Source organism: Physella acuta, unplaced genomic scaffold, assembly GCF_028476545.2.
Source record: "Physella acuta isolate Inbredline_101_S28 unplaced genomic scaffold, ASM2847654v3 ptg000476l, whole genome shotgun sequence".
NCBI classification, from domain to species: Eukaryota; Metazoa; Mollusca; class Gastropoda; family Physidae; genus Physella; species Physella acuta.
Genome location: NW_026731995.1, coordinates 1,297,270 through 1,425,645, shown reverse-complemented (window position 1 = coordinate 1,425,645; position 128,376 = coordinate 1,297,270). Strand labels below are relative to the sequence as shown.

The 128,376-nt window shown below is 45.4% G+C and overlaps 5 protein-coding genes across 5 annotated transcripts; 2 read left to right on the top strand and 3 right to left on the bottom strand.

Moving 5' to 3' along the window:
• Positions 1-19,882: 19,882 nt before the first annotated feature.
• Positions 19,883-27,605, bottom strand: LOC131944022 (receptor-type guanylate cyclase gcy-6-like). Its single transcript, XM_059304463.1, has 9 exons — positions 27,521-27,605; positions 26,694-26,828; positions 26,300-26,446; positions 26,124-26,189; positions 25,802-25,920; positions 21,521-21,645; positions 21,046-21,144; positions 20,360-20,451; positions 19,883-20,083 (listed from the first exon to the last, which is right to left on the bottom strand). Exons 2-9 carry the CDS (start codon positions 26,784-26,786, stop codon positions 19,883-19,885), a joined length of 942 nt encoding a protein of 313 aa, XP_059160446.1. The 5' UTR covers positions 26,787-26,828; positions 27,521-27,605.
• Positions 27,606-35,842: 8,237 nt separating this feature from the next.
• LOC131944021 (uncharacterized) lies at positions 35,843-43,772 on the bottom strand. The gene is made up of 3 exons (XM_059304462.1): positions 43,720-43,772; positions 41,392-41,647; positions 35,843-35,998 (listed from the first exon to the last, which is right to left on the bottom strand). Exons 1-3 carry the CDS (start codon positions 43,770-43,772, stop codon positions 35,843-35,845), a joined length of 465 nt encoding a protein of 154 aa, XP_059160445.1.
• A 31,906-nt stretch (positions 43,773-75,678) lies between these two features.
• Positions 75,679-78,658, top strand: LOC131944020 (tetra-peptide repeat homeobox protein 1-like). Its single transcript, XM_059304461.1, has 2 exons — positions 75,679-75,795; positions 78,059-78,658. The coding sequence occupies exons 1-2, from the start codon at positions 75,679-75,681 to the stop codon at positions 78,656-78,658; spliced, it is 717 nt and encodes a 238-aa protein (XP_059160444.1).
• A 628-nt stretch (positions 78,659-79,286) lies between these two features.
• LOC131944019 (uncharacterized) lies at positions 79,287-79,700 on the top strand. Its single transcript, XM_059304460.1, has one exon. The coding sequence runs from the start codon at positions 79,287-79,289 to the stop codon at positions 79,698-79,700; it is 414 nt and encodes a 137-aa protein (XP_059160443.1).
• A 292-nt stretch (positions 79,701-79,992) lies between these two features.
• LOC131944018 (uncharacterized) lies at positions 79,993-121,223 on the bottom strand. Its single transcript, XM_059304459.1, has 16 exons — positions 120,962-121,223; positions 115,286-115,479; positions 114,599-114,737; positions 114,319-114,410; positions 113,907-114,058; positions 109,018-109,348; positions 108,685-108,792; positions 108,132-108,266; positions 92,185-92,331; positions 90,787-90,852; positions 90,235-90,353; positions 84,648-84,772; positions 83,843-83,941; positions 83,488-83,607; positions 82,883-82,974; positions 79,993-80,198 (listed from the first exon to the last, which is right to left on the bottom strand). The coding sequence occupies exons 2-16, from the start codon at positions 115,472-115,474 to the stop codon at positions 80,019-80,021; spliced, it is 2,094 nt and encodes a 697-aa protein (XP_059160442.1). The 5' UTR covers positions 115,475-115,479; positions 120,962-121,223; the 3' UTR covers positions 79,993-80,018.
• Positions 121,224-128,376: the final 7,153 nt, after the last annotated feature.

Here is a 128,376-nt window from a genome sequence, read left to right as displayed (position 1 = left end):
CCCGGCATAAAACCTATTGATTTTTTTAGATCCTAGATTTCACGCTTAATTTATTTGTTCTTTTAAGTCCATTTTTTACCTTTAAAAAATTACGCCATAAAACTTAATTTCAATGTTGTTTTTTTTTCAATACTGTCGGCACAATGTTTTTAGTCTAGTTTTTAAACTGTTTGAAATTCCAAATTTTTATAATTTTTATTTCGCACGATTTACTTAGTTTTGTCTTAACGTTAAAAACTTTCAAAGGAAATCAAATGCTTCAATTCATGCAGTAAATTATGCTGTTCAAATCTCAAATATAATAACTAGAACTTATTTATAAGAGCAGATGAAGTAGAGTTTGTCTAAATTGTGTATGTTGAGGTTGAGTATTGATATCGCCACAAGAGGTCGCCCCTATAACTGAGTTAAAAATAAACTACCTACCAGTTTAAAATTCATCCACAACAGGTTAATAAACTCTAGTTGGGGGGGGGGGGGGGGGGGGGGGGGACAAATAGACTCTAGTGGGTGGGGGGGGGGGACAAAATAACTCTAGAACCTGCAGTTTATTTCTCCCAGGGACGCCCGTGGGGGGGGGGAGGACAATTAAAGCTAAACTTTGGGGCTCCTGCTGACCATTTAATGACCGTCGCTGGTCTAAAATGTGTAATCAATGCAGACGTTATTACCGCCCCTGATAAATGTGTGATCAATGCAGACGTTATTACCGCCCCTGATAAATGTGTGATCAATGCAGACGTTATTACCGCCCCTGATAAATGTGTGATCAACTCAAACGTTATTACCGCCCCTGATTGCGAGTTCAGTCCAGTGAAAAACAACGGTTACTGTTTCAATAGAACCGATTGATTTTAGAGATCGCTTAAATCAATCGATCTATTGATCAGCAGGACCTGATTTTCAACCGTCAAAGTTGCACATTTTATAGGTATCAACATCAAGTTATCAACATCAAGTTTTCCACATCAAGTTATCAACATCAAGTTATCAACATCAAGTTATCAACATCAAGTTATCAACATCAAGTTATCAACATCAAGTTATCAACATTAAGTTATCGACATTAAGTTATCGACATCAAGTTATCAACATCAAGTTATCAACATCAAGTTATCAACATTAAGTTATCGACATTAAGTTATCAACATCAAGTTATCAACATCAAGTTATCAACATCAAGTTATCAACATTAAGTTATCGACATTAAGTTATCAACATCAAGTTATCGACATCAAGTTATCGACATCAAGTTATCGACATCAAGTTATCAACATTAAGTTATCAACATCAAGTTATCAACATCAAGTTATCAACATCAAGTTATCAACATCAAGATATCAAACTATCAAAACATCAGTGGGTATCTATATACAATAAAAAATATTTAAGAATTCTTCTGGAGGTGGATATAAGTATGGATGCAGGGGGGGGGGGGTGATTTAGGGGTGGATGTAAGTGTTGGTGGTAGGGGTAGGATGACGGGGTGGATGTACGAGTGGCATAAATCCATGCCTGTGTAATGACGCCGCTGTTTCAGCATGTGTGTGTATGTGTGTATATATATGTGTGTATGTGTGTATATGTGTGTGTTCCACGATTCGGAGTGTACAAACTTTCAACACACATGTGACTACACGCTCTATTGAACAGTTATCGATACGAAGAGCCAATTGATTTACAAGTGAACGCTTATGGTGTACGTGTTTTTAAAAGTGAATATCGATCTCAATAAGGCATTACCCCAGCACAAAGGACGGTCCCAGATATATCTACAGGACAGTTTTTTCCGGCTTTCTATGACTGGTGCGACCCCAGGTATTGTAGGTGGAGGGGGGGGGTGGTGAGACACGGGGTACTGGAGGTGGGGGGGAGTACTGGAGGGGGGGGCGGGGGCGACACGGGGTACTGGAGAGGGGGGGCGACACGTGGTAGTGAAGGGGGAAGGGGGGGCGACACGGGTTACTCTGCCACACTAACTAAAATTGCTGCCTTTCATCATCTTTTCCGGTTCGTGGGGCAGATGAAGTAGAGTTCATAGGTAGGGCACAGACCGACTGTATTTTTCCAAATAGGTTGGCTTTTTTGTTTGGCTGTTTTACAACATAATCGCAGACATGGGACGGTCTTACAATGTAAAACTAATAGGAAATATTTGATAGAAATCGATTGATCGATATTTGTTCAGAATCGGCTAATAACATCAAGACTGGTCGATAGTTTTTTTGTTGAATCAATTCAGATTTATGCCGCTAGAGTCTGGCAAATGTAGCTTTACAATCGGCAGTGTCTAGCTTTACACAGCTATACTCTGGTGTGTGTATGTTATATTCTGGTGTCTAGCTTTACACAGCTATATTCTGGTGTGTCTCGCTTTACACAGCTATATTCTGGTGTCTAGCTTTACATAGGTATATTTGCGTGTGTCTAGCTTTACACAGCTATATTCTGGTGTCTAGCTTTAGACAGCTATATTTTAGTTAGTGTAGCTTTGCACAGCTATATTCTGGTGTGTCTAGCTTTGCACAGCTATATTCTGGTCTGTCTAGCTGTACACAGCTTGACAGTTGACTTGACACAGACATTGGACCGGGCTTAAATCAATGTGAATTAATTTTATTAAAATAACAAGATCTTAATTGAATGCTTATGAAACTTTAATGAAACAAACAAAAATAACCTACGTATTTCATTGATCAAAGCTTTTAAAAAATCGCCCAATCATCGTGGAGACACAGATTTCAAATGACGCCCACCAAAGACAGAGTTGATTGTTTTACTCAACGCTTACATCGGCGCGAAAGGTAAAGCGGAAGTGGGCGTTGCCGGAACTCTCTCAACCGGAAATGTCAGGGATTGCCGGGACATTAGCAGACCTGAGACAGAAGCTATTGTATCCAGTCAGCTATGGCTGACGGCAAAAACTTTCCTGAATCAACCAGCAGAGATTGAGTACACTAACTACTCCCCAGGACAATTGATGTGTACGTAACATGTACACACACTGATGTACACAATTGATGTACGCACTGGTGGCAATTTGAATGTGTCGCGTCAAGGACAAAACTGGCGGAAAGTTGAGCACTTCCGGTACAAGCTTTCACGACTCAGCCGAAATACGTACCTAGCGATTGGTACGGGAAAATGTTTAATCCAAAAGAAAACCAATGAGTAGAGTAATAAGAGTAATTTCACATGTAAGAGCTTGGTACAAGTTTACAGAACATGGTATACGTTTAAAGACTATGGTACAAGTTTAAAGAACATGATACAAGTTTACAGAACATGATACACGTTTACAGAACATGGTACTAGTTTACAGAACATGATACAAGTTTACAGAACATGGTACTAGTTTACAGAACATGATACAAGTTTACAGAACATGGTACTAGTTTACAGAACATGATACACGTTTACAGAACATGGTACAAGTTTACAGAACATGGTACAAGTTTACAGAACATGATACACGTTTACAGAACATGGTACACGTTTAGAGAACATGAAACAAGTTTACAGAACATGGTACAAGTTTACAGAACATGATACACGTTTACAGAACATGATACAAGTTTCCAGAACATGGTACAAGTTTACAGAACATGGTACACGTTTACAGAACATGATACAAGTTTCCAGAACGTGGTACAAGTTTACAGAACATGGTACACGTTTACAGAACATAGTACAAGTATTCAAAAAATGGTACAAGTTTACAGAACATGTTACAAGTTTACAGAACATGATACACGTTTACAGAACATGGTACAAGTTTACAGAACATGATACAAGTTTACAGAACATGATACACGTTTACAGAACATGATACAAATTTATAGAACATGACACAAGTTGTTTAGACAGTCTATAGATTTAAGGTTATCGCTCAAACTAGCGTATATATTCTATACAATAAAACTTCTGAACATATCAGTTGAAAGAGAATTTTAAAGGTGCCGATTTTTTTAAAAATTATGTACCATTTGAGGAGATGTGAAAACTGAAAAACGTTTTTAAAAAATTGTGAAAATACCAGCTCTGCCTTCCCTTCTGCCCTTCTACTTACAACCTCTGCCCCCTGTAGTGCCCAAGCTCTTACAACTTCTGCCCCCAATAATGCCCATGTACTCACCAGCTCTGCCCGCCCATCCGATGTTTTCTCTGTCTCCATCATGATCTTAATGAAACTCTGGACCATCAGTTCCTCCAGTTGTTTGTCGTCCATCTTTATGCTCCACCATTAGCTCCACCATTAGCTCCACCGTCAACTCCACCGTCAGCTCCACCAAATACCCCACCATCGAGCTGAGGTGATCCACCAACAGTAGACGAAACAAAACTTGTGTGGTTGTATTTTCTCATCCAACCATTCTCCAACACCCAACTTTTGTTGGTGGTGCCTACAGTCTGGAGTTACTAATGACTAATCCAACTTAATCCGATAAATTAATCCAGGAATCTATTGGTCACACACGACGTTCTACTTTCTCTGGACTGTCCAGGACTTCAACAACGAACATGGAGCACAGATGATGACGTCACTTCCGCCAAACTACACCAACGGAATAGAAATAAAATGTGTCTCATCAGTCGATTTGTCAGCTCGCCTAGAACTGCTGGGAGTTTGTGTTGGGTGAACGTAAAAAATAAAACGTAAAGTTTAAACAGAACAAAAAAAACATGCGGAAAATTGTATTTTTTTCTAAATCAACAACAATTTGTTGAGAATCGATTCCCCATTTTGAAAAATCTATTAAAATACACCGGCTTCTAGGTGATTGATCGTGACATCCCATACGTTGATGTTTGTTGTCAAATGTCACACACTATGCAGTTAGGCTGTTTGTTGTCAAATGTCACACACTATGTAGTTAGGTTGTTTGTTGTCAAATGTCACACACTATGTAGTTAGGCTGTTTGTTGTCAAATGTCACACACTATGTAGTTAGGTTGTTTGTTGTCAAATGTCACACACTATGTAGTTAGGCTGTTTGTTGTCAAATGTCACACACTATGTAGTTAGGCTGTTTGTTGTCAAATGTCACACACTATGTAGTTAGGCTGTTTGTTGTCAAATGTCACACACTATGTAGTTAGGCTGTTTGTTGTCAAATGTCACACACTATGTAGTTAGGCTGTTTGTTGTCAAATGTCACACACTATGTAGTTAGGCTGTTTGTTGTCAAATGTCACACACTATGTAGTTAGGCTGTTTGTTGTCAAATGTCACACACTATGTAGTTAGGCTGTTTGTTGTCAAATGTCACACACTATGTAGTTAGGCTGTTTGTTGTCATATGTCACACACTATGTAGTTAGGCTGTTTGTTGTCAAATGTCACACACTATGTAGTTAGGCTGTTTGTTGTCAAATGTCACACACTATGTAGTTAGGTTGTTTGTTGTCAAATGTCACACACTATGTTGTTCAGACGCCTAGACATCATGCAACCGTTCAACATACTAAACTACTAGCAGTAAATTACGTCATCCAATTAAAATATAATCTTGTGAAGTCATAACCGCTGTCTTCACAAATCGATGCCACTTATTGTTTTAACTATCAAATTAAAGAAATCGATTATTCAATTATTTAGCGCCGACTTACTTCAAGAACTAACACGTTGCTTTGGTAAACAAACGCTGTCCACACCCCCCACCCCCACCCCACCCCCATGTATATGTGGCATTCATACACACGTCTGGTAGGGACAGTGCGACGCCAATCTTCACGATGGGGATCGTATCGTAGATCGAACTACCAATTAATCGATACGGTTTAAAAGTAATATTTTACTCGATACTTTTCCAGTTATTGTTAGGATCGCCGATGACACAACAATGGTCAGAGGTAAACAATAATTTCCGCTGGTCAAAAGTAAATACAACGACGAGTGTTCCATAATGCATGGGGCCCTGGTCATAAGGGCATGGGATAAAAGCGCCCGTCGATGTTGCTGTTGCTAGTAGCAACACCGAAACATCGCTGGGCGCCATCTTGGTATTTTTTACTAAAACAAATACAGACAGGCTCGGGGCTAGGGATGTCATTTTTGTCGGGACAGCAGCGTGACACAGTGACACGAGCTGTCCCATGAGCGTGACACAGTGACACGAGCTGTCCCATGACACGTGACACAGTGACACGAGCTGTCCCATGACACGTGACACAGTGACACGAGCTGTCCCATGACACGTGACACAGTGACACGAGCTGTCCCATTACACGTGACACAGTGACACGAGCTGTCCCATTACACGTGACACAGTGACACGAGCTGTCCCATTACAGCGTGACTCTAAGACAATATTTTGGTCCCATGTCTTCAATAGATGCCCAAGGTTGTGGACACAAGGTAAACTGATGGACAAGTTTGAATTGCTCATCTTCTCCCCCCACCCAATGGACAGTTGTGCGACATTTTACAAGATACCATTCCTGCGACATTGGGATACTAACAAAAGAAAGTAATGTCACGAACGTCTGAAGCAAACAACAAAGAAACATCCTACAACAAAACCACTAGCCCAGCCCTCACCTGTTTAACAGCTAAATGTGACACCCCTACTCCAAGACACACACACACACACACTTGGGTCTGCAATTAGAAAAAAATTAGAAGTTAAAATTTTAAAACTAAGTCCTGGTGTCCTAAGTAATGGATCGTTAAGGTTGATTTTCACATTTATCGATCACAAACTACCGAAAACCTACCAAAAACCTACCACACAAATCTACTACAAACATACTGCAAAACCTACCACAAAACCTACCGCAAAACCTACCGCAAAACCTACCGCAAAACCTACCGCAAAACCTACCGCAAAACCTACCGCAAAACCTACCGCAAAACCTACCGCAAAACCTACCGCAAAACCTACCGCAAAACCTACCGCAAAACCTACCGCAAAACCTACCGCAAAACCTACCGCAAAACCTACCGCAAAACCTACCGCAAAACCTACCGCAAAACCTACCGCAAAACCTACCGCAAAACCTACCGCAAAACCTACCGCAAAACCTACCGCAAAACCTACCGCAAAACCTACCGCAAAACCTACCACAAAACCTACCGCAAAACCTACCACAAAACCTACCACAAACCTACCACAAACCTACACAACATACCAGCCCGAGTGTAGATGTTATCACCGTCAAAGATGTAAATATTCTATGGTCACACGATCTTAACAAGGCTCAAACAAAGGGCAGGTAACTAGAACAAACTCACCGTGGCTGAAATATTTAGTGAGTTATTTTCTCCTAACCTAACGGGCACTGAACATCCAGTTCAGGTTTAAGATTAGCGGTGGGCGGAGGGGGGGGGGGGGGGGGTAGGGTTGAGATGGTTGGTCTGTGTTCCGGTTGACCGCTCAATAAAAAACGTCTGAAACGAAAACGATCAAATCTCGTACAATGGACGAGTGGTGGGGGTGGGGCGGGGTGAAACTACTTGAGATTGTAGACGAGCACTTGAAACATACCGGCAGGTCAATGGCTGGAGGAGCAGAAGTAATTTACTTGAGTACTAATGATCTTAATTACTGACGACGTTTGCACAACTGAGAGCTGGTGCCAACTACTGACTGGCAAATGTCAGTAAACTATGACTGACAATAATCAGGGCTTTGTGAGGTATTGTGTTATTTCACCATCAGTAGAACATATTGCAATACACATTAACGTGAGTGCCTTTAAGACATGACGTCATAATGTAAATAAGTCGCAACAACACAATTAATGACACTAGCTTAATAAGTGGTAGTAATATATTTAGTGGCACCAAATTAATTGTCACATCTGCAAATTCATATTATCACATTACACCAAAAACATGACATCTACCCCACCAATTGTCACATCTCCCCCACCAATTGTCACATCTCCCCCACCAGTTGTCACATCTCTCCACATCTCCCCCCACCAATTGTCACATCTCCCCCACATCTCACCCCCCACCAATTGTCACATCTACCCCACCAATTGTCACATCTACCCCACCAATTGTCACATCTCCCCCACCAATTGTCACATCTCCCCCACCAGTTGTCACATCTCTCCACATCTCCCCCCACCAATTGTCACATCTCCCCCACATCTCACCCCCCACCAATTGTCACACCTCCCCACATCTCCCCCCACCAATTGTCACATCTCCCCCACCAATTGTCACACCTCCCCACATCTCCCCCCACCAATTGTCACATCTCCCCCACCAATTGTCACACCTCCCCACATCTCCCCCCACCAATTGTCACATCTACCCCACCAATTGTCACACCTCCCCACATCTCCCCCACCAATTGTCACATCTCCCCCACCAATTGTCACACCTCCCCACATCTCCCCCACCAATTGTCACACCTCCCCACATCTCCCCCACCAGTTGTCACATCTCCCCACATCTCCCCCCACCAATTGTCACACCTCCCCACATCTCCCCCACCAAATGCTCTCGCCTACCCGTGCAACATTATGAGGTGAGCAGTTAACGGAAATCAAAGACCTGCTCACGTGACGTGCTCGTGGCGTCCATTAGCCAGACGGACCGTGTCCACATGGAGTGCAGGGTCCGGCTCAAGTGGGATCGATCCTGCACTCTCCAAGTGGCGACCTGTCGCGGTGACACAGACAGGAAGTCGCTTAGATTTTATGTTGCCAACATTTGAAGTGTGAGTTTAAGTTGATGAATTGATGTGCTTTGGTGTCTGATCAAGCAAATGATGTGGCGTCGTTAGCAACCAATTGTCCAATGGGGCTAGCAGCACGCATGTTTGTTAGCGAAAGCCTTTTTTATAGTTTGTTTCAAATCGTTAAACTAAATAAACAGGAAATAAAGATTTTTGACAATTCTTTTCGACGCGTTTTGAGTGTGTATTTTATCTAGGACATTTAGTAACAGACACAGAAACACAATTCATGGACAAATAAAGATATTTTAATACATTAAAACATTTTAAAACATAACCACAATGAATAGAGAAACTCAATTTAAACAAAATAGACCCACAAACACAACTTAACAAATAACATTGTAAATAGTGCAACATATTTTAACACAAAAACATTTAAAACGGTGAACTAGAGAAACAGATCGTATGCTGGTACCACATATCTCGACCAGAGAATCGTCTTCTCAAAATATTTCTGGGATTCTTAAGTTGAAATGTAATTATGTCACTAATTAAATGGGGGGGGGGGGGGGGGGGTTGTCTAGATGACGTCATTGAGTCAGTGACTCCTTGAGTGCCGGTTGACTAACTCTCTCCACAACTACATATTAATGAGATTTTAATTAAGCCCAATTAAAATGAAACTATTTGCAATTGCACTAGATGAGTTGGTGTATCGATACTAATGTTTTCTCCGAAACTTTAACGTTTGTTTCGATACTCTAACGTTTGTTTCAATACTTTAACGTTGTTTCAATACTTTAGCCCTAACGTTTGTTTCAATACTTTAACTCTAACGTTTGTTTCAATACTTTAACGTTTGTTTCGATACTTTAACGTTTGTTTCAATACTTTAACGTTTGTTTAAATACTTTAACGTTTGTTTCAATACTTTAACGTTTGTTTCAATACTTTAACTCTAACGTTTGTTTCAATACTTTAACGTTTGTTTCAATACTTTAACGTTTGTTTCGATACTTTAACGTTTGTTTAAATACTTTAACGTTTGTTTCAATACTTTAACGTTTGTTTAAATACTTTAACGTTTGTTTCAATACTTTAACGTTTGTTTCGATACTTTAACGTTTGTTTCAATACTTTAACGTTTGTTTCAATACTTTAACGTTTGTTTCAATACTTTAACGTTTGTTTCAATACTTTAACGTTTGTTTCAATACTTTAGCCCTAACGTTTGTTTCAATACTTTAACTCTAACGTTTGTTTCGAAACTTTAACGTTGTTTCAATACTTTAGCCCTAACGTTTGTTTCAATACTTTAACTCTAACGTTTGTTTCGATACTTTAACGTTGTTTTAATACTTTAGCCCTAACGTTTGTTTCAATACTTTAACTCTAACGTTTGTTTCAATATTTTAACGTTTGTTTCGATACTTTAGCCGTAACGCTTGTTTCAATACTCTAACGTTTGTTTCAATATTTTAACGTTGGTTTCAATACTTTAACGTTTGTTTCAATACTTTAGCCGTAACGCTTGTTTCAATACTCTAACGTTTGTTTCAATATTTTAACGTTGGTTTCAATACTTTAACGTTTGTTTCAATACTTTAACGTTTGTTTCAATACATGAACCTATGTGAATATGATGACCGCTGGTTTCAATACATGAACCTATGTGAATATGATGACCGCTGGTGCAGACAATGTGAATGAGGAGATTGGAAATGTGAAAAATCTGGCAAAGAAAAAATTCTACACACTGCATGGCCTGTGTGGCCCTTTGGTTGAAATCAGCTAGCAGATCGAATCAAGAGATAAGAATCAAACAGATAAAAATCAAACAGATAAAAATCAAACAGATAAAAATCAAACAGACAAAAATCGATTAAAAACGAAAGTGAAACACTTAGGGGTATTGACGATATGAACTTGGTCTATTTATAAACACAGCCAAAAACTTGAATTGATAGACACTTGAAGATAAGGGGGTCTGGTTGTAAGGGTCACACTCTCATGGTGGGGAGTGTGGGGGTTGGGTGGGGTGGGGGTAGGGTGGGGGTTGTGTGGGGATGGGGGTAGGGTGGGGGTTGCAGGGGGCACACACACATACATTGTAACACTGATTTAAATGTTAGTCTTATGAATAAAATATATTACACTTTCAGAATTATGAGGGCGGGGTTATAAGAGGATAATGATTTGCGGATTATTTCATTAATCCGGTGTAATCTTAGGTAAGAAACATCTGGCACGTTCTGAGGTGGGGCAGGTGTCGCCTGCTGTCGATGACGTCATCAACACACACTAGAATTCCTTTTTACGGGCTAGCGGATAAGTTACGAGAGCCATAAGTCATGAGAGTCATAAGTCATGATTAAAAAAAATGTGAATGGGCAATAGAAGCCATGAAGACGTCATTAGCTCTTGTAATTATTGGTGCCACATGTTTTATTGTCACAAGGTTAGAGAAACTGAATAGAAGAACAAGAAAAATTGGCATCAAATGCCGTTGTATAGAGATATTACCTGCCGTTATAGTGTAATGTATTACATGCCTTATAGTGTAATGTATTACATGCCGTTATAGTATAATGTATTACATGCCTTATAGTGTAATGTATTACATGCCTTATAGTGTAATGTATTACATGCCTTATAGTATAATGTATTACATGCCGTTATAGTATTATGTATTACATGCCTTATAGTGTAATGTATTACATGCCTTATAGTGTAATGTGTTACATGCCGTTATAGTGTAATGTATTACCTGCCGTTATAGTGTAATGTATTAGATGCCGTTATAGTGTAATGTATTACATACCTTTATAGTATTATGTATTACATGCCGTTATAGTGTAATGTATTACCTGCCGATATAGTGTAATGTATTAGATGCCGTTATAGTGTAATGTATTACCTGCCGTTATAGTGTAATGTATTACATACCTTTATAGTATTATGTATTACATGCCGTTATAGTGTAATGTATTACCTGCCGATATAGTGTAATGTATTACCTGCCGTTATAGTGTAATGTATTACATGCCTTATAGCGAAAGATATGATATATATTGTAGTGCTTTCCCTCTCTAACCAAACAATACGTTCAGATTTAATTAAGATATAATTAAGATTTAATTAGCGGTTAAGTAACGCCAATGTTAACTCAATAATTGACGTCTGTATTTATTAAGCTAAACACTGACGTCATTCCTACAGCTAAAACTTGACGTCATTCAACTAGGCATATACGTCATTCTATAGAACAGACGTGGACTTTCTTCAGTTATTCCCAGATCCCATGACCAATATAAGAACGTCCATGAAGATCTCTAGAGATGACGTGGATGTAGCTGTAGAAATGACGTTCAGAAGTCATGACGTCATGTAAATCAGCTCAAATATCAATGTTTACTTCCTTTACGACTGGCAGTTGTAAACATGGACGGACGGACGGACGGACGGACGGATGGACGGACGGACAGAGAGACAGACGGACGGACGGATGGACGGACGGACAGAGAGACAGACGGACGGACGGACGGACGGACGGACGGACAGAGAGACAGACGGACGGACGGACGGACAGAGAGACAGACGGACGGACGGACGGACGGAGAGACAGAGAGACAGACAGACAGACAGACAGGCAGGCAGGCAGACAGACAGACAGACAGGCAGGCAGGCAGACAGACAGACAGACAGACAGACAGACAGACAGACAGACAGACAGACAGACAGACAGACAGACAGACAGGCAGGCAGGCAGGCAGGCAGGCAGGCAGGCAGGCAGGCAGGCAGGCAGGCAGGCAGGCAGGCAGGCAGGCAGGCAGGCAGGCAGGCAGGCAGGCAGGCAGGCAGGCAGGCAGGCAGGCAGGCAGGCAGGCAGGCAGGCAGGCAGGCAGGCAGGCAGGCAGACAGACAGACAGACAGACAGACAGACAGACAGACAGACAGACAGACAGACAGACAGACAGACAGACAGACAGACAGACAGACAGACAGACAGACAGACAGACAGACAGACAGACAGACAGACAGACAGACAGACAGACAGACAGACAGACAGACAGACAGACAGACAGACAGACAGACAGACAGACAGACAGACAGACAGACAGACAGACAGACCGAGAAAGAAAGTGTAGCGAGCCATACTTCTCCAAGTGAGAGAGAAAGTGTACAGGGCATAACTTCACCGGGTGAAATCACTGCACCCATTGACCCAGTTTAACACGTCACTGGGTGGACCGTCAAGACAAACAGATCGATTTCAGTCAACGTTCGATCCGTTACCCTAACCCTAACACAAACAATCGATCCGTTACCCTAACCCTAACGCAAATATTCGATCCGTTACCCTAACCCTAACACAAACATTCGATCCGTTACCTTAACCCTAACACAAACATTCACCATACCAGTTTACAATACACTGACTCCACTTGTTAAACTGACTCCACCAACTAAACTACCAATGTACTGACTCCACCAACTAAACTATCAATGTACTGACTCCACCAACTAAACTACCAATGTACTGACTCCACCAACTAAACTACCAATGTACTGACTCCACCAACTCAACTATCAATGTACTGACTCCACCAACTAAACTATCAATGAACTGACTCCACCAACTAAACTACCAATTTACTGACTCCACTAACTAAACTATTAATGAACTGACTCCACCAACTTAACTACTAATGTACTGACTCCACTAACTAAACTATTAATGAACTGACTCCACCAACTTAACTACTAATGTACTGACTCCACTAACTAAACTACCAATGTACTGACTCCACCAACTAAACTATCAATGTACTGACTCCGTCAATTAAACTACCAATGTACTGACTCCGTCAATTAAACTACCAATGTACTGACTCCACTAACTAAACTATCAATGTACTGACTGCACTAACTAAACTACCAATGTACTGACTCCACCAACTAAACTATCAATGTACTGACTCCACTAACTAAACTATCAATGAACTGACTCCACCAACTAAACTATCAATGAACTGACTCCACTAACTAAACTCCCAATGTACTGACTCCACCAACTAAACTACCAATTAACTGACTCCACTAACTAAACTACCAATTAACTGACTCCACTAACTGACTCCTCTGTAAATAAAAGATCGATATTTCTACCCAAACAAATGACGACATAAAAAACAAAGCCATATGTAATTAATATTTCACTAATTAATTAACTCATTGTAAAAGCTTACAATGGACACACCACAATATCAAATTTACCATCGACTTCGCGATAAAATACGAACAATCTAACTCGGTCATGTGACTGTTTCAACAGAAGTTTGTTCACATTTTAAATTTAAACTTATAGAGTAAATTAACATTACCTGTAATTAATTAATCCTCTCCACTTTGAATCACTGCCTCCAGTGTAATATAGCAGATAATTATCTTTCAATCCAAGTAGACAATTATTACCAAAGTGCCAATTTGACGGCTTCCATATTGGAGCCGCTAGAACTCCAAAAACTCTCTAACGACCAGTTTTGTTTATCCGCTACAAACAGCAGACGTTAGAAATAATCTCTAGCCCAAGTTGTCGGGTCACTTTCACCAGACAAGCACCCAAGGTACGACAGTCGGGTAATCACAAGACGCTTAACCGGCAGGTCCCACTTTGTTGACGTCTGCTAGAGGAGAGATCGATTATCGACTTCAGTTAATCAGGAGGGAGGGGAGAGAATAAGACTGACATGTTGGCGCTCATATCTCGGGGAGAGAGCTGGGGGGGGGGGGGTTAGGCCGACTTTATTAACTCAAGTTTTATGGATTTGGGCTGTCAAAAATGTCTTGCTCTTTGTTTTACATGGAGCAATTTAATCGAATGTGATTGTAGCGATTATATCAGGTGTGGGGATATGACTGGTTTCTGTTATTGTGTGGGAACTGGTCATTTTGTGAGGGAAGTGGTCATTTTGAGTGGGGGGGGGGGGGAATGATCATTTTGTGAGGAAAATTGAGCTGGTCAGTGTGTGTGGTTCAGTGGTCAATGTGTAGGTTACATGTGTCAAGCTTATAAGGTGTGGTTCGGTACTCTATCAACAGTTAACGAATGGTATACTCTACCAAAAACAACAACCACACAACACACAGCACATTAAAACACAAACAACACAAAAACAACAACAGGAATGCAACACATAAATACAATACACACTCAAAGACAACACACACACACAAACACGACACACAAACACACAAATACACACAAATACAACACACACGAATTTGATACACCCGCACACGACGAAAGTTTTTTTTTCAGTCGTTGGTCACGCATGAATGGCGCTAGTTGATTTAAAGAACAGCGTGGCTTCAAGTACCACATACACAGGTAGTCGTCTGGTCTATAGTGGTGTCAGGTATTTTCACCTGGCCAGAGAAAGGTAAATCAGCACCGTGCTGTTTACAGAAGTAACGGACGACACAGTGCAGGAGCTGTTTCCTCACATGTCTTGTTATATTATGTGGGTGTGTTGGGGGTGGGGGGTTGTTAGGGTCATCTTACGATTGGTTTGGGGGTTTGGGGTGAGGGGGGAGGGGGGTCGCCTCTTGCAAACGGAAGCACATCATGTTCTTGTTTTGATCTAAAAACTAGCTAGAATCAAGGACAACAATCACCGCAAACTGTCATTTGTCTCCCCTTAACCCGAACATTTGTTAACAGCGTTAACTTGAACACAACTCACACACAACTCACACACACAACTCACACACAACACACATGAGCACACCAACACATGTGTCTCGTCTCGTTCTATCAACAACGGAGCACAGAAGCGACCCACATCACGTGAAGACCCAATCAATGAACCTGTTTTCTCAAAACACAATGGCTGAACTACAAATAAATCTTAAATACAGAAAACATAAGGAAGAAGGCTTTTATTATATTCACAAATCACAAAAAAAGAAATGACAAATAAAAAAATATACTAAAAATTAAAAAACAAATTTAGTTTAGTGTAAAATTACAAAAGCAATTTGCTGGTATGACTAAAATTAAAAACCTGGGCGCTCATTGATGAAAACTGAACATGGGTCTTATATTATAGAAGGTAAAAAGGTAAAGCTATCACTGAACCCCCAATGGAAGGGGATATAATATAAATATATTCACCAAAAGTTAGCGCCCAGTCTTTTATTTTTAGTCACACCAGCGTAAGTTTTACAGTAATACAAAAACGTAGCTTAGAAAAAATCATTTTACATCTGCTTCATTCATTAGAATACCTTATTGAAATAGTAGTAAAGAAAAGCAATCGTTTTTTTTTTGGTGAGTAAAAACAATTTTGTGGGATTATCCCCTCCTTCTCTCCCCTGGGACCGCCCTTGTATTCAACACAGCTACTAAAAATTTCTATTCACGGGGCATAACTCAATTAACCACGTGTTTGCTTTAGTAACTCTCTGCTACTCTCCCTTAATTTGATGTAACATTTAAAAAAAATATTTTTATTTCCTGTAACATTTGTTACACAATAACAACCAATTTTTTGTAACTTTGTGACGAGCGATAAAAAAAGCTGCTAACAATGAACCACAGCTTTACAACGATCAATTTTTGTCTGTCAACGATCAATTTTTGTGTCAACTGTTTTTCATTTGGTAGTTTATCACATTATAAGACAACATTGCCTCATCCAGTGTATGTCTGCTCTGTGTGTGTTGGGCAAGGAAGGGAAAAGATGAAAATATTTCAAATACAAACGTTGGTTGTGTGTTGTGATTACCATGATACAAACGTTGGTTGTGTGTTGTGATTATCATGATACAAACGTTGGTTGTGTGTTATGATTACCATGATACAAACGTTGGTTGTGTGTTATGATTACCATGATACAAACGTTGGTTGTGTGTTATGATTATCATGATACAAACGTTGGTTGTGTGTTATGATTACCATGATACAAACGTTGGTTGTGTGTTATGATTATCATGATACAAACGTTGGTTGTGTGTTGTGATTATCATGATACAAACGTTGGTTGTGTGTTGTGATTATCATGATACAAACGTTGGTTGTGTGTTATGATTATCATGATACAAACGTTGGTTGTGTGTTGTGATTATCATGATACAAACGTTGGTTGTGTGTTGTGATTACCATGATACAAACGTTGGTTGTGTGTTGTGATTATCATGATACAAACGTTGGTTGTGTGTTGTGATTATCATGATACAAACGTTGGTTGTGTGTTGTGATTATCATGATACAAACGTTGGTTGTGTGTTGTGATTATCATGATACAAACGTTGGTTGTGTGTTGTGATTATCATGATACAAACGTTGGTTGTGTGTTGTGATTATCATGATACAAACGTTGGTTGTGTGTTGTGATTATCATGATACAAACGTTGGTTGTGTGTTGTGATTATCATGATACAAACGTTGGTTGTGTGTTGTGATTATCATGATACAAACGTTGGTTGTGTGTTGTGATTATCATGATACAAACGTTGGTTGTGTGTTGTGATTATCATGATACAAACGTTGGTTGTGTGTTGTGATTATCATGATACAAACGTTGGTTGTGTGTTGTGATTATCATGATACAAACGTTGGTTGTGTGTTGTGATTATCATGATACAAACGTTGGTTGTGTGTTGTGATTATCATGATACAAACGTTGGTTGTGTGTTGTGATTATCATGATACAAACGTTAAAATATGTCGGATTAACCTCTCTCCACCCCACCCCAGCCCCCACCCAGTTGGTGTAAAAATAAATATTGAGCGTGTTGACTTGATGTGTGACTGACAAGAATTGGGGGGGGGATACAAACGGCAAGAAATGGTGTTTCTTTTTTAATGTTTAAAAATATTTTCATAAGATGGCAATAGAAAGACACGGTGTAAGCTTTAAATTACAAAATAACAACACAAACACGCACACTCACACACACTCACACACATACACACACTTATACTCGCACACTCTTTCTCTCTCTCACACACAGCCTTCAAATGAGCGACAGAAACCTGTTTTTTTAAACTATCACACACACACACACAAGTCAGTTTACTGATTTATTGTGTTCGAAAAACACTTGGTTTTTTTAAATGGAACAAAATATTTTATAAAATATTTTACAAAAAACAACTTGACAAACTAATATTAAAGCAAGCATTCGCAGAAAAGCTGCATGTCAAAACAAGTTAATTAAAAAGTCTAGTGACAATTTTAGCGCAATTTCCTTATGTTATCTAAAAATAGCTCTGTCGAAGCGTAAATCAAGAGCAGGGTTAGTAAAACCATTGGTTAAAATACATGTTTTATTTACAATAGAGTTACATGACTAAAAAACATTGCGCGCCTAGCTACTGAACGTGATGACGAAGCCATAGAACGTGATGGTGCAGCTATTGAACGTGATGACGCGTGTGGTGTGGTTGGAAAAAATGCCTACTAATTCGGTCCAAATTTTAATTAATTCAAAAAATTTTTTGTGACCGAACGAAAGGATATTTTTGAAAACTTTCTTCGGCAATATTGTTCTAAATTATGGCAGGAATCGATTGGTACATGTTTCAAGTCGCTAAGTGGTCTGGTTGCCGAGATATGGGCTAAAAACTGCTTTTTTTCGAGGTTTTTTGGCTTTTCCGGGAAATCCATGAAAGAAACCCGGAATTTTTATAGCCTATGTTCATCCTCGTAACTTGCTTAACATAATTGCTTTTGGAACTAGTCATCGATATTGCTTCGTTGAGGAGGAGATACGACTTAAAGCTGCGGACACACATCCATCCATTCATACATTCATACATTCATACATCCAGAAATGACGGGTTAATAAACGCAATTCTCCAGAATGGAAATTGCGTTAAAAATTTTACGTCACAAAATTAAAGGTCACAAATTATATCACAATTATATTTCACACAAAAAATTATACGTCGCAAAATTATATGTCACAAAATTATATATTACAAAGTTGAATGTCACAACGATCACAGCTTGTATATTGAGGCTAGCAACAACAACTGTTTACAACAGGTCAACCGACTTGTCCAAATTGCTTTAAGAAGACATAATTTAAGAAGACATTTAAGAAGACATAATTTTTTTTACAAAGGGAGCTAACAATCGATGGCAAAAAAAAACACATTATAATTTCATTGTTGCTTCCCTTGTGTGCTGTACAAAACATGGAACAAAATTAAAACACGTTACATAGAAACATCCAACAATAACTTCTCCCATCATACACGTTGATTACATTAAAATAAATGTATATGTTTATTTTACCTAAATGATATATATATATATATATATATATATATATATATATATATATATATATATATATATATATATATATATATATATATATATAACCGCTGTACATAATAAGTTATTTGGCTTCTAGCAAATTTTCTTTTTGTTGGGGGGGGGGGGGGTGGCAGTCTCAGAAAATTCAAGTTTGCTATTGTCTGGTAGGTAATCACGTGATTCAAATATTTTTATGCTGGGCACGTGGGCACGTTAAACCCACTCATCGTTATTTCACATCGTTGAGGTCAAGGTCACGGAAAGCTCCAGGGTTGTACCGTGAAATTGTATCGTTAATGGCGCCTAATTTTTGGTGGAACGTCCACCATAACGTCCACCATAACATCCACCAAAATATCCACCATAGTATCCACTTTAACACGCACTAGTGTCCGTCATAAATCCATAAAAATCGACTCTCTTTATGGTGCTGGAAGTAGTTACAGAATCTTCTGTTCCCTGTGGAGGTGGCTACATCCTGTCAGGTGGCTACACCATGTCAGTGGTCATCTAGTTCCCTCTCTAGTGGCTCAAACAGCCAATGTCCAGCACCAACTCTACCTACTCCACCAATTCCAACAACTCAACCAACAACTCCACCAACAACTCCACCAACAACTCCACCAACAACTCAACCAACAAATCCACCAACAAATCCACCAACAAATCCACCAACAACTCCACCAACAACTCCACTAGTTCCACTTCCATACTAAGAACAGGTCTGGAATGTTCGACTATACAGGGGCAAATCACACTTCGGCACTTAGAAATTTACATTTAATAGTCACGTGATCACGTCTACTCCACGTGGTCACAGCTAGATCACGTGGTCATGGCTAGATCACGTGGTCATGGCTAGATCACGTGGTCATGGCTAGATCACGTGATCACGCCGACATCACGAGGTCACGTCTACAGAGCTGAGTTGAAGTCGCCCCACGCCATTTGATGAGACGGGGAGAGTGTGGTGGGTCCTGACCTCTGGGGGTTGGTAGCCTTGACCTTGAGGATGACGCTGCTGTTAGTGACGTCAGGCAGGGCCACCCCGTTGGCCAACGTCCTGAGTGGCCGGTCAGTGGCCAGCAGCCAGTAGGTCTCCATCTCGCCCTTACCCTGCGGATGTTCAACAAACATCAGCCGTGTGGGGAAGGTGGGGGGGGGGGGGGGGATGGGGAGGGGAGGGAGGGGATCATTCAACGTGTGAAAGTTAGTTCATCCACCTATATCAAAACAAGCTCACCCTGACCCCGATGACCCCTAAAAATCTCACCTTGATCTCGATGACCCCCTAACAACCTCACCCTGACCCCTTGACCCCCAACAAGCTCGCCTGACCCCGATGATCCCTAACAAGTTCGCCCTGACCCCGATGACCCCCAACAAGCTCACCTTGATCTCGATGACCCCCCGCCTCTCTGTGGTGAAGCCTCGTATTTTGACCAGCAGCTTGTTCATGTCTACACTGATGTGGATACGGTTGGCTGAAAAATGGCCGCGATCGTTAATGATAATTACATTTTAATTACGTTTACAATGGGGGCAACAATTTTAAAATAGAAAAGTGTGGCTCGGACTTAGTCACATGACTCTGACTTAAGTAAACCATGTGACTCTGACTTACGTAATCCGTGTGACTCTGACTTACGTAGACCGTGTGACTCTGACTTACGTAGACCGTGTGACTGACTAACGTAGACTGTGTGACTCTGACTTACGTAGACCGTGTGACTCTGACTTACGTAGACCGTGTGACTCTGACTTACGTAGTCCGTGTGACTCTGACTAACGTAGACAGTGTGACTCTGACTTACGTAGACCGTGTGACTCTGACTTACGTAGACCGTGTGACTCTGACTTACGTAGTCCGTGTGACTCTGACTAACGTAGACAGTGTGACTCTGACTTACGTAGACCGTGTGACTCTGACTTACGTAGACCGTGTGACTCTGACTTACGTAGTCCGTGTGACTCTGACTAACGTAGACAGTGTGACTCTGACTTACGTAGACCGTGTGACTCTGACTTACGTTGACCGTGTGACTCTGACTTACGTAGACCGTGTGACTCTGACTTACGTAGTCCGTGTGACTCCATCCTACTGGCCGTGTTGACTGTGTCACCAAACAAACAGTACCTCGGCATTTTGTTGCCGACCACACCCGCTACAGCTGACCCTGTGGACACACGAGGGGTGGGGTGGGGGGGGTGGGGGTGAGGGGCGGATATAGATAATATAGCAAGAAATGTGACCTGTATACTTTATATAGTCACAATAAAAAGGCACGTGAGACTGACATATGACACCAACACTACGACAAGGACACCTGACACTGACATGTGCCACTGACATTGACATATGACCCTGACATCTAACACTGACATGTAGCACTGACCTGAGTGACACCTGACACTGACATGTGCCACTGACAACGGACACTGACATGTGGCAGTGACATGTGACATGATAACCGACGACGACACGTAACATGTGACATTGATGTGTGCCACTGACATTGACATATGACCCTGACACTGACATGTGTCACTGACCTGAGTGACATCCAATCCTCAACTCTACCGTCCTGCCCGGCATGTGGGGTATGGGAAAATCTCTGGTCGTCTTGAGAAGTTCTAGCGCCATTAGTGAGATCTCGGCACAGTGGGCGCTGCCGTTCCTGGGTGGGGGGGGGGGGAGAGTAACTTGTTAAACCTGGCTGTAGGTAGCCCGCTAACTTACCTGTTAGGTAGTTCGCTGACCCGCCTGTTAGGTAGCCCACTAACCCACCTGTTAGGTAGCCCACTGACCCACCTGTTAGGTAGCCCGCTGACCCGCTGACCCATCTGTTAGGTAGCCCGCTGACCCGTCTGTTAGGTAGCCCGCTATCTTACCTGTTAGGTAGCTCGCTGACCCACCTGTTAGGTAGCCCACTGACCCACTGACCCACTGACCCACCTGTTAGGTAGCCCGCTGACCCACCTGTTAGGTAGCCCACGGACCCATCTGTTAGGTAGCCCACTGACCCACTGACCCACCTGTTAGGTAGCCCACTGACCCACCTGTTAGGTAGCCCACTGACCCACCTGTTAGGTAGCCCACTGACCCACTGACCCACTGACCCACCTGTTAGGTAGCCCGCTGACCCGCTGACCCACCTGTTAGGTAGCCCACTGACCCACCTGTTAGGTAGCCCACTGACCCACCTGTTAGGTAGCCCACTGACCCACTGACTACCTGTTAGGTAGACCACTGACCCACTGACCCACCTGTTAGGTAGCCCATTGACCCACCTGTTAGGTAGCCCACTGACCCACCTGTTAGGTAGCCCACTGACCGACCTGTTAGGTAGCCCACTGACCCACCTGTTAGGTAGCCCACTGACCCACTGACCCACCTGTTAGGTAGCCCACTGACCCACCTGTTAGGTAGCCCACTGACCCACTGACCCACCTGTTAGGTAGCCCGCTGACCCACTGACCCACCTGTTAGGTAGCCCACTGACCCACTGACCCACCTGTTAGGTAGCCCACTCACCCACCTGTTAGGTAGCCCGCTGACGCACTGACTCACCTGTTAGGTAGCCCACTGACCCACCTGTTAGGTAGCCCACTGACCCACCTGTTAGGTAGCCCACTGACCCACCTGTTAGGTAGCCCACTGACCCACCTGTTAGGTAGCCCACTGACCCACCTGTTAGGTAGCCCACTGACCCACCTGTTAGGTAGCCCACTGACCCACTGACCCACCTGTTAGGTAGCCCACTGACCCACCTGTTAGGTAGCCCACTGACCCACTGACCCACCTGTTAGGTAGCCCACTGACCCACCTGTTAGGTAGCCCACTGACCCACCTGTTAGGTAGCCCACTGACCCACCTGTTAGGTAGCCCACTGACCCACCTGTTAGGTAGCCCACTGACCCACCTGTTAGGTAGCCCACTGACCCACTGACCCATTGACCCACTGACCCACTGACCCACCTGTTAGGTAGCCCACTGACCCACCTGTTAGGTAGCCCACTGACCCACCTTTTAGGTAGCCCACTGACCCACTGACCCACCTGTTAGGTAGCCCACTGACCCACCTGTTAGGTAGCCCACTGACCCACCTGTTAGGTAGCCCACTGACCCACCTGTTAGGTAGCCCACTGACCCACTGACCCACTGACCCACCTGTTAGGTAGCCCGCTGACCCGCTGACCCACCTGTTAGGTAGCCCACTGACCCACCTGTTAGGTAGCCCACTGACCCACCTGTTAGGTAGCCCACTGACCCACCTGTTAGGTAGCCCACTGATCCACTGACTACCTGTTAGGTAGACCACTGACCCACTGACCCACCTGTTAGGTAGCCCATTGACCCACCTGTTAGGTAGCCCACTGACCCACCTGTTAGGTAGCCCACTGACCGACCTGTTAGGTAGCCCACTGACCCACCTGTTAGGTAGCCCACTGACCCACTGACCCACCTGTTAGGTAGCCCACTGACCCACCTGTTAGGTAGCCCACTGACCCACTGACCCACCTGTTAGGTAGCCCGCTGACCCACTGACCCACCTGTTAGGTAGCCCACTGACCCACTGACCCACCTGTTAGGTAGCCCACTCACCCACCTGTTAGGTAGCCCGCTGACGCACTGACTCACCTGTTAGGTAGCCCACTGACCCACCTGTTAGGTAGCCCACTGACCCACCTGTTAGGTAGCCCACTGACCCACCTGTTAGGTAGCCCACTGACCCACCTGTTAGGTAGCCCACTGACCCACCTGTTAGGTAGCCCACTGACCCACCTGTTAGGTAGCCCACTGACCCACTGACCCACCTGTTAGGTAGCCCACTGACCCACCTGTTAGGTAGCCCACTGACCCACTGACCCACCTGTTAGGTAGCCCACTGACCCACCTGTTAGGTAGCCCACTGACCCACCTGTTAGGTAGCCCACTGACCCACCTGTTAGGTAGCCCACTGACCCACCTGTTAGGTAGCCCACTGACCCACCTGTTAGGTAGCCCACTGACCCACTGACCCATTGACCCACTGACCCACTGACCCACCTGTTAGGTAGCCCACTGACCCACCTGTTAGGTAGCCCACTGACCCACCTGTTAGGTAGCCCACTGACCCACTGACCCACCTGTTAGGTAGCCCACTGACCCACCTGTTAGGTAGCCCACTGACCCACCTGTTAGGTAGCCCACTGACCCTCCTGTTAGGTAGCCCACTGACCCACCTGTTAGGTAGCCCACTGACCCACCTGTTAGGTAGCCAATTGACCCACTGACCCACTGACCCACCTGTTAGGTAGCCCACTGACCCACCTGTTAGGTAGCCCACTGACCCACCTGTTAGGTAGCCCATTGACCCACTGACCCACTGACCCACCTGTTAGGTAGCCCACTGACCCACTGACCCACTGACCCACCTGTTAGGTAGCCCACTGACCCACTGACCCACTGACCCACTGACCCACCTGTTAGGTAGCCCACTGACCCACTGACCCACCTGTTAGGTAGCCCACTGACCCACCTGTTAGGTAGCCCACTGACCCACTGACCCACCTGTTAGGTAGCCCACTGACCCACCTGTTAGATAGCCAAATGACCCACCTGTTAGGTAGCCCACTGACCCACCTGTTAGGTAGCCCACTGACCCGCTGACCAACCTGTTAGGTAGCCCACTGACCCACTGACCCACCTGTTAGGTAGCCCACTGACCCACCTGTTAGATAGCCAAATGACCCACCTGTTAGGTAGCCCACTGACCCACCTGTTAGGTAGCCCACTGACCCACCTGTTAGGTAGCCCACTGACCCACCTGTTAGGTAGCCCACTGACCCACCTGTTAGGTAGCCCACTGACCCACTGACCCATTGACCCACTGACCCACTGACCCACCTGTTAGGTAGCCCACTGACCCACCTGTTAGGTAGCCCACTGACCCACCTGTTAGGTAGCCCACTGACCCACCTGTTAGGTAGCCCACTGACCCACCTGTTAGGTAGCCCACTGACCCACCTGTTAGGTAGCCCATTGACCCACTGACCCACTGACCCACCTGTTAGGTAGCCCACTGACCCACCTGTTAGGTAGCCCACTGACTAACCTGTTAGGTAGCCCATTGACCCACTGACCCACTGACCCACCTGTTAGGTAGCCCACTGACCCACTGACCCACTGACCCACTGACCCACTGACCCACCTGTTAGGTAGCCCACTGACCCACTGACCCACTGACCCACTGACCCACTGACCCACCTGTTAGGTAGCCCACTGACCCACTGACCCACTGACCCACTGACCCACTGACCCAACTGTTACGTAGCCCACTGACCCACTGACCCACTGACCCACCTGTTAGGTAGCCCACTGACCCACCTGTTAGGTAGCCCACTGACCCACCTGTTAGGTAGCCCATTGACCCACTGACCCACTGACCCACCTGTTAGGTAGCCCACTGACCCACTGACCCACTGACCCACTGACCCACTGACCCACTGACCCACTGACCCACTGACCCACTGACCCACTGACCCACTGACCCACTGACCCACCTGTTAGGTAGCCCGCTGACCCACCTGTTAGGTAGCCCACTGACCCACCTGTTAGGTAGCCCGCTGACCCACCTGTTAGGTAGCCCACTGACCCACCTGTTAGGTAGCCCACTGACCCACCTGTTAGGTAGCCCATTGACCCACTGACCCACTGACCCACCTATTAGGTAGCCCACTGACCCACTGACCCACTGACCCACTGACCCACTGACCCACCTGTTAGGTAGCCCACTGACCCACTGACCCACTGACCCACTGACCCACTGACCCACTGACCCACTGACCCACCTGTTAGGTAGCCCACTGACCACCATGTAAGCATCCCCAATAGTTTCCACCTTGTACACGTCATAGTGGTCAAGTATGTCGTCAAAGATTTGGTACAGCTTGTTCAGTAGGATCACCACCTGTAGAAGGAAAAGTCACCACATATCACCACCTGCAAAGTGGAAAGTCACCACCTGTCAACAGTCTCATGAGGTCACCATTTGGTTGTTTTAAGAATTTGCTAAAGACGGCAAGTACTACTTTATAAAAAAAGCAATTTAATTTAAAAAGGGTCACCAATTATCTGTTAATTAAGCTAATGAGATAAGATTAAAGTCACCACCTGTAAAGGTGAGCTGGCCGCAGAGATCTCGGTGAAGCCGACAATGTCACTGAAGAACAAGGTCACCTGTAGGAAGAGATGACATTTTTAGTTTTCAGCGTGCAAGGGAAATAACCAAATTCTTTCAAATTCAAATTGTTTTTGTGCGGTTGTTTCCCTTTGACCGCAAAACAAACCTGCTCATAAAATTCTGCGTTAACCGTTTTGTGCATCTTGAGCTGCTGGGCCACGGACTTGGGCAACATCTGGTACAGCAGACTGTCTGAGCGCTGTTTCTCTATGATCAGCTGCTGGGACTTGTGGGAGGCCTCGATGGCGTAGTTCTGGAACATAAGGGGAGGGGTTAGTTCTGGAACATAAGGGGGGGGGGGGTTAGTTCTGGAACATAAGGGGGGGGGTTAGTTCTGGAACATAACGGGGGGGGGGTTAGTTCCGGAACATTAGGGGGGGGGGGTTAGTTCTAAAACATAAGGGGGGGGGGGGGGTGTTCTGGAACATAAGGGGGGGGGGTTAGTTCTGGAACATAAGGGGGGGGGGGGGGTGCTAGTTCTGGGCATGAGTTTGTCTCACCTGAATGGACATGGTCAAGGTGTGCATGAGTTTGACCAGTATTGGTGTCATGATGAGGACACAGATGAACACCATACATGCCACCACCATCATGTTGATTGACGTGGCGATTTCCTCATCAACTTTTTCAATCACCTGCAACATCAGAAACTCATCAACTTTTTAGTTCAATCACCAATTCGTTGTTAAATCCTCGGCTTCATCTTTCATTCTTAACATGTAAATCAATAGTGAATTTAGTTTTAGCTTTTTAAAATTCCTAGATGAAACGTATTGTTAAAGAAAAAACACAACTTGCAAATCAAATAACACGAAACAATTGAAAGTTGCTGTTTGATGGTTAGCACTTTACACGCCGAAAATAGAACAATTTTCAACATCTTTGATTTCCTGGTAACATTGTCAGAGAATAAATAAATGACGGGAGGGGGGGGGGGGGGATACATTTTGGGGGTTTTAGCTTTCACTGAGATATGAAAGAAACCTGAGAGAGTTAAGAGAAAATGTTTACCTTTGAGTGAGTTAGAGAAAATGTTTACCTTAGAGAAAATGTTTACCTTAGAGAAAATGTTTACCTTAGAGAAAATGTTTACCTTAGAGAATATGTTTACCTTAGAGAAAATGTTTACCTTAGAGAAAATGTTTACCTTAGAGAAAATGTTTACCTTAGAGAAAATGTTTACCTTAGAGAAAATGTTTACCTTAGAGAAAATGTTTACCTTAGAGAATATGTTTACCTTAGAGAAAATGTTTACCTTAGAGAAAATGTTTACCTTAGAGAAAATGTTTACCTTAGAGAAAATGTTTACCTTAGAGAAAATGTTTACCTTATTGCTGAGCTCCTTGCTGATGTTGGCCAACAGTTTAAAATATCCTTTGACACTTTTGTGGAATCGTCTCCCCTTCTCGGGACTCGGGTCAGACACATTGTTCTGCTGTAAGGGGACGTAATCATTTCTTGTAGGCAAAATTTGTTTATGTAGGGGAGGTAATGTTTGTTTTATGTAGGGGAGGTAAGGTTTATTTTTTGTAGGGGAGGTAATGTTTGTTTTATGTAGGGGGGGTAATGTTTGTTTTATGTAGGGGAGGTAATGTTTGTTTTATGTAGGGGAGGTAATGTTTGTTTTATGTAGGGGAGGTAATGTTTGTTTTATGTAGGGGAGGTAATGTTTGTTTTATGTAGGGGAGGTAATGTTTGTTTTATGTAGGGGAGGTAATGTTTGTTTTATGTAGGGGAGGTAAGATTTCTTTTATGTAGGGGAGGTAATGTGTGTTTTAAGTAGGGGAGGTAAGATTTGTTTTATGTTGGGGAGGTAAGGTTTCTTTTATGTAGGGGAGGTAAGATTTGTTTTATGTAAGAGGAGGTAAGGTTTGTTTTGTGTAAGGGGGGGGGGTGATGTTTGTTTTATGTAGGGGAGTTAAGGTAGTTTTATTTAGAGGAGGTACGATTTCTTTTGTGTATTTGGTGTATTTAATGTATTTGATGTATTTGATGTATTGATGTATTTGCAACTAGGCAACCGATTCGATGACGTCACGAACTAGGCATTTTATGACGTAACATATGTGCCTCAAGGACTGTCACGGTTGACTAGTTACAAATACATCAATAAACTCTCAAGACCGGAAGTACCTTCCAAATGACCTTGTACTCCTCCATGTCCTGGAAGATCTCTGACCTTGACCTATTAAAGTCCTCGTACAGTCTGGCAGCGAAGGGCGAGAAGAGCATGGCGATCTCCAGATACTTCTCGGAGGCCACGTCCTCAGCCTTTAGCAAGTTGTAGTCACGCTCTGACAGGTAGCCCACCTGGGGAGGGGAGGGGGGACATTAAGTTACCTACCTGGGGAGGGGAGGGGGGGCATTAAATTACACACCTGGGGAGGGGAGGAGAGCACCAAGTTACCCACCTGGGGAGGGAGGAAAGATGATGGAAATAACCCATATAGGGAAAAAAAATTGTCCAAGCTATTACACGGACCTCCAAAACAACAACAGCCGTGTAACAAATGGTCACAATGTGAGTCATCTTATGTACATGTAAGTCAGACAGGTAAAGACAGACAGGTAAAGGTAGACAGGTAAAGGCAGACAGGTAAAGGTAGACAGGTTAAGGCAGACAGGTAAAGACAGACAAGTAAAGGCAGACAGGTAAAGGCAGACAGGTAAAGGCAGACAGGTAAAGGTAGACAGGTAAAGACAGACAGGTAAAGGCAGACAGGTAAAGACAGACAGGTAAAGACAGACAGGTAAAGGCAGACAGGTAAAGACAGACAGGTAAAGACAGACAGGTAAAGACAGACATGTAAAGACAGACAGGTAAAGACAGACAGGTAAAGGCAGACAGGTAAAGACAGACATGTAAAGGCAGACAGGTAAAGACAGACAGGTAAAGACAGACAGGTAAAGACAGACAGGTAAAGACAGACAGGTAAAGGCAGACAGGTAAAGACAGACATGTAAAGACAGACAGGTAAAGACAGACAGGTAAAGGCAGACAGGTAAAGACAGACATGTAAAGGCAGACAGGTAAAGACAGACAGGTAAAGACAGACATGTAAAGACAGACAGGTAAAGGTAGACAGGTAAAGGTAGACAGGTAAAGGCAGACAGGTAAAGACAGACGGGTAAAGACAGACATGTAAAGACAGACAGGTAAAGGTAGACAGGTAAAGGTAGACAGGTAAAGACAGACAGGTAAAGGCAGACAGGTAAAGACAGACAGGTAAAGACAGACAGGTAAAGACAGACAGGTAAAGGAAGACAGGTAAAGACAGACTGGTAAAGGCAGACATCTCAGTAGAAACAAACCTCAAAGAACGAGATGCCAACAGACAGCAGCACGCCCACGCTCTCCTGGGCCTTCAACATCATCTTGTAGCTGACGTAATCCTGCCAGACACTCCCGTGGTTCATGTCTTTGGCCAGACCCATCAGCACCTCCAGGAAACAGTTGGTGAAACGGCTGTGGGAAATAGAACTTGGTGAAACGGCTGTGGGGAATAGAACTTGGTGAAACGGCTGTGGGGAATAGAACTTGGTGAAACGGCTGTGGGATATAGAACTTGGTGAAACGGCTGTGGGGAATAGACCTTGGTGAAACGGCTGTGGGGAATAGAACTTGGTGAAACGGCTGTGGGATTTAGAACTTGGTGAAACAGCTGTGGGGAATAGAACTTGGTGAAACGGCTGTGGGGAATAGAACTTGGTGAAACAGCTGTGGGGAATAGAACTTGGTGAAACGGCTGTGGGATTTAGAACTTGGTGAAACGGCTGTGGGGAATAGAACTTGGTAAAACGGCTGTGGGGAATAGAACTTGGTGAAACGGCTGTGGGGAATAGAACTTGGTGAAACGGCTGTGGGGAATAGAACTTGGTGAAACGGCTGTGGGGAATAGAACTTGGTGAAACGGCTGTGGGGAATAGTTTTAGAACTTGGTGAAACGGCTGTGGGAAATAGTTTTAGAACTTGGTGAAACGGCTGTGGGGAATAGTTTTAGAACTTGGTGAAACGGCTGTGGGGAATAGAACTTGGTGAAACGGCTGTGGGGAATAGAACTTGGTGAAACGGCTGTGGGATATAGAACTTGGTGAAACGGCTGTGGGGAATAGAACTTGGTGAAACGGCTGTGGGGAATAGAACTTGGTGAAACGGCTGTGGGATATAGAACTTGGTGAAACGGCTGTGGGGAATAGAACTTGGTGAAACGGCTGTGGGGAATAGAATTTGGTGAAACGGCTGTGGGATATAGAACTTGGTGAAACGGCTGTGGGATATAGAACTTGGTGAAACGGCTGTGGGATATAGAACTTGGTGAATTGGCTGTGGGGAATAGAACTTGGTGAAACGGCTGTGTGGAATAGAACTTGGTGAAACGGCTGTGGGGAATAGAACTTGGTGAAACGGCTGTGGGGGAATAGAACTTGGTGAAACGGCTGTGGGGAACAGAACTTGGTGAAACGGCTGTGGGGGAATAGAACTTGGTGAAACGGCTGTGGGGAATAGAACTTGGTGAAACGGCTGTGGGGGAATAGAACTTGGTGAAACGGCTGTGTGGAATAGAACTTGGTGAAACGGCTGTGGGGAATAGTTTTAGAACTTGGTAAAACGGCTGTGGGGAATAGTTTTAGAAGTTGGTGAAACGGCTGTGGGGAATAGTTTTAGAACTTGGTAAAACGGCTGTGGGGAATAGTTTTAGAACTTGGTGAAACGGCTGGGGGGAATAGAACTTGGTGAAACGGCTGTGGGGAATAGTTTTAGAACTTGGTAAAACGGCTGTGGGGAATAGTTTTAGAACTTGGTAAAACGGCTGTTGGGAATAGTTTTAGAACTTGGTGAAACGGCTGTGGGGAATAGAACTTGGTGAAACGGCTGTGGGGAATAGTTTTAGAACTTGGTGAAACGGCTGTGGGGAATAGAACTTGGTGAAACGGCTGTGGACAGTTAGACAGCAGCGAAAGGGGGGGGGTGTAAAACGCCAATTAACAATGAATTGTATCAAGCGGAATACAGCCAGTATGCAGCATAAAACCAGCATTCAGCATACAGACAGCATACAGCCAGCATACAGCCAGCATACAGCCAGCATAAAACCAGCATTCAGCATACAGACAGCATACAGCCAGCATACAGACAGCATACAGCCAGCATACAGCCAGCATAAAACCAGCATTCAGCATACAGACAGCATACAGCCAGCATACAGCCAGCATAAAACCAGCATTCAGCATACAGACAGCATACAGCCAGCATACAGACAGCATACAGCCAGCATACAGCCAGCATAAAACCAGCATTCAGCATACAGACAGCATACAGCCAGCATACAGACAGCATACAGCCAGCATACAGCCAGCATAAAACCAGCATTCAGCATACAGACAGCATACAGCCAGCATACAGACAGCATACAGCCAGCATACAGCCAGCATAAAACCAGCCTTCAGCATACAGACAGCATACAGCCAGCATACAGACAGCATACAGCCAGCATACAGCCAGCATAAAACCAGCATTCAGCATACAGCCAGCATACAGCCAGCATACAGCCAGCATACAGCCAGCATACAGCCACCATACAGCCAGCATACAGCCAGCATACAGCCAGCATTCAGCCACCATACAGCCAGCATACAGTATACAGCCAGCATACAGCCAACATACAGCCAGCATACAGCCACCATACAGCCAGCATACAGTATACAGCCAGCATACAGCCAGCATACAGCCAGCATACAGCCAGCATACAGCCAGCATACAGCCAGCATACAGCCAGCATACAGCCAGCATACAGTCAGCATACAGCCAGCATACAGCATACAGCCAGCATACAGCATACAGCCAGCACACAGCCAGCATACAGCATACAGCCAGCATACAGCCAGCATACAGCCAGCATACAGCCATCATACAGCCATCATACAGCCAGCATACAGCCAGCATACAGCCAGCATACAGCCAGCATACAGCCAGCATACAGTCAGCATACAGCCAGCATACAGCATACAGCCAGCACACAGCCAGCATACAGCATACAGCCAGCATACAGCCAGCAGCCACCCCATATCTTGTGTCAGCCAAACTTTTTTTTGTCTTTCAGTTTCTGACGTCACAGATTCATAACCATCCCCCCTTTCCCCCATACAAATTGTAAATAGTGAAGATCTGCCTTGGCCCAGGGCGGTAGAGCCCCCCCCCCCCCCCCATGTACGCCTTTAATCAGCTGTCATGGAGGAATATGAAATGGAGGCGGGTGACCTAGACTTAATAGAAATCATAAGTCCAGGTCATTCAACGATCTCATCAACTGTTTGACAGATCCAATTTTCGTCCGTCGGACGTGAATTGTAAGTAAAGAGTTGGTAGAGATTATACGGGGTCACGCGAGGTCACGAGAGGTCATGGGTCAAGGTTAAAACATTTCGAAGACTCGCTGGGAGAGTTAAAGTAATCTATAAAGGTCATTAACCCACTGACCTGACTGTAGTAGCCCACTGACCTACTTGTAGTAGCCCACTGACCTAACTTTACTAGCCCACTGACCTACCTGTAGTAGCCCACTGACCTACCTGTAGTAGCCCACTGACCTACCTGTACTAGCCCATTGCCCTACCTGTAGTAGCCCACTGACCTACCTGTAGTAGCCCACTGACCTACCTGTACTAGCCCATTGACCTACCTGTAGTAGCCCACTGACCTACCTGTAGTAGCCAACCTCGTTGTGAGTGGACTTGATGGTTGTGTTCATGACGATCTGGTTCCTGTGCTCCCAGAGTTGCAGGATGAAAACCTCAGGGTCAGCGAAACATTTAGTGGGGTAGGAGGCTGACTCTCGGATGGCCTTGTCTGTGTTCTGGTGGCATGTACAAGTGTGTTAGAGACAGGTGTGTTACAGACAGGTGTGTTACAGACAGGTGTGTTACAGACAGGTGTGTTAGAGACAGGTGTGTCAGATACAGGTGTGTTACAGACAGGTGTGTTAGAGACAGGTGTGTTACAGACAGGTGTGTCAGATACAGGTGTGTTACAGACAGATGTGTTACAGACAGGTGTGTTACAGACAGGTGTGTTAGAGACAGGTGTGTCAGATACAGGTGTGTTACAGACAGATGTGTTACAGACAGGTGTGTTACAGACAGGTGTGTTAGAGACAGGTGTGTCAGATACAGGTGTGTTACAGACAGATGTGTTACAGACAGGTGTGTTACAGACAGGTGTGTTAGAGACAGGTGTGTCAGATACAGGTGTGTTACAGACAGGTGTGTTAGAGACAGGTGTGTTACAGACAGGTGTGTCAGATACAGGTGTGTTTGAGACAGGTGTGTTAGAGACAGGTGTGTTAGAGACAGGTGTGTTAGAGACAGGTGTGTTACAGACAGGTGTGTCAGATACAGGTGTGTTTGAGACAGGTGTGTCAGAGACAGGTGTGTTACAGACAGGTGTGTTAGAGACTGGTGTGTCAGAGACAGGTGTGTTACAGACAGGTGTGTTAGAGACTGGTGTGTAAGAGACAGGTGTGTTACAGACAGATGTGTTACAGACAGGTGTGTTACAGACAGGTGTGTTAGAGACAGGTGTGTCAGATACAGGTGTGTTACAGACAGATGTGTTACAGACAGGTGTGTCAGAGACAGGTGTGTAAGAGACAGGTGTGTGAGAATATTTAAATAGCACAACCCACCCACAACCCACCCACCACCCACCCACTGCCCTGCAACCCACCTACCCCCTCTCCCCTCCCCCCTCCACATGACCTACATTGAAGCGCCCCCCCCACATGACCTACATTGAAGCGGTCACCCCACATGACCTACATTGAAGCGGTCCCCCCACATGACCTACATTGAAGCAGTCCCCCACATGACCTACATTGAAGCGGTCCCCCCACATGACCTACATTGAAGCGGTCCCCCACTCCCACCCTCCCCCCACATGACCTACATTGAAGCGCCCCCCACATGACCTACATTGAAGCGGTCCCCCACTCCTACCCTCCCCCCCCCCCACATGACCTACATTGAAGCGGTCCCCCCCACATGACCTACGTTGAAGCGCCCCCCCCCACATGACCTACATTGAAGCAGTCCCCCACATGACCTACATTGAAGAGGTCCCCCACCAGCCCCCATGACCTTGACCTACATTGAAGCGACCCCCCCCCCTACCAGCCCACCATGACCTTGACCTACATTGAAGCGGTCCCCCACCGCCCCCATGACCTTGACCTACATTGAAGCGCCCCCCCCCCCCCCCACACACACATGACCTACATTGAAGCGGTCCCCCACCAGCCCCCCCCCCCCCACCCCCACCCACATGACCTACATTGAAGCGGCCCCCCACCAGCCCCCCCCATGACCTTGACCTACATTGAAGCGGCCCCCACCATTCCCCCATGACCTTGACCTACATTGAAGCGGTCCCCCACCACCCCCCCCCCCCACCCACACCCACATGACCTACATTGAAGCGGCCCCCCACCAGCCCCCCCATGACCTTGACCTACATTGAAGCGGCCCCCACCATCCCCATGACCTTGACCTACATTGAAGCGGTTCCCCCCCCCCCCATCCCCCACATGACCTTGACCTACATTGAAGCGGTCCCCCACCAACGAGACGTTCCTCTCCTCCAGTGCGTACATCACGCTGGCCCGTTCCAGCTGGAGGGCGTAGGCCACGCTCCCTGTGGAGACATAGGGGGCCATCACATGGTGGGCCATCAGATGGTGGGCCAACATATGGCGGGCCATCACATGTTGGGCCATCACATGTTGGGCCATCACATGGTGGGCCATCACATGTTGGGCCAGCACATGTTGGGCCATCACATGTTGGGCCATCACATGTTGGGCCATCATATGGCGGGCCATCACATGTTGGGTCATCACATGGTGGGCCATCGCATGTTGGGCCATCATATGGCGGGCCATCACATGTTGGGCCATCACATGGTGGGCCATCACATGTTGGGCCATCACATGGTGGGCCATCACATGTTGGGCCATCACATGTTGGGCCATAATATGGCGGACCATCACATGTTGGGCCATCACATGGTGGGCCATCACATGTTGGGCCATCATATGGCGGGCCATCACATGTTGGGCCATCACATGGTGGGCCATCATATGGCGGGCCATCACATGTTGGGCCGTCACATGGTGGGCCATCACATGTTGGGCCGTCACATGGTGGGCCATCACATGTTGGGCCGTCACATGGTGGGCCATCACATGGTGTGCCATTATATGGTGGGCCATCACATGTTGGGCCGTCACATGTTGGGCCATCACATGGTGTGCCATTATATGGTGGGCCATCACATGGTGGGCCGTCACATGGTGGGCCATCATATGACGGGCCATCACATGGTGGGCCATTATATGGTGGGCCATCAAATGACTAAATGTCATGAATATCAGTTAATTAAAGCACCAATAATTATGTAAAAACATTTTAAAATTCTTTGGCTTTCAAGTACTTGAGCATCTGTGTCATTTGTCTAGGTGTGTTATTTATGCAAGTGTGTTGTCCATGCAGGTGTGTTATTTATGCAGGTGTGTTGTCTATGCATGGGTGTTCGTGTTTACAATATTTACAGAAACATGAAGCACAACCACTGATGGATGTTGATGACCAAAACACGCTAGATGTTGTACTTACCTACAGTCTGACCCCTGTTGACCATGACCTTGTCGTTCTCAAGGTCACTCTTGACGATGACGTTTGTGACCATCCAGTAGCAGGCCAGACTGACCAGTGCCATTAGAGGAATTAGCATGAGAGCTATGGCACGGAACATCTGGGGATCAACATAATGGGTCTAAGGAATTTGTGTTTGCGACTGCGGGGTTTTTGTATGCGGAATTTGGGTCTGCGGAATTTGTGTTTGCGGAATTTGGGTCTGCGGAATTTGTGTTTGCGACTGCGGGGTTTTTGTATGCGGAATTTGGGTCTGCGGAATTTGTGTTTGCGGAATTTGGGTCTGCGGAATTTGTGTTTGCGACTGCAGGGTTTTTGTATGCGGAATTTGGGTCTGCGGAATTTGTGTTTGCGGAATTTGTGTTCGTTGAATATGTATCTGCGGAATTTTTGTCTGTGGAATTTTCGTCTGCGGAATTTGTGTCTGCGGAATTTGTGTTTGCGGAATTTGCGACTGCGGGATTTTTGTATGCGGAATTTTTGTATGCGGAAATTTTTATATGCGGATTTTTTGGTCTCCAGAATTTGTGGCTGCGGAATTGGTGCCTGCTAAAGTCTTCTCAAGAACCTGCACTATAAATATGCTAAATATAACTAGGATAAAATAATGTTCAATAAATGTGAAAAAGTAGAAGTCATGCGGGATTTTTGTATGCGGAATTTTTGTATGCGGAAATTTTTATATGCCGATTTTTTGGTCTCCAGAATTTGTGGCTGCGGAATTGGTGCCTGCTAAAGTCTTCTCAAGAACCTGCACTATAAATATGCTAAATATAACTAGGATAAAATAATGTTCAATAAATGTGAAAAAGTAGAAGTCATGTGACTCCATATTTTGATTTTTAATTTCTAAATATGTGACAATCTTTGGATTAACTCATATAACGAGAATGTTCTAGAACATCATGTCCGTTTTAATCACAGAAAACTGGGGGTTTTCTTATCCTTTTAGAAAAGTGAATGAATGATTTCTTTTGCCAGTTAAAGATTGCAGTTTTTCTAAGAACATTCACTCAACATTTGTAAACAAGCAGCAAAACTAAATAGAAAGGTCTGTCTAATCTTATGACAGTGACATCATTAACGGAAAATAAAAATTTAAAAAATAAATATAACAGTGGAAGAAAAAAAATAATGAATGTTCGATGGTTGCGTCGTCTTGTGGTTTATGTTAGTCCCAGAGTCAATGGGTCCTTATGACGTCATTGGGTCCAGCCTCAGTCCTTATGACGTCACTGTGTCCAAATTCAGTCCTTATGACTTCATTGGGAGCAGCCTCAGTCCTATTGACGTCACTACCTTAGAGACGTAGCTAACACCTGCCATACACCAACGTTGGTCAAAAATTGTCCACAACTTTTTTTATAACAGTAATTGCCCCTGGCTTACCCGCCGTGCCAGTGAGAAAACTTTGGGGGGGGGGGGGGGGTATGTGTGTGGGGGGGTTGATCCCTCAGGCCACCAGACGTGAAATAATGGCGGGAAAACCCAGCACAATGTCCAATTATCACAGTCACGTCCTCATGTGGCTCTCAGAATGTTTTCTTTGATCTCTGGCGGTGGCGGGGTGGGGGGGGGGGGGGAGGAGTGCTAATGATGTCATGTACTGCTGATGTTATTGTCATTTAACTAATGATGGCATGTATTATTGATATCATTGTCATTTAACTAATGATGTCATGTAGTGTTGATGCAATTGTCATTTAACTCATGATGTCATGTAGTGTTGATGCCATTGTCATTTAACTAATGATGTCATATACTGTTGATGCCATTGTCATTTAACTAGTGATGTCATGTTCTAAACCGATGTAAAGTCAACACCTGGGAACATAACCGGTTATCTCATTTAGCCAGATAAATAGCCACTGGTCAGAGCTATCAGCGTGGAGGGGGGGGGGGGGGTAAGGCTGCGATTTGCATCTTTCTCCAAAAGAAAACAATTAATTAGAAAATCTTTTTCACAAAATGGAAGGTTTTTGTTTCAATCACAGGCTAAAAGGATTTTTTGTGGTCGGAAATTTTTTGTTCCACACACTTTGTCGATTAACCACATTAAAAAACTGTTTGGCGAGGCCTATAGCCTGAGAACAGCATCCCGTCTAATCTAGATCGAATAATTAGAAGATTGCCATACGTGGCCACAAAGACAAGAAAGTGAGGGGGATAAGTGGCTTTAAAAACACAAGACAAATTATCGCGACAAATTATCGCGGCAAATTATCGCGACAAATTATCGCGACAAATTATCGCGACAAATTATCGCGACAAATTATTGCGACAAATTATCGCGACAAATTATCGCGACAAATTATCGCGACAAAGTATCGAGACAAATTATCGCGACAAATTATCGAGACAAATTATCGCGACAAATTATCGCGACAAATTATCGCGGCAAATTATCGCGACAAATTATCGCGACAAATTATCGCGACAAATTATCGCGACAAATTATTGCGACAAATTATCGCGAGATTCGTTGAAGCTTATCCTCATTATAAAAAATCAACATTTTATCTTAATTTTTAAACCCATGACTTTCCTCGTTTCTTTTCCTTTCGATCTTTTATAAATATCAAATTGTTTGGCATAATGGTATCGAGTTATTTTAAATAATCTTCAAACTATAAAAGCAAAGTAGGTCTTGTTTGTTTGTTTGTTTCTTACCCACACCTATTAAATCGGGTACTTGCAAGTAAGTTGCAGGGAAATTGTTCATGACAAAGTTTGCTGTAAACTCTCATTTTACCGGTGAAATTAGAGCCATCTCAATAATCGAGTTTTAAGTGACCGATTGGTCGATTTAGAAATCTATTTATAAGATTTTGCCTCACAAATTATACGAATCAGAGTTATGTTTGTCAAAGCGATTGTGTAAACAGTTCAATTAATGAGGTTCAAGTACCACACACACACACACACATACACACACACGCACACACACACACACATACACACACACGCACACATACACACACGCACATAGCTCATCCACTCACACTCACACACACAAACGCATACACACACGTACGTACGCACACAGCTCACTCCCACTCCCACACACACACTCATACACACACATACACTCACACTCACACACACACAGAGGGATGTTTTGAGAAACACTGGTACCACCAGGGTCACTGACTCTCTTGTCGTGTCGCGTCATGCGTCATGTCAGATGACGGATATAGATCTGTCCGTCACGCGCCGTTCCGCGTCATTACCTCCACACGTGACCAACGGTGGCTGATTGGGGTCAGCTTTGATGGAACCCTTTCGTTTTCAAGGTCATCGACCTTTGGACAGCAATGGCAGGCTAATTAGGATCCTGAAAGTACTTGTCTCTCTTAGACCCAGCTATTTTGGTTGATTGATTTGAGTTGTATACAAGCTAGGTGTCTAAGTGGGCTGGCTTCGTTAGGTTATGTTGGCTGTTGGTTAGGTTATGTTGGATGTTGGTTAGGTTATGTTGGCTGTTGGTTAGGTTATGTTGGTTAGGTTATGTTGGCTGTTGGTTAGGTTATGTTGGATGTTGGTTAGGTTATGTTGGATGTTGGTTAGGTTATGTTGGTTGTTGGTTAGGTCATGTTGGTTGTTGGTTAGGTTATGTTGGTTGTTGGTTAGGTTATGTTGGATGTTGGTTAGGTTATGTTGGTTGTTGGTTAGGTCATGTTGGTTGTTGGTTAGGTTATGTTGGATGTTGGTTAGGTTATGTTGGTTAGGTTATGTTGGCTGCTGGTTAGGTTATGTTGGTTGTTGGTTAGGTTATGTTGCTTAGGTTATGTTGGCTGCTGGTTAGGTTATGTTGGTTGTTGGTTAGGTTATGTTGGATGTTGGTTAGGTTATGTTGGTTAGGTTATGTTGGTTAGGTTATGTTGGCTGTTGGTTAGGTTATGTTGGTTAGGTTATGTTGGTTGTTGGTTAGGTTATGTTGGTTGTTGGTTAGGTTATGTTGGCTATTGGTTAGGTTATGTTGGTTGTTGGTTAGGTTATGTTGGTTGTTGGTTAGGTTATGTTGGCTATTGGTTAGGTTATGTTGGTTAGGTTATGTTGGTTGTTGGTTAGGTTATGTTGGTTGTTGGTTATGTTATGTTGGCTATTGGTTAGGTTATGTTGGTTGTTGGTTAGGTTATGTTGGTTAGGTTATGTTGGCTATTGGTTAGGTTATGTTGGTTGTTGGTTAAGTTATGTTGGCTGCTGGTTAGGTTATGTTGGTTGTTGGTTAGGTTATGTTGGTTGTTGGTTAGGTTATGTTGGTTAGGTTATGTTGGTTGTTGGTTAGATTATGTTGGCTGTTGGTTAGGTTATGTTGGTTAGGTTATGTTGGCTATTGGTTAGGTTATGTTGGTTAGGTTATGTGGGTTGTTGGTTAGGTTATGTTGGCTATTGGTTAGGTTATGTTGGTTAGGTTATGTTGGTTGTTGGTTAGGTTATGTTGGTTGTTGGTTAGGTTATGTTGGATGTTGGTTAGGTTATATTGGCATTTGGTTAGGTTATGTTGGATGTTGGTTAGGTTATATTGGCATTTGGTTAGGTTATGTTGGATGTTGGTTAGGTTATATTGGCATTTGGTTAGGTTATGTTGGATGTTGGTTAGGTTATGTTGTTTAAATTTGTTATTGCTGATATTCATTATAACCTCATACGATTGCCATGGTATAGGTTCTACAAAGGTGACGTGTTAGATTTGTTAGGTGGTGTTACATTTGTTGTGGCGTTAACTTCACGTGTTAGAGTGGCGCTAATTTCATGTGATAGAGTGGAGTGGCGCTAATTAAATGAATGTGATGACGAGGATATAAGATTTTAACCTCAGTACTTTTCACTTAGCTTTAGATTGCTGCCATGTTTCTATAGTCACGGCTTGATTACGGCAGATTAAGGTAGATTACAGTAGATTAACTCACGCAGATTATCTCAACCGGTCAGAAACTAAGATGGTTTTTTTTTTGGGGGGGGAGGGGGGTGACACAAAACACAATTGAACACATAACAGACAGTGACCTACATTCTATGAAGGTTCTTTAAGGCATTTCTCCGGAGATAGGGGGCGGGGAGGGGGCAGTGCACCACAATGTATCTCTACATCCACCCTCACACCGGAGAAAAATATATGAAAGAAACCCTTAAGCTGTTTAATATGGAATCACATTTCAAGAAATTATATGCGTATTTGCTACCAATGTCCATGTTTTTAATGGCCTGTCTAAGGTGTCGGCGTAAGGGGTCGGCCTGTTTAACGGGTCGGCCAGTCTAAGGGGTCGGCCTGTCTAAGGGGTCGGCCTAAGGGGTCGGCCTGTTTAAGGGGTCGGCCAGTCTAAGGGGTCGGCGTAAGGGGTCGGCCTGTCTAAGGGGTCGGCCTATCTAAGGGGTCGGCCTGTCTAAGGGGTCGGCGTGGTCTAGTATTCATGAAGAGATGGAAGGCAATACGCTATCAAACACGTTCATTAGTTAATGAATGAAGATACAAGAAGATTAATGACCTACCTGCAAAAAGCGACCCCTGTTTGAAACGGGGTCAGCGTAGCAGCAGTTCTGACCCTCGACCCCCACCTGACCCTCGACCCCCAAATGGGTGGAGGAGTAGATCTCTCCGTGATCACAGTCAAGGGGGTCACGCTGGAGGTCAAGGTCATGGGGGTCACGCTGGAGGTCAAGGTCATGGGGGTCACGCTGATGCACTTTATGGAAGGCTCCGTAGTGAGGGTTCTCCTTGGTCCACGGGCTCATCTTGTGGCTCACACTGGGGGTAGAGGCAGACATTTGACACTAGAGGCAGACATTTTAGGCTCACACTGGGGGTAGAGGCAGACATTTTAGGCTCACACTGGGGGTAGAGGCAGACATTTTAGGCTCACACTGGGGGTAGAGGCAGACATTTTAGGCTCACACTGGGGGTAGAGGCAGACATTTTAGGCTCACACTGGGGGTAGAGGCAGACATTTTAGGCTCACACTGGGGGTAGAGGCAGACATTTTAGTCTTACACTGGGGTTAGAGGCAGACATTTTACATCTTACACTAGAGGCAGACATTTGACACTAGAGGCAGACATTTTACATTTGACACTAGAGGCAGACATTTGACACTAGAGGCAGACATTTGACACTAGAGGCAGACATTTTACACTAGATGCAGACATTTTACACTACAGGCAGACATTTTACACAACAGGCAGACATTTTACACTAGAGGCTGACATTTTACACTAGAGGCAGACATTTTACATTACAGGCAGACATTTAGTGTTACACTAGAGACAGACATTTTACACTAGAGGCAGACATTTTACATTAGAGGCAGAAATTTTACACTAGAGGCAGACATTTTACACTACAGGCAGACATTTAGTGTTACACTAGAGGCAGACATTTTACACTAGTGGCAGACATTGACACACAACAGACATTTAAGACTAGTGTTGTTACAAACAGTCAAACCGCCCAATATCACTAAAACAAAACATGTAACAGTTGAGTCACATGACCACTGGTCTATATACCGTGACTCGAGCCAATGTCGCCATGGCAACCATATCGAAGTGAACCTTTAACCTTCAGGTCACGTTCATTTACGGTCACAAGATGCTATGGTTTTTACACCAACGTTCGTTTCATATTGATCTGTATAGCACAAGATAATCTTGCTGTCTACCTGCGCTTATGTTATATACAAATACATATATATATATATATATATATATATATATATATATATATATATATATATATATATATATATATATATATATATATATATAATTCTAAGGATAGCTATTTTTATGTTGACATATATTGGTTTGCAATAAAACAAAAACTAGCACGGCGCTAAAAATTAGCGTGATACATGCTAGCACTATACAGATCTGAGATTTGTTGACATTTCAATAAGATACAAGACACTGAGAGGCGGAAGATGTTTCGAAATTAGGGGAGGTGGGTGGGGGTCGGGTGGGGGTCTAACAAAAGGGAAGAAATTAGAACACCCTAATAACAAAGTGTACTTTGACGATTCTAAAAAGACAATCTCATGACCAAGATCACGTGCCTACAAAGATATTACAAAGTGCAGGCTAATTACAGGCTACTGTGGCCATATTTCTCAACAATCGGATCTGAGAGTCTTTGATTTACCCAAACATTGCACGGTTCGTTGTGTACTTGCAGCTGTCGCCATGGCAACCAGGAAACTTCAAGGAAGGGGAACTTTATCAACTCTGGGGAAGTTTGTTGTAGCGATGCCGCTTGATTGTGTCCCTTATGGGGGAGTTATCCCCCTGCTCGTGCAGTTATCGAACGTTATGAGGAGGTTCTCTTTACCAGCAAGATCATTGATACAACATCCTCAGTAACACCATCAGACACCAGCAGGAACAATGATACAACGTTTCCAGCAACACAACTAGGGTTAGCAGCCGAAGTCAGTGATCGGTTATCGATCGGTTTTTGATCGGTTAGAGATCAGTTAGTGATAAACTAAGGTCCGTATTAGCCGAGTTCTTTACTAAGTTTATATCTTGGTTAAGCTGTATCGTACACAACATAGATACATGGTTATATCCAACAAACAATAAACGTGTGATAAATTCACCTGAGATTAAATTTAGATCTACATAACCTGTCGCAGAGGGTCCACTTTAGAGAAGCTAGTCTACTCAGTTTAAACCAGTACCTGGCATTTACCGAGAAGACGGACGAAGTAAGGCGGACAGGTTCCGTGACAGTCACACGGGCAAAGCTTTTGGTACAGGAGTCCTCTACTTCCCCTGTATTGCGACAGATTCAAGGTCGGCCCATAAAACAAGTAATGTAAGCACCTGAAAACTTGCACCCGTGCATCCGTCGTCTGCTCGTTGTCACTTAACTCCATTTTGAATCCTGGGACTCTGCTACATACGTCACGATATCTGCTACATACGTCACGATATCTGCTGCATACGTCACGATATCTTCTGCACACGTCACGATATCTGCTGCATACGTCACGATATCTGCTACATACGTCACGATATCTTCTGCACACGTCACGATATCTGCTGCATACGTCACGATATCTGCTGCATACGTCACGATATCTGCTACATACGTCACGATATCTGCTACATACGTCACGATATCTGCTGCACACGTCACGATATCTGCTGCATACGTCACGATATCTGCTACATACGTCACGATATCTGTTGCATACGTCACGATATCTGCTGCATACGTCACGATATCCCAGAATGCACCTGTTCTGGGATCAGCGGTGTATAGAAGCAGACGAGAACTGGACGTCAGGAAATGGACGGCTTCCTCATTGGGCGACTATTCAAACAGCTCGCGCCATTAGCATATCACTAATGTGGCTGTAATGAACTGCACGGAGTGACCATTGCTAGCAACAAATCCGCCCCATTTGAAAAAATTAGAAACAAATCTTACTTTTTCAACAATTTTTACAGAAATTTTACACACTAATTTTACCTTTGAAAATGCAGCTTAAAATTTTTCCTTTGATTAAACACAGATGAGTTAATTAGACTAAAAGCTGATCAAATATTTAGTTTTCCTTTTTTAAAAGGTTGATGGGATGTTCCGACATTAAACAATTATCAAACACACACCAAACAAGCTGTAGTCCAGCTGTAGTCCAGCTGTATGTAGACCAGCTATAGACCAGCTGTATGTAGACCAGCTGTAGACCAGCTGTAGACCAGCTATAGACCAGCTGTAGACAAGCTATAGACCAGCTATAGACCAGCTATAGACCAGCTGTAGACCAGCTATAGACCAGCTGTAGACCAGCTGTAGACCAGCTGTATGTAGACCAGCTGTAGACCAGCTGTAGACCAGCTATAGACCAGCTGTAGACAAGCTATAGACCAGCTATAGACCAGCTATAGACCAGCTGTAGACCAGCTATAGACCAGCTGTAGACAAGCTATAGACCAGCTGTATGTAGACCAGCTGTAGACCAGCTGTAGACCAGCTATAGACCAGCTGTAGACAAGCTATAGACCAGCTATAGACAAGCTATAGACCAGCTATAGACCAGCTATAGACCAGCTATAGACCAGCTATAGACCAGCTGTAGACCAGCTGTAGACCAGCTATAGACCAGCTGTAGACAAGCTATAGACCAGCTATAGACCAGCTATAGACCAGCTATAGACCAGCTATAGACCAGCTGTAGACAAGCTATAGACCAGCTGTAGACCAGCTGTAGACAAGCTATAGACCAGCTATAGACCAGCTATAGACCAGCTGTAGACCAGCTGTAGACCAGCTGTAGACCAGCTGTAGACCAGCTATAGACCAGCTGTAGACCAGCTGTAGACCAGCTGTAGACCAGCTGTAGACCAGCTATAGACCAGCTGTAGACCAGCTGTAGACAAGCTGTAAACAAGCTATAGACCAGCTGTAGACCAGCTGTAGACAAGCTATAGACCAGCTATAGACCAGCTATAGACCAGCTGTAGACCAGCTATAGACCAGCTGTAGACCAGCTGTAGACCAGCTGTAGACCAGCTATAGACCAGCTGTAGACCAGCTGTAGACCAGCTGTAGACCAGCTGTAGACCAGCTGTAGACCAGCTGTAGACCAGCTGTAGACAAGCTATAGACCAGCTATAGACCAGCTATAGACCAGCTGTAGACCAGCTGTAGACAAGCTATAGACCAGCTATAGACCAGCTATAGACCAGCTGTAGACCAGCTGTAGACAAGCTATAGACCAGCTATAGACCAGCTATAGACTAGCTATAGACCAGCTGTATGTAGACCAGCTGTAGACCAGCTGTAGACCAGCTGTGGATTAGCTTGAGCAGAGAATTGGTTTATTGGAGTTTTACCCCTTTACAGCGGGTGGTTGAGGAAAACTTTTATTCGTTTAGACTTGCTAATTACCTGGCTAATTACATGTTTGTCTCCTTAATTAATTGTGATTTATGTTGAGCGCCGGCCACCCCTCCCATCCCCTCCGCCGTCTAACGATAGTATTACATTTCCCGTGTCTGATGAACGACCGGTAATTAAAGTCATTGAACCTCATCAGTGACGTCACGGAGCCTCACCAGTGACGTCACGGAGCCTCACCAGTGACGTCACGGAGCCTCACCAGTGACGTCACGGAGCCTCATCAGTGACGTCACGGAGCCTCACCAGTGACGTCACGGAGCCAAACCAGTGACGTCACCAGCAACGACCGAAGGACTTGTCTAATAGACCAGCGGAGAAATGATCACGTGGTGAGAATCGCGCGGGAAAAAATGTTTGATTTTCTGTAGCCTCTAACCCAGGGTCAAGCAAGTGCAAACTAATCTCGTTCTCTGATTGGTGCATCCAATCAGATTTGTCCTGACATCATTCAAACTTGTTCTAGAATTTTCGACAATCTACTGGACAAACATGGACGTTTGAAATAAGATTTGGTGTCGATGTTTATCTCGACAAACATGGACGTTTGAAATAAGATTTGGTGTCTGTCGATGTTTATTTATTGGTTCGAGTGTTTAGGGGAGGGGGTGGTGGGGGGTAGCTTTGTGGTTGGTTGCTGTCGTTCACGTGTGTTGTTGTTGTATGGACATTATGTCACTGGTGGCAGTAAATATGTGCTGTTGGTGTAATGTCATAATGAGAGTCACCCGACCTTGAAACTTCTTGGTGTGCTGTGTTGCTATTATTAGATTCAGTGTATACACGTGTACCCCAGGTGTGTCAATCATATGGTCGGTAGTCCCAGCTGTGTACTCATCTTTGACAAGATTTGAGATCCACTGAAATATCTGACAAGATTTGAGATCCACTGAAATATCTGACAAGATTTGAGATCCACTGAAATATGTGACAAGATTTTAGATCCACTGTAATATGTGACAAGATCTGAGATCCACTGAAATATGTGACAAGATTTGAGATCCACTGAAATATTTGACAAGATTTGAGATCCACTGAAATATTTGACAAGATTTGAGATCCACTGGAATATTTGACAAGATTTGAGATCCACTGAAATATTTGACAAGATTTGACCTCTATAGCTAGTACAGGCTTGGTGACCTTGAGGGCAAGTTGACCTTTATGATACACCCTATGTTACTCCATATGATACATTATACGATACACCATGATGCACTTTGATACACCATGACACACTCTATGATACACTATAATACATTATGATATACCATATGATACACCACGATACACTATGATACACCATGATACACCATGATACACCCTATGATACACCATATGATATACCATACGATACACCCTATGATACACCATATGATACACCATATGATACACCATAATACACCATATGACTCATGACACAATGGTATCGAACATCGTGTGCAATAACGGTATCGATTACTCACCCAGTGGCCGGTGATTGAAAAAGTATCGAGAGTCAGTTAGTCCAATTAGATAGCACCACTGCAGCTTAGTGTACTGGTAGATCATTAAATGGTTCTAATGACGTCACCAGCAGGGAAATAGCAAGCCACGCCCCCTCATGTAGCTGTTGTAGTCAAGATTACGGCCATTTTGTGGGGATGACGAATCTCAAACTTCACCATACAACCCCAGTCCCTCCGCCCTCCGCCCCACCCCCCCCCCCCCACAACCCCCAGTCCCCCCCCCCAACCCCCAGTTCCCTCCCCCCACCAACCCCAACTAGAATCCGTCACTGGACCCAGCATAAGACATACTTACAGTAAACATGAACTAGAATCATGCTGGGATAGTTTTATTTACAATTAGGATTAATTGACAATTTTAGAACCTTTTCAAACAATCGACATTAAAATCGTCCTGAAGAGGCGGATAGAAATCAGTTCAGGAAAATCAAGTTTGTAAAAATAGGGCGGAGGGTGGGTGTGGGCGGCGAAAGAGAGGAACGGTGGGGAGGGGGCGGGAAGGTGTGGAGGAATGAAACATGGAGTGTAGCGCGTTTAGTGATGTTATTGGGTTAATTAAAACAACAAACTGGGGGGGGGGGGGAGGAGTTGGTCGTGGAGACACGGATGTTGATAATCTCGTTAAGGTCAAGGTCGGCCAGGGCGTTACACTTACATAACAACGGAGAGTTCCCAGAGGTCAAAGGTCGGGTCACCTTGATGACCTTGGGAACAGAGATTGATGCTATAACCCTCGTCTGGTAAACGTCTGCAGTAGAGGGTTTTAGTACAGAGAGGTTTTAGTACAGGTAGGTTTTAGTACAGGGAGGTTTTAGTACAGGGAGGTTTTAGTACAGGGAGGTTTTAGTACAGGTAGGTTTTAGTACAGGGAGGTTTTAGTACAGGGAGGTTTTAGTACAGGGAGGTTTTAGTACAGGGAGGTTTTAGTACAGGGAGGTTTTAGTACAGGGAGGTTTTAGTACAGGGAGGTTTTAGTACAGGGAGGTTTTAGTACAGGGAGGTTTGAGTACAGGGAGGTTTGAGTACAGGGAGGTTTGAGTACAGGGAGGTTTGAGTACAGGGAGGTTTGAGTACAGGGAGGTTTTAGTACAGAGAGGTTTTAGTACAGGGAGGTTTTAGTACAGGGAGGTTTTAGTACAGGGAGGTTTTAGTACAGGGAGGTTTTAGTACAGGGAGGTTTTAGTACAGGGAGGTTTGAGTACAGGGAGGTTTGAGTACAGGGAGGTTTGAGTACAGGGAGGTTTTAGTACAGGGAGGTTTTAGTACAGGGAGGTTTTAGTACAGGGAGGTTTGAGTACAGGGAGGTTTGAGTACAGGGAGGTTTGAGTACAGGGAGGTTTTAGTACAGAGAGGTTTTAGTACAGGGAGGTTTGAGTACAGGGAGGTTTTAGTACAGGGAGGTTTTAGTACAGGGAGGTTTGAGTACAGAGAGGTTTTAGTACAGGGAGGTTTTAGTACAGGGAGGTTTTAGTACAGAGAGTTTTAGTACAGGGAGGTTTTAGTACAGAGAGTTTTAGTACAGGTAGGTTTTAGTACAGGTAGGTTTTAGTACATGTAGGTTTTAGTACAGAGAGTTTTAGTACAGGGAGGTTTTAGTACAGAGAGTTTTAGTACAGGGAGGTTTTAGTACAGAGAGTTTTAGTACAGGTAGGTTTTAGTACAGGTAGGTTTTAGTACAGGTAGGTTTTAGTACAGGTAGGTTTTAGTACAGGGAGGTTTGACGTCGGGGCTGCCTGGGTCACCTACAATAGACGCCCCTGGGTCACCTACAATAGACGCCCCTGGGTCACCTACAATAAACGCCCCTGGTCACCTACAATAGACGCCCACCCCCGTGTCACCTACAATAGACGCCCTGGGTCACCTACAATAGACGCCCTGGGTCACCTACAATAGACGTCCGCCCCTGGGTCACCTGCAATAGACGCCCCTTGGGTCACCTACAATAGACGTCCGCCCCTGGTCACCTACAATAGACGCCCTGGGTCACCTACAATAGACGTCCGCCCCTGGGTCACCTACAATAGACGCCCTGGGTCACCTACAATAGACGTCCGCCCCTGGGTCACCTGCAATAGACGCCCCTTGGGTCACCTACAATAGACGCCCCTTGGGTCACCTACAATAGACGCCCCTGGGTCACCTACAATAGACGCCCTGGGTCACCTACACCCAGAGGCGTCTAATGTCGGTGACCCAAAACTCCCAGCAGAGGCGTATCCAGGTTTTCGTCGTAGGGGGAGCGAAAAGATAAAAAAAAGGCGCCAATTTTTTTACATGTTCTATATACGTGTATTATATATATATATATATATATATATATATATATATATATATATATATATATATATATATATATATATATATATATAATTACTAGCTGTATGTCATTACTTCGCTATGATGTAAAATAAATTGAAAGTAGCACTCTGAAGAAATAAGAAAAAACACACAATGTAGGCCGACAAAATAAAAATTGTATCAATCTAAACAAAAAAAAAATATACACACACTACAATAAAAAAAAATGAACGAAACACGATCTGTTTTGTAATTCTTGTAAAAAAAAATTCTTACATAATAATTCCTGGGAAATTATTTAAGATAAGTGAAATAGGGGAAATAATCACTATCTTAATATAAAGATGTATATATCTACACATTTAATTATAAATGTCAAAACAAATACATAATTACTTTAGAATATAATAAAATTGTTTAACACTATTCGTGTTTACAACATGTTTTTGTCTATAATCAGAATTTAATATATTGTCATCACAAATGCTATAGTATTAAAGCATAATGAAAGTTTTTAAAATCTTGGTATAAAATCACGCTTTTCAATATAATAGAACTACATTTAGATTAACAGCTTTCATTTAACTAAATATCGTTCTTTTAGTTCAGATCATATATTTTAATTAACTACTGCTTCTTTGTGTTCTTTAAAGGTAATTTTTAACATAGTGATAGGTATGGGTTAGATTACTGTATTGATCACACCTTTTTACTGGTAATTGCAAAAACAATATTCACAGAGTTTTACGTTTAAAAAGCAAATTTTCTGGCGGCATGGTACTTTGGTACATCATTACGTGTTTTTCTACATGTATTTAACAGCTCAGTTCGGGGTGGGTTGGGGGGGTGGGTTTAACTTTATTTACCACTGTCCGGTCACTTTAGGTCAATTATCCAACCCAGTGTATACCTAGGTGTGACATTAATATATATAATTCTCTTCTTGGAGACGCTAGAAAACAAGCTGTAAGCGCGCTCCCTACCACCCCACCCCTACATGGTCTGGTGAGCTGTGGTTCACGCTAAATAATTACAATCGTAGAGCCGGGTTTAGTGACGGCTATTAGGGGCAGATAATTTAGTTTGAAACGATTTTAAACTTAGGGGAGGTAACTAAGGGGAGGCTGCTTTCACGGGGGGGGGGGGGGGGGGGGGGTAGAGGTTAGGGGTTGGGGGAAAGGAGGGTGCGGGTAGTATTGTTCTTAACGACCTACTGATAGTGTTTTAAAGAAAATATTTTCAGTGGCAGCATTGGTACTGTCGAATTCACAAATTATGAATTACTGAAAAGTAGAAAATAAAACAACTAAATAGCGGCGTATGATATGCCGCGGGTCGGCTCGTACATATATATTACACAAATATATATTACACAAATACATATTACAGAAATAGATTTAAATAAGTAGCAGTGGTATTATGACAATATTTGTTTTTACAGAGGGGTTGATGGAGGGGGGGGGGGGTGTAACTGTTTCATATAATTTGTAATCGTAATCACTATCGCCCAAACTGTAAGAATACTACTACTTCATCGTGATGACGTTGTTGGCCTTGTCAAAATGTCCCCACCACTACGCAGTTTGCTCATAAGTAAATTTAAATAGAGGTGCCACATCAGTTGTATTTGTTTCTACATTGTAATCACACGATTCAAACTGTATATATAAAGTAATTATATGTGAAGTTTTATGTATAACATTTTCTAATTCAATTATTCGTAAGCAAATACATTATACAGTTGCCTTAAACTTAACACCCCTCTTGCCAAGTGGTACTACCCGTAGAGGTTTTTTAAACATTGCAATGCATCGTAATGGTTATTTTTAGAATGGCAAACTGATGCAGCTGTTAATACGTGTTGTAAACGTAGACACTACTTTACTAGACTAGTACAATAATGCTTAAGTTAATTGCTGCATGAAAAGAAATCTTGTGATTTACATAGATGTGCCGACAAAAATATTTTTTAACAAATATCATTGTTTAAAACTTTGAGTTTAAAAAGTTTCCAAAAAGGCGCCATTTTGCTGAAAATGGCCACAGGGGGAGCGGCTGCTCCCCCTGCTCCCCCCCTGCGTACGCTACTGACTCCCAGGATTGACTATTAACGTCTGCACTATTTGAGCGCCAGAAAGCAAGAGATGATACAGAAGATATCCCGACTGGACTGGCCGACCGATAAATCATTCGATGACAGGGGGTGCACTTACAGATTAGAAGGGTGGGGCGGGGGAGGACGGGGAGGGGAGGGATATTTTTATACCCAGGGAGGGATTTCTTACAATCTGTAGCCAGGAAGTGAAGATGTATCATCTTGCAAGCTGGTGATGTAGAATTTTATAGTTTTGGCTTGTTCAAATTTTTTAATGCACTCTTTGTTTATTTTGTAATGCGCTATTTAATTAACTTATTTATAAAATGAATAACGCATAATATAATTAAAAGAACGATAATTGCAATTAACAACGCAGGTTTAATTAGCACCCACATGTGACTATCTTACCATAGAGTAAGAACTTAGTGTTGACAAGTTAAGAATTTTGAGCAGATGAAAATTTAACACGTTGCAAGTACTCTACAATTCCACAATGTAATAAAATGTATTTAAAATAATGGAAAATTGTTTAATTAGCGTTTTGTTTTGAGGAGGACTACTTAAAAATTACAAGATTAACAAAAATTACAAGTAAAAAAAAAGAATAGGATAGAAACGTCTAATAAATTATTGATCCCTCTGATTGTACGGCTAATTATTGTCAGACATTGTTACCCTTGAGCGTGCGCAAGTTTATGGGAATAATTAATTGTGACCATAATAACGTCATGTCTGACCTATAGTTTTAGAGTTTAAACAAATCAGTTTGTTTATAGAACGTAAGTCGATATTTTAATTACGTGGACTAATCAGAATCAAAAGTTGAATCCATTTAAAACACCCTCACTACAGTGGGATGGTGACAATTATCTTTAGACCAAAATTCAAAGTTTTAATAACTAATTAATCTTTTTTTTTTAAACTTCACTGGCCACATTTATTTTCATAAACTTTTATATAGTTCACAATCACAATAGTTGTGTGTGTGTTTGTATGTGAGAGAGAGAGAGAGAGTGCGTGTGTGTGTGGGGGGGGGGGGGGGGGTATGTGGCAAACCTTGTAACTCAGTTGTAACCCACTTCTAATGCAGCGATTTCGTTCACTTCTAAATACGTTATTCTCTGGCGACAGTGCAAGAATATCTATTTTTTCAAGATTTTATGTCGAAATGTTCATCTGTCGTCAGTCTGTCTATCTGTCTAGATCAAAACGCCCGGGCACTTCTACCTGACTTCTAACCCAGCGTGGGCCGCTATAATAATAAGTATTTAAACAAGATAGTAGTGCATTAATATATTTAAAGAAAGTATTTTTTTATATTTAAAGTAACCGCAGATTTATTATATTTTTAAAAATTATTTTGTATTTAATAAAAATTGTATTATTTTCTTCTTTTTTTTTTAAATCTTGTAATTATAAACGTTTTTATGTATTTATTATTAAATCTAATTTGACGTTTAGCTTAGTAATTAAAATTAAAATTAAAAATGACTAAATAAAATAATGAGAGGGGAGTTAACATTACACTAGCAATCTCTGGATCAGGTGACCGCCCACAATAAACTGTTCGTCACGGCTGGTTGATTTCATTTTAGCACTGGTCACTAATTATGTAAGAGATCTCATCAGCGACCAAAGCTTTTATTACAGAAACCAAGTTTATTTTATTTTCTTATTTTTAGTGCATTTAAAAGCGTTTTATTATAAAGTTTTGTATGTTTGTTTTTTCTTGTAACTAGCGAATGAAAGTTAGTTTTTGACCCCCAGAAACTTGAATGTATTAGAACTTTACAAACCTGTCTCATGCTTCAACCTGCTCACAGCTGTTGCTATGGCAACGCTTGACACTAATTCGCGCTCATTAACGTTCTAAGTCACGTGATCGGCTGATGAACTGTCCAGGTATATGTCTGCAGGTTCACGTTTTCCCGTCATTAAAGTCACGTTGACGTGATTTTATTGACATTGATGTGGTTTAAGTCAGGTTGCTGTGATTTAAGTCAATTTGATGTGGTTTCAGTCAGGTTGATGTGGTTTAAGTCAATTTGATGTGGTTTAAGTCAGGTTGATGTGGTTTAAGTCAGGTTGATGTGGTTTAAGTCAAGCTGATGTGGTCTGACTTGCGAGTTAGACATCAGTCAAGTCACGTGTTTAAGTCATCATTGATGTGATTTAAGTCATCATTGACTTCAAGTTGGCCAAGGGAGGTAATCGAATACCAGCCACATTGAGGCGTCAGTGACTCAGTGCTGACTCTTGTATGGGGGGGGGGCGTTAGGTCAGCTCTGGACATCGTCCGTACATTTGGTGGTTGGCGCTGTAGGCTAATGGTAAACATTGTGGTGTTGTGTGTGAAGTGGGCTGTGTGTGTATGTGTTTGTGTGAGGCGTAATGTGTGTACGTGTGTGAGGCATGTGTGTTAGTTTGTGAAACGAGTTGTGTGTATGTGTGAGGCGAGATGTGTATGTGTGTGTCTGTCGTGAGTGTATATGTTAGCGCTGTAATGAACGCCAAAATTGTTCGACTGGGTTGAAGATGAGTCGGCTCAATGATCTGAGATAAGGGGAAAGAACTGATATCGGACTGATTGATATTGGATTAGATTTGTCTGATTATCGTTCGTTTCGACAGCGTAAATTGTATGAATGTAAGCTTGTATCAAGTTTACTAGCTGGATACAAGTCGAACTTCATAGTTCTAGCTGTGGCTAGATTATACAACTACACCGATACTTTTTTGGATTAATTTGAATATTTTATATTTGAATTTATTCAATGGAAATGTTTGTTATAGTAATAAAAGGTAGAAAACTTGCTAAAGATAAACTTAGAGTGTTACAATCTACGAATGTTCAGTCCTGCTTCTTCCCGCCCTGTACCAGATGTGAGTTATCGGCTGACAGCGAAACAAACCAGCCAACCTTATCGTCTGCGCTAGGTCTAGCGTGACGGCTTCTGCTGATCCAACTCGTCTAATTTACGAGAGCATAAAAAGTTTCCGTGTTGCGAGAAGGAAGTTGATGCCATTAAAAAAATAATACCACAATCGGAGAAAAGAAATCGATTTTTTCTTTAAAACAAGTGTTTTGCCGGAAGTTTAAAAAAATATAGCACTTACGTAATGACATGCTAAGAGAAATGTTGGGAGAATAGAAAAGTGAAATACGCAGTTTTTATAGAATGTTCTGACGTGTGGGTGTGTGTGTCTGTCTGTGGGTATCTGTGAGTGGGCGTGGGTGTGTGTGGGTGTGGGTGTGGGTGTGTGTATGTGTCTGTGCGTGTATGTGTGTGTATGTGTGTGTCTGTGTGTCTGTGTCTGTGTATGTGTGTGCCTGCGTGTGTCTGTGTCTGCCTATGTATATGTGTGTTTGTGTGTCTGTATGTGTGTGTCGGGGGTGTCTATGTGTGTCGGTGTGTGTCTGTATGTGCCTATGTGTGTCTGTGTGTGGATGTGGGTATGTGTGGGTGTGGGTATATGTGGGTGTGGGTGTGGGTGTGGGTATGTGAGGTGGGAACTGTGGGTGGAGTGAGATGTTAATCGAGCCAGTTTTACAACCAAGAAACAGCCGAACAGGAACCCCTGCTGTCGTATTCAACTTGGCCTAAATAATGACCAGCGGAAATGACCTCACTAAAGGTCTAAAGGTTACTTTCGATCAAGGATTCAAACCGTTTAATGGCTTCTGTTTTTAAGCCCACCCCTCTCCTGTCGTCACTAATTATAACCCATCAAACATACCTCACGTCATTTAGGATCAAGTAACTGAGATGTCCGCCAAAACTGGCCAGATTTTTCCACATTTCGGCTTAAATTTCGCTTGTCTGATCGCCATATATTTTCGTGTGTACAGCTATTAGAAATGTCAGCTCCGTTAGACGGGTTGGGTACCTTGGCTGTCTGGGAAACTGGTTCAAAATATGTTTTTACATTTTTTGTTTTAAGATGGCGGGTACTAAACCTAGACATGGAAATTAATTTCTCAGGGTATGTTGTATCGGTATTTGTTGGACAGTAAATTAATTTCCCAGGGTATGTTGTATCGGTATTTGTTGGACAGAAAGTGTCCTACACCATTAGACGTGTTAGGTCGAGGGTTAGATCTAACTTGGCTAACTGTAAGTGTCCTACACCATTAGACGTGTTAGGTCGAGGGTTGGACCTAGACCATAAGACGTGTTTGGTCGAGGGTTAGATCTAACTTGGCTGTCTTCCTGTTGTCGGTAGATAAGTAATTGGGTGGACGAGTTCTTACAGCACGGATCTCTCGATACCGTCATGTGGTGAGTAGGTATCGAATCTTGTCGTGTAAGTATCGAAGTGTAGCTGTATAAAGGAGGTATCGAAATGTTGCCGTATCGAGTAAGGTATCGAAATATGGCTGTATCGAGTAAGGTATCGAAATGTGGCCGTATCGAGTAGGTATCGAAATGTGGCCGTATCGAGTAAGGTATCGAAATGTGGCTGTATCGAGTAAAGTATCGAAATGTGGCTGTATCGAGTAAGGTATCGAAATGTGGCTGTATCGAGTAAAGTATCGAAATGTGGCTGTATCGAGTAAGGTATCGAAATGTTACCGTATCGAGTAAGGTATCGAAGTGTAGCTGTATCGAGATGGATGTATTGACCAGCGAGTCTGTAGCTGACACGATGACGTAATGTCCGGTCCGTGCCGGGAAACCTGTGACTCAACTGTCGGTTGATGCTGCCGTGTCCTGTGTTGTCGGGTGGGGAGGGGGGGGTGTGCATTAGGCTGTTTTAGAATAATTGTATTTTATGTTTATCAAATGAAAGTTGATGTCTAAGTTTACTTAACACTCTCCAGCTACAGCCAGATTTAGCTTGACGACATACATGACGGAGTGCTAGCAGCAGTCAGCGATAGACAGTTAAAGGAATGGGTTTAATTCTTGAAACTGTTTGTTTTTTTTTTTACATTTTTTACGAGCAGCTAAACCTTTTCAATCCGAAACATCCAGTTAGCAATACAAGAATTGAACACATCTTTACTTAACGCTAACGACTTTTGGCATCATGTATACATACACATATATATATATATATATATATATATATATATATATATATATATATATATATATATATAAATATATATATATATATATATATATATATATGTGTGTGTGTGTGTGTGTGTGTGTGTGTGTGTGTTTGTATATATACACATTCAGCAATAGCTACACCCAACCATAGCTACACTCACTCAACCATCAGCCATAGTTACAATTAACCACCGCTACATTCAGCCATGACTACAGTATTTTTGTTGTTTTTACATAGCAGCCTGTAAGGTGAGAAACACAGAGATAGAATTTTGAAAGTATTTTTATTTTAATTACGGTGGTCTCTGGACCCCTTAAACGGCCTCCACCCCCCCCCCCCCCCCACCCATTGAGTCGCGGGGGCTAGCGGCCTGGCAGATTCATCTCTACATAAAACTGAAGCGCCTGCAGATTGTTCCAGAGTGTCTTCTGGTATTCAAATCTTCTCATCAAGGTAATTAGGCTAATTACCAGAGTCGATATTAATATTTGAACAAACTTTTTAAACGTCTGCTGTCGTGGTCACGTGATTCAGGCTGTGACACCCGGCTGTAAACTAGGTCAATGAACTGACCAATCAGTCAGCTGCTAGCCACGAGACCACGTGGCAATCAAACTTAACTCAGATGGTGCTGGGCCGTCTGCCTTAACACGGCACCAGATTTCTGGTAGTAGGTTGGATGGTTGTATGGTGATACTGGCTGTTGGTATCATGGTAGTGGTCATCAGAGTTTTTTCCAGGCATCTCTTCGAGGGGGCTCCGCCCCCCCCCCCCCCCGAAGAAAGTCTACCGCCCCCTCCCCCCGAACGAAATGGAATTTATATAGAAAATATATACTTTTACCAGTGTCCGCCCCCCACCCCCCTGGAAAATGTTGACCGCCCCCCCCGAAAATATCAAGTGCCCCCCCCCCCCCCCCCCCCGGAGAAAAAAATCTGGAAGAAACACTGGTGGTCATTTGTATCATGATAGTGGCCGTTGGTATCATGAAACGGGTCCGTAAAGCAAATGTTAAGTTATAAAAACATGCCTATTCTAATGGAACTGTTTAAAGCCACACAAACCTCCCCAATACCCACGATCTGATCACATGAAACCCTCCCCGAGTGACCATGGTTAGATAAAAAAAAATGTGCTCGCCAAACATTTAAATTATCACCTGCAGACATCACGTCAAATATTTTTTTAAAATTTAATTTAAAGTACAGTCCCTAGATGATCGTTTTCTATCATCGCTCTGACATTAGATGCAGGGGGGGGGGGGGGAGGGAGGTTTGATCAGATCATCACCGATGAGGCTAATATCCAATCTATGTCTGAATTACACAATCTCTGTAATCAGATCTCAGAAGATGATGCTAATTTGTTTATGACGTCATCCTAGTGACGTAGACTGGTGATACAGAATAAGACGCACTGCTGTCTATAAATAACTGGGTGGGATGGGGGTGGAGGGTGGGTAGTGTGAGGTGGAGAGAGGGTAGTGTGGGGTGGAGGAGGGTGGGGTGACAGGGTGGTTGCTTCCTTATAGTGTTGTCCATTGAATAAATTATGCAAAAAAAAGGAAGAGAATGATTGGTTGATGGGGCCCTCCACGTGATGTGCATGTTTTGTGTGAGGCGGTTTATGGGGAGAAATACGGTACAGAGCAAACTAGTTACAGGCAAGAAATGCTCGGTGTAATACAGGAGTGGTGAGATAGGTTGGGTGTAATACAGGAGTGGTGAGATAGGTTGGGTGTAATACAGGAGTGGTGAGATAGGTTGGGTGTAATACAGGAGAGGTTTATGGGGATAGGTTGGGTGTAATACAGGAGAGGTTTATGGGGATAGGTTGGGTGTAATACAGGAGTGGTGAGATAGGTTGGGTGTAATACAGAAGTGGTTTATGGGGATAGGTTGGGTGTAATACAGGAGTGGTGGGATAGGTTGGGTGTAATACAGGAGTGGTGGGATAGGTTGGGTGTAATACAGGAGTGGTGGGATAGGTTGGGTGTAATACAGGAGTGGTGGGATAGGTTGGGTGTAATACAGGAGTGGTGGGATAGGTTGGGTGTAATACAGGAGTGGTGGGATAGGTTGGGATAGGTTGGGATAGGTTGGGTGTAATACAGGAGTGGTGAGATAGGTTGGGTGTAACACAGGAGTGGTTTATGGGGATAGGTTGGGTGTAATACAGGAGTGGTGGGATAGGTTGGGTGTAATACAGAAGTGGTTTATGGGGATAGGTTGGGTGTAATACAGGAGTGGTGGGATAGGTTGGGTGTAATACAGGAGTGGTGGGATAGGTTGGGTGTAATACAGGAGTGGTGGGATAGGTTGGGTGTAATACAGGAGTGGTGGGATAGGTTGGGTGTAATACAGGAGTGGTGGGATAGGTTGGGTGTAATACAGGAGTGGTGGGATAGGTTGGGTGTAATACAGGAGTGGTGGGATAGGTTGGGTGTAATACAGGAGTGGTGGGATAGGTTGGGTGTAATACAGGAGTGGTGGGATAGGTTGGGATAGGTTGGGATAGGTTGGGTGTAATACAGGAGTGGTGAGATAGGTTGGGTGTAACACAGGAGTGGTTTATGGGGATAGGTTGGGTGTAATACAGGAGTGGTGGGATAGGTTGGGTGTAATACAGAAGTGGTTTATGGGGATAGGTTGGGTGTAATACAGGAGTGGTGGGATAGGTTGGGTGTAATACAGGAGTGGTGGGATAGGTTGGGTGTAATACAGGAGTGGTGGGATAGGTTGGGTGTAATACAGGAGTGGTGGGATAGGTTGGGTGTAATACAGGAGTGGTGGGATAGGTTGGGTGTAATACAGGAGTGGTGGGATAGGTTGGGATAGGTTGGGATAGGTTGGGTGTAATACAGGAGTGGTGAGATAGGTTGGGTGTAACACAGGAGTGGTTTATGGGGATAGGTTGGGTGTAATACAGGAGTGGTGGGATAGGTTGGGTGTAATACAGGAGTGGTGGGATAGGTTGGGTGTAATACAGGAGTGGTGGGATAGGTTGGGTGTAATACAGGAGTGGTGAGATAGGTTGGGTGTAATACAGGAGTGGTTTATGGGGATAGGTTGGGTGTAATACAGGAGTGGTGGGATAGGTTGGGATAGGTTGGGATAGGTTGGGATAGGTTGGGATAGGTTGGGATAGGTTGGGTGTAATCTGACCCTGAATCTCCCACAGTTCCTTAAAGTTTTCATCGTAGTTCCACGTCAACTCTACTGTACCTGGACAAACGAGCGAGTAGGCTGACATACCTGAACCTAAGTCTCCATTGAAGCAATATTATCCGGATCAAGTTTTATACATGAACGAGGTGGGGCAGTGGCTTGATTTAGTTTTGACACTAATTGAAATCTCCTCCTTCAAGTCCACTCCTATCTCAGCAGCAAATCGGATTTGAGAATTGTGATCGCTTTAAAATGCCGGCTTCAATTACATGATGATGTACGGTGCATGTAGGGTAGCTACAGCTACATGCGGGCTACATTAGGCTAGACCGGACCATGCTACATTAGGCTAGACCCGGCTACACTAGGCTAGAGCCGGCCATGCTACATTAGGCTAGACCGGGCCATGCTACACTAGGCTAGACTCGGCTATGCTACACTAGGCTAGACCCGGCTACACTAGGCTAGAGCCGGCCATGCTACATTAGGCTAGACCGGGCCATGCTACACTAGGCTAGACTCGGCTATGCTACACTAGGCTAGACCCGGCTACACTAGGCTAGAGCCGGCCATGCTACATTAGGCTAGACCGGGCCATGCTACTCTAGGCTAGACTCGGCTATGCTACACTAGGCTAGACTCGGCTATGCTACACTAGGCTAGAGCCGGCCATGCTACATTAGGCTAGACCGGGCCATGCTACACTAGGCTAGACTCGGCTATGCTACACTAGGCTAGACTCGGCTATGCTACACTAGGCTAGACTCGGCTATGCTACACTAGGCTAGACCCGGTCATGCTACATTAGGCTACCGTCTGCTGCTCCACGAACAGGTTTAAACAAGCAGAAAAATCACACGCTGTATCTGGCTACAACCTAATGTGCTTTTTCTCGGGAGTTGCTTTACGTTCGTTGTGTAATCACACATGACAGACTTGCCAGATTGGCTTATAACGATTTTAAATGTTTTGGCTTATTAATATTAGAAAATTGTGCTGGAGCACCCGTTGAAGTCTATTCACATTGGCAGGACCGAGAGCTGTTCAAAAATTGTTTCTTGCGCAACATCCGTCTCGTGACGCAACATCCGTCTTGTGAAAACAAAAATACACGTCGGGTCAATTTCTCATATCTCTCCTGTTAGATCACCATCACAGTCATAAGTCATAAGTCAGGCTATGGCGTGATGTTTTGGGTACAGTCCACCAATATAAGAACGAATCAGATTTCTTAAAATTTCCCTTTTTTTGATGGTTCGGATGAAGAGGGTAGGCTTATATTTCGCGTTTTTTCTTTTTTTTTTTTTTTTTGTTCCTGATAAATTATTACTTTTCCGTTTTTATCAAGATACCGTATTCGAAATTTAATTTTTTTTTTTACAAAAAAAAAAAAAACGGTTAAATTGATTTGATTAGCTGTTGCTTAATTAGGCTCGACGGAATAAGTCCCCTGGTAAAAATTTGACAAACTGGCTCTATGGCCGAAAACATCATCCACCTCCTGATCTGCGGTAATAATTAGTTCCGCTGCTAGTTCATCTCATCTATTAGTTCCGCTGTTAGTTCATCTCATCTATTAGTTCCGCTGTTAGTTCATCTATTAGTTCCGCTGTTAGTTCATCTCATCTATTAGTTTCGCTGGTAGTTCATCTCATCAATTAGTTCCGCTGGTAGTTCCTCCAAATTATTAGTTTCGCTGGTAGTTCATCTGTTAGTTCCGCTGGTAGTTCATCTCAAATCTCTAAACCACTTCATGTTTTTCAGCCGTTTAAAACACATGGATTTCATCTTTTTTTTAAACAGCCATTTTATCGTCTGCCTCCATTTAACCCAAATCAATCGTTCATTGTCGAGTTGCGGCCCTTAGGGAACTGATTTGTCGGCTCAACTGAGGCGTGTCCTACATTTTCAAGACATGCGCAGTAACCACATTGGTAGCACGCTCTAGCATGGGGCCCATCCGTCAGGGACGACAACCGCCACAAGTAAAAAGGGAAACAAACTATATCTTCCAGACACAATGGATCTAACACATGCTAACAATTTTATTTCATGACGTCAGGGCGGATATTTATAGAATTACAAAAGAAAAACAGCCAATCAGACGTTTTGACCAGCTACTGCTGTAGCCATTCACAGACCATCTGCTCCAAAGTGTAGGAAAATGTCCTGCAACTCTAGAGTCAATTAGCAGAACTAAAGGTCCTGATCTACGGTAGTTGGGTGTGGAATATGGGTGGTGTCATTCTGCTTAAACTTGTGTACAGAGATATTTAACGACACAATAAATGTGTACTTTACACGTCCCATAGACATTTGTAACACAATAAATTTGAATATTGCCACATTTCGATACCTTCTTAGCGACAGTTATCAACACAATAAATGTGTACTTTACATTTTCTTAGCGACAGTTATCAACACAATAAATGTGTACTTTACATTTTCATAGCGACAGTTATCAACACAATAAATGTGTACTTTACATTTTCATAGCGACAGTTAACAATACAATAAATGTGTACTTTACATTTTCATAGCGACAGTTATCAACACAATAAATGTGTACTTTACATTTTCATAGCGACAGTTATCAACACAATAAATGTGTACTTTACATTTTCTTAGCGACAGTTATCAACACAATAAATGTGTACTTTACATTTTCATAGCGACAGTTATCAACACAATAAATGTGTAATTTACATTTTCATAGCGATAGTTAACAATACAATAAATATGTACTTTACATTTTCATAGCGACAGTTATCAACACAATAAATATGTACTTTACATTTTCATAGCGATAGTTAACAATACAATAAATATGTACTTTACATTTTCATAGCGACAGTTATCAACACAATAAATATGTACTTTACATTTTCATAGCGACAGTTATCAACACAATAAATGTGTACTTTACATTTTCATAGCGACAGTTATCAACACAATAAATGTGTACTTTACATTTTCATAGCGACAGTTAACAACACAATAAATGTGTAATTTACATTTTCATAGCGACAGTTATCAACACAATAAATGTGTACTTTACATTTTCATAGCGACAGTTAACAACACAACAAATATGTACTTTACATTTTCATAGCGACAGTTAACAACACAATAAATGTGTAATTTACATTTTCATAGCGACAGTTATCAACACAATAAATGTGTACTTTACATTTTCATAGCGACAGTTATCAACACAATAAATATGTACTTTACATTTTCATAGCGATAGTTATCAACACAATAAATGTGTACTTTACATTTTCATAGCGACAGTTAACAATACAATAAATGTGTACTTTACATTTTCATAGCGACAGTTAACAATACAATAAATATGTACTTTATACTCAAAGAGACATTTATCAAGACGACAAATGTGTACTTTACGCTCACGAAGACATCTGAAAACACAATAAATGTGTACTTTACGCTCACGAAGACATCTGAAAACACAATAAATGTGTACTTTACGCTCACGAAGACATCTGAAAACACAATAAATGTGTACTTTACGCTCACGAAGACATCTGAAAACACAATAAATGTGTACTTTACGCTCACGAAGACATCTGTAAACACAACAAATGTGTACTTTACGCGACCAACAAAATATCAGGTGTTTTCCTAATATCTAGACAATCAACATTGGTTTTAAATTGTGCAGCTCATTAGTCAACTGTTGTTCATTAAATGACAATCAGCCGTGAGGATCAGTTAAAGTACGTGTTCAATGGATTAAAATAGAAGCTTTTAACATGGGTGGGGAGATTTGGCCGGTGTGGGGTGGGGGTGGGGTGGTTAGTGTCAAGGGGGGGGGGGGAGCTGGAAGGGCGTGGGTAGAAGGGTGGAGAGTGGGGGTGGGTGGTAGGCCGGAGGGTGGGGGTAGGTAGATGGGTTGTGGTGGGTAGACGGGCGGAGGGTGGGGGGGGGGGGAGTGGAAGGGCGGAGGGTGGGGGGAGTGGAAGGGCGGAGGGTGGGGGGGGGGGAGTGGAAGGGCGGAGGGTCAGTGTGAGAAGCGATAGCCTGGTCCACGTGTCAAGGTGACCCAGACGTTAATTAAATGACCTACTTGTCCTGAATAACCCACGGGCAATGACCTTTAATTCTAATTAATATAACTTTAATTAGAGTTTTTGCCGCAAAGTTTATTTAGAGGGATTAACAATCTGGAGTTTTGCAATAACAGTGTTACACAATCAATCAAACAACAGTGTTACACAATCACCCATACAACAGTTACACAATCACTCATACAACAGTTACACAATCACACATACAACAGTTACACAATCACACATACAACAGTTACACAATCACACATACAACAGTTACACAATCACCCATACAACGGTGTTACACAATCACTCATACAACAGTGTTACACAATCACCCATACAACGGTGTTACACAATCACCCATACAACAGTTACACAATCACACATACAACAGTTACACAATCACCCATACAACAGTTACACAATCACACATACAACAGTTACACAATCATCCATACAACAGTTACACAATCACCCATGCAACAGTTACACAATCACCCATACAACAGTTACACAATCACACATACAACAGTTACACAATCATCCATACAACAGTTACACAATCACACATACAACAGTTACACAATCACCCATACAACAGTTACACAATCACCCATACAACAGTTACACAATCACACATACAACAGTTACACAATCACACATACAACTGCTACACAATCACCTATACAACGGTGTTACACAATCACCCATACTCTGCCCCCTCCCCTAATCAACCACCCTGTCACTAGTAATGGAGATTTTGCTAGTGATTTAGGCTCAGATGACGTCATCATACACCAGGTCTTGAGGCCAGCATTAAAGGTTAGTTGAAAAAAATATTTAATGATTTAGTGTACGGATAAAGTTTCGTGACCTTTCAGAAGATGATGTGGACGGATAAAGTTTCGTGACCTTTCAGAAGATGGTGTGTACGGATAAAGTTTCGTGACCTTTCAGAAGATGGTGTGTACGGATAAAGTTTTGTGACCTTTCAGAAGATGGTGTGTACGGATAAAGTTTCGTAACCTTTCAGAAGATGGTGTGTACGGATAAAGTTTCGTGACCTTTCAGAAGATGGTGTGTACGGATAAAGTTTTGTGACCTTTCAGAAGATGGTGTGTACGGATAGTTTCATGACCTTTGAGAAGATGATGTGTACGGATAAGAATGTCGATATAAATGCTGGCAGCTATGATACGGATGTGCTAGATCAGGTGTAAACACATGTAAACACCTGACATCACCTGCAAACACCTGTAAACACATGTACAAACCTGCAAACACCCATCCTACACGAGACAGATAATTGCCGTTTAGAGTTGAGATGGCAAGCTACTGATTGGTTTAGATTTGTTACAGCAACTATCTCTAGTCGGATGTGGCGGTGACGTCATTAGGAACGAACGGAAAAGAAAAAATACAAATGTTCTAAAACGTCAAGAACGACTTACTATTTAAATGTTAAGAAATAGTTTACTAAAACGTGTAAAATAAAATTAATCCGAAAACTTTTAAGTAAGAGAATAGCTGAAGCACAAAACAGGCATTGTTTGGGTGAACACTTTCACAACACAGAGACAAAGTTTATTTCAAAGCTTCGGATTATACGCCTTTTAAAAAAAAATTATTAACTTATAATTTCCAGAAAGGTTGATTCTAGGTGAATGGGTGTGAAATAATTTCATTTTTAATTAATTACTTGAATTAGTTTGGTTGGACTTAATCCATCGAAGTGTGATAGGCTTAGATGAACTAAAAAATAAAAGTCGGCTGAATGAATATCTTGTGTTGGGAATTGGACAGAAGCTTATCGTCTGTTCCGCTACATACAGTCATAATGTTGGCCCACAGGGGCTTCAGTGGGGCTTGTAGAAAGTTGTATGGTGGGCTCACATGAAGCCCAACATTGGGCTATCGTGAAGCCCTAGATTGGGCTAACATAAACTACAGAGTCCACATACTTTATGTCCATAAGTCGATCGATTCGAATCGGACATAAGGGAGATCAATGCGTACAGTGAAGTTACTTCCCCTGGCCCCAGTAATGGCCCTTTGTACCAGCCAGATGTGATTACAGTTGACAATATTATCTCGACGCCAACAAAACCACGTTAACTTTGTACTTTCAATTCCCCCACAACGTAAACAAACATTTGTCATTGTCGAGTTTGATCGGGGGGGGGGGGGGAGTAGACTACGGCCCGGGGGTGTTTTTGTGGGTAAAGGCGAGGTCGAGACTAGACGGACGGGAGTCATGCTGGACGACGTCATCATAGGCCATTTTATATCAAGGCTATCATATGGCCACACGGAGTCGTTGGCCACAGTTTTACTAGGGCCATCTAATGGCCACACGGAGTCGTTGGCCACAGTTTTACCAGGGCCATCTAATGGCTACATGGAGTGGTTGGCCACACTTTGATCAGGGCCAAGTCCTCGATGTATTCTAATATCACCAGACATATCGTGTTCAGTTGAAGACGGCGGCCAACTGAAGGAAAAGGGAGGGGTGGGGGAATACTTTTAAGGATGTCAATTATTTTATTAACGCCCTACCGCTGGTTGATGTTGTGAAACGCTTGGATGTTCACATCTTAACATCTTCACATCTTCACAACTTCACATCTACACATCTACAACAACATTAACAGAATATTTTTTTTAACTCACTAGAATTTAAACTTTTAGCTACCAAACTTTTCTAGTCTCTACTTACTTACTAATCACCCACCACCCCTCGGCTCTACTTGCTTACCAATCACCCACCACCCCTCGGCTCTACTTGCTTACTAATCACCCACCACCCCTCGGCCCTGCCCCTCCCACACCTCAGCCTTGTCCCTCCCACCCTTAGCCCTTCACCCACCCCCACAACCCTGCCCACTAACCGCCCCATCGATTCATGTCTCAACTAATTATCCCGCCCCTCAATCAACGAGTTCTAATTATGGCCACATAATGTCCTTGTCCATGTCAATGAAACAGCGAACCCTCACAACGTGTAAAGCTATCATGTCAAACCGAACCCTCACAAGGTGTGAAGCTATCATGTCGAACCCAACCCTCACATGTCCATGCACAAAAGAACTCACCTTAATGCTCTTATCGTGTCTTATGTAATGTAATGTCTGTTGTTAAGGTGAAGGGCACGTCCAACAGACGTTGCACGCGAGTCAGACAGCTTGTCATTACGGGGAACACCATCACCACTAACCACAACCACATCTAACACCTCACCTCTAACCACTAACCACAACTACATCTAACCACACCCACATCTAACTACACCCATATCTAACCCCCTTCACATCTAACCACAAGCACATCTAACCATAACCACATCTATCCACAACCACATCTAACATAACCATGACCACATCTAACCACATCGACAGCTAACCACATCCACATACAACCACAACCACATCTTACCGCATCCACATCTAACCCAAGATCTATAGCAGAATACAAACATAAATTAAAGTTTGTTTTCCCTATTGTTTTTTTTTTTTTTTTTTTTTTTTTTTTTGTATAAGTGACGATATCGTGCACTCAAATGGGAGTTGATTTAAAAATAGCTCTGACCGATATTTTTGGAAATCAGGATTGGTGTTGGGGGACACCTGTCGGTCGACATCAAGAGGGTGATGATAGGCACATGATAGGTATGATAAGGAGATGATAAGGAGATGATAAGCATGATAGAATGATAGGATGACGAGGAAAGTACTCCAGCACCGTACGATAAGAGGATGGCGCTGAACGTCTGCTGTCGTCTGAGCTTGGATCACTCGGTCTGCCCCAGCAGACGACACAAGTTTGGTGGGGTCGTGCAGTTGACTAGAGCGGGAACATTTTAATTGGACGCTGAAAGGTTTCGCTCGGTCCAATCTATGAAATACAGGGGGGAGGTAGGTGGGGGTCATAAGATTTCAGAGACCAATACAGTTTTCTAATTAATCAGCTGGTTTCAAGGTCACAGCAAAGTTGGGCCACATTGCAAAAAGCTGGCCACATGAATGGCCACAAAGTTGGCCCACATGGCCACAAAGTTGGCCCACATGGCCACAAATTTGGCCCACATGGCCACAAAGTTGGCCCACATGGCCACAAACTTGGCCCACATGACCACAAAGTTGGCCCACATGGCCACAAATTTGGCCCACATGGCCACAAAGTTGGCCCACATGGCCACAAACTTGGCCCACATGGCCACAAAGTTGGCCCACATGGCCACAAACTTGGCCCACGTGGCCACAAAGTTGGCCCACATGGCCACAAAGTTGGCCCACATGGCCACAAAGTTGGCCCACACTGTCCCCCACGACTGGCACGATACACCTCTGAATATCTGTGGGCTTTTACCGTCCACCATGAGTGACTGACGGGTGTTTATAAACATTGATTACCATGCCCTCTCTCCCCCACCCCCTCCGTCTTAACTAGGAGGTTGGTGATTTTAAATGGCATGTTGATGTTTAGATTAATATCGAGGGTTAATCTTGGCACAACACTACATATCGCAGGTGTCTTAGGGATCGATACTAGTCATCGATACTAGCCATCGATACTAGCCATCGATACCCCGCCCCTGTATCCGGCACTTGAGACCTAACTACCAAAGATCAGCATAACTACAACATAGCTCCTATTTTATTTTGAACTGGGTTATTGTTATCAATTATTTTGATTACGCATTTAAAAAGACTTTGATCATCATAAATAGCGCATGTAGGCCTATACCAATGTATAAACAGTTACTTTTTTGCCGTGGTACATCTGTTTCTGCAGACCACCATACAATGCTTCATTTCCCTTCTTCTAAATGTCCGTTTTATTTTTGAAAATATAAAATATTAATGTGTGTACTAAAACACTCGCGAATTTTGTTTTGTGTATGATGTGTTGCACTCACTTGGATATAACCCCCCCCCCCCCCCCCGGGCGCTCACAGACCAGAGAACGTATTTCCCTTAATTAAGTTTCTGAAGCTGTTTCGTCTATCTGCATCTGACCTGTAGCACCACGATCAGGTTTCCTCCCCCCCCCCCCAGATGCCGGTAGTAGCAACGTGTACACCCAAAATTTCATCCACCCATCTCACCATCCACCCATCCATCCATCTATCCCCTCCATCTCACCATTAACCCCCCCCCCCTCCCCCCCCCCCAGATGCCGGTAGTAGCAACGTGTACACCCAAAATTTCATCCACCCATCTCTCCATCCACCTATCCACCCATCCATCCCCCTCATCTCACCATTAACCCCCCCCCCCCCCCCCCCAACATTCACCTACCCTTATCTTAACCTGATAATCAGAGCTAAAATAAATGTTGCTAATGTGTAAACTCTGTTGCTCCGTCAACGATTACGTCACGCAGCTAAATGGGGATCTTTGTCTAGAGGTAACTCACTCTTACTAAATGTATTTATAGTGTGAGTAAATCACAAGTGACCTTGTATGTGTCAGGTGTGACCTTGAAGACCACGCCCCCTCCTACAGATGTACAAGAACCCCCTAACAATTACTTGAGAAAATTATCTTCCTGTTTCCTCTGCTAATGCTGGGACCCGGTTTGCCAGATTTTGTCAGCACGCGTCTCAGCGGGACTGTTTTATGATTGGAGAGAAAAGGTAACAGGAAAAAAAGTCACAGGAAAATAAGTCACAGGAAAAAATATCAACTGTTTATTTGCATGAATTTATAAATATATTTATTTATTGACTATTCAGAAAGTAGAAATCAATATATGATTAAATAACTTTAATGTAAACAGTCAAGATGAATATGAGTCAGATGTAAATAAAGGCAAAAAGCCGATACAGTAAAAAGCCGACACGGTACATAAGCCGTCATTGACGCAAAACGTCAACAATGCACAATGTGGACGCCTAAGGCCGACCGCGGAAAAGCCGATAGTAAAAACATACACAAGCTTTTTTCTGTCGTGACTTTTTTGTGATTATTACTTTTTCCAGGCAAAAATTGTGACTATTGTTAACTTGCTTGTGCCCTTTTTCCCGCTCAGCCTATTTTAAACCCCCCCCCCTTCCCCCCCCCCCCCACACACACACACCTCAGCCCACCACATAATGTAACAGGACCAAATAATCTTCTGACACTGTTCGGAGGTGCCGCCCCAAATTTTGTTGCCTAAAAAAAAAGCAGCTAAATCATTAAGAGCCGCGGTAATTAAATTTTTATTCCTGACGTTTTTATGATCCTCTGATTTACTTCTTGAGCTTGTATTTTTTTATCTAATAAATTTTTTGCACATTTTATGACACAATTCAACTAAAAAATGCGTCGATGACTTGATTATGTCCCTTCACGCTAAATGTAAACAAAGATGAGAGGTTACGTCCCTTGTCGCGGGGCTAGATACGGCTTATCCCTGAAGGTCATGAACTTGGTGAGGTAAGAAGCAGACGATAGCTTGTCTGACGGTTTAACCACCTCGCCAGCTGGTGTACATAAGCTTGGTAAGGGGGGGGGGGGGGGTAAACTTAACTGAATTAGAGGATCCTAACACTGATTATTACACACAACTCTCCTAATGGGGGGGGGTGGTTGATCAACTCAACATTTTTTTAGAACGACGTAATAAGCAGACATGTCAGAACGGTGTAATTCGGAATATGAAAAACACAAAAACAGAAAAATAGACTGGTTTATAAGTTTTCAAAGTAACCTTTCGCAAAAAAAAAAAAAAAAAAAAAAAAAAAATGATTTTGCTAATTATTTTATTGGCACCTGGGGTAGTTGATTGCCCACAGGCTCAAATGACGTCATCGCCATCATCCAATCAGTCACGTGGCGCTAGGGTTTAAACCCCCCACCCCAACCCCCCTCGCCCTGCACCCTAGCCGGCATGTCATCCATTTTGTATGAAGATGGCGGGCTTAACTCTCCAGCCTAGCAGACGATAGACGAGTGGTTTGTTGAGTTCTTGCACATGGCGATTTACGACCAACATGCATTGGCAGCCATCTTGTTAGATGGGCGGGGGTCCATACTGCAAGTGAGATGGAGCTTCAAGGTCTCTCGCCTAAGCTCACAGTGAGTTTAAGCTCCCTGATAACTCACACCTGGTCTTCTACACGTGCACGTGAGGCTCTCTTGACCAGTGACAGGTAGGTCAAGATATGAGGGAGGGGGGGGGGTTTAACGACAGGCAACACAGATAGGTCAAGATATGGGTGTGTGTGTGGGGGGGGTTAACGACAGGCAACACAGGAAATATAAAACACCCAGCACACACACACCCCCTACCCCCACCCACCCCCACCCCCACCCCGTAGGTCAAGAAATCAGTAAACTCTCAACTCCTGTTCTGAAAGAATGAGATTCGTCTCGTGTGTGAGATAACTAAAGTGTATTAACAGTTATTTCACATCGTAGGTCTAAAGTGGTGACCTAAAACCCCTAACCCAAAGACCTTAAGACCTATTAATGGTCTAACTACTGGTAGAGCTGACCTAGCTAATACAATAATTTATTAAAGGGTAAATGTAATTAACCATACGATTAAAAAAACATTAATCAAGATTAATCCTAATATATAAAAGCCCATGTGAGCACTTCTCTCTCTCTCTCTCTATCTCAATAAGCAGTGACGTCACATGTCACATGTTTATATCACAGAAAGTACACAACACTAATGGTGTCATCTTCCAATTTAAGAATATGAAGAATTGAATTATTTCATTCAAATTTGATTTAGATCTATAGATCTACTTATCGAGACGTACTCTGTGAAATGTGAATTACATTTTAAGAAAACAATAGAAATATTATTGAACAGCCGGGTTTTTAACGAAATCATTTAAGTTTCTTAATCAGTGTGTTCATTTAATATGGTGTTGTGTTGACTAATAATGTATATAATTTGGTTTTTCTAAAAGGTATTGGTAGCCTATGTTCCTTAAAATTGTGCCGGATTTTTAGCTATTTGGTTATTTCTTTGCTTTGTCACTAATATCGTTCAACGTGTAGTAAAGCACATTGCGTTTTGACAAATGGCTATTTTATAAAATATTTTTCTTAAACATGTTTGACATTAAAATTATATAGGCGTATAATTCACGTGTAACGGGTACCGACGGCTAGTATTAATTAATAAGCGTTGTCGTATTTTCAACGCAATGAAATTATTGATTTAATATTCTTTTTACTTTCTCTTATACTGAGTATAGAGGAAGTATTGTAATCGTGCACAAAAATCACATGCAATTTTGACAGTTTTCATCGTTTTACACCTCAGTACTTCATCACATACGGAGTATAGGGGACTTATGTAAATGGGGAAAAATTCTAAATCCAGATGTATCGGCGTTTTACGCGTAATCGAGTCGGAAAATTCGGGCTTTCAAATTTTTCCGTGTGAGGGTGGGGAGGGGGAGGGGTCGGTAGGTGTTTGTGTGTGTGTGTATGTATGTATGTGTGGCTGTGAACGTTACAGGTAGGTTGATGAAATTTCATATGTAAGTTTATATCAAATTTGTAGTTCTGTATGAACTTTTTAGTGATTTCCGGTTACCGGAAGTGGAATTTATTCTACTTTCAGTTTTTCAAAACCCTATAACTCGAGTACTGTTTCTGATAGCTAGATGAAATTAAAAATATAAGTTAAAAATGTAATTCTCTGTTAATTGTCAAACTTGGTCATTTTCGGTGACCGGAAGTATTATTTTACGCTATTTCTGATTTCTCAAAAAACGCATATGAATTTATAAATTACTAATACACCGCACTATTATACACATATTATTTGCGTTCACTTGGTAAGCAATTCTTTTTTCTTGTATCGAAACATGGACTTTGGCAGAAGTGAAATAGTTGCTTGATTTGAAAAATGGACATTTTGTGCAAATAAAATGTCCTTGACCAAGAACAATGTCGTTAAACGGAAAATTTATTTCTAATTTTGTCGAGGCGTCGTCAGGTGTCGTGTGACGTCTGGCACAGGGGGTGGGAGTAGGATGTGATCATTCACCCAGAACCATGTGACTTGACCCCCAGAACCATGTGACTTGACCCCCAGTACCATGTGACTTGACCCCCAGTACCATGTGACTTGACCCACAGAACCATGTGACTTGATCCCCAGTGCCATGTGACTTGACCCCCAGTACCATGTGACTTGACCCCCAGAACCATGTGACTTGACCCCCAGTACCATGTGACTTGACCCCCAGTACCATGTCCAATGTTCCCTCTAAGCTGCGCGGGTGCGCGGCCGCGTAGTGTTTTAGTAAGATAAACATATCCTTGAATAAGACTTTTAGAACAGCGCGCACAGAAAATACATTTCGCACACTAGCTTTAGCCTCATTAGAGGGAACATTGACCACGTCACGTGACCCCCAGTACCATGTGACTTGACCCCCAGTGACCCCCAGTACCATGTGACTTGACCCCCAGTAACCCCCAGTACCATGTGACTTGACCCCCAGTACCATGTGACTTGACCCCCAGTACCATGTGACTTGACCCCCAGTACCATGTGACTTGACCCCCAGTACCATGTGACTTGACCCCCAGTACCATGTGACTTGACCCCCAGTAGCATGTGACTTGACCCCCAGAACCATGTGACTTGACCCCCAGTACCATGTGACTTGACCCCCAGTACCATGTGACTTGACCCCCAGTACCATGTGACTTGACCCCCAGTGCCATGTGACTTGACCCCCAGTACCATGTGACTTGACCCCCAGTACCATGTGACTTGACCCACAGAACCATGTGACTTGACCCCCAGTGCCATGTGACTTGACCCCCAGTACCATGTGACTTGACCCCCAGTGCCATGTGACTTGACCCCCAGTGACCCCCAGTACCATGTGACTTGACCCCCAGTAACCCCCAGTACCATGTGACTTGACCCCCAGTACCATGTGACTTGACCCCCAGTACCATTTAAATGACGTGAAAACGTACACATATTGATAAGGTGGGAAAACGTATACATATTGATAAGGTGGGAAAACGTACACATATTGATAAGGTGGGAAAACGTACACATATTGATAAGGTGGGAAAACGTACACATATTGATAAGGTGGGAAAACGTACACATATTGATAAGGTGGGAAAACGTACACATATATTCCACTAACGTGAAGTGTGTTAAAGATGTCAATAAAATGCCAATAAACAACTTTAGAGGACGCATTCGATAAAAACACAAAATAAAATGATTATCAACTCACGTGGTAGTCATCTATTTATAGAACTTCTCAAGGTCACGTGTGTATCCAGGTAAGACTGCCGTACTCAGCAGCGTCGGTGTGTGTGAGGGCTACAGGTGAGATGTACAACCCCTCATGGTGAGTCCCCTCTCCTGGCTAGAGTGTGATCGGGAAGTCCCGAACTAGCACCACCAGCAGATATTGATTGCCCTCTCCCACTGGCTAGCGGGCGGGAAGCGAGACGGGTGGGTGTGGCGTGCATCACGTGGCTAGACCCAGGGAATCTTGAGGGAGGACTTTTCCTTCACTGATAAAGAAATAAGAACTAAACGAATTGTAAGCGCAGAAAAGAAAAGAAATGAAAAGTGAAATGAAAAAGTAAAATAAAAAAGTAAAAAAAAAATTTAAAAAGGAAAAAAAAAGGAAAATAAAAAGTAAAATGAAAAAGTAAATTATTAAAAGAGCAAAAATTAAAGAGAGAGCTTTGTATGCTCGCATTGTTATAAATTATGTAGCCTCGCTCCCTTTGTTTCAAATCGTATTGCTTAAACCCAACTGTTACAGACTGTATTGCCTAGACCCAAAACATTTTTGTGAGTAGGTAGAAAAACGCCTAGGAGTGTCAGAAAAACTCGCCATTTCTGGGAAAACTCCGTAAAGTGGTCAAAACTGACTAGTCGTATTTCCCTATTCAATCTTTGTAATTTATGTGAAAAACAGGGTAATTTCAACACATATTTTAGGGTACTTAACCTCTGTACATCAGGCTAATTTTTTGCATGCACCTTTATAGATGTTGGTCGGACTCTAAGCCCTTGATGAGGGCTTAAAAAAATGACCGCGAGTGAAATTTTTCTGGACACATACACGCACACACAAAACTGCGGGAACGAATCCTGATCGCTTCAACTATTACTTGAAATCAACTGTTTTCAAACATGATTTTGATTTACCCAAAAAATTCTGCTGTTGAACGAATCAAATTGACATCCCCGCCAATCACCTGCCAATCACCCGACCCATCAAAGGCACTGAGATCAATCAATTTTCTATTTCCGACGGTGTTGAAAAATCCGAGCGGCGAACGATGTGTAATTTTGTTGTGCGGGCAGTGGAGTTGTGAGCGAAAACAAATCACTCGGTCATGTGACAAATGCGAGTTTTATTTTTTTTTCAAGTCCGCCGTTTTTGTGTTGTCTCAGTTCTAGGGCACGTCACATTTAAAGATTAACCAAATTAGATCAGCCAATCTTTGCAAAGTTCAACCGCACGCCGAACTGACTGATTTAGTTGAAAACAAATCACTAAATATAAATCAACAAAAACTAGCCAACAAAGACGACAATCAAGAACAAATCGTGAACAATATTTGGTTCTGAATGCGTGATTTGATCTATCACATTGAGCCGTGACCGACTTTCAACACACCACACCACACACGTCTCGATGTAACGCTAACCTTTAGAGTCCATGACCTGTTTGATCTCAAGACTCCAGCTCCTGTCTGATCTCAAGACTCCAGCTCCTGACCTGTCTGATCTCAAGACTCCAGCTCCTGACCTGTCTGATCTCAAGACTCCAGCTCCTGTCTGATCTCAAGACTCCAGCTCCTGTCCTGTCTGATCTCAAGACTCCAGCTCCTGTCTGATCTCAAGACTCCAGCTCCTGACCTGTCTGATCTCAAGACTCCAGCTCCTGACCTGTCTGATCTCAAGACTCCAGCTCCTGTCTGATCTCAAGACTCCAGCTCCTGTCTGATCTCAAGACTCCAGCTCCTGACCTGTCTGATCTCAAGACTCCAGCTCCTGACCTGTCTGATCTCAAGACTCCAGCTCCTGTCTGATCTCAAGACTCCAGCTCCTCACAGACCTGGCATCCCTCAAGATTTCAACCAATCAGATTTTATCTGGGGTCAGATTGACCTAGGTCTCAGGTTACTTCACCGTAGGCTCTTCTTACTGTGTAGGTGATGTAGGATGCCGCAAGATAGGGTGGAGGTGGTGGATTGTGTGGGAGGGGAGGTGGTGGATTGTGTGGAGGCGGTGGATTGTGTGGGAGGGAAGGTGGTGGATTGTGTGGAGGTGGTGGATTGTGTGGAGGTGGTGGATTGTGTGGACGTGTTCACTGTCCAGTCACCAAGTGTGAGTATCAAACACTTCTCTGATATTAAGAGTGGCAGCAGCCTTTAGCTGATCTCATTTCCCCCCCCCCCCCCTTTCTGGCTGCAAAGTATGTCAGAGCGTGTAGAACAAGGTTTGAGGAGGTGGGGTGTTAGCAGCAGATGGTAGGGTGGGGCGATTGACCCACGCCCAAATAGACAAGCCAAATTAAGAGGACCACAGCATGTTGCCTTATACTTAATTGTATTTACAAGCTTTTATTTAACTCACTTCCTCGTCAGTCGTCAGTCTGTCTAGATCGAAACGCAGGAGTGAAAATTCGGAAACTTCTACTTGACCGACACGATTCACATTTGACACGTGGGTCAAGACATGAAGACAATGCAATCTGAAATTAAATTTGACTTAATTGGATGCCTAATTAATTTTTTATGAATTAATTAAAATTTGGACCGAATTAGTAGGCATGTCTAGCCAACCACACCACACGCGTCATCACGTTCAATAGCTGCGCCATCACGGTACGTTCAATAGCTGCGCCATCACGTTCAGTAAGCGCGCAATGGTTTTTAGTCATGTAACTCTATTGTAAATAAAACATGTAAAGTACTGAAAAAAAATTCATAAAAAACGTTTTAATAACAAGCTTTTATGTAATAATGCACTAAAAAATAGAAAATAAATTATAGACTACTATTTAATTAACTATAAAGAAAAGCGTGGGTCTCTTCTCAAATATTAGTAAAGGTATCCACTCGGTACTAAAGTGACCCACGCTTTTCTTTATAGTAATTTAAATAGTACTCTATAATTTATTTTCTACTTTTTAGTGCATTATTACATAAAAGCTTGTTATTAAAACGTTTTTTATGAATTTTCTGTATTGTACAAATATACACAAATCGTTTTGAATTAGTTTATTTTTAATACCACACTGTATAGATAAAAAATCACAATTTTTCACGGAACTTTTATAAAAATATAACAATGTGAAAATAATCGACAAAATATAAATTTATATATACAGTTCTGAACAATCTGAACATTCGGCTCCTTTGTGTATTTAGGAGGTGGGGAGAGGTTGGGGAGAGGTTGGGGGGAGTTGGGGAGAAGGTGGGGAGCAGTTTTGTTTCTTCCAGGCATCTCTTTAGGGGGGGGGGCGAAGAAAGTCTACCGCCCCCCGAACGAAATGGAATTTGTATAGAAAAAATATACTTTTATCAGTGTCTGGGAACAAACCAGTTGCCAAAACCTTTTTTTTTTTACAAAATAAACATTTTGGTTAAGTTTAAGATGCATATTTGAACATTATTCAAAGAAGTCTTATCACAAAATAATGAAAGCTACTTGACATTATGCATAATGACGCAATAATTATTTTACATGTTTGATGGGAAATATTTTTTAAAAAAAACTGTATTTACGACGAGAAGATGTTTTATTACAAGAAAATATATTTTTAACATTATCAGCTGAAGTCAGTTTTAGGCAAATGGAGCAGGCAATATTCCACAAACATCGACGGTTGATATATTTTCTGTTAACAACATAACGAGAGCCTTTGTAGAACAGATGTGTAGGTGTGTTTGTTGTCCAAAGATGGCGAGATAGGTGTGTTTGTTGTCCAAAGATGGCGAGATAGGTGTGTTTGTTGTCTTTGCGTGTCACGCTCCACGTCACATTAATTAGCCCCAGAGCAACTTGGCTGACCCATATTGGAACCCTGTAAGGCCGTGAGAGCAGACGAGCGGAATATCAGATCAGACGAGTCGCTGGTGGCCCCGGGGGTCAGACAGTTGATGGCCCCCGTGGGTCAGACAGTTGATGGCCCCGTGTGTCAGACAGTTGATGGCCCCATGGGTCAGACAGTTGTTGGCCCCATGGGTCAGACAGTTGATGGCCCCGTGGGTCAGACAGTTGATGGCCCCATGGGTCAGACAGTTGTTGGCCCAGTGGGTCAGACAGTTAATGGCCCCGTGGGTCAGACAGTTGATGGCCCCGTGGGTCAGACAGTTGATGGCCCCGTGGGTCAGACAGTTGATGGCCCCGTGGGTCAGACAGTTGGTGGCCCCGTGGGTCAGACAGTTGATGGCCCCGTGGGTCAGGCAGTTGATGGCCCCGTGGGTCAGGCAGTTGATGGCCCCGTGGGTCAGGCAGTTGATGGCCCCGTGGGTCAGACAGTTGGTGGCCCCGTGGGTCAGACAGTTGATGGCCCCGTGGGTCAGGCAGTTGATGGCCCCGTGGGTCAGGCAGTTGATGGCCCCGTGGGTCAGGCAGTTGATGGCCCCGTGGGTCAGGCAGTTGATGGCCCCCGTGGGTCAGACAGTTGATGGCCCCGTTGGTCAGACAGTTGATGGCCCCGTGGGTCAGGCAGTTGATGGCCCCGTGGGTCAGGCAGTTGATGGCCCCGTGGGTCAGGCAGTTGATGGCCCCGTGGGTCAGGCAGTTGATGGCCCCGTGGGTCAGACAGTTGATGGCCCCGTGGGTCAGTTGATGGCCCCGTGGGTCAGTTGATGGCCCCGTGGGTCAGGCAGTTGATGGCCCCGTGGGTCAGACAGTTGATGGCCCCGTGGGTCAGACAGTTGATGGCCCCGTGGGTCAGTTGATGGCCCCGTGGGTCAGACAGTTGATGGCCCCGTGGGTCAGTTGATGGCCCCGTGGGTCAGACAGTTGATGGCCCCGTGGGTCAGACAGTTGATGGCCCCGTGGGTCAGACAGTTGATGGCCCCGTGGGTCAGACAGTTGTTGGCCCCGTGGGTCAGACAGTTGTTGGCCCCCGTGGGTCAGACAGTTGATGGCCCCGTGGGTCAGTTGATGGCCCCGTGGGTCAGGCAGTTGATGGCCCCGTGGGTCAGACAGTTGATGGCCCCGTGGGTCAGTTGATGGCCCCGTGGGTCAGTTGATGGCCCCGTGGGTCAGACAGTTGTTGGCCCCGTGGGTCAGACAGTTGATGGCCCCATGGTTCAGACAGTTGATGGCCCCGTGGGTCAGCTGATGGCCCCCGTGGGTCAGACAGTTGATGGCCCCATGGGTCAGACAGTTGATGGCCCCGTGGGTCAGCTGATGGCCCCCGTGGGTCAGACAGTTGATGGCCCCGTGGGTCAGACAGTTGATGGCCCCGTGGGTCAGACAGTTGATAGCCCCGTGGGTCAGACAGTTGATGGCCCCGTGGGTCAGACAGTTGATGGTTCAGTGACAGTTGATGGCCCCGTGGGTCAGACAGTTGATGGCCCCATGGGTCAGACAGTTGATGGCCCCATGGGTCAGACAGTTGATGGCCCCATGGGTCAGACAGTTGATGGCCCCATGGGTCAGACAGTTGATGGCCCCGTGGGTCAGACAGTTGATGGCCCCCGTGGGTCAGACAGTTAATGGCCCCGTGGGTCAGACAGTTGATGGCCCCGTGGGTCAGACAGTTGATGGCCCCGTTGGTCAGACAGTTGATGGCCCCGTGGGTCAGACAGTTGAAGGCCCCGTGGGTCAGACAGTTGATGGCCCCGTGGGTCAGACAGTTAATGGCCCCGTGGGTCAGACAGTTGATAGCCCCGTGGGCCAGCTGATGGCCCCCGTGGGTCAGACAGTTGATAGCCCCGTGGGTCAGACACTTGTTGGCCCCGTGGGTCAGACAGTTGTTGGCCCCGTGGGTCAGTTGTTGGCTCCCGTGGGTCAGACAGTTGATGGCCCCGTGGGTCAGACAGCCGAGTCACTGTCCCCCCTGTGGCCTACTGATGAACCGTTGGCCCAGACTCTGGCCGTATGTTGAATGGCCAGGCTTGCTGTCACGTCCGGCATGGCCATGCCGTTGCTGGCCAAAGATCTCAGTGGCCTGCTAGTGCCGGTCAGCCAAAAGGTCAGCATTTCGCCTTTACCCTGAAAGTGTTGAAAAAATGCATAAAAATGTTTTAATAACAAGCTTTTATGAGATATTGCATAAATATGAGAACATAAATGATTTTCTTTAAATCCTAATATATAATAGACCATGTGCGCACTTCTCTCTCTCTGTCCGCAAAATATTTTCGCCGGACATCACGTCAGAATCGGCAGCGATATATGGATACCTTTATACGGACTTTTGTTCAAAATAATATGTTAGATGTTTTAAATGTATAACCACAATTTTATTTAAAGAGAAAAAATAAAAAAATAAAGGCGTATTCGAATGTAGAGAAACAGTTTTAATTATGCAACAGGAAAAGCGTTTATAGTTTTGAAAAAGAATGCATAAAAACAGTGACGTCACTAATGTTTATAAATTAACTAATGGCGTCATCTGCCGTGTTTAGAATAAAAAGAAATGAAATATTTCATTCAAATATTATTTAGATCTACGTACGCTATAAAATTTACACAAAACAATTTTGCTCGGTCTAACCTTTAAAAAAATTTCTATTATGATTCTAAATCTAGATATTCTAGATCATCTAGATCTAGAGATTCTAGATCATCTAGATCTAGAGATTCTAGATCTAGATCTAGATGATCTAGATCTACGGAAAAACTAGACTTACACAGATGTAGACCCTACCTAGATCGAGAATCTATTCAAAGAATACATTTCTATACTAAAGTATTTCAGGCCTTAATTACTAAGCAATTTGCTAATCTCTATAATATATAAAGCAAAGTTGTCGGGTGCCCGATAGGGCAGTTCCCGGCGCCGCAGGCGCTTCAAATTTGGCAGGATCTTGCCTTTGGGCGACAGAAATTCTTGTTACAATGGAGTTGCCTGACTAAAAACTATTGCGCACCAAATGAACATGAAAATGTGAATATAATAGGGCTATAAATTGTAGCACCCCCCCCCGTTATTAATTAGGCATCGAATTTAGTCAAATTTGATGTCAGATGGCATTGTCATTGGGTCTTGACCAACGTGTTAAGTTTGAAACGAATCGGCTGATAGAAGTGCTCGAAATTTCGCTCGGCAATTTTGCTCTATGAGTACAGAGGAATCAAGTTAAATAAAAGCTTATAATAAAAACGTTTACATTTCGCCTTTACCGCTTACACAGTGTGTCTGACCTAAAAGTCCTCTATCATCCCCCCCCCCCCAGTCTAGACAATGTGTCTGACCTTAATGTCCACCATCATCCCCCGCCCCCCCCCACCAGTCTAGTGTGTGTCTGACCTTAATGTCCACTATCACCCCCCCCACCAGTCTAGTGTGTGTCTGACCTTAATGTCCACTATCACCCCCCCCCCACCAGTCTAGTGTGTGTCTGACCTTAATGTCCACTATCACCCCCCCCCCCAGTCTAGTGTGTGTCTGACCTAAAAGTCCTCTATCATCCCCCCCCCCCCCAGTCTAGACAATGTGTCTGACCTTAATGTCCACCATCATCCCCCGCCCCCCCCCACCAGTCTAGTGTGTGTCTGACCTTAATGTCCACTATCACCCCCCCCCACCAGTCTAGTGTGTGTCTGACCTTAATGTCCACCATCATCCCCCGCCCCTCCCCCTCCCCCAGTCTAGACAGTGTGTCTGACCTTAATGTCCACTAACACCCCCTCCCCCTAGTCCAGTGTGTCTGACCTTAATGTCCACCATCATCCCCCGCCCCCCGCCACCAGTCTAGTGTGTGTCTGACCTTAATATCCACTAACACCCCCCCCCCCCTTAGTCCATTGTGCCTGACCTTAATATCCACTATGCCTCTCCCCCTTCCCCCATTCCACTGTGTGTCTGACCTTAATATCCACTATGCCTCTCCCCCCCCCAGACAGTGTGTCTGACCTTAATATCCACTATGCCTCTCCCCCTTCCCCCATTCCACTGTGTGTCTGACCTTAATGTCCACTATCACCCCCCCCCCCCCAGTCTAGTGTGTGTCTGACCTTAATATCCACTATCACCCCCCCCCCAGTCTAGTGTGTGTCTGACCTTAATGTCCACTATCACCCCCACCCCGTCTAGTTAGTGTCTGACCTTAATGTCCACTATCACCCCCCCCCTAGTCCAGTGTGTGTCTGACCTTAATGTCCACTATCACCCCCCCCCCCCCAGTCTAGTGTGTGTCTGACCTTAATGTCCACTATCACCCCCCCCCCAGTCTAGTGTGTGTCTGACCTTAATGTCCACTATCACCCCCCCCCCCCCAGTCTAGTGTGTGTCTGACCTTAATGTCCACTATCACCCCCCCCCCCCCAGTCTAGTGTGTGTCTGACCTTAATATCCACTATCACCCCCCCCCCCAGTCTAGTGTGTGTCTGACCTTAATGTCCACTATCACCCCCCCCCCCCCAGTCTAGTGTGTGTCTGACCTTAATATCCACTATCACCCCCCCCCCCCCAGTCTAGTGTGTGTCTGACCTTAATATCCACTATCACCCCCCCCCCCCAGTCTAGTGTGTGTCTGACCTTAATGTCCACTATCACCCCCCCCCCCAGTCTAGTGTGTGTCTGACCTTAATGTCCACTATCACCCCCCCCCCCAGTCTAGTGTGTGTCTGACCTTAATATCCACTATCACCCCCCCCCCCCCCAGTCTAGTGTGTGTCTGACCTTAATATCCACTATCACCCCCCCCCCCCCCGTCCAGTGTTTGTCTGACCTTAATGTCCACTATCCCTCTCCTCTCTGTGATGAAGCCTTGGATTTGATCCAGCAGAGTGTTCATGGCCTGACTGATGTGGATTCTGTTGGCTGAAGACCAAATACGATTGGTTGTTAAGTGAGTCTATGGTAGAGTTTTGATTGGTTGTTAAATGAGTCTATGATAGAGTTTTGATTGGTTGTTAAGTGAGTCTATGATACAGTTGCGAGTTTTGATTGGTTGATAAGTAGGTTGCAGTTCACTGGGATAGATTAGTGGGTGTATGTTGATGACATGTTGATGATGTGTTCCTGATGTGTTCATGATGTGTTCATGATGTGTTAATTTACTATTGACAGTCTCTCTTACTTGTGTAGCGTGATCCTGATTTAGTCACTTGACTCTGACTAACGTAGACTGTGTGACTCTGATTTAGTCACGTGACTCTGACTTTCGTATACCGTGTGACTCTGACTTACATTGTCCGTGTGACTCTGACTTACGTTGTCCGTGTGACTTTGACTTACGTAGACCGTGTGACTCTGACTTACGTAGACCGTGTGACTCTGACTTACCTAGTCCGTTTGACTCTGACTTACGTAGACCGTGTGACTCTGACTTACGTAGTCCGTGTGACTCTGACTTACGTAGTCCGTGTGACTCTGACTTACGTAGACCGTGTGACTCTGACTTACGTTGTCCGTGTGACTCTGACTTACGTAGACCGTGTGACTCTGACTTACCTAGTCCGTTTGACTCTGACTTACGTAGACCGTGTGACTCTGACTTACGTAGTCCGTGTGACTCTGACTTACGTAGACCGTGTGACTCTGACTTACGTAGTCCGTGTGACTCTGACTTAGTCACGTGACTCTGACTTACGTAGACCGTGTGACTCTGACTTACGTTGTCCGTGTGACTCTGACTTACGTAGACCGTGTGACTCTGACTTACGTAAACCGTGTGACTCTGACTTACGTAGACCGTGTGACTCCATCCTACTGGCAGTGTTGACGGTGTCACCAAACAAACAGTATCTCGGCATTTTGTTGCCGACCACACCCGCTACAGCTGACCCTGGGGACACACGAGGGGTGGGGGAGGTGAGGGGGAGGTTAGGGACATATATAGATAACTAGCTGCATACCCGTGCTCCGCCTCGGTGAATCTTTTTTAAATGTACCAACTTGGGAACTGAACAAAACTAAACACAAACACAAACTCGAACCCAACGCAAACATAAAAGAGAACACAAACACAACACAAAAGAAAACGCAAACACAAAAACAAACACAATGCAAACGCAAAAAAACACAAACGAAAATACTAACACAAGTACAAACGCAACAAAAAAGAAATCGCAAACACAAAAACAAAAACAAACACAAACACAAAGCAAACGCAAAAACACAAACGAAAATACAAACACAAACGCAACACAAACGCAAGCGCAACACGCAAACCCAAACACAAGTACAAGAGAAAAAACAAATGCTAACACAAACACAAAAGACAACGCAAAAACACTGTATACTTAATGTAGTACACAAAAAATTAGTCTTAAAGCTAATAATGTGACGCTGACCCGACTTGTAAAACTGACAGTTTACTTATGACATTGAAATGTGAGACTGACGTGTGAAATTAATATATGACATTAACACAGACATTTAACATTGACACTGTCACGTAACACTGACATGTAGCAGTGACACTGACATTTACATTTACATATGACACTGACACTGACATGTGACACCTGACACTGACATGTGTCACTGACCTGAGTGACATCCAATCCTCAGCTCCACCGTCCTGCCCGGCATGTGGGGTATGGGAAAATCTCTGGTCGTCTTGAGAAGTTCTAGTGCCATTAGGGAGATCTCGGCACAGTGGGCGCTGCCGTTCCTGTAAAAATATTTCTTGTAAGTTTTTAACGAGGCCAATTTTGCTGAAAATTCGAGTTTTTTTTTTTTTGTTTGACTATCATTTTATGGTTTGTACACATTCAAGGGAAGTAGCCGCAAAAACGGTTTGATCATTGAGAAACAGAGTTAGCTCTCTTAACAAGGAACACCATTTGTGGGATACACATGTACGTTTGTGTATGTTAAACAACAAATTATACATTAAAATAAAAAAAAAATAAAATAAAAATAGCCAATTTTTTTGTTTTTGTACAAACTTATTTAGAATAAGAGACAACTAAATATGTAATCATGTAAAATGTTGGGTTTTTTCAGACGTAGAATAATAACCTTTTGCTTTCTACAACTGTAGGGCAAGTCACATGATAGCTTTTAAATCCTTGACCCACCTGTTAGGTAGCCCACTGACCCACCTGTTAGGTAGCCCACTGACCCACCTGTTAGGTAGCCCACTGACCCACCTGTTAGGTAGCCCACTGACCCACCTGTTAGGTAGCCCACTGACCCACCTGTTAGGTAGCCCACTGACCCACTGACTCACTGACCCACCTGTTGGGTAGCCCACTGACGCACTGACCCACCTGTTAGGTGGCCCACTGACCCACTGACCAACCTGTTAGGTAGCCCACTGATCCACCTGTTAGGTAGCCCACTGACCCACCTGTTAGGTAGCCCCCTGACCCACTGACCCACCTGTTAGCTAGCCAACTGACCCACTGACTCACTGACCCACCTGTTGGGTAGCCCACTGACGCACTGACCCACCTGTTAGGTGGCCCACTGACCCACTGACCAACCTGTTAGGTAGCTCACTGACCCACCTGTTAGGTAGCCCACTGACCCACCTGTTAGGTAGCCCCCTGACCCACTGACAGACCTGTTAGGTAGCTCGCTGATCCACCTGTTAGGTAGCCCACTGACCCACTGACCCACTGACCCACCTGTTAGGTAGCCCACTGACCCACTGACCAACCTGTTAGGTAGCCCACTGACCCACTGACCCACCTGTTAGGTAGCCCACTGACTCACTGACCCACCTGTTGGGTAGCCCACTGACGCACTGACCCACCTGTTAGGTGGCCCACTGACCCACTGACCAACCTGTTAGGTAGCCCACTGACCCACCTGTTAGGTAGCCCACTGATCCACCTGTTAGGTAGCCCACTGACCCACCTGTTAGGTGGCCCACTGACCCACTGACCAACCTGTTAGGTAGCCCACTGACCCACCTGTTAGGTAGCCCACTGACCCACCTGTTAGGTAGCCCGCTGATCCACCTGTTAGGTAGCCCACTGACCCACCTGTTAGGTGGCCCACTGACCCACTGACCAACCTGTTAAGTAGCCCACTGACCCACTGACCCACCTGTTAGGTAGCCCGCTGATCCACCTGTTAGGTAGCCCACTACCTACTGATCCACCTGTTAGGTAGCCCACTGACCCACCTGTTGGCTAGCCCACTGACCCACCTGTTAGGTAGCCCGTTGAACCACCTGTTAGGTAGCCCACTGACCCACTGACCCACCTGTTGGGTAGCCCATTGACCCAGCTGTTAGGTAGCCCGTTGACCCACCTGTTAGGTAGCCCACTGACCCACCTGTTAGGTAGCCCACTGACCCACCTGTTGGGCTAGCCCACTGACCCACCTGTTAGGTAGCTCACTGACCCACTGACCCACCTGTTAGGTAGCTCACTGACCCACCTGTTAGGTAGCCCATTGACCCACTGACCCACCTGTTAGGTAGCCCACTGACCCACCTGTTAGGTAGCCCGCTAACCCACTGACCCACCTGTTAGGTAGTCCACCGACCCACTGACCCACCTGTTAGGTAGCCCACTGACCCACCTGTTGGGTAGCCTACTGACCACCTGTTAGATAGCCCACTGACCCACCTGTTAGGTAGCCCACTGACCCACTGACCCACCTTTTAGGTAGCCTACTGACCCACTGACCCACCTGTTAGGTAGCCCACTGACCCACCTGTTAGGTAGCTCACTGACCCACTGACCCACTGACCCACCTGTTAGGTAGCCCACTGACCCACCTGTTAGGTAGCCCACTGACCCACCTGTTAAGGCCCATTGACCCACTGACCCACCTGTTAGGTAGCCCACTGACCCACCTGTTAGGTAGCCCACCGACCCACTGACCCACCTGTTAGGTAGCCCACTGACCCATCTGTTAGGTAGCCCACTGACCCACCTGTTAGGTAGCCCACTGACCCACCTGTTAGGTAGCCTACTGACCCACTGACCAACCTGTTAGGTAGCCCACTGACCCACTGACCAACCTGTTAGGTAGCCCACCGACTCACTGACCCACCTGTTAGGTAGCCCACTGACCCACCTGTTGGGTAGCCCACTGACCCACCTGTTAGATAGCCCACTAACCCACCTGTTAGGTAGCCCACTGACCCACTGACTCACCTGTTAGGTAGCCCACTGACCCACTGACTCACCTGTTAGGTAGCCCACCGACCCACTGACCCACCTGTTAGGTAGCCCACTGACCCACCTGTTGGGTAGCCCACTGACCCACCTGTTAGATAGCCTACTAACCCACCTGTTAGGTAGCCCACTAACCCACCTGTTAGGTAGCCCACTGACCCACCTGTTAGATAGCCCACTGACCCACCTGTTAGGTAGCCCACTGACCCACCTGTTAGATAGCCCACTAACCCACCTGTTAGATAGCCCACAAACCCACCTGTTAGGTAGCCCACTAACCCACCTGTTGGGTAGCCCACTGACCCACCTGTTAGATAGCCCACTAACCCACCTGTTAGGTAGCCCACTAACCCACTGACCCACCTGTTAGGTAGCCCACCGACCCACTAACCCACCTGTTAGGTAGCCCACTGACCCACTAACCCACCTGTTAGGTAGTCCACTGACCCACCTGTTGGGTAGCCCACTGACCCACCTGTTAGGTAGCCCACTGACCCACTGACCCACCTGTTAGGTAGCCCACTGACCCACCTGTTAGGTAGCCCACTGACCCACCTGTTAGGTAGCCCATTGACCCACTGACCCACCTGTTAGGTAGCTCACTGACCCACCTGTTAAGTAGCCCATTGACCCACTGACCCACCTGTTAGGTAGCTCACTGACCCACCTGTTAAGTAGCCCATTGACCCACTGACCCACCTGTTAGGTAGCCCACTGACCCACCTGTTAGGTAGCCCACTAACCCACTGACCCACCTGTTAGGTAGCCCACCGACCCACTGACCCACCTGTAAGGTAGCCCACTGACCCACCTGTTGGGTAGCCCACTGACCCACCTGTTAGATAGCCCACTGACCCACCTGTTAGGTAGCCCACTGACCCACCTTTTAGGTAGCCTACTGACCCATCTGTTAGGTAGCCCACTGACCTACCTGTTAGGTAGCCCACTGACCCACCTGTTAGGTAGCCTACTGACCCACTGACCAACCTGTTAGGTAGCCAACTGACCCACTGACCCACCTGTTAGGTAGCCCACTGACCCACCTGTTGGGTAGCCCACTGACCCACTGACCAACCTGTTAGGTAGCCCACTGACCCACCTGTTAGGTAGCCCACTGACCCACCTGTTAGATAGCCCACTGACCCACCTGTTAGGTAGCCCACTGACCCACTGACCCACCTTTTAGGTAGCCTACTGACCCACTGACCAACCTGTTAGGTAGCCCACTGACCCACCTGTTAGGTAGCCCACTGACCCACCTGTTAGGTAGCCCACTGACCCACCTGTTAGGTAGCCCACTGACCCACCTGTTAGGTAGCCCACTGACCCACTGACCCACCTGTTAGGTAGCCCACTGACCCACTGACCCACCTGTAAGGTAGCCCACTGACCCACTGAGCCACCTGTTAGGTAGCCCACTGACCCACTGACCCACCTGTTAGGTAGCCCACTGACCCACTGACCCACCTGTTAGGTAGCCCACTGACCCACTGACCCACCTGTTAGGTAGCCCACTGACCCACCTGTTAGGTAGCCTTTTAAACCACCTGTTAGCTAGCCCACTGACCCACTGACCCACCTGTTAGGTAGCCCGCTGACCCACTGACCCACTGACCCACCTGTTAGGTAGCCCGCTGACCCACCTGTTGGGTAGCCCACTGACCCACTGACCAACCTGTTAGGTAGCCCACTGACCCACCTGTTAGGTAGCCCACTGACCCACCTGTTAGGTAGCCCACTGACCTACCTGTTAGGTAGCCCACTGACCCACCTGTTAGGTAGCCCACTGACCCACCTGTTAGGTAGCCCACTGACCCACTGACCCACCTGTTAGGTAGCCCACTGACCCACTGACCCACCTGTAAGGTAGCCCACTGACCCACTTAGCCACCTGTTAGGTAGCCCACTGACCCACTGACCCACCTGTTAGGTAGCCCACTGACCCACTGACCCACCTGTTAGGTAGCCCACTGACCCACTGACCCACCTGTTAGGTAGCCCACTGACCCACCTGTTAGGTAGCCTTTTAACCCACCTGTTAGCTAGCCCACTGACCCACTGACCCACCTGTTAGGTAGCCCGCTGACCCACTGACCCACTGACCCACCTGTTAGGTAGCCCGCTGACCCAATGACCCACTGACCCACCTGTTAGGTAGCCCACTGACCCACTGACCCACCTGTTAGGTAGCCCACTGACCCACCTGTTATGTAGCCTTTTAACCCACCTGTTAGCTAGCCCACTGACTCACTGACCCACCTGTTAGGTAGCCCGCTGACCCACTGACCCACTGACCCACCTGTTAGGTAGCCCGCTGACCCAATGACCCACTGACCCACCTGTTAGGTAGCCCACTGACCCACTGACCCACCTGTTAGGTAGCCCACTGACCCACCTGTTAGGTAGCCCGCTGACCCAATGACCCACTGACCCACCTGTTAGGTAGCCCACTGACCCACTGACCCACCTGTTAGGTAGCCCACTGACCCACTGACCCACCTGTTAGGTAGCCCACTGACCCACTGACCCACCTGTTAGGTAGCCCACTGACCCACTGACCCACTGACCCACTGACCCACTGACCCACCTGTTAGGTAGCCCACTGACCCACCTGTTAGGTAGCCCACTGACCCACCTGTTAGGTAGCCCACTGACCCACCTGTTAGGTAGCCCACTGACCCACTGACCCACTGACCCACCTGTTAGGTAGCCCACTGACCCACTGACCCACTGGACCACTGACCCACTGACCCACCTGTTAGGTAGCCCACTGACCCACCTGTTAGGTAGCCCACTGACCCACTGACCCACTGACCCACTGACCCACTGACCCACTGACCCACTGACCCACTGACCCACCTGTTAGGTAGCCCACTGACCCACTGACCCACTGACCCACTGACCCACCTGTTAGGTAGCCCACTGACCCACCTGTTAGGTAGCCCACTGACCCACTGACCCACTGACCCACCTGTTAGGTAGCCCACTGACCCACCTGTTAGGTAGCCCGCTGACCACCATGTAAGCATCCCCAATGGTTTCCACCTTGTACACGTCATAGTGGTCAAGTATGTCGTCAAAGATTTGGTACAGCTTGTTCAGTAGGATCACCACCTGTAGAAGGAAAAGTCACCACATGTCACCACATGTCACCACAAGTCACCACAAGTCACCACATGTCACCACATGTCACCACATGTCACCACATGTCACCACAAGTCACCACAAGTAAGGTTTCAGGTCAAGTAAAACGTCACCATCTGTTTGGTAAAGAGATTGTCAGCATCATTGGAAAGAGAACACTACTTAGATCGCTTTGACTTTCTTCAGATTTAAAAACAAAAATCCATAAACAACATTTTAACAACAAGCTATGATGTAATAATGCACTAAAAAGGAGAAAACAAATGGATTTTCTTTAGATAAATTATAACACACTACTATTTACATAACTATAAACAAAACAACTATAAACTGTAAATACAACATCACGTGATACCTATCTTTAGAGGGGTCATGTGTAAACAAAAGATCACGTGATACCCACCTGTAGGGGGGTGCTGGCAGCAGAGATCTCAGTGAAGCTGACGATGTCACTGAAGAACAAGGTCACCTGACGGTCCAAGAGAAAAAACTTACAGACCTACACAGGTGTAAAATTACACACCTTACACACCTTACACATTTCACACACCTTACACACCTTACACACCTCACACACCTCACACACCTCACACACCTAACACATCTCACACATCTCACACATCTCACACACCTCACACACCTCACACATCTCACAGTATCTTACACACCTCACACACCTCACACATCTCACACACCTCACAGTATCTTACACACCTCACACACCTCACACATCTCACAGTATCTTACACACCTCACACACCTCACACACCTAACACATCTCACACATCTCACACACCTCACACATCTCACACACCTTACACACCTCACACACCTCACACACCTCACACACCTCACACATCTCACAGTATCTTACACACCTCACACACCTCACACACCTCACACACCTCACACACCTCACAGTATCTTACACACCTCACACACCTAACACATCTCACACACCTCACACACCTAACACATCTCACACACCTCACACACCTTACACATCTCACACACCTTACACTTCTCACACACCTTACACATCTCACACACCTCACACACCTAACACATCTCACACATCTCACACACCTCACACATTTCACAGTATCTTACACACCTCACACACCTAACACATCTCACACACCTCACACATTTCACACACCTTACACATCTCACAGTATCTTACACGCCATGACATTTGTATAGGTGTACAATCACACACCTCACTTTATCTTACACACAATGTTATAATCAAAATTGCAGGGGGTCTAACCACTTGTGTTCTTTTAAGTAGTGAGTGGAGCGAATGCCTTGTTTCCTTGTGTTAGGTGGAGTTTTGCCATCTCCACTGTTAGTGGACTCATGAACTGGGTTTCTTTCGGGCATTATTAAGGCAGTTACAATTTATGGGGGGGGGGGGGTTAAAACTTTTGGGGAGTGGGATCGGCTTGCAGTATATATATATATATATATATATATATATATATATATATATATATATATATATATATATATATATATATATATATATATATATATATATATATATATATATATATATATAGTGTATTGAAAATGTTCTCTTATTTTCATCTGGGGAGGGCGGCGGTGGTCCTACTCTGGGTGCCCCACCTACGCCACCCTCGAAGCGATTTTTTTTTACACCCAGCCGCCTATTATTCCCCATCATGAGTCAGGTACCCATCAGAGCTGGGTGGACTCAGGGACGCCCTACAGTCAGGTACCCATCAGAGCTGGGTGGACTCAGGGACGTCCTCAGGGACGCCCCCCCCCCCCGTCCTACCTGCTCATAATACTCGGCGTTGACTGAGGTGTGCATCTTGAGCTGCTGGGCCACGGACTTGGGCAACATCTGGTACAGCAGACTGTCTGAGCGCTGTTTCTCTATGATCAGCTGCTGGGACTTGTGGGAGGCCTCGATGGCGTAGTTCTGGAACATAAGGGGGGGGGGTTAGTTCTGGAACATAAGGGGGGGGGTTAGTTCTGGAACATAAGGGGGTGGGGGGTTAGTTCTGGAACATAAGGGGGGGGGGTTAGTTCTGGAACATAAGGGGGGGTTAGTTCTGGAACATAAGGGGGGGTTAGTTCTGGAACATAAGGGGTGGGTTAGTTCTGGAACATAAGGGGAGGGAGGGGTTAGTTCTGGAACATTAGGGGGGGGGGGGGGGGGTTAGTTCTAAAACATAAGGGGGAGGGGGGTTAGTTCTGGAACATAAGGGGCGGGGGGTTAGTTCTGGAACATAAGGGGGGTTAGTTCTTGAACATAAGGGGTGGGTTAGTTCTGGAACATAAGGGGAGGGAGGGGTTAGTTCTGGAACATTAGGGGGGGGGGTTAGTTCTAAAACATAAGGGGGAGGGGGGGGGGTTAGTTCTGGAACATAAGGGGCGGGGGGTTAGTTCTGGAACATAGGGGGGGTGCTAGTTCTGGGACATGAGTTTGTCTCACCTGAATGGACATGGTCAAGGTGTGCATGTCTCACCTGAATGGACATGGTCAAGGTGTGCATGAGTTTGTCTCACCTGAATGGACATGGTCAAGATGTGCATGTCTCACCTGAATGGACATGGTCAAGGTGTGCATGTCTCACCTGAATGGACATGGTCAAGGTGTGCATGAGTTTGTCTCACCTGAATGGACATGGTCAAGGTGTGCATGAGTTTGTCTCACCTGAATGGACATGGTCAAGGTGTGCATGTCTCACCTGAATGGACATGGTCAAGGTGTGCATGAGTTTGTCTCACCTGAATGGACATGGTCAAGGTGTGCATGAGTTTGTCTCACCTGAATGGACATGGTCAAGGTGTGCATGTCTCACCTGAATAGACATGGTCAAGGTGTGCATGTCTCACCTGAATGGACATGGTCAAGGTGTGCATGAGTTTGTCTCACCTGAATGGACATGGTCACGGTGTGCATGTCTCACCTGAATGGACATGGTCAAGGTGTGCATGAGTTTGTCTCACCTGAATGGACATGGTCAAGGTGTGCATGTCTCACCTGAATGGACATGGTCAAGGTGTGCATGTCTCACCTGAATGGACATGGTCAAGATGTGCATGTCTCACCTGAATGGACATGGTCAAGGTGTGCATGTCTCACCTGAATGGACATGGTCAAGGTGTGCATGAGTTTGTCTCACCTGAATGGACATGGTCAAGGTGTGCATGAGTTTGTCTCACCTGAATGGACATGGTCAAGATGTGCATGTCTCACCTGAATGGACATGGTCAAGGTGTGCATGTCTCACCTGAATGGACATGGTCAAGGTGTGCATGAGTTTGTCTCACCTGAATGGACATGGTCAAGATGTGCATGTCTCACCTGAATGGACATGGTGAAGGTGTGCATGTCTCACCTGAATGGACATGGTCAAGGTGTGCATGAGTTTGTCTCACCTGAATGGACATGGTCAAGGTGTGCATGAGTTTGTCTCACCTGAATGGACATGGTCAAGGTGTGCATGTCTCACCTGAATGGACATGGTCAAGATGTGCATGAGTTTGTCTCACCTGAATGGACATGGTCAAGGTGTGCATGAGTTTGTCTCACCTGAATGGACATGGTCAAGGTGTGCATGTCTCACCTGAATAGACATGGTCAAGGTGTGCATGTCTCACCTGAATGGACATGGTCTAGGTGTGCATGAGTTTGTCTCACCTGAATGGACATGGTCACGGTGTGCATGTCTCACCTGAATGGACATGGTCAAGGTGTGCATGTCTCACCTGAATGGACATGGTCAAGGTGTGCATGTCTCACCTGAATGGACATGGTCAAGGTGTGCATCAGTTTGTCTCACCTGAATGGACATGGTCAAGGTGTGCATAAGTTTGTCTCACCTGAATGTACATGGTCATGGTGTGCATGTCTCACCTGAATGGACATGGTCAAGGTGTGCATGAGTTTGTCTCACCTGAATGGACATGGTCAAGGTGTGCATGAGTTTGTCTCACCTGAATGGACATGGTCAAGGTGTGCATGTCTCACCTGAATAGACATGGTCAAGGTGTGCATGTCTCACCTGAATGGACATGGTCAAGGTGTGCATGAGTTTGTCTCACCTGAATGGACATGGTCACGGTGTGCATGTCTCACCTGAATGGACATGGTCAAGGTGTGCATGTCTCACCTGAATGGACATGGTCAAGGTGTGCATGAGTTTGTCTCACCTGAATGGACATGGTCAAGGTGTGCATGTCTCACCTGAATGGACATGGTCAAGGTGTGCATGAGTTTGTCTCACCTGAATGGACATGGTCAAGGTGTGCATGAGTTTGTCTCACCTGAATGGACATGGTCAAGGTGTGCATGAGTTTGTCTCACCTGAATGGACATGGTCAAGATGTGCATGTCTCACCTGAATGGACATGGTCAAGGTGTGCATGAGTTTGTCTCACCTGAATGGACATGGTCAAGGTGTGCATGTCTCACCTGAATGGACATGGTCAAGGTGTGCATGTCTCACCTGAATGGACATGGTCAAGGTGTGCATGAGTTTGTCTCACCTGAATGGACATGGTCAAGGTGTGCATGTCTCACCTGAATGGACATGGTCAAGGTGTGCATGAGTTTGTCTCACCTGAATGGACATGGTCAAGGTGTGCATGTCTCACCTGAATGGACATGGTCAAGGTGTGCATGAGTTTGTCTCACCTGAATGGACATGGTCAAGGTGTGCATGAGTTTGTCTCACCTGAATGGACATGGTCAAGGTGTGCATGTCTCACCTGAATAGACATGGTCAAGGTGTGCATGTCTCACCTGAATGGACATGGTCAAGGTGTGCATGAGTTTGTCTCACCTGAATGGACATGGTCACGGTGTGCATGTCTCACCTGAATGGACATGGTCAAGGTGTGCATGTCTCACCTGAATGGACATGGTCAAGGTGTGCATGAGTTTGTCTCACATGAATGGACATGGTCAAGGTGTGCATGTCTCACCTGAATGGACATGGACAAGGTGTGCATGTCTCACCTGAATGGACATGGTCAAGATGTGCATGTCTCACCTGAATGGACATGGTCAAGGTGTGCATGTCTCACCTGAATGGACATGGTCAAGGTGTGCATGAGTTTGTCTCACCTGAATGGACATGGTCAAGGTGTGCATGTCTCACCTGAATGGACATGGTCAAGGTGTGCATGAGTTTGTCTCACCTGAATGGACATGGTCAAGGTGTGCATGAGTTTGTCTAGCCTGAATGGACATGGTCAAGGTGTGCATGAGTTTGTCTCACCTGAATGGACATGGTCAAGATGTGCATGTCTCACCTGAATGGACATGGTCAAGGTGTGCATGTCTCACCTGAATGGACATGGTCAAGGTGTGCATGAGTTTGTCTCACCTGAATGGACATGGTCAAGATGTGCATGTCTCACCTGAATGGACATGGTCAAGGTGTGCATGTCTCACCTGAATGGACATGGTCAAGGTGTGCATGAGTTTGTCTCACCTGAATGGACATGGTCAAGGTGTGCATGAGTTTGTCTCACCTGAATGGACATGGTCAAGGTGTGCATGTCTCACCTGAATGGACATGGTCAAGGTGTGCATGAGTTTGTCTCACCTGAATGGACATGGTCAAGGTGTGCATGAGTTTGTCTCACCTGAATGGACATGGTCAAGGTGTGCATGTCTCACCTGAATAGACATGGTCAAGGTGTGCATGTCTCACCTGAATGGACATGGTCAAGGTGTGCATGAGTTTGTCTCACCTGAATGGACATGGTCACGGTGTGCATGTCTCACCTGAATGGACATGGTCAAGGTGTGCATGAGTTTGTCTCACCTGAATGGACATGGTCAAGGTGTGCATGTCTCACCTGAATGGACATGGTCAAGGTGTGCATGTCTCACCTGAATGAACATGGTCAAGATGTGCATGTCTCACCTGAATGGACATGGTCAAGGTGTGCATGTCTCACCTGAATGGACATGGTCAAGGTGTGCATGAGTTTGTCTCACCTGAATGGACATGGTCAAGGTGTGCATGAGTTTGTCTCACCTGAATGGACATGGTCAAGATGTGCATGTCTCACCTGAATGGACATGGTCAAGGTGTGCATGTCTCACCTGAATGGACATGGTCAAGGTGTGCATGAGTTTGTCTCACCTGAATGGACATGGTCAAGATGTGCATGTCTCACCTGAATGGACATGGTGAAGGTGTGCATGTCTCACCTGAATGGACATGGTCAAGGTGTGCATGAGTTTGTCTCACCTGAATGGACATGGTCAAGTTGTGCATGAGTTTGTCTCACCTGAATGGACATGGTCAAGGTGTGCATGTCTCACCTGAATGGACATGGTCAAGATGTGCATGAGTTTGTCTCACCTGAATGGACATGGTCAAGGTGTGCATGAGTTTGTCTCACCTGAATGGACATGGTCAAGGTGTGCATGTCTCACCTGAATAGACATGGTCAAGGTGTGCATGTCTCACCTGAATGGACATGGTCTAGGTGTGCATGAGTTTGTCTCACCTGAATGGACATGGTCACGGTGTGCATGTCTCACCTGAATGGACATGGTCAAGGTGTGCATGTCTCACCTGAATGGACATGGTCAAGGTGTGCATGTCTCACCTGAATGGACATGGTCAAGGTGTGCATCAGTTTGTCTCACCTGAATGGACATGGTCAAGGTGTGCATAAGTTTGTCTCACCTGAATGTACATGGTCAAGGTGTGCATGTCTCACCTGAATGGACATGGTCAAGGTGTGCATGAGTTTGTCTCACCTGAATGGACATGGTCAAGGTGTGCATGAGTTTGTCTCACCTGAATGGACATGGTCAAGGTGTGCATGTCTCACCTGAATAGACATGGTCAAGGTGTGCATGTCTCACCTGAATGGACATGGTCAAGGTGTGCATGAGTTTGTCTCACCTGAATGGACATGGTCACGGTGTGCATGTCTCACCTGAATGGACATGGTCAAGGTGTGCATGTCTCACCTGAATGGACATGGTCAAGGTGTGCATGAGTTTGTCTCACCTGAATGGACATGGTCAAGGTGTGCATGTCTCACCTGAATGGACATGGTCAAGGTGTGCATGAGTTTGTCTCACCTGAATGGACATGGTCAAGGTGTGCATGAGTTTGTCTCACCTGAATGGACATGGTCAAGGTGTGCATGAGTTTGTCTCACCTGAATGGACATGGTCAAGATGTGCATGTCTCACCTGAATGGACATGGTCAAGGTGTGCATGAGTTTGTCTCACCTGAATGGACATGGTCACGGTGTGCATGTCTCACCTGAATGGACATGGTCAAGGTGTGCATGTCTCACCTGAATGGACATGGTCAAGGTGTGCATGAGTTTGTCTCACCTGAATGGACATGGTCAAGGTGTGCATGAGTTTGTCTCACCTGAATGGACATGGTCAAGATGTGCATGTCTCACCTGAATGGACATGGTCAAGGTGTGCATGTCTCACCTGAATGGACATGGTCAAGGTGTGCATGAGTTTGTCTCACCTGAATGGACATGGTCAAGATGTGCATGTCTCACCTGAATGGACATGGTGAAGGTGTGCATGTCTCACCTGAATGGACATGGTCAAGGTGTGCATGAGTTTGTCTCACCTGAATGGACATGGTCAAGGTGTGCATGAGTTTGTCTCACCTGAATGGACATGGTCAAGGTGTGCATGTCTCACCTGAATGGACATGGTCAAGATGTGCATGAGTTTGTCTCACCTGAATGGACATGGTCAAGGTGTGCATGAGTTTGTCTCACCTGAATGGACATGGTCAAGGTGTGCATGTCTCACCTGAATAGACATGGTCAAGGTGTGCATGTCTCACCTGAATGAACATGGTCTAGGTGTGCATGAGTTTGTCTCACCTGAATGGACATGGTCACGGTGTGCATGTCTCACCTGAATGGACATGGTCAAGGTGTGCATGTCTCACCTGAATGGACATGGTCAAGGTGTGCATGTCTCACCTGAATGGACATGGTCAAGGTGTGCATCAGTTTGTCTCACCTGAATGGACATGGTCAAGGTGTGCATAAGTTTGTCTCACCTGAATGTACATGGTCAAGGTGTGCATGTCTCACCTGAATGGACATGGTCAAGGTGTGCATGAGTTTGTCTCACCTGAATGGACATGGTCAAGGTGTGCATGAGTTTGTCTCACCTGAATGGACATGGTCAAGGTGTGCATGTCTCACCTGAATAGACATGGTCAAGGTGTGCATGTCTCACCTGAATGGACATGGTCAAGGTGTGCATGAGTTTGTCTCACCTGAATGGACATGGTCACGGTGTGCATGTCTCACCTGAATGGACATGGTCAAGGTGTGCATGTCTCACCTGAATGGACATGGTCAAGGTGTGCATGAGTTTGTCTCACCTGAATGGACATGGTCAAGGTGTGCATGTCTCACCTGAATGGACATGGTCAAGGTGTGCATGAGTTTGTCTCACCTGAATGGACATGGTCAAGGTGTGCATGAGTTTGTCTCACCTGAATGGACATGGTCAAGGTGTGCATGAGTTTGTCTCACCTGAATGGACATGGTCAAGATGTGCATGTCTCACCTGAATGGACATGGTCAAGGTGTGCATGAGTTTGTCTCACCTGAATGGACATGGTCAAGGTGTGCATGTCTCACCTGAATGGACATGGTCAAGGTGTGCATGTCTCACCTGAATGGACATGGTCAAGGTGTGCATGAGTTTGTCTCACCTGAATGGACATGGTCAAGGTGTGCATGTCTCACCTGAATGGACATGGTCAAGGTGTGCATGAGTTTGTCTCACCTGAATGGACATGGTCAAGGTGTGCATGTCTCACCTGAATGGACATGGTCAAGGTGTGCATGAGTTTGTCTCACCTGAATGGACATGGTCAAGGTGTGCATGAGTTTGTCTCACCTGAATGGACATGGTCAAGGTGTGCATGTCTCACCTGAATAGACATGGTCAAGGTGTGCATGTCTCACCTGAATGGACATGGTCAAGGTGTGCATGAGTTTGTCTCACCTGAATGGACATGGTCACGGTGTGCATGTCTCACCTGAATGGACATGGTCAAGGTGTGCATGTCTCACCTGAATGGACATGGTCAAGGTGTGCATGAGTTTGTCTCACCTGAATGGACATGGTCAAGGTGTGCATGTCTCACCTGAATGGACATGGTCAAGGTGTGCATGTCTCACCTGAATGGACATGGTCAAGATGTGCATGTCTCACCTGAATGGACATGGTCAAGGTGTGCATGTCTCACCTGAATGGACATGGTCAAGGTGTGCATGAGTTTGTCTCACCTGAATGGACATGGTCAAGGTGTGCATGAGTTTGTCTCACCTGAATGGACATGGTCAAGATGTGCATGTCTCACCTGAATGGACATGGTCAAGGTGTGCATGTCTCACCTGAATGGACATGGTCAAGGTGTGCATGAGTTTGTCTCACCTGAATGGACATGGTCAAGATGTGCATGTCTCACCTGAATGGACATGGTGAAGGTGTGCATGTCTCACCTGAATGGACATGGTCAAGGTGTGCATGAGTTTGTCTCACCTGAATGGACATGGTCAAGGTGTGCATGAGTTTGTCTCACCTGAATGGACATGGTCAAGGTGTGCATGTCTCACCTGAATGGACATGGTCAAGATGTGCATGAGTTTGTCTCACCTGAATGGACATGGTCAAGGTGTGCATGCGTTTGTCTCACCTGAATGGACATGGTCAAGGTGTGCATGTCTCACCTGAATAGACATGGTCAAGGTGTGCATGTCTCACCTGAATGGACATGGTCTAGGTGTGCATGAGTTTGTCTCACCTGAATGGACATGGTCACGGTGTGCATGTCTCACCTGAATGGACATGGTCAAGGTGTGCATGTCTCACCTGAATGGACATGGTCAAGGTGTGCATGTCTCACCTGAATGGATATGGTCAAGGTGTGCATCAGTTTGTCTCACCTGAATGGACATGGTCAAGGTGTGCATAAGTTTGTCTCACCTGAATGTACATGGTCAAGGTGTGCATGTCTCACCTGAATGGACATGGTCAAGGTGTGCATGAGTTTGTCTCACCTGAATGGACATGGTCAAGGTGTGCATGAGTTTGTCTCACCTGAATGGACATGGTCAAGGTGTGCATGTCTCACCTGAATAGACATGGTCAAGGTGTGCATGTCTCACCTGAATGGACATGGTCAAGGTGTGCATGAGTTTGTCTCACCTGAATGGACATGGTCACGGTGTGCATGTCTCACCTGAATGGACATGGTCAAGGTGTGCATGTCTCACCTGAATGGACATGGTCAAGGTGTGCATGAGTTTGTCTCACCTGAATGGACATGGTCAAGGTGTGCATGTCTCACCTGAATGGACATGGTCAAGGTGTGCATGAGTTTGTCTCACCTGAATGGACATGGTCAAGGTGTGCATGAGTTTGTCTAGCCTGAATGGACATGGTCAAGGTGTGCATGAGTTTGTCTCACCTGAATGGACATGGTCAAGATGTGCATGTCTCACCTGAATGGACATGGTCAAGGTGTGCATGAGTTTGTCTCACCTGAATGGACATGGTCAAGGTGTGCATGTCTCACCTGAATGGACATGGTCAAGGTGTGCATGTCTCACCTGAATGGACATGGTCAAGGTGTGCATGAGTTTGTCTCACCTGAATGGACATGGTCAAGGTGTGCATGTCTCACCTGAATGGACATGGTCAAGGTGTGCATGAGTTTGTCTCACCTGAATGGACATGGTCAAGGTGTGCATGTCTCACCTGAATGGACATGGTCAAGGTGTGCATGTCTCACCTGAATGGACATGGTCAAGGTGTGCATGAGTTTGTCTCACCTGAATGGACATGGTCAAGGTGTGCATGTCTCACCTGAATAGACATGGTCAAGGTGTGCATGTCTCACCTGAATGGACATGGTCAAGGTGTGCATGAGTTTGTCTCACCTGAATAGACATGGTCAAGGTGTGCATGAGTTTGTCTCACCTGAATGGACATGGTCAAGGTTTGCATGAGTTTGTCTCACCTGAATGGACATGGTCAAGGTGTGCATGAGTTTGTCTCACCTGAATGGACATGGTCAAGGTGTGCATGAGTTTGTCTCACCTGAATGGACATGATCAAGGTGTGCAAGTCTCACCTGAATGGACATGGTCAAGGTGTGCATGTCTCACCTGAATGGACATGGTCAAGGTGTGCATGTCTCACCTGAATAGCCATGGTCAAGGTGTGCATGTCTCACCTGAATGGACATGGTCAAGATGTGCATGAGTTTGTCTCACCTGAATGGACATGGTCAAGGTGTGCATGAGTTTGTCTCACCTGAATGGACATGGTCAAGGTGTGCATGTCTCACCTGAATGGACATGGTCAAGGTGTGCATGAGTTTGTCTCACCTGAATGGACATGGTCAAGGTGTGCATGTCTCACCTGAATGGACATGGTCAAGGTGTGCATGTCTCACCTGAATGGACATGGTCAAGGTGTGCATGTCTCACCTGAATGGACATGGTCAAGGTGTGCATGAGTTTGTCTCACCTGAATGGACATGGTCACGGTGTGCATGTCTCACCTCAATGGACATGGTCAAGGTGTGCATGTCTCACCTGAATGGACATGGTCAAGGTGTGCATGAGTTTGTCTCACCTGAATGGACATGGTCAAGGTGTGCATGTCTCACCTGAATGGACATGGTCAAGGTGTGCATGTCTCACCTGAATGGACATGGTCAAGATGTGCATGTCTCACCTGAATGGACATGGTCAAGGTGTGCATGTCTCACCTGAATGGACATGGTCAAGGTGTGCATGAGTTTGTCTCACCTGAATGGACATGGTCAAGGTGTGCATGAGTTTGTCTCACCTGAATGGACATGGTCAAGATGTGCATGTCTCACCTGAATGGACATGGTCAAGGTGTGCATGTCTCACCTGAATGGACATGGTCAAGGTGTGCATGAGTTTGTCTCACCTGAATGGACATGGTCAAGATGTGCATGTCTCACCTGAATGGACATGGTGAAGGTGTGCATGTCTCACCTGAATGGACATGGTCAAGGTGTGCATGAGTTTGTCTCACCTGAATGGACATGGTCAAGGTGTGCATGAGTTTGTCTCACCTGAATGGACATGGTCAAGGTGTGCATGTCTCACCTGAATGGACATGGTCAAGATGTGCATGAGTTTGTCTCACCTGAATGGACATGGTCAAGGTGTGCATGAGTTTGTCTCACCTGAATGGACATGGTCAAGGTGTGCATGTCTCACCTGAATAGACATGGTCAAGGTGTGCATGTCTCACATGAATGGACATGGTCTAGGTGTGCATGAGTTTGTCTCACCTGAATGGACATGGTCACGGTGTGCATGTCTCACCTGAATGGACATGGTCAAGGTGTGCATGTCTCACCTGAATGGACATGGTCAAGGTGTGCATGTCTCACCTGAATGGACATGGTCAAGGTGTGCATCAGTTTGTCTCACCTGAATGGACATGGTCAAGGTGTGCATAAGTTTGTCTCACCTGAATGTACATGGTCAAGGTGTGCATGTCTCACCTGAATGGACATGGTCAAGGTGTGCATGAGTTTGTCTCACCTGAATGGACATGGTCAAGGTGTGCATGAGTTTGTCTCACCTGAATGGACATGGTCAAGGTGTGCATGTCTCACCTGAATAGACATGGTCAAGGTGTGCATGTCTCATCTGAATGGACATGGTCAAGGTGTGCATGAGTTTGTCTCACCTGAATGGACATGGTCACGGTGTGCATGTCTCACCTGAATGGACATGGTCAAGGTGTGCATGTCTCACCTGAATGGACATGGTCAAGGTGTGCATGAGTTTGTCTCACCTGAATGGACATGGTCAAGGTGTGCATGTCTCACCTGAATGGACATGGTCAAGGTGTGCATGAGTTTGTCTCACCTGAATGGACATGGTCAAGGTGTGCATGAGTTTGTCTCACCTGAATGGACATGGTCAAGGTGTGCATGAGTTTGTCTCACCTGAATGGACATGGTCAAGATGTGCATGTCTCACCTGAATGGACATGGTCAAGGTGTGCATGAGTTTGTCTCACCTGAATGGACATGGTCAAGGTGTGCATGTCTCACCTGAATGGACATGGTCAAGGTGTGCATGTCTCACCTGAATGGACATGGTCAAGGTGTGCATGAGTTTGTCTCACCTGAATGGACATGGTCAAGGTGTGCATGTCTCACCTGAATGGACATGGTCAAGGTGTGCATGTCTCACCTGAATGGACATGGTCAAGGTGTGCATGTCTCACCTGAATGGACATGGTCAAGGTGTGCATGAGTTTGTCTCACCTGAATGGACATGGTCAAGGTGTGCATGAGTTTGTCTCACCTGAATGGACATGGTCAAGGTGTGCATGTCTCACCTGAATAGACATGGTCAAGGTGTGCATGTCTCACCTGAATGGACATGGTCAAGGTGTGCATGAGTTTGTCTCACCTGAATGGACATGGTCACGGTGTGCATGTCTCACCTGAATGGACATGGTCAAGGTGTGCATGTCTCACCTGAATGGACATGGTCAAGGTGTGCATGAGTTTGTCTCACCTGAATGGACATGGTCAAGGTGTGCATGTCTCACCTGAATGGACATGGTCAAGGTGTGCATGTCTCACCTGAATGGACATGGTCAAGATGTGCATGTCTCACCTGAATGGACATGGTCAAGGTGTGCATGTCTCACCTGAATGGACATGGTCAAGGTGTGCATGAGTTTGTCTCACCTGAATGGACATGGTCAAGGTGTGCATGAGTTTGTCTCACCTGAATGGACATGGTCAAGATGTGCATGTCTCACCTGAATGGACATGGTCAAGGTGTGCATGTCTCACCTGAATGGACATGGTCAAGGTGTGCATGAGTTTGTCTCACCTGAATGGACATGGTCAAGATGTGCATGTCTCACCTGAATGGACATGGTGAAGGTGTGCATGTCTCACCTGAATGGACATGGTCAAGGTGTGCATGAGTTTGTCTCACCTGAATGGACATGGTCAAGGTGTGCATGAGTTTGTCTCACCTGAATGGACATGGTCAAGGTGTGCATGTCTCACCTGAATGGACATGGTCAAGATGTGCATGAGTTTGTCTCACCTGAATGGACATGGTCAAGGTGTGCATGAGTTTGTCTCACCTGAATGGACATGGTCAAGGTGTGCATGTCTCACCTGAATAGACATGGTCAAGGTGTGCATGTCTCACCTGAATGGACATGGTCAAGGTGTGCATGAGTTTGTCTCACCTGAATGGACATGGTCACGGTGTGCATGTCTCACCTGAATGGACATGGTCAAGGTGTGCATGTCTCACCTGAATGGACATGGTCAAGGTGTGCATCAGTTTGTCTCACCTGAATGGACATGGTCAAGGTGTGCATAAGTTTGTCTCACCTGAATGTACATGGTCAAGGTGTGCATGTCTCACCTGAATGGACATGGTCAAGGTGTGCATGAGTTTGTCTCACCTGAATGGACATGGTCAAGGTGTGCATGAGTTTGTCTCACCTGAATGGACATGGTCAAGGTGTGCATGTCTCACCTGAATAGACATGGTCAAGGTGTGCATGTCTCACCTGAATGGACATGGTCAAGGTGTGCATGAGTTTGTCTCACCTGAATGGACATGGTCACGGTGTGCATGTCTCACCTGAATGGACATGGTCAAGGTGTGCATGTCTCACCTGAATGGACATGGTCAAGGTGTGCATGAGTTTGTCTCACCTGAATGGACATGGTCAAGGTGTGCATGTCTCACCTGAATGGACATGGTCAAGGTGTGCATGAGTTTGTCTCACCTGAATGGACATGGTCAAGGTGTGCATGAGTTTGTCTCACCTGAATGGACATGGTCAAGGTGTGCATGAGTTTGTCTCACCTGAATGGACATGGTCAAGATGTGCATGTCTCACCTGAATGGACATGGTCAAGGTGTGCATGAGTTTGTCTCACCTGAATGGACATGGTCACGGTGTGCATGTCTCACCTGAATGGACATGGTCAAGGTGTGCATGTCTCACCTGAATGGACATGGTCAAGGTGTGCATGAGTTTGTCTCACCTGAATGGACATGGTCAAGGTGTGCATGTCTCACCTGAATGGACATGGTCAAGGTGTGCATGAGTTTGTCTCACCTGAATGGACATGGTCAAGGTGTGCATGTCTCACCTGAATGGACATGGTCAAGGTGTGCATGTCTCACCTGAATGGACATGGTCAAGGTGTGCATGAGTTTGTCTCACCTGAATGGACATGGTCAAGGTGTGCATGTCTCACCTGAATAGACATGGTCAAGGTGTGCATGTCTCACCTGAATGGACATGGTCAAGGTGTGCATGAGTTTGTCTCACCTGAATAGACATGGTCAAGGTGTGCATGAGTTTGTCTCACCTGAATGGACATGGTCAAGGTTTGCATGAGTTTGTCTCACCTGAATGGACATGGTCAAGGTGTGCATGAGTTTGTCTCACCTGAATGGACATGGTCAAGGTGTGCATGAGTTTGTCTCACCTGAATGGACATGGTCAAGGTGTGCATGTCTCACCTGAATGGACATGGTCAAGGTGTGCATCAGTTTGTCTCACCTGAATGGACATGGTCAAGGTGTGCATAAGTTTGTCTCACCTGAATGTACATGGTCAAGGTGTGCATGTCTCACCTGAATGGACATGGTCAAGGTGTGCATGAGTTTGTCTCACCTGAATGGACATGGTCAAGGTGTGCATGAGTTTGTCTCACCTGAATGGACATGGTCAAGGTGTGCATGTCTCACCTGAATAGACATGGTCAAGGTGTGCATGTCTCACCTGAATGGACATGGTCAAGGTGTGCATGAGTTTGTCTCACCTGAATGGACATGGTCACGGTGTGCATGTCTCACCTGAATGGACATGGTCAAGGTGTGCATGTCTCACCTGAATGGACATGGTCAAGGTGTGCATGAGTTTGTCTCACCTGAATGGACATGGTCAAGGTGTGCATGTCTCACCTGAATGGACATGGTCAAGGTGTGCATGAGTTTGTCTCACCTGAATGGACATGGTCAAGGTGTGCATGAGTTTGTCTCACCTGAATGGACATGGTCAAGGTGTGCATGAGTTTGTCTCACCTGAATGGACATGGTCAAGATGTGCATGTCTCACCTGAATGGACATGGTCAAGGTGTGCATGAGTTTGTCTCACCTGAATGGACATGGTCACGGTGTGCATGTCTCACCTGAATGGACATGGTCAAGGTGTGCATGTCTCACCTGAATGGACATGGTCAAGGTGTGCATGAGTTTGTCTCACCTGAATGGACATGGTCAAGGTGTGCATGTCTCACCTGAATGGACATGGTCAAGGTGTGCATGAGTTTGTCTCACCTGAATGGACATGGTCAAGGTGTGCATGTCTCACCTGAATGGACATGGTCAAGGTGTGCATGTCTCACCTGAATGGACATGGTCAAGGTGTGCATGAGTTTGTCTCACCTGAATGGACATGGTCAAGGTGTGCATGTCTCACCTGAATAGACATGGTCAAGGTGTGCATGTCTCACCTGAATGGACATGGTCAAGGTGTGCATGAGTTTGTCTCACCTGAATAGACATGGTCAAGGTGTGCATGAGTTTGTCTCACCTGAATGGACATGGTCAAGGTTTGCATGAGTTTGTCTCACCTGAATGGACATGGTCAAGGTGTGCATGAGTTTGTCTCACCTGAATGGACATGGTCAAGGTGTGCATGAGTTTGTCTCACCTGAATGGACATGGTCAAGGTGTGCAAGTCTCACCTGAATGGACATGGTCAAGGTGTGCATGTCTCACCTGAATGGACATGGTCAAGGTGTGCATGTCTCACCTGAATAGCCATGGTCAAGGTCTGCATGTCTCACCTGAATGGACATGGTCAAGGTGTGCATGTCTCACCTGAATGGACATGGTCAAGATGTGCATGAGTTTGTCTCACCTGAATGGACATGGTCAAGGTGTGCATGAGTTTGTCTCACCTGAATGGACATGGTCAAGGTGTGCATGTCTCACCTGAATGGACATGGTCAAGGTGTGCATGAGTTTGTCTCACCTGAATGGACATGGTCAAGGTGTGCATGTCTCACCTGAATGGACATGGTCAAGGTGTGCATGTCTCACCTGAATGGACATGGTCAAGGTGTGCATGTCTCACCTGAATGGACATGGTCAAGGTGTGCATGTCTCACCTGAATGGACATGGTCAAGGTGTGCATGTCTCACCTGAATGGACATGGTCAAGGTGTGCATGAGTTTGTCTCACCTGAATGGACATGGTCAAGGTGTGCATGTCTCACCTGAATGGACATGGTCAAGGTGTGCATGTCTCACCTGAATGGACATGGTCAAGGTGTGCATGAGTTTGTCTCACCTGAATTGACATGGTCAAGGTGTGCATGTCTCACCTGAATGGACATGGTCAAGGTGTGCATGTCTCACCTGAATGGACATGGTCAAGGTGTGCATGAGTTTGTCTCACCTGAATGGACATGGTCAAGGTGTGCATGTCTCACCTGAATAGACATGGTCAAGATGTGCATGTCTCACCTGAATGGACATGGTCAAGGTGTGCATGAGTTTGTCTCACCTGAATGGACATGGTCAAGGTGTGCATGAGTTTGTCTCACCTGAATGGACATGGTCAAGGTGTGCATGTCTCACCTGAATGGACATGGTCAAGGTGTGCATGTCTCACCTGAATAGACATGGTCAAGGTGTGCATGAGTTTGACCAGTATTGGTGTCATGATGAGGACACAGATGAACACCATACATGCCACCACCATCATGTTGATTGACGTGGCGATTTCCTTGTCTACCTGATCGATGATCTGAAGAATTCGATTAAATCAATGATAGATACAACTCATTTATTATTCTATACACAACAACAGACCTTCTAACTAATGTACCCAAGTATATCATTTCAAATGATTTCAAGCAGAAATTTTCACACGCTCGTGGGTTTCCCTTACGTACGTGCTACGGACTGGGTGGTCTAGCGGTAGAGAACTGGACTTCTAACCCGTAAGTCACGAGTTCGAATCCGAGTTCAAGTCAGTAGACCGTCCCTGAGTCCACCCAACTCTGATGGGTATCTAACTCACGTTAGGGGAAGTAAAGGCGGCTGGGCGTAGTGCAGACCACACCATCTCTTCATATGCCGAGGTCACAGAAACAAGTGAACTCTACTTCACTTGCCCCATAGACCGTCAGGTTTGAAAGGGAAAATTACGTACCCAGACTTACCTTCTTGCTCAAGACCCCACTGATCTCGGAGAGAATTTTAAAGTAATCCATGGCACTCTTGTGGAACATCCGGCCCTCTTCGGCGCTCGGTCGACTGAAGTTGTTTTGCTGGGGAGGGATGGGGGTAAGTTTCGTGCTTAATTTAGATTAACCAAGCAATATTTTAAAGTCATTAATAGATTGATAAAAACTAAGGATCGTTTTAAATATATTTTTTAGATGATTCAATAAATAAGATATACCACTTCAAGAGGTGCCCTAATACAGAAATTCCCAAAATGTAATTAATTATTTCTAAAACCAGACAAGTGTAATGATTAATCACGTGACTACCTGCCAGAACTGCCGGTACTCCTTGGTGACCTTGAACGCTTGAGGTTTGGTCCTGTTGTGTTCCTCGTATCGTGCGGCGGCGAAGGGGGAGAAGAGGAGGGCGATCTCGATGTACTCACGCGCCGCAACGTCCTCTGTACGCAGCAGGTTGTAGTCGAACAGGGGCAGGTAACCGTCCTCGAAGAACGTGATGCCGATTGACAGCAGCACGCCCACGCTCTCCTGGGCCTTGAGCAGCATCTTGTAGCTGACGTAATCCTGCCAGACGCTCCCATGGTTCATGTCCTTGGCCAGACCCATCAGCACCTCCAGGAAACAGTTGGTGAAACGGCTGTGGGGAATAGAACTTGGTGAAACGGCTGTGGGGAATAGAACTTGGTCAAACGGCTGTGGGGAATAGAACTTGGTGAAACGGCTGTGGGGAATAGAACTTGGTAAAACGGCTGTGGGGAATAGAACTTGGTAAAACGGCTGTGGGGAATAGAACTTGGTGAAACGGCTGTGGGGAATAGAACTTGGTCAAACGGCTGTGGGGAATAGAACTTGGTGAAACGGCTGTGGGGAATAGAACTTGGTGAAACGGCTGTGGGGAATAGAACTTGGTGAAACGGCTGTGGGGAATAGAACTTGGTGAAACGGCTGTGGGGAATAGAACTTGGTGAAACGGCTGTGGGGAATAGAACTTGGTGAAACGGCTGTGGGGAATAGAACTTGGTGAAACTGCTGTGGGGAATAGAACTTGGTGAAACGGCTGTGGGGAATAGAACTTGGTGAAACGGCTGTGGGGAATAGTTTTAGGACTTGGTGAAACGGCTGTGGGGAATAGAACTTGGTGAAACGGCTGTGGGGAATAGAACTTGGTGAAACGGCTGTGGGGAATAGTTTTAGGACTTGGTGAAACGGCTGTGGGGAATAGTTTTAGGTCTTGGTGAAACGGCTGTGGGGAATAGAACTTGGTGAAACGGCTGTGGGGAATAGTACTTGGTGAAACGGCTGTGGGGAATAGTTTTAGGACTTGGTGAAACGGCTGTGGGGAATAGTTTTAGGACTTGGTGAAACGGCTGTGGGAAATAGTTTTAGAACTTGGTGAAACGGCTGTGGGGAATAGTTTTAGGGCTTGGTGAAACGGCTGTGGGGAATAGAACTTGGTGAAACGGCTGTGGGGAATAGAACTTGGTGAAACGGCTGTGGGGAATAGAACTTGGTGAAACGGCTGTGGGGAATAGAACTTGGTGAAACGGCTGTGGGGAATAGAACTTGGTGAAACGGCTGTGGGGAATAGAACTTGGTGAAACGGCTGTGGGGAATAGAACTTGGTGAAACGGCTGTGGGGAATAGAACTTGGTGAAACGGCTGTGGGGAATAGAACTTGGTGAAACGGCTGTGGGGAATAGTTTTAGGACTTGGTGAAACGGCTGTGGGGAATAGTACTTGGTGAAACGGCTGTGGGGAATAGTACTTGGTGAAACGGCTGTGGGGAATAGTTTTAGAACTTGGTGAAACGGCTGTGGGGAATAGTTTTAGAACTTGGTAAAACGGCTGTGGGGAATAGTTTTAGAACTTGGTGAAACGGCTGTGGGGAATAGAACTTGGTGAAACGGCTGTGGGGAATAGTTTTAGAACCTGGTGAAACGGCTGTGGGGAATAGAACTTGGTGAAACGGTTGTGGGGAATAGTTTAAGGACTTGGTGAAACGGCTGTGGGGAATAGTTTTAGGACTTGGTGAAACGGCTGTGGGGAATAGTTTTAGATCTTGGTGAAACGGCTGTGGGGAATAGTTTTAGGACTTGGTGAAACGGCTGTGGGGAATAGTACTTGGTGAAACGGCTGTGGGGAATAGTACTTGGTGAAACGGCTGTGGGGAATAGTTTTAGAACTTGGTGAAACGGCTGTGGGGAATAGAACTTGGTGAAACGGCTGTGGGGAATAGAACTTGGTGAAACGGCTGTGGGGAATAGTTTTAGGACTTGGTGAAACGGCTGTGGGGAATAGTTTTAGGACTTGGTGAAACGGCTGTGGGAAATAGTTTTAGGACTTGGTGAAACGGCTGTGGGGAATAGTTTTAGAACTTGGTGAAACGGCTGTGGGGAATAGTTTTAGGACTTGGTGAAACGGCTGTGGGGAATAGTTTTAGGGCTTGGTCAAACGGCTGTGGGGAATAGTTTTAGGACTTGGTGAAACGGCTGTGGGGAATAGTTTTAGAACTTGGTGAAACGGCTGTGGGGAATAGTTTTAGGTCTTGGTGAAACGGCTGTGGGGAATAGAACTTGGTGAAACGGCTGTGGGGAATAGTACTTGGTGAAACGGCTGTGGGGAATAGTTTTAGGACTTGGTGAAACGGCTGTGGGGAATAGTTTTAGGACTTAGTGAAACGGCTGTGGGGAATAGTTTTAGGGCTTGGTGAAACGGCTGTGGGGAATAGTTTTAGGACTTGGTGAAAACCGCTGTGGGGAATAGTTTTAGGACTTGGTGAAACGGCTGTGGGGAATAGTTTTAGAACTTGGTGAAACGGCTGTGGGAAATAGTTTTAGAACTTAGTGAAACGGCTGTGGGAAATAGTTTTAGAACTTGGTGAAACGGTTGTGGGGAATAGTTTTAGAACTTAGTGAAACGGCTGTGGGGAATAGTTTTAGAACTTAGTGAAACGGCTGTGGGAAATAGTTTTAGAACTTGGTGAAACGGTTGTGGGGAATAGTTTTAGGACTTTAAAACCTTAGGACTTAGGCCTTGATTAAATGAAAATGTTTCTCACACCAAAATACCCTACAACACAAATATATGTTCAGTGTCCTACATGAGTTGAGTGTACTATGGGAGCTTACAAAATTACCCGAGTTGAGCTAACGACAGGAGCTCTGTAAGATACTCTGTCATGCTTCTTACACAGCTTAGCAAGGTATAATTGTATGCTTGCAGAAATTCTTCTGTCATGCCTGTGTGTAATATTTCCACCATCACTAATTAACAATTGTATTATTCCCTAATTATGAAATGGCGTCATGGCGTGTGTTGCGTTTCAGCTTTGGAAGGTAGAAATAGTTTGCCCACCTCACCTGTAGTAGCCCACCCCACCTGTAGTAGCCCACCTCACCTGTAGTAGCCCACCTCACCAGTAGTAGCCCACCTCACCTGTAGTAGCCCACCTCACCTGTAGTAGCCCACCTCACCTGTAGTAGCCCACCTGTAGTAGCCCACCTCACCTGTAGTAGCCCACCTCACCTGTGGTAGCCCACCTCACCTGTAGTAGCCAACCTCACCTGTAGTAGCCCACCTCACCTGTAGTAGCCCACCTCACCTGTAGTAGCCCACCTCACCTGTAGTAGCCCACCTCACCTGTAGTAGCCCAACTGTAGTAGCTCACCTCACCTGTAGTAGCCCACCTCACCTGTAGTAGCCCACCTCACCTGTAGTAGCCCACCTCACCTGTAGTAGCCCACCTCACCTGTAGAAGCCCACCTCATCTGTAGTAGCCCACCTCACCTGTAGTAGCCCAACTCACCTGTAGTAGCCCACCTCACCTGTAGTAGCCCACCTCACCTGTAGTAGCCCACCTCACCTGTAGTAGCCCACCTCACCTGTAGTAGCCCACCTCACCTGTAGTAGCCCACCTCACCTGTAGTAGCCCACCTCACCTGTAGTAGCCCACCTCACCTGTAGTAGCCCACCTCACCTGTAGTAGCCCACCTCACCTGTAGTAGCCCATCTGTAGTAGCCCACCTCACCTGTAGTAGCCCACCTCACCTGTAGTAGCCCACCTCACCTCCTGTAATAGCCCACCTTATCTGTAGTAGCCCACCTCACCTGTAGTAGCCCACCTCACCTGTAGTAGCCCACCTCACCTGTAGTAGCCCACCTCACCTGTAGTAGCCCACCTCACCTGTAGTAGCCCACCCCACCTGTAGTAGCCCACCTCACCTGTAGTAGCCCACCTGTAGTAGCCCACCTCACCTGTAGTAGCCCACCTCACCTGTAGTAGCCCACCTGTAGTAGCCCACCTCACCTGTAGTAGCCCACCTCACCTGTAGTAGCCCACCTGTAGTAGCCCACCTCACATGTAGTAGCCCACCTCACCTGTAGTAGCCCACCTCACCTGTAGTAGCCCACCTGTAGTAGCCCACCTCACCTGTAGTAGCCCACCCCACCTGTAGTAGCCCAACTGTAGTAGCCCTCCTGTAATAGCCCACCTCACCTGTAGTAGCCCACCTGTAGTAGCCCATCTCACCTGTAGTAGCCCACCTCACCTGTAGTAGCCCACCTCACCTGTAGTAGCCCACCTGTAGTAGCCCACCTCACCTGTAGTAGCCCACCCCACCTGTAGTAGCCCACCCCACCTGTAGTAGCCCACCTCACCTGTAGTAGCCCACCTGTAGTAGCCCACCTCACCTGTAGTAGCCCACCCCACCTGTAGTAGCCCAACTGTAGTAGCCCACCCCACCTGTAGTAGCCCACCTCACCTGTAGTAGCCCACCTCACCTGTAGTAGCCCACCTCACCTGTAGTAGCCCACCTGTAGTAGCCCACCTCACCTGTAGTAGCCCACCCCACCTGTAGTAGCCCAACTGTAGTAGCCCTCCTGTAATAGCCCACCTCATCTGTAGTAGCCCACCTCACCTGTAGTAGCCCACCTGTAGTAGCCCACCCCACCTGTAGTAGCCCACCCCACCTGTAGTAGCCCACCTCACCTGTAGTAGCCCACCTGTAGTAGCCCACCTCACCTGTAGTAGCCCACCCCACCTGTAGTAGCCCACCTCACCTGTAGTAGCCCACCTGTAGTAGTCCACCTCACCTGTAGTAGCCCACCTCACCTGTAGTAGCCCTCCTGTAATAGCCCACCTCACCTGTAGTAGCCCACCTCACCTGTGGTAGCCCACCTATAGTAGCCCACCTCACCTGTAGTAGCCCACTTCGTCGTGTGTGGTACGTGATGACGCGTTCATGCTGATCTGCCTTCGGTGCTCCCACAGTTGACGGATGAAATGCTCCGAGTCGTTGAAACACTTGGTGGGGAAACTGGCCGACTCTCTAATGGCTGCGTCTGTGGCCTGTGGATACACGTCTCAATATGATTTACACACAAGGATTTACACACACAAGGATTTATACACAACACACTTTACACACAAGGCTTTACACACAAGGCTTTACACACACAAGGCTTTACACAACACACTTTACATCCACAAAGCCTTACACCCAGCCTTTCCACCCCCACTGACGCACACAAATGAGCAGGCAACAACCTTGACCCAAATGAGCAGACAACAACCTTGACCCAAATGAGCAGACAACGACCTTGACCTACCTTGTACTGCTCACCGACCAGACTTAGATCTTTTTCCTCCAGAGCGTACACAACCGTCGCCCTCTCCAGCTGTAAGGCGTAGGCCACGCTACCTGCGACGTTAAGTGAATCGTTAGCGACGTTAAGTGAAGCGTTAGCTACGTTATAAGATTCGTTTATGGCAATCATAAATTTTTATTCATAGTCTAGAAAGTTCTGCCTGGGCCCCACATTCACGTCTACAGACCCGCACATAAGACAGACCCGCACTTAAGACATCCCTGCAACTAATTGTACTCACCTACAGTCTGACCCCTGTTGACCATGACCTTGTCGTTCTCAAGGTCACTCTTGACGATGACGTTTGTGACCATCCAGTAGCAGGCGAGACTGACCAGTGCCATTAGAGGAATTAGCATGAGAGCTATGGCACGGAACATCTGGGGAGGTGAGTGGTGTAGACAGGTGAGTGGTGTAGACAGGTGAGTGGTGTAGACAGGTGAGTGGTGTAGACAGGTGAGTGGTGTAGACAGGTGAGTGGTGTAGACAGGTGAGTGGTGTAGGTGTAGGTGCAGACAGGTGAGTGGTGTAGACAGGTGAGTGGTGTAGACAGGTGAGTTGTGTAGACAGGTGAGTGGTGTAGACAGGTGAGTGGTGTAGACAGGTGAGTGGTGTAGACAGGTGAGTGGTGTAGACAGGTGAGTGGTGTAGACAGGTGAGTGGTGTAGACAGATGAGTGGTGTAGACAGGTGAGTGGTGTACACAGGTGAGTGGTGTAGACAGGTGAGTTGTGTAGACAGGTGAGTGGTGTAGACAGATGAGTGGTGTAGGCAGGTGAGTGGTGTAGACAGGTGAGTGGTGTAGACAGGTGAGTGGTGTAGACAGCTGAGTGGTGTAGACAGGTGAGTGGTGTAGACAGGTGAGTGGTGTAGACAGGTGAGTGGTGTGGACAGGTGAGTGGTGTAGACAGGTGAGTGGTGCCACAAACCTGCAGAACGCGCCCTCTGTTGGACACGGGGTCAGCATAGCAGCAGTTTGAGATGACCTCGACATTGACGGGTGAGTACACCTCTTCTTGACCTTGGCCTGTGTTTTGCTCAATCGCCGCCCCGTTGGTGCGTGTGGCCTTGATGAAGGCGCCATACTGGGGGCTGTCTCTAGACCACGGAGCCATCATTGATGCTGGGGGTGAAATAGAGCAAGAAATGGACGCGCAACTACCAACACGATGAAGACAATAGTGTAAAGGCTTTGATTTCTTTTACTTACAATGTGGCTCCACAAATCCTGGCATATTAATTTAACCCACTTCCCATTGTCAGATTGAGCTGTAATCTGACACAGTGGTAGATCTTGGATGACAATGCAAGAATATGTAATTTTTAATCTAATTAATGGCTTTTATTTGTTAGACTATCTATATACTACTAAAACTCAAGTTTGTTTACGTTTGAATATTTATTTTTTTGTTTGTTTTTTTTTCTTTGTCTGATTGACTATTGTAAATGGTTCTACTCTATGTGGAGAGCTGTAAAATAGTATGTAGGTAGAGAAAAAATTTTGTTTTCAGACAGACTGTTAATCACAAATTTATTTAAAGACGTTAATTTATTTATTGATTTATTCATAGGTAGATTAACCACATTAATTTTAAAAGATTAGAAAAACGACTCGACTCGACGGAAAAGTGACGTCACATTTTTTGTTTACTTTTTAGTACAATAAAATGGCGGCGTCCATCGAAGAAGATTGTGTTCCCATTCCAATGTTTAACGCGTTCTAAAGCTAATTTTCTGTCGGCTATAACTTTAACAATACGTCCGTTTGCTGTATTTATTACGTTCCAACACTTATATAAATTTTCAACTGTCTTTTTCATTTAGTTTTACAATAAATTTCTCTAGCTCTACAATCTTTCCAAGAAAGTTATTTATAGATCTAGAATCTAGGTCAAATCAAAGATTTATTATTTATAAATGCAATCCAAAAAAAAAAAAAAAAAAAAAACTAGACTTAAGTAAACCAGTCGTAGATCTAGAATATAGATAATTCTATCTAGATTTAGATAATAATGTTTTTCTATATACTAAACTATTTTAGACCTTTATTATTTTATATAAATCTTTGTTTGGAATATGCTCATTTGGAAATGCTCGATCCAGGGCCTATTTGCGTAGCTAATGATTAGATCTAGATTCTAGATCTAGATCTAGCAAGAGTTATGCAAAAACTACACTTAAGACTTAAGCAAACGAATCGTAGAATCTAGATCTAGATAATTCTATCTAGATCTAGATAATTTCAAACCTTCACTATTTTATATAAATCTTTGTTTGGCTAATTTAAGATAAAATTTAATTTGAAAGTTACTACTACTAGACTTAGATCTAGATCTATGCGCGTAAATCAAGTTGCATAAGGAGACTCAAAGTTTAAACTATACTATAAAAAAACATCAGTGACGTCACGAGTTAAATAGCTAAGTTGTTAGTGTAGTCTGCTTTCATGCAGGTGGCACGGGTTCTAGACCAATACGTCAATGTTAATTTTTTTTTTCAATTTTTTATTTTATTTTTTAGATGTGAATGATAAAGTTGCCTATCTGAACTTGGCGGGATACAGAGCAGGTGAAGTAGAGTTAATCTGTTTCTTTGTCCTAAGCATATGAAGGGATAGTGTGGTCAGAGACATGCTCGGCTGGATTCGTTTTTTTTAAACGATAAAAACATGTTGTCTGAGACTTGGCGGGACACTGGGCAGGTGAAGTAGAGTTGAGTAGGTCACCTGTGACGTCAGTATATGAAGGGATAGTCCGAAATCGGTGTTTTCGGTGTTTTTAAAATATAAGAAACATCTTTTTGAATGTGGGGTCTGGTTTTTTGTGACGATAAGTGACACTGCAGTAGCGTAGCGAGGGGGGGGGGCGGGGGGACATATGTCCTCGGGCGGCGACCTTAGGGGGCGCTAAAATGGGTTGGAAAAATAAATTAAAAGGTTGAGGGGGGTGCAAATTGAAAGTTTTAGGAGGGGGGGGTTGCAAATCAAAATCTTGAGGGGGGTGCACATCGAAAGTTTGAGGGGGGGGGTGCTAATCGAAATTTTGCGGGGGGGGGGGGTGCAAATCGAAAAGTTTGTCCCCGGGCGCCGGGAAGGGTCGCTACGCCCCTGAGTGACAGACGTGATGTTTTTTATGGATGACCCCCGAAACCCACAGTTATCCAACGGATGGCGGGTAGTCTAGTTTTATTTTAAGTGTAAATTGTATAAAAAAGGGGAGATAACATAAACACTAGTACAGAGGGGCAACTTGTAGACCAATGTGATGAACACATCAAACGTAGGCCTGCAATCTTTCTTTTGACTAATTGGATTAGACGGTTAATGAAGGTGACCTTCAATTATTCCCTACACACCTGTTCTACCTGTTAGCTTATGTTGATGACGAGAACTTTCTTTTTGGTACCTGTAACACGGGCTCTGACGTCATACCTAGTGACTTCAAGACGGTCGTGTTGTTGGACGTCATATCGACATAACCTTTGACCTTAATTTGGACGTCATATCGACATAACCTTTGACCTTAATTTGGACGTCATATCGACATAACCTTTGACCTTAATTTGGACGTCATATCGACATAACCTTTGACCTTAATTTGGACGTCATATCGACATAACCTTTGACCTTAATTTGGACGTAATATCGACATAACCTTTGACCTTAATTTGGACGTCATATCGACATAACCTTTGACCTTAATTTGGACGTCATATCGACATAACCTTTGACCTTAATTTGGACGTCATATCGACAAAACCTTTGACCTTAATTTGGACGTCATATCGACATAACCTTTGACCTTAATTTGGACGTCATATCGACATAACCTTTGACCTTAATTTGGACGTCATATCGACATAACCTTTGACTTTTTGAGGCCGTTAAATCTCCGCTGACCCTAATTAACATAATGACGTGTAGATTGCTGTGTGTGCCTTGGTGTCCACATAATGACGTGTCCCTACATCAGGTAAGGTGGGGGGGGGGAAGGTTGTGACTCCACCTATCATTTCAAGTCGCCTGTCACAACATAGACTTGCAGGTAACTTGCTTAGTTCGGCTGGTACTCCGGGCAATGTTCATTAGACGACTTCCGGGTTAAAGGTCGCAGGTATTTATGCTCGTCAAATCTGGCCTATACCTAACGAGGGCAATCGTCGTATTGGGTTAAAAGTGCTGCCGTCTGGTGGGGGGAGGGGGGGGGGCAGGCGGCCTGATCGTCTGGTGCTCAACTATCATGTCACGTGTCATGTCATGAGAAGCCCACGACATGTGTTCAATGTAATGTCACATCTGTAATCATTATAACCCCCCCCCCCCCACACACACACACACTTCTCTAGATGTCCAATGTTGCGAGCTCCCGATTGCCGTAATGAGTGAAGTTAAATACAGGTAAAAATACTTTGGAGGATTGTCGTAGTAAATCCTGCTTGCCGTACCTTAAGGTGATGTTCAGTGCAATACACCCCACCCCCCCCCCCTTCCATCCGTCCAGAAGCACTTGACATAAGACAGACCCGCACATAAGACAGCCCCGCACATAAGACAGACTCACACATAAGACAGCCCCACACATAAGACAGCCCCACACATAAGACAGTCCCGCACATAAGACAGACCCGCACATAAGACAGACTCACACATAAGACAGCCCCACACATAAGACAGCCCCGCACATAAGACAGCCCCGCACATAAGACAGACCCGCGCATAAGACAGCCCCGCACGTCAACCCCTCACAATTTCCACGGTGGGTCGATAAAGTGCATCCCCGGCACTAACAGAAGAAAATATGAAGGTCATGGTCAGATCTAGGTCGGCCTGGGGGGGCTGGGGGGGGAGGGGAGGAGCGGGAAACGTGTGATCGTATGTAGGCCTAGGGGGGGGCGTGTGCTAGTATGTAGGCCTGGGGGGGGGTGATCGTATGTAGGCCGGGGGGGTGATCGTATGTAGGCCGCTCACGAGTGACCCCAGAACAACCCAGTTCATGACGTCACACATGAGCGACGCGAGGTTTACCCGGCGTGTGACGTCACACGTGGGTGGATTAGCCTCGGTTGACGCCCCTTATTTAACCGTCAAGGTTACCAAACGGCAATTTCTGGGTTTGTAAAAAACATTTGTCCAACTACGAATAGCGAGGTTAGAAAAGAAATCAATGGCCATGACACATTTGTAAAATGGGGAAAGGGGGGGGTGTCTATTAAAAGTATACACAAAACAGTTCCTTCCCCCCTCCCCATGGGATCAAAAGTTTGTGCTATAGCTCCGCCCACCATTACACTTGGTTAAAGCACAATTGTGGAGCTCGTGTATCGGCTAATGTAACTCATCCTAATTTCTAATTTTAGGGATAACATCACACGAATTATAAACCCTAACGATAACGCTAGCCCTAAATTTTGATGTACACCGAGGGTTTAGTTATCAGGGTTTAGCGAGAGTTTAGCGAGGGTTAAGCCAAGATTTAGCTAGGGTTTAGTAACCGGGGTTTAGCGCAGGTTTAGCCAGGGTTTAGCGATAGTTTAGCCAGGATTATAGTACAGGCTGTTGTAGGGCCAGGATTATAGTGCTTGATATTGTATAGCCAGGATTATAGTACAGTACAGGCTACTGAAACTTGATATAAAGACCCCCAGTAACATCAGTGACAAAAAAAGTTATTGTCTACAGATGACGCTGTGTGTGACATACGGTGCACGAGTGAGGTCTGGGGTGGGGGGGGGGGGGTGGGGTGGCTCTGAAGATGTTTGGGCTTGCATTTAAACTGGTACAGTCGGTTTTTTAAGTAGGCTTAGTCAGAATAGTGAACACTGATACACATCCCTAATTAGCTAATTAGCTAGTTAATTATAAGGGTAGAACCGTCGTACAGTGGTGCTGCTAGTAGTGACGCTAGTTATTTTTAACGTAGCTTTTTCACAATCGTTTTAATACGTAAATGGGCGGATACTTACTTAAAAATAATAAAATAAAACAAAGTGTGGTGGGCGTGGGCGTAGGTTTGGTGTTTGGGTCTGTGTGTAGGTTTGGCGCGTGTTGGGTAGGTTTGGGTGTAGGAACCTTTAGTTTCGGGTTTAAGTTTAGGTTAAGGTTCTATAATTTAACACAGATTTCTAGTTCATCAAACAATAAATCTGTGTTCAGGTTCGGCTTTATTGATGCTGACGTTTAAGTTTGTTTTGTTGATTACAAACTTTGGTCATGTTAGGTTTAGTTTGATTTTATTCTGTAGATGCATTCGTTTAGTTTCGGGTTGTGGATTAGATTCAGGGTATTAAAGATCTCACTAGATTAGAGAAGGATAGTTCTAACAAATATTTGAATGATGAATAGAACTTGGAGTCGGGTCTATATGAGTAGATGATTTGGGTCTAACTATGGTGATGAAGTAGATGTAGAGAAACTGCGGGTAACAGAACTTGATCCAAGGAAATACTACACAAATATGTATGTGTGACCGGCTTCTATCTAAAGTCAATCCTTACTAACTTTACCAACCATTCGGTGTAAAATATTGTCAAGTCTCAATAAAGTTTCAAGTCTCATGTCAGCCATGTTGGATTCTCGCTGGGCAAAAAGTCAAATAAAAGGCGCTTACCTTTAGTAGGTAAAATCCTTGTCTTAATCCGACTCGCTGGATTATATCGGTGGAATTAATCCGACTCGCTGGATTATATCGGTGGAATTAATCCGCGTGATGAATACATGGGGCAGTGGCACTGTACGGGTGCCAGGTTCGGATACAACTCAGACCACATTCTGCTAGCACTTGTAGCTCAGTGAAACTTCACCCTGACCACGGGAAGAAATATCCACAAAGTTATCCACAAAGTTATCCACAAAGATATCCACAAAGTTATCCACAAAGATATCCACAAAGTTATCCACAAGTATCCAGATTAACGAGACTTGTGTCACCGAATATTATCCAGATAATTGATGCGAGAACGCACGTATTTTACCTTCACAAAATGAAAACGTTAATCCGCTGTATAATCTGAAGACGGATTAAACGAATAAGTCGGGCGGTATCTCTCGTAAAATCAACCACGGTTCGGGAAATCGATTTAAAACACAACTGGTTGATTGTAAAACACAACTGCTTGATTGTAAAACACAACTGGTTGATTTTAAACCACAACTCCCAATGGATTAGAATCACAAATCCTGGTTGAATGGATTACCACCAAGACAAGTTATCAGGTTGACGTAATGCTAAGTCAAGGTATGAAAACTACCGTCTTGCAAGTAATTAACTTGAGGTCTGACCTTGACCCCGCAGGACCCAGGGGTTATGCAAGCACGTACTGCCCGCCAGACGATCAGCAGACGACACGTCACGCCCCCAGTGTCGGCGGTGGTGGAAACTTTCCTCAGGCTGACCCCGAAACTTTGCCATCTGGTTACTAGCGCGAGGGGTGGGGCGAGAGACGCGGGGGTGGGGCTAGAGACGTGGGGGTGGGGCGAGAGATGCGGGGGTGGGGCTAGAGGGGTGGGGCTAGAGATGCGGGGGTGGGGCTAGAGATGCGGGGGTGGGCTAGAGATGCGGGGTGGAGCTAGAGACGTGGGGGTGGGGCTAGAGGGGTGGGGCTAGAGGTGCGGGGGTGGGCCTAGCGGGGTGGGGCTAGAGGTGCGGGGGTGGGCCTAGCGGGGTGGGGCTAGAGACGTGGGGGTGGGGCTAGAGGGGTGGGGCTAGAGGTGCGGGGGTGGGCCTAGCGGGGTGGGGCTAGAGGTGCGGGGGTGGGCCTAGCGGGGTGGGGCTAGAGACGCGGGGGTGGGGCTAGAGATGCGGGGGTGGGCTAGAGGGGTGGGTCTAGAGATGCGGGTGTGGGGCTAGAGGGGTGGGGCTAGAGATGCGAGGGTGGGGCTAGAGACGCGGGGGTGGGGCTAGAGATGCGGGGGTGGGCTAGAGATGCGGGGTGGAGCTAGAGACGTGGGGGTGGGGCTAGAGGGGTGGGTCTAGAGATGCGGGTGTGGGGCTAGAGGGGTTGGGCTAGAGATGCGGGGGTGGGGCTAGAGACGTGGGGGCGGGGCTGGAGACCAACTTTGCTGCGACCTTCACTCGTGGAACAATGCCAGCGGTTGCTTCACATTTCTCGCTTCACTTGAATGGCGTAGGTTCAAAACCAACATTTGATGTTTAAGTGGGGTGTGCTTTCAATAACTGGCCACATTGATGTCAGTATCCCAGTGAGATTGATGTCAGTATCCCAGTGAGATTGATGTCAGTATCCCAGTGAGATTGATGTCAGTATCCCAGTGAGATTGATGTCAGTATCCCAGTATCCCAGTGAGATTGATGTTAGTATCCCAGTGAGATTGATGTCAGTATCCCAGTGAGATTGATGTCAGTATCCCAGTGAGATTGATGTCAGTATCCCAGTGAGATTGATGTCAGTATCCCAGTGAGATTGATGTCAGTATCCCAGTGAGATTGATGTCAGTATCCCAGTGAGATTGATGTCAGTATCCCAGTGAGATTGATGTCAGTATCCCAGTGAGATTGATGTCAGTATCCCAGTGAGATTGATGTCAGTATCCCAGTGAGATTGATGTCAGTATCCCAGTGAGATTGATGTCAGTATCCCAGTGAGATTGATTTCAGTATCCCAGTGAGATTGATGTCAGTATCCCAGTGAGATTGATGTCAGTATCCCAGTGAAATTGATGTCAGTATTCCAGTGAGATGTATATCAGTATCCCAGTGAGATTGATGTCAGTATCCCAATGAGATTGATGTCAGTATCCCAGTGAGATGGATGTCAGTATCCCAGTGAGATTGATGTCAGTATCCCAGTGAGATTGATGTCAGTATCCCATTGCGATTGATGTCAGTATCCCAGTGAGATTGATGTCAGTATCCCAGTGAGATGGATGTCAGTATCCCAGTGAGATTGATGTCAGTATCCCAGTGAGATTGATGTCAGTATCCCAGAGAGATTGATGTCAGTATCCCAGTGAGCAGAGTTTCTTCCAGGCATCTCTTCGGGGGGGCTAAGCCCCCCCCCCCGAAAAAATTTTACCGCCCCCCCCCCCCCCCCGAACGAAATGAAATTTATATAATTTATATAGAAAATATATACTTTTAACAGTGTCCGCCCCCCCCCCCCCCCGAAGAAAGTTTACCGCCCCCCGAAGATTTCAAGTGCCCCCCCGGAGAAAAAAGTCTGGAAGAAACACTGCCAGTGAGATTGATGTCAGTATCCCAGCCAGGCTGGGGAAGGTTAGCTCTAGCATGTGATCCTGAACCAAAACATGTGTCACGTGATACCCGTTTCCTGCCTGACCCACGGCACGAGTGTTGCCACTGAAATCATCGGGGGTAAGGTATAAAAAAACATGTTTGTTTCATTTCCTGGTGGGGAGATGTCTAGGGGGGTGGGTGGAGACAGGACATACATCACAGCAGAGGCGTAGTGGGTGGGGGGGGCGGGGACATATGTTCCTGGGCGCCTACCTTTGGAAAAACAAAGTAAAAGTGTGTGAATCAAAAGTTCGACGGGGGGAGTGGGGGGCTGCAAATTGAAAGTTTGAGGGGGGGGGGGGGGGGGGACGACAAATCGAAAGTTTGTCCCCGGGTGCCGGGAAGGGTCGCTACGCCTCTGCATCACAGCCTTTATGTAGAGGTCTGGGGGTGGGGGGGGGGGGGGGGGACAGGACACAGCACATTTTGGTTGTAGAGGTCTGGGGGTGGGGGTGGGGGTCTGCGGTGGGGTGGGAGACAGGACACATAGCACAGTTTGGTTGTAGAGGTCTGGGGGTGGGGTGGGGGTCTGGGGTGGGGTGGAGTGGGAGACAGCACACATAGCACAGTTTGGTTGTAGAGGTCTGGGGGTGGGGGTGGGGGTCTGAGGTGGGGTGGGAGACAGGACACATAGCACAGTTTGTTTGTAGAGGTCTGGGGTGGGGTTGGGGTGGGAGTTGACCAACATGCGGTGTTTGACACGAGTTGACCACACGGACCCCCCCCTCCCCCCCCCCCCGTACTTATCTGGGTCTGGTGTAAATAATTTACCGCCAGACAAACAACGTCAGCCAGCCCCCCCCCCCCCCCCACGGGGTTCCATCAAACATCAGCAGCACATGAAAAAAATATTTTCAAGCAAAAAATTGTTAGCTGGACACGCTTGGTTAGCCACGTGGGTATCACCGAGATCCCGACTCCTGACCCACTTGATGCGACCCACGTGGGTCTAGACACTCCTGTTACACCCATGGTGCCAGTGTGACTCTGATATCTGGTGCGGCCCAGTTATCTGATTGTGTAGTTGCTTACTTCCCTTGTCATTGTTGCACGACACGTTTGCCCGTGCTAAAAATAGAAGTTTACAAACACAGTGAAAAAAATTCATCGACAGACCATAAGATCTGACGTCTTGAGTCAGTTGGGACTTGAGTCAGTTGGGACTTGAGTCAGTTGGGACTTGAGTCAGTTGGGACTTGAGTCAGTTGGGACTTGAGTCAGTTGGGACTTGAGTCAGTTGGGACTTGAGTCAGTTGGGACTTGAGTCAGTTGGGACTTGAGTCAGTTGGGACTTGAGTCAGTTGGGACTCGAGTCAATTGGGACTTGAGTCAGTTGGGACTTGAGTCAGTTGGGACTTGAGTCAGTTGGGAGTCAGTTGGGACTTGAGTCAGTTGGGAGTCAGTTTGGAGTCAGTTGGGACTTGAGTCAGTTGGGAGTCAGTTGCGAGTCAGTTGGGATTTGAGTCAGTTGGGAGTCAGTTGGTACTTGAGTCAGTTGGGAGTCAGTTGGGAGTCAGTTGGGAGTCAGTTGGGACTTGAGTCAGTTGGGACTCGAGTCATTTGGGACTTGAGTCAGTTGGGACTTGAGTCAGTTGGGACTTGAGTCAGTTGGGAGTCAGTTGGGACTTGAGTCAGTTGGGACTTGAGTCAGTTGGGACTTGAGTCAGTTGGGACTTGAGTCAGTTGGGACTTGAGTCAGTTGCGACTTGAGTCAGTTGGGACTTGAGTCAGTTGGGACTTGAGTCAGTTGGGACTTGAGTCAGTTGGGACTTTAGTCAGTTCGGACTTGAGTCAGTTGGGAGTCAGTTGGGACTTGAGTCAGTTGGGAGTCAGTTGGGAGTCAGTTGGGAGTCAGTTGGGACTTGAGTCAGTTGGGACTTGAGTCAGTTGCGAGTCAGTTGGGAGTCAGTTCGGAGTCAGTTGGGACTTGAGTCAGTTGGGACTTGAGTCAGTTGCGAGTCAGTTGGGACTTGAGTCAGTTGGGAGTCATTTGGGACTTGAGTCAGTTGGGAGTCAGTTGGGAGTCAGTTGGGAGTCACTTGGGAGTCAGTTTGGAGTCAGTTGGGACTTGAGTCAGTTGGGACTTGAGTCAGTTGGGACTTGAGTCAGTTGGAACTTGAGTCAGTTGGGACTTGAGTCAGTTGGGAGTCAGTTGGGACTTGAGTCAGTTGAGACTTGAGTCAGTTGGGAGTCATTTGGGACTTGAGTCAGTTGGGAGTCAGTTGGGAGTCAGTTGGGAGTCACTTGGGAGTCAGTTTGGAGTCAGTTGGGACTTGAGTCAGTTGGGACTTGAGTCAGTTGGGACTTGAGTCAGTTGGGACTTGAGTCAGTTGGGACTTGAGTCAGTTGGGAGTCAGTTGAGACTCGAGTCAGTTGGGACTTGAGTAAGTTGGGAGTCAGTTGGGACTTGAGTCAGTTGGGACTTGAGTCAGTTGGGACTTGAGTCAGTTGGGAGTCAGTTGGGACTCGAGTCAGTTGGGACTTGAGTCAGTTGGGACTTGAGTCAGTTGGGACTTGAGTCAGTTGGGACTTGAGTCAGTTGGGACGAGTCAGTTGGGACTCAGTTGGGACTTGAGTCAGTTGGGAGTCAGTTGGGACTTGAGTCAGTTTGGACGAGTCAGTTGGGAGTCAGTTGGGACTCGAGTCAATTGGGACTTGAGTCAGTTGGGACTTGAGTCAGTTGGGACTTGAGTCAGTTGGGACTTGAGTCAATTGGGAGTCAGTTGGGACTTGAGTCAGTTGGGACTTGAGTCAGTTGGGACTCGAGTCAGTTGGGACTTGAGTCAGTTGGGACTTGAGTCAGTTGGGACTTGAGTCAGTTGGGACTTGAGTCAGTTGGGACTTGAGTCAGTTGGGACGAGTCAGTTGGGACTCAGTTGGGACTTGAGTCAGTTGGGAGTCAGTTGGGACTTGAGTCAGTTTGGACGAGTCAGTTGGGAGTCAGTTGGGACTCGAGTCAATTGGGACTTGAGTCAGTTGGGACTTGAGTCAGTTGGGACTTGAGTCAGTTGGGACTTGAGTCAATTGGGAGTCAGTTGGGACTTGAGTCAGTTGGGACTTGAGTCAGTTGGGACTTGAGTCAGTTGGGACTTGAGTCAGTTGGGACTTGAGTCAGTTGGGACTTGAGTCAGTTGGGACTTGAGTCAGTTGGGACTTGAGTCAGTTGGGACTTGAGTCAGTTGGGACTTGAGTCAGTTGGGACTTGAGTCAGTTGGGACTTGAGTCAGTTGGGAGTCAGTTGGGACGAGTCAGTTGGGACTCAGTTGGGACTTGAGTCAGTTGGGAGTCAGTTGGGAGTCAGTTGGGAGTCAGTTGGGACTTGAGTCAGTTGGGAGTCAGTTGCGAATCAGTTGGGACTTGAGTCAGTTGGGCCGAGTCAGTTGGGACTCAGTTGGGACTTGAGTCAGTTGGGACTTGAGTCAGTTGGGACACGAGTCAATTGGGACTTGAGTCAGTTGGGACTTGAGTCAGTTGGGACTTGAGTCAGTTGGGAGTCAGTTGGGACTTGAGTCAGTTGGGACTTGAGTCAGTTGGGAGTCAGTTGGGACTTGAGTCAGTTGGGACTTGAGTCAGTTGGGACTTGAGTCAGTTGGGACTTGAGTCAGTTGGGACTTGAGTCATTTGGGACTTGAGTCAGTTGGGACTTGAGTCAGTTGCGACTTGAGTCAGTTGGGACTTGAGTCAGTTGGGACTTGAGTCAGTTGGGACTTGAGTCAGTTGGGAGTCAGTTGGGACTTGAGTCAGTTGGGACTTGAGTCAGTTGGGACTTGAGTCAGTTGGGACTTGAGTCAGTTGGGCCTTGAGTCAGTTGGGACTTGAGTCAGTTGGGAGTCAGTTGGGAGTCAGTTGGGACTTGAGTCAGTTGGGACTTGAGTCAGTTGGGAGTCAGTTGGGATTTGAGTCAGTTGGAACTAGACTCACAGATTAACAGGCCAGTTCGATGAAGCAATTGATCGGCTGTTAGGTCACGTGATTAGAAGTTTGGGTTCTGTGTTTGTCTCCGCCTAGAGTCCACTCAGCTCGAATGAGTACCTGGCTAGAGAGTAGAACCTACAGACCACTCAATGATGTAGCAGGAACTCAAATGTCTAGTGGCCGTCTAACAACTATATCAGAGTTTCTTCCAGGCATATCTTCGCCCCCGCCACCGACGATAATATATACTTTTAACAGTGTCCGCCCCCCCCCCCCCCCCCCATCGAAAATTTCAAGTGCCCCCCTGGAGAAAAAAGTCTGGAAGAAACACTGGTCTCTATTCTGTCGAATGTAATTGTCGGAAAAAGTTTAACTTAAAATTTAGTTTTTTAAAACGTAATCAAGGGAAGGAGCTGCAACAATACTGCTACTCGTAGAGAAAACAGGGTAGGGTCTCTTTGTATAAATTTACAAACCCATATCAGCAGTTAATATACATAGATATATGTGTGGTGTGTGTGTGTGGGAGAATGTGTGTGTTTTGTGTATGTGTGTATGTATGTGGCGTGTGTTGTGTGTGCGTGCGTGTGTATGTGTCCATTTGTGTGTGTGTGTAGAGAGAGAGTATACATGATTTTATAAATACATTGTTTATTTTCAACTTCTTAGTGCATTATAACATAAAAGCTTGTAATCAAAACGTTTGTGTGTGTGTGTGTGTGTGGATAAAATACATTAATGTGAAAATTTATTACAATTTGTTTTGTGAGAATATGTTATAAAATATTCAAATTCTAAAGGTTATTGAGCAATCGGAATATGAACAATATCCCCCTCAAAAAGCACTAATTTTC

Excerpts from the sequence above, each read along its gene's own strand:
- LOC131944022 (XM_059304463.1), bottom strand. The coding sequence starts at position 26,786 with ATGATGGTGGTGGCATGTATGGTGTTCATCTGTGTCCTCATCATGACA. Across the intron at positions 26,190-26,299 it reads ACGCAGAATTTTATGAGCAG|GTGACCTTGTTCTTCAGTGA; the intron begins GTTTGTTTTGCG and ends CTCTTCCTACAG. Across the intron at positions 21,646-25,801 it reads GTCAGTGGGCTACCTAACAG|GAACGGCAGCGCCCACTGTG; the intron begins GTGGGTCAGTGG and ends CCCCCCACCCAG.
- LOC131944018 (XM_059304459.1), bottom strand. The coding sequence starts at position 115,474 with ATGATGGCTCCGTGGTCTAGAGACAGCCCCCAGTATGGCGCCTTCATC. Across the intron at positions 92,332-108,131 it reads CCTTGACCATGTCTATTCAG|AACTACGCCATCGAGGCCTC; the intron begins GTGAGACATGCA and ends CTTATGTTCCAG. Across the intron at positions 90,853-92,184 it reads ACGCCGAGTATTATGAGCAG|GTGACCTTGTTCTTCAGTGA; the intron begins GTAGGACGGGGG and ends TTGGACCGTCAG.
- LOC131944019 (XM_059304460.1), top strand. The coding sequence starts at position 79,287 with ATGGTTCAGACAGTTGATGGCCCCGTGGGTCAGCTGATGGCCCCCGTG.
- LOC131944021 (XM_059304462.1), bottom strand. The coding sequence starts at position 43,772 with ATGGAGTTAAGTGACAACGAGCAGACGACGGATGCACGGGTGCAAGTT. Across the intron at positions 41,648-43,719 it reads GCACGGGTGCAAGTTTTCAG|TGTGAGCCACAAGATGAGCC; the intron begins GTGCTTACATTA and ends CTCTACCCCCAG. Across the intron at positions 35,999-41,391 it reads ACAGGGGTCGCTTTTTGCAG|ATGTTCCGTGCCATAGCTCT; the intron begins GTAGGTCATTAA and ends GTTGATCCCCAG.
- LOC131944020 (XM_059304461.1), top strand. The coding sequence starts at position 75,679 with ATGACCTGTTTGATCTCAAGACTCCAGCTCCTGTCTGATCTCAAGACT. Across the intron at positions 75,796-78,058 it reads ATCTCAAGACTCCAGCTCCT|GCCGTGAGAGCAGACGAGCG; the intron begins GTCTGATCTCAA and ends GAACCCTGTAAG.